Consider the following 144,179-nt stretch of genomic DNA (forward strand, 5'->3'; position numbering starts at 1 on the left):
CAAAGACTTACGAGCTAATAAGGAATTTAGCTGCACCACAGAAACCGGGGGACATTCCATATGATGAACTGGTCAAGCTCACGGGGAACCACTACAATCCGAAACCTTCTGTGATAGTCCAACGGTGTAAGTTTCACAGCCGTTTCAGGATGCCAGGTCAGACGCACTATACAAATGATTGCAAATTCAAAGACACTGTCTGCCATGCTTGTAGCAAAAAGGGACATTTAGCTAAAAAGTGCAGAAATTCAAAGGGTAAGGTTAAGCCTGGGCAGGGGATAGCTCAACAGGCTCAGGCAGCCACACACCATCTAGAAGATGCAGGTGAAGAGGCAGCGTGTGCCTACAACATGTTTGGAGTGGAAACAGATGAGGAACCACCTGAACCATATTATGCCACAGTCACTGTCAGGGGAAAGGACATTAAGTTTGAGATTGATTCAGGGACTACTGCTTCGGTCATTAGTGAGGAGACCTATAGGAGGACATGGGGGTCCAACCTGCCTCCCATTAGACCATCAAAGCTCAAAATTAGGACCTATACGGGGCAGCCCATACCTCATTTAGGGGTGTTATATGTGGACATTTCAGCCGGGGGTCAGAAGGCTGAAGCCAGGCTAGTGATAGCTAAGGGCAGGGGACTCAGTCTTTTGGGTCGCGATTGGCTTCGCAAAATCTGGCTAAACTGGCATGAAATTAACTATGCACACATGACGGAGGACATTCTGCAGCAGTATATTGACATTTTCAGGGACGAGCTGGGCACACTGAAGGGAATGACAGTGAAACTCCATGTCTTTTTAAGCCCAGGTTGGTGCCCTATGCCATGAAAGGCAAGGAGGAGCTGGAACGTCTACAGAGGCTGGGTGTTATCGAGCCCATCCAGCTTTCGAGGTGGGCGGCTCCCATTTTTCCAGTTTTGAAGGCAGACAAAACGGTGAGGATATGTGGGGATTATAAGCTTACGGTGAATCAGGTCTCGAGGCTGGAGGAGTACCCATTGCCACAGGTGGATGACCTGTTTGCGACCCTGTCAGGGGGTAAGCTGTTCACAAAGCTGGACATGAGCCACGCCTACCAACAGCTGCTGCTCGACGAGGATTCAAAGGAGTACGTCACAATTAATATGCACAAGGGATTATTCACGTATCAATCGCCTGGTGTTTGGAGTGGCGTCCAGCCCTGCCATTTTCCAAAGGACAATGGACACTTTGCTGCAGGGGATTCCACACGTAGCAGTGTACCTTGATGATATTTTGATCATGGGCGCTACGGAGGTGGAGCACCTGGCTAATTTAGAACGGGTGCTGAAGAAGCTCTCAGATGCAGGGCTGCGGTTGAAACGCGGAAAATGTGTGTTCCTGGTGTCGAGTGTGACTTACCTGGGACACAAGATCACGGTTGAGGGGCTTTGCCCTGTGGAGGACAATGTGAGAGCTATTAAGGAGGCCCCAAGCCCCAAGACCGTCACGGAACTCAGATCATTTTTGGGCATGGTGAATTATTATGGCAAGTTTCTTCCTGACCTCTCACGGGTTTTAACCCCACTGTATAAGCTCCTTCACAATGACACTAAGTGGCAGTGGGGTGAAGAGCAGGAGAAAGCTTTCAAGGAAGTGAAAGAACTCCTCCACTCAGCGAACCTGCTTGTTCACTATGACCCAGACAAGGAGATCACCCTTGTATGTGATGCCTCGCCCTATGGAGTCGAGGCAGTTCTCTCACATGTAATGGAGGACCGTTCAGAGAAGCCTATTGGTTTTGCTTCACGTACCCTGACAGCAGCTGAGAAAGGATATTCACAGCTAGACAAAGAAGGTCTGGCCATTGTTTTTGCGGTCAAACGCTTTCATCAGTACCTTTATGGACGCGTATTTACAATTTATATGGACCATAAACCACTGATGAGCCTGTTCAGTGAGACTAGGTGCATCCCACCACTAGCCTCAGCCAGGATACAGCGTTGGGCTCTTACATTGTCAGCCTACCAGTACACTATAGTGTACAGAGCGGGTGGGGATAATGCAAATGCTGATACACTGAGTTGACTACCTTTACCTGAGACACATACGTGCCTCCAGAGACTGTGTTTTCATTGGAGAAGTTATCAGAGACACCTGTAAAGGCGACCCAGATCAAGCAGTGGACAGACAGCGACCCAGTCCCGTCCCAAGTCAGGACTTTCCTTTTACAAGGTTGGCCCAGAGTCGTGGAAGGAGAGGAACTAAGACCTTTTGCCAAACGCAAGACAGAACTCAGTCTGCAGGATGGCTGCATTTTCTGGGGGGTGAGGGTCATCGTGCCTCCCCCCGGCCGTTCACAGATTGTGGAGGAAATTCATGAGGCTCACCCAGGAGTGTCTCGAATGAAAAGCCTTGCAAGATCCTATGTTTGGTGTCCAGGAATGGATCAGGATCTGGAGAACAAGGTAAAATCAAGGCACGAGATGTCAGACTAATCAGAATATGCCACCAGCAGCTCCTTTGCACCCATGGGAGTGGCCAGACCACCCCTGGTCTAAGCTACTTTTGGACTTTGCTCGCCCTTTTATGGGGCAGATGTTTTTTTGTAATGGTAGATGTGCATTCTAAATAGATCAAAGCTCACATCATGAGCAACATCACAGCCCCCTCAACCATAGACAAACTCAGGCAAGTGTTTGCAGTCCACGGGTTGCCTGACACTCTGGTCACTGATAATGGCCCGACGTTCACCAGTGAGCTGCTCAGTGAGTTCATGCAGCAGAATGGCATTCATCACATTCGGACGGCCCCTTTCCACCCGGCCGCCAATGGTTTGGCTGAGCGGGCTGTTCAGACAGTGAAGGAAGGCCTGAAGCGGATGACAGGGGACTCTCTTAGCATTCGGCTTTCACGTTTCCTGTTTAAATACCACCTCACGCCACAGACTACGACTGCCTGCACCCCAGCAAAGATGCTGATGGGGCGTAGGCCCAAGTCAAGATTGGACCTGCTGCTCCCGGACATGAAGGCAAAAGTGAGACAGACTACTGCGGAAGCACGTCCACCAGTGACTTTGCCAGAGGGTGAGATGCTGGCAGAAGGGTCGGGGTCCCCTGAAGAGGATGGACATTCTCATGCAGACACACAGACCCCTGTCATGCCCCCAAAACCAGATCCACCAAAACACCATCACCAGCAGTGCCTGCTAGGTCACCTGGGGTAGTGCGCAGATCACAGTGCACTTGTAAACCTCCTGACAGACTGAATCTTTGACGGAACAGTTTTTCTGTTGTTGTTAGATTGAATATTGAACCTGTCACATTCCCAGATGTTTTGTACTGATAAACTGTTGCTGAGATACTAGGGGTGCGCAAGTTATTAACACCACTGTTTTTATTTCCTAGTTTTTTACATTTGGGGATGTTGGATTTTAAAGGGGGAGAAGTGTTGTAATGTGAGCATTACTAAAAGTAAGTTAATACTAATTAGGATAACGGGGGGTTTTACTTCCGTTCTTTTCACTTCCGGTGGGCTTTTGTATATAGTGTACCTGCCATGCCGTACGGGTTGTGAAAGCCTCTGTATATACATAACGGTTTTGGAGTTCGAGATAAAGTTGTTTCTTGAGCATGAAGTTGTGGAGTGTGCCTTTTTCAAAGTAGGAGTTACTACAACTACAATTAATTGAAACACCTTGACTGTACACAGTGATCGCCATTTAGCTAATTATGTGACTTCTAAAACTAGTTGGCTACACTGGTGATGATTTGATGTGTCATTTTAAAGGGTAGTGAATACTTATGCAATTAATTATTTTGTGTTTTGTATTTGTCATTAATTTAGGTCACTTTGTAGAGATCTGTTTTCACTTTGAAACAAACAAGTCTTTTTCTGTTGATCAGTGTCAAAAAAAAGCCACTGTGATTCGATGTTGTAAAACAATAAAAAATGAAAACTTCCAAGGGGGACGGTGAATACTTTTTATAGGCACTGTATGTGCCCAAGACTTTTGCACAGTGCCAGACACTTGATAAATAAGGCTACTTTAAACATAGCATACCCACAACTCACTAACTCTATCCTGCCTTGTTTTAATTCATTCCAGGGAAAGCAGGCCCAGCCTATCCAGTCCCTCACCACGAGGCGATCCAGGCTGCACAAAACAGGCCCGGCCTAACCAGTCCCTCTCCACACCACGATCCAACCTGCACGAAACAGGCCCAGCCTATCCAGTCCCTCACCACACCACAATCCAGGCTGCACAAAACAGGCCCAGCCTATCCAGTCTCTCACCACACCACAATCCAGGCTGCACAAAACAGGCCCAGCCTATCCAGTCCCTCACCACAAGGCGCTCCAGGCTGCACGAAACAGGCCCGGCCTAACCAGTTCCTCACCACACCGCGATCCAACCTGCACGAAACAGGCCCGGCCTATCCAGTCCCTCACCACACCACGATCCAGGCCACACCACAATGAGTGTGAGTGTGCGTGCGTGTGTGTGTGTGTGTGTGTGTGTGTGTGTGTGTGTGTGTGTGTATGCGTGTGTGTGGTGAGGTGTGTGTGTGTGTGTATGAGTGTGTGGTGGGGTGGAAGTGTGCGTGCATGCGTGTGTGAGTGTGTGTGTATGCGTGTGTGTGTGGTGGGGTGTGTTTGTGTGTATGCATGTGTGTGGTGGGGTGTAAGTGTGTCTGCGTGTGTGTGTGTGCATGTGTGTTTGAGTGTGAGTGTGTGTGTGTGTGTGTGCACGTGAGTGTGTGTGTACTGTGCATATTTGTGTTTGAAACGACAGTAAGTGAATTGGCAAGGTCAGCAGTGGGCTGTTGTCTATGCTTGCTTACTCACTGACATCCATCCCCCCTACCAGGCACAGGTCGCTGTCAGCAGTTCGCCAGAGTCCTCAGTGTTGTGCCAGTCTTTCAAGTTGTCCTCAGACGTAGTCCAGCTTTGAAGACCCTTCCTCTCCCGGCGATGAGGCCTTGGATCACCTGTTGGTGTTTCTGTAGCTCTGGGTTTTCAGGGATGGAGTTGCCAGCTCTCCTCCTTTCTCAGCCGGGCTTGGGACCGTCCACGGCAGAGCTGCTGTTGTGGATGGGCAACAATAAATATCAGGAAAAGTAGAATCTCGGTTAACAGAGTCTTCTGCTTCATCTGCATAAAACAGGGATACCATCTGGTGTCAGTAAGAAAGAAAGAGCCGGTGTCAGCAGCCATCATTCACTCATGCAGAGCCGCAATTAGAAATTAAATTCCAATGACGACAGCAGTTTGGCAGAGAGCAGTCAGCCATTGTGTAACATAGATCGGGAGCTCCAAGGATCAATTCCCTGAGCTAGGAAGTTAGATCATCTATCATGGAGTAACCATAAACAGTAGCTGCGATGATTAGCGGGTTCTTAGAACATTTGTATCAAAGACCACTGTTTAGAAATCTGTTTATTTTCCGGATTTTTTTTATATCGACCGTGTTGCAATGGCAGAAGCATTGTTAAGCTAATTATTCCAGCCAATCTGAGTCTGAATCAGGTTTAATATCACCGCTGTTTGTCGTGAATAGCCGGCCGCTGGTGTTGTGGCGTCCGCATCAGACTTCGAGGCAGGTGGTCCCCAATTCGAATCCGGCCACCCCTTGCCGCAGTTTCCATCCATGCTGGGCTGAGCGTCGAGCTAGCAACTCGGCCTCGTAGAAAACAGACGGATGCTAAAGAAACGGCAAGGGTGCCACCCAATGCGCCACAAGGCGCGGACAGGAGCAACGCATGTGTCATGAAGAAGGGTCTCGCCCGAATTGTCGACCGTTTATTCATTTCATAGACGCTGCCTGACCTGCTGAGTTCCTCCAGTGTTTTGTGTGTGTTCTTTTGGATTTCCAGCATCTGCAGAATCTCTCATGTTTATGTGGTGAAATGTGTTGTTTTCCAGCAGCAGGACAGCACAATGCATAATTTTAAAAACCTACTAATGACAACATATAAAATTAAATTTAAAAAGTGGTGCAAAATGATAGAAATAATAGTGGGGAAGTGTTCATGCATGGTTCGTAAATCTGATAGTAGAGGGGAAGAAATATGACAGTGGAGGGGAAGAAGTTGTTCCTAAAATGTTGAGTGTGTGTCTTCCTAAATCAACAAATTGTTCCACTTCTAGGCAATTGATCTTAAAGTTCAAAACCAAGTTCAAAGTTCAAAGTAGATTTATTATCAAAGTAGATACACTATATATCTACCCTGAGATTTATCTTCTTGTAGGCATATATTGGAAATTTTAAAAATATAATAGAATTTATGAAAAACGATGAATAATAAAGAATGACAATTCATTCTCTCTCCCTCTTTTCATTCAGTGATTCAGTGGAGAAACAAATGCAAAGATAGCACGTACTGTTAAATACCACTGCATTAGCTATGCTTAAAATATTTTAGACAATAGACAATAGACAATAAGTGCAGGAGTAGGCCATTTGGCCCTTCGAGCCAGCACCACCATTCACTGTGATCATGGCTGATCATCCACTATCAGTATCCAGTTCCTGCCTTATCCCCATAACCTTTGATTCTGCTATCTTTAAGAGCTCTATCTATCTCTTTCTTGAAAGCATCCAGAGAATTGGCCTCCACAGCCTTCTGGGGCAGAGCATTCCATATATCCACCACTCCATGGGTGAAAAAGTTTTTTCTCAACTCCATTCTAAATGGCCTACCCCTTATTCTTAAACTGTGGCCTCTGGTTCTGGACTCGCCCATCAGCGGGAACATGCTTCCTGCCTCCAGCGTGTCCAATCCCTTAATACTCTTATATGCTTCAATAAGATCCCTTCTCAGCCTTCTAAATTCCAGAGTATACAAGCCCAGTCGCTCCAATCTTTCGACATATGACAGTCCCGCCATCCAGGGAATTAACCTTGTGAACCTACGCTGCACTCCCTCAATAGCAAGAATGTCCTTCCTCAAATTTGGAGACCAAAACTGCACACAATAATCCAGGAGTGGTCTCACCAGGGCCCTGTACAGCTGCAGAAGGACCTCTTTGCTCTTATACTCAATTCCCCTTGTTATGAAGGCCAGATTCCCCTTGTTATGAAGGCCAATTTTAAAAGTGTGCAGGGTGCTGTCATATAGCATTACTGAACAGATACAGGGCCTTTGGGCCAATCAGTCCATTCCAAACATGACATCCACCCAGCTGGTCTGAATTCAGCCTATATCCCTGTAGAAACCCTGCCCTGCTATTATGGGAAAGATACTATAATGGATAGAAGATTGGCTGACTGGCAGGAGTGGGAGTAAAGGGAGCCAGTGACAGGAGGTGTTCCACAGGGATCTGTGTTGGGACCATTTCATTTTACAGTATTATGTCAATGATTTGGATGATGGAATTGATGGCTCTGTAGCCAAGTTTGCAGACAATATAGAGAACATGAGACAAAGAGTGTCAGAAGGTGTATGGTCATGCATTTTGTAGAAGAAATAAAAGATTATACTATTACCTAAATGAAGAGAAAATTCAAAAATCTGAAGTGCAAAGTAACTTGGGAGTCCTTGTGCAGGACTCCCTGAAGGTAGGTTTGCAGGTTGAGTCGGTGGTGAGGAAGGGAGATGCAGTGCTAGCATTCATTTCGAGAGCACTAGAGTATAAAAGCAAGGATGTAATGTTAAGGACCTGGTGAGACACAGTCAGGTGATGTGCTGACCGTGCTTACGTTGCCCCACAACTGACTCACTGTAATCCAAGCACGCTACGCTTGGAACATGGGAGGAAACCAGAGCACCCAGAGGAAACCCACGCGGTCATGGGGGAAACATGCAGACTCCTGAAAGGCTGGAGCAGGAACTGAACCCTGATCACAGGTTTTGTAAAGTGTGGAACTAGCATGCTGCTTTCCAGGCAGGATCGAGCTTCTTACTTGGAGGTTCACATTCAAGGCTTCTTTAGAGCTTGTCCTCCTTTTAAATGACGAGAACCAATTGGTCAAGCCAAGAAAAAATTCTGGAAAGCCCCAACACGGGTATAAAGTTCAAAGTAAATTTATTATCAAGGTACATATATTTCACCCTCTTGCGGGCACACGCAATAAATCCACAGAATAGTAACCATGACAGCATCAATGAAAGACTGCACCAGCTTGGGCTTTCAACCAGTGTGAGGAAGGCAACAAATTGTGTACATGCAAAAAGAAAGAAATAATATTAAATAAATAGGCAACAGATATAGAGAACATGAGGTAAAGAGTCCTTGAAAGTGAGGCAATTGGTTGCGGGAACATTTCAATGATGGGGCGAGTGAAGTTGAGAGAAGTTGTCCCCTTTGGTTCAGGAGCCTGATGGCTGAGGGGTAGTCACTGTTCCTGAGCCTGGTGAGGTGAGTCCTGAGGCTCCTGCACCTTCTTTACCTGTACCTGAGGCCTTCTTCCTGATGGCAGCAGTGGGTAGAGAACGTAACCACAGTGTTGGGGGTCCTTAACGATGGATGCTGCTCCCCTGCGGCAGCCCTCCAGTCCTGGCAACATTCTTCTTTCTTTTTCAATCTTTTTATTAGTTTCAGCATCATATACATTACAGAAAAATAGATACAGAGAAATTGGGATTACATTATTGAAAAAATAGTTTATACAAATATAACCTCAATTGACACATAATTCATAAGCATCCCAACATCTCAAACAGTACAACTCTAATATAAGAAAACATAAGGTAAAAATAGAAAAAATATCATGAAAAAAGAGAAAAAAAAGAAAAAAAATGTTTCCCCAAAAAAGAAAACAAAATCTAAACCAACTAAAAGAAAACTAAACTAACAAAAAGAAAAAGAATGGGCTATCATGATAGCGCAAACAACAGGAATTCTGCAGATGCTGGAAATTCAAGCAACACACATCAAAGTTGCTGGTGAACACAGCAGGCCAGGCAGCATCTCTAGGAAGAGGTAGAGTCGACGTTTCAGGCCGAGACCCTTCGTCAGGACTAACTGAAGGAAGAGTTAGTAAGAGGTTTTTAACTGAAGGAAGAGTTAATTAGAGATTTCTTACCTCTCCCCGTATATAGAATAACAAAGTAGAATTGGAAAGGGTCAAATTACATCATATGAAAATATTGAATAAATGGTCTCCAAATCTCTTCAAATTTAATAGAAGGATCGTAAATGACGCTTCTAATTTTTTCTAAACTTAAACAAGACATAGTTTGCGAAAACTATTGAAATGTAGGAGAAGGATTAATCTCTTTCCAATTCAATAGTATGGATCTTCTAGCCATTAGTGTAACAAAAGCAATCATCCGACAAACTGAGGGAGTCAGATGATGTTGTTCTATCGTCGGTAAACCAAAAATTGCAGTAATAGGATGGGGTTGTAAATCAGTATTCAAACCAGTTGAAATAAGGCAGCATTCTTATGAATCACTTCTAGATTATTCATATCCTTCCTTTAGTGTGCAAACTGCAATAACTCCAAGTGCGGTCTCAGCACCCTCTTATAACAGGGTGTCCCGGGTTGCCTGACATTCAATAAGATCATAACTGAATGAATCACCAACACGAGAAGGTCTGCAGATGCTAGAAATCCAAAGCAAGGCACACAAAATGCTGGAGGAACCCGGCGGCTCAGGCGGCAACAGTTGACGTTTCGGGCTGAGAACCTTTTCAGGACTGAGAAGGAAGGGGCGAGATGCCTGAATTGAAAGGTGGGGGGAGGAGGGGAAGGAGGCTAGCTGGAAGGTGATAGGTGAAGCCAAGTGGGTGGGAAAGGTCAAGGGCTGAAGAAGAAGGAATCTGATTGGAGAGGAGAGAGGGCCATTGGAAAAGGGGAGAGAGGAGGGGACCCAGGGAAAATAATAGGCAGAGGAGAAGAGGTAAAAGGTCAGAGTGGGAAATAGAAATTTTCACCGGAAGGAGAAATCAACATTCATACCATCAGACTGGAGGTACCCAGACAGAATACAAGGTGTTGACCCTCCATTCTGAGGGTGGCCTCATCTTGGCACAAAAGGAGGCCATGAAAGACTGAATGAATCTTGGCTTCAACAACACTCTCTCTCTATTCCTCTAGTCTCAATAGTATTCTAAATAGCAGATGTAATTTCTTGTAAAAACTCTGTGTAAATTGGGCTTTTATAAATGATGTTTATATGATGCAAAGTGCCTGTGATGTGGCTGCAAGTAAGTCTTTTCACTGCACCTTGCACACAAGGCAATAAACTTGACTTTGATAGTCCCACGTTGAGTATATAGAAATTTAGCTTTTTTTATTTCTAAATGTCACTTAGGAATAAAGTGACAACATGTTTATACTTCTATAAAGGTCTGTAGCTATCTGTTGTTGACACAACTGCTTCCAGCTACTTACTATTGTTATATTGCAATACTGTACAAAAAAAATTAAATTTATTCTGAGGGGAAAATTTGAAGTTAATGAAATCCTTACTGCGTCTTTGATGCGATGGCTTCAATTACCCTATTTATCGTTCTCTCCTGCCTCATGAACACACTTGTGAAATATGAACATAATAATGTATTTCACAATTATTCTATTACGCTGCTCCCTGTGGGAAGGAAGCTGGCTGGATGTCAGAGGGGTAGATCTAGCAAGGAAAGAAGCATCTGAATCAGGTTTATTATCACTGGCATGTGTTGTGAAATTTGTTAACTTAGCAGCAGCTGTTCAATGCAATACATAATATAGAAGAAAAAAAAATGATAATAATAATAAATAAATCAATTTACAGTATACGTATATTGAATAGATTAAAAATCATGCAAAAACCAGAAATATTGTATATTTAAAAAGTGAAGTAGTGTTCACGAGTTCAAGGTTCATTTAGGAATCAGATGGCAGAGGGGAAGAATCTGTTCCTGAATCGCTGAGTGTGTGCCTTCAGGCTTCTGTATCTCCTACCTGATGGTAACAGTGAGAAAAGGGCATGCCCTGGGTGCTGGAAGTCCTTAATAATGGACGCTGCCTTTCTTAGACACCGCTCCTTGAAGATGTCCTGAGTACTGTGTAGGCTAGTACCCAAGATGGAGTTGACTAAATTTACAACCCTCTGCAGTTTCTTTCGGTCCTGTGCAGTAGCCCCTCCATACCAGACAGTGATGCAGCCTGTCAGAATGCTCTCCATGGTACATCTATAGAGGTTTTTGAATGTATTTGTTGACATACAAAATCCCTTCAAACTCCTAATGAAGTATAATCACTGTCTTGCCTTCTTTATAACTGCATTGATATGTTGGGACCAGGTTAGATCCTCAGAGATCTTGACACCCAGGAACTTGAAACTGCTCACTCTCTCCACTTCTGATCCCTCTATGAGGATTGGTATGTGCTTTCCTGAAGTCCACAATCTGCTCTTTCGTCTGACTGACGTTGAGTGCCAGGTTGTTGCTGTGGCACCACTCCACTAGTTGGCATATCTCACTCCTGAACGCCCTCTCGTCACCACCTGAGATTCTACCAACAATGGTTGTATCATCAGCAAATTTATAGATGGCATTTGAGCTATGCCTAGCCACACAGTCATGAGTATATAGAGAGTAGAGCAGTGGGCTAAGCACACACCCCTGAGGTGTGCCAGTGTTGATTGTCAGCGAGGAGGATATGATATCACCAACCCGCACAGAGTGTTGTTTTCCTGTTAGAAAGTCGAGGATCCAATTGCAGAGGGAGGTACAGAGGCCCAGGTTCTGCAACTTCTCAATCAGGATTGTGGGAATAATGGTATTAAGTGATGAGCTATAGTCGATGAACAGCATCCTGACATAGGTGTTTGTATTGTCCAGGTGGTCTAAAGCCGTGTGGAGAGCCATTGAGATTGCACCTGCCGTTGACCTAATGTGACGATAGGCAAATTTCAATGGGTCCAGGATTAAAGTAAAGTTTAAGTTTTGTTGGGCTTCTTGGATAAAACCAAACAATCACCCTCTGAGGCCACTTTATTATCTACCTCCTAGACCTAATAATGGGTGTCAGGGTGGAGATACGTCTCTACCAAAGGAGGTGTAAGGTTCTCCTTCCCTCCGCTGGCCTGCAGGTCACCCTTGGGCAAGATGTAGCACCTGCTTGCCCCCCCACCCCCGATCAGGGTCACATGAAGTCATGGGAGCAGGTGGTGGATGGTTGTACGAGCAGCCGGTGCAGATCACAAGTCCTGGTTATGCGACCACTGACACCGGGCAGACAATCTCTGAAGAGTATTGATAATGGCTGGGGTCACCCGTCTGGTAAAGACACTGCCCAGAAGAAGGCAATGGCAAACCATTTCCGTAGAAAAATTTGCCAAAGACAATCGTGGTCATGCAAAGACCGTGATCGCCCACGTCATATGACACGGCACATAACGAACGGACATGTGGTGAATAGCAAACATGAGAAATTCTGCAGAGGCCGGAAATCCAAGCTCGCACACAAAACGCTGGAGGAGCGCAACTGGTCAGGCGGCATCTATAGAAAAGAGTAAACAGTCGACATTTCGGGCTGAGACCCTTCATCGGGACTGAGATGGAGGGGGCCTGGGAGATGCCTGAATAAAAAGTTGGGGGAGGGGATAAATAGATGAGTGGGAATCGGAATCCGAGTCTGAGCTTTTCCACTGTGCTTTAAGAGAACCAAAAGTTTTGAATGCCGGCTCTGTGGGCAATGAGAAACTGAACATCTAAGTGATAGCAAGCTCTCAGCAGGTTTGACCTCCTGCACAGGCGCGGTCACCCAGAGAGAGAGCTGCCACAATACTGTCCTAAAATAGTAGTCCTGCACGCCTGTGTCTTGTCCTAAAAGCTTTCAGAAACTCTGTGAGTGCAGGTGGGGCGAGTTTTCAAAGGCAGGAGAGTGACTTTATTGCCAAACAGTGGGTGCGGCAATGTTAAAAAGCTTTTGAAGGTGATCCCTTTGTGTCAATCCCCTGACATATACTGGCTGGGAAAGGGGGAGACGGCCGAAATCGCCTTTGCTGTGGCCGGAATCAGAATCAGGTTTAACAACAACCGGCATATGGTCATGAAATTTGTTGTTATGCGGCAGCAGTACATTGCCGTGCATAATAAAGTCTGTCAATTGCAGAAAGAAGTGTAAATACAGTACATTTTTTAAAAGTTAAATTAAGTGCAAAAAGAGAAAAAAATGTAGTGAGGTAGTAGTGCCAGCAGAGGGACATTGTGTGTGAGAATGCCTTATTTATTGAGATACAGTGCAGAACAAGCTGGCTTGGCTCTTCGAGCCTCACCGCCCAGCAATCCCCAATTTAATCCTAGTCTAGTCACGGGATAATTTACAATGATCAATTAACTTCTCAACTGGTGCAGCTTCGGACTGGAGGAAACCCACGTGGTCACAGGGAGGACGTAAATCACTTTACAGGCAGTGGCGGGAATTGAACCCAGGTCACTGGTATTGTAAAGCGTTGTGCTAACCACTACGCTACCGTGCTGATCAAAGGGGGGGGGTTTCTGCTGTTTCCATTGGTTGTGACAGAGGGACACTCAGTCAAAGTTTAAAGTGGTGAGGAGTGCAGTAGAACAAAGGGATCTGGGAATCCAGGTCCACAATTCGTTGAAAGTGGGCGTCACAGGTAGATTGGGTTGTAAAGAAAGCTTTTGGCACATTGGCCTTCATAAATCAGAGTATTGAGTACAGGTGATCGGATGTTATGTTGAAGTTGTATAAGACATTAGTGACTCCTAATTTGGAGCATTGTGTGCAATTTTGGTCACCTACCTACAGGGAAGACATCAATAGGATTGAAAGAGTACAGAGAAAATTTACAAGGATGTTGCCGAGTATGGAGGAGTGAAGTTATAAGGAAAAATTGAATAGGTTAGAACATTATTCCTTAGAATATAGCAGATTAAGGGAAGATTTAATAGAGGTATACAAAATTATGAGGGGTGGATAGGGTAGTTAAGAAAGCTTATGGGGTGTTAGCTTTCATAAGTCGAGAGATAGAGTTTAAGAGTCGCGATGTAATGATGCAGCTCTATAAAACTCTGGTTAGGCCACACTTGGAGTACTGTGTCCAGTTCTGGTCGCCTCACTATAGGAAGGATGTGGAAGCATTGGAAAGGGTACAGAGGAGACTTACCAGGATGCTGCCTGGTTTAGAGAGTATGCATTATGATCAGAGATTACAGGAGCTAGGGCTTTACTCTTTGGAGAGAAGGAGGATGAGAGGAGACATGATAGAGGTGTACAAGATAATAAGAGGAATAGATAGAGTGGATAGCCAGCACCTCTTCCCCAGGGCACCACTGCTCAATACAAGAGGACATGGCTTTAAGGTAAGGGGTGGGAAGTTCAAGGGGAATATTAGAGGAAGGTTTTTTACTCAGAGAGTGGTCGGTGCGTGGAATGCACTGCCTGAGTCAGTGGTGGAGGCAGATACACTCCAGAAGTTTAAGAGACTACTAGACAGGTAGATGGAGGAATTTAAGGTGGGGGCTTATATGGGAGGCAGGGTTTGAGAGTCAGCACAACATTGTGGGCCGAAGGGCCTGTACTGTGCTGTACTATTCTATGTTCTGTGTTCTATGTGTAGATAGGGTAAATGCAAGCAGGCTTTTTCCATTGAGGTTGGGTGAGACCACAACTAGAGGTCATGGATTAAGAGTGAAAGGTGATTTGTTAAAGGGACCACGAGGGGAAACTTCTTCACTCGGAGGTTTGTGGGAGTGAGTAACAAGTGGACAGCACAAGTGTTGCGTGCAAGATGCAAGCTTGATTTCAACACTTAAGAGAAGTTTAAGAGTGCATACATGGAGGGCTATGGTCCGGATGCAGATCAAAGGGACTAGGCAATTTAAATGGTTTGGCACGAAATAGATGGGCTGAAGGATCTGTTTCTGTGCTGTACCTTTCTATCACTCCATGATGGGGTTACTGCGAGGGGGACCAGGTTACTGCAGTCACAACGGCATTCATCAGGAAAGGGATACTGTGGTCAGGACAAGATTACTGAAGTCAGGAAAGGGTTACAGTAATCAAGTCAGGGTTACTGAGGTCAGGAAAGGGTTACAGTGATCAGAACAGGGTTACTGAGGTCAAGATGAGGTTATTGAGGGCAGAACGGGATTATAGAGGTCAGGAAAGGGTTACAGTGATCAGAACAGGGTTACAGAGGTCAGGAAAGGGTTACAGTGATCGGAACAGGGATACTTTACTGAATTCAAGGTGGGGTTACTGAGGGCAGAACAGAGTTAAAGAGGTCAGGATGGGGTTAATGAGTTCAGGACAGGGTTACAGAGGTCAGCAAAGGGTTACAGTGATCAAGAGAGGGTTAATGAAGTCAGGACGGATTTACTGCAATCAGGGTTACTAATATCAAGACAGGGTCACTGTGGTGTTGTCAAGATCACCGTGGTCAGGCAAGTCAGTCTGTCATTCACTGGGCATCTTGTCACATTGATCATTGGAGATTAACCCACAAGATGGCTGTGAGTACTGTCGGGTTCAGTGGATAACTGGGAATGGTGGAGAAAATGGAAGGATATTCTCATTCCAGCTGATGGATTATGATTACTGAGTCCTGAGATTATCCATCTGTCCTGGACCCAGCACGTAAACGCAATTGTAGAGAAAGCATGGCAGTGCCTCTACTTCCTTAGGAGTTCGCTGAGATTCAGCACGACATCTAAAACCTTGACAAACTTCTATAGGTGTGTAGTAGAGGGCGTATTGACTGGCTGCGTCAAGCCTGATACGGGATCACCAATGCCTTCGAATGGAAAATCCTACAAAAAGTAGTGGTTTCAGCCCAGCACATCACAGGTAAAGCCCTCCCAACCACTGAGCACATTTACATGAAACGCTGTCACAGAAAAGCAGCATCCATCATCAGAGATCCCCACCACCCAGGCCGTGCTCTCCTCTCGCTGCTGCCATCAGGAAGAAGGGACGCTCACTCAAGCGTGACTCCACCCCTCTCTGCCATGCCAGCCATTATCACTTGACCAGCCTGCTGTGGATGCACAGAGGGACCTTCCATCTGTACACCTCCTCCTGTCCACAGTTACATGTTTATGTGCACAAAGAGCAGAAAGGAATTTCTGAGGAGGTTAAGGAAGCTGGGCTTGTCACCAGACACTAGGAAGCTTCTAAAGATGAACTGTTGAAAGTAGCCTGACTGGTTGCATCGCGCTCTGATAGAGTACAGGAACGTGGGAGGCTGCAGGGAGTAGTGGACCCTGCCCAGTACATCACGGGGACATCCCTTCCCACCATCTGCCGTATCTGCAGGAGGTGTTGCCTCAAGAAGGCAACATCAAAGATTTCCACCATCCACGCCATGTCACCCTCTCAGGCAGGAGGTACAGACGCCTGAAGCCCCACACCAACTGCTTCAAGAACAGTTACATTACTCAGGTAGTGGGGTGGAGATATGTCTCTACTAAAGGTGCTCCTTCCCTCCACTGGCCTGCTGGTCCTCCTTGGTCAAGGTGTAGCACCTGCTTAACCCCCAACCCTCTTCATCAGGGTCACGGGAAGCCATGGGGGTAAGCGGTGGCTGGTCGTATGAGCAGCTGGTACATTCCTTTATTCTGCCTCTCTCCCTTCTGATAGAGTAGAGTCACATTTACAATTTTTCAGTCCTCCGGAGCCATGCCAGAATCAAGTGATTCTTAAAAAAACATTATTAATGCCTCCACAATCTCTTCAGCCACCTCCCTCAGAACCCTGGGGTGAACACCATCTGGTCCGGATGACTTATCTACCTTCAGAGCTTCCAGTTTTTCAAATATATTCTCCCTGGTAATGGCAACTCCACTCACTTCTGCCCCCGACACTCTCATACTTCCATCAAACTGATAGTGCCTTGCACAGTGAAGACTGATGCAGAATATATATTCAATTTGTCCACCATTTCCTTGTCCCCCATAACTATCTTTCCAGCATCATTTTCCAGTCATCCAATATCTAGTCTCACCTCTCTTTTACAATTTAAGTGTATGAAGAAACTTCTGGTATTTAATATTATTGGCTAGTTTATCTTCACATTCCTTCTTTTTTCTTTATGACTTCAAAATCTTGCAGAGCAGTTAGAGATTGGCAGGTATGACATTGTGAGCATCAGTGGGTCATGTCTGAAAGAAGAACATATTGGGAACTTAACATCTAAGGAGACATATTGTATCAAAAGGACAGGAAAGGAGGCAGAGTAGGTGCATGGCTCTGTTCGTAAAACATGAAATCAAATCATTAGAAAGAAATGACATCGGATCAGAAGATGTAGAATCCTTGTGGGTCGAGTTAAGAAACTGCAAGGTTAAAAAGACCCTGATGGGAGTTATATACAGACCTCTAAACAGTAGCCAGAGTGTGAACTATAAATGACAATGGGGGATAGAAGGGCATGTGATAAGGGCAATATTACAATAATCATGGGGTATTTCAGAATGCGGGTAGATTGGGAAAATCAGGATGATGGTAGACCCCAAGAGAGGGAATTTGTAGAAGGCCGACAAGATGACATTTCAGAACATCTTGTGGGTGAGTCCACAAGGGGAAAATCCCAGTTCTGGATTAGGTGTTGTGCAATGAACCAGATTTGATTAGGGAGCTTAAGGTAAAGGGACTCTGAGGAGCCAGTAGTCATAATATGATAGGATTCACCCTGCAGTTTGAAAGGGAAAAGCTAAGGTCAAGTGTATCAGTATTACAGTGGAGTAACGGGGATTACAGAGGCATGAGAGTGGAGCTGGCCAGAGTTGATTGGAATTTGAATTTGTCACTGTCAGCAAAGATGGCACAACAGCAATGGCTGAAACTCTATTTCGGGGGCAATTCATAAGGCGCAGGATATATACATCCCAAAGATGAAGGAGTACCCTAAAGGGAGGATGACACAACTGTAACTAACAAAGGAAGCCAAAGACAGCATAAAAGCAAAAATGAGCACATATAACAGGTCAGAACCCAGCGGGAAGTTGGATGACTGGGAAGCTTTTAAGAACCAATGGAAGGCAACTGAGAAGCCATGAGGAGATAAAAGATGAAATATGAAGGTATATATGAAGTCACTAGCAGTATGGCAGAAACTTGAGAGAGGTAGGGCAGGAAGTGAGTCTGGTTGCTATTATTAAGGAGAAGGTGCTTGGGAAGCTGAAAGGCCTGGGCCAGATGGACTACACTCCAAGATTCAGAAGGACATTGGGCAAGCATTAGTAGTGCACTTTTCAGAATCACTAGACTCTGAAATGGTTCTGGAAGACTGGAAGATTGTGTCATTCCACTTCTTAAGAAGGGAAGGGGACAGAAGAAAGGAAGTTATGGCCAGTTAGCCTGACTTCAGTGGGTAGGAAGGTGTTGGAATCCATTATTAAGGATAAGGTTTCAGGTACTTGAGGAACAGGATAAAGTAGGCCAAAGTCAGTATAGCTTCCTCAAGGGAAAATCTTGCCTGACAAATCCAGAATCAGTTGTGATTCTTTGAAGAAATAACAAGCAGGATAGACAAAGGAGAATTGATTGATGTTGTGTACATGGATTTTCAGAAGGCCTTTGACAAGGTGCGCACATGAAGTTACTTAACAAGATAAGAGCCTTTGGTATTACAGGAAAGACACTACCATCTATATAAGATTGTCTGACTAGCAGGAGGCAAAGAGTCAGAATAAAGGGGACCTTTTCTAGTTGGCTGCCGGTGACTAGTGGTGCTCCACAGGGGCTGGTGTTGCGACCAATTCATTTCACGTTATATGTCAATGGTTTGGATGATGAAATTGATGGCTTTGTGGCCAAGTTTTCAGATGATACAAAGATAGGTGGAGGGGCCAGGGGCAGGTAGGGCTGAAGAAGCAGGGAGTCTGCAGAAGGACTTGGACAGATTGGGAGAATGGGCAAAGAAATGGCAGATGGAATGTAGCATAGGGAAGTGTATGGTCATGCACTTTGGTAGAAGGAATAAAGATGTAGTCTATTTTCTAAATGGAGATAACATTCAAAGATCAGAGGTGCAGAGGGACATGGGAGCTAACTTGCAGGTTGAGTTAGTGGTATGGGATGAAAATATAATGTCAGCGCTTATTTTTAGAGAACTAGAATACAAGAGCAAGGATGTGGTGCTGAGGCTTTATAAGACATTGGTCAGACTGGACTTAGAGTATTGTGAGCAGCTTTAGGCCCTTTATGAAAAGATGTGCTGGTATTTGACAGGTTTACAAGAATGATTCTGGGAATGAAAGGGTTAACATATGAGGACCATTTGATAGCTCTGGGTCTGTACTCACTGGATTGCAGGAGAATGAGGGGAGATCTCACTGAGACCTATCAAATATTGAAAGGCAAACAAGAGGACACTTGCAGATGCTGGACATCCAAGCAACACACACAAAATGCTGGAGGAACTCGGCAGGTCAGGCAGCATCTACGGAAAGGAGTACAGTCGCTAAGACCTAGATAGAGTAGATGTGTGTGTGTGGGGGGGGGGTCTAGGTCAGAGGGCACGGCCTCAGAATAGGGGGACATCCATTTAGAAAAGAAATGAGAAGGAATTTCTTTAGCCAAAGGGTGGTGAATCTGTGGAATTCATTGCTGCGTACGGCTGTGGAGGCCAAGTCATTGGGTACATTTAAGGCAGAGGTTGATAGATTCTTGATTAGTCAGGGTGTCAAAGGGGAAAAGGCAGGAGAATGGGGTTGAGCAGGATAATAAATCTGCCCTGATGGAATGGCACAGCAGACTCAATGTGCACACGACCGCGGCCACACCCCAGTACACAGCTTCATCAGGTGGGCTAAACCAGCTGAAGACAGCCCAGTGGACCTCACACCCCAGTGAGATAGGGACATGCCTGCCCTAGCACCCTAGCATACAAAGTCATCTCCTGTAGACTGGGTGGACGAGCCCAGCAGTATGATCCAACAGCCACAAAGGTGCTTCTGTAACTCTTCACGGAGAACCAAAGGCATGATAATGGCACGCAAGAAGTCATCGTCATCCACTGCAACCAATGAAGACTCCAGTTGTGGCAACTACCCATACCACTGGACCCGGACATCCGAGGTCAAAAGAGTGGAACTGCCCCCGTGCACCAGCTTTTCCACTTTAAAAGTCCTCCGGCACAGGTTTCCTGTCATCATTGGATACGACGGAAAACCACCAATTCTTATCAGGTCAATGGTACCTTCTAGTCTCGACCTCACACTTGGTGAAAATGCACCCACTCCACAAAAAATCTGCATATGTTACAACTCTGAAATGAAAATCAATCCTGGAAGCATTCAGCGGGTGAAGAAGCATCTTTGGCGAGAGAGCGAGATCCCAGGATATCAGGTCTGGCAGTGCAGATGGAATTTAATACATGGTTCAAGAGCCCTGAGGTAATGTTGCAGCTCTATAAAAGCCTGGTTGGACCACACTTGGAGTGTTGTGTTCATTTCTGATCGCCTCATTATAGGAAGGATGTGGAAGCTTTAGAGAGGGTGCAGAGGAGATTTACCAGGAAACTGCCTGGATTAGAGGGTGTGTCTTATGAGGATAGGCTGAGTGAGCTAGGGATTTTTTCTTTAGGAAGAAGGAGGATGAGAGGTGACTTGATAGAGTTGTACAAGATGACAAGAGGCATAGATCAACTGGACAACCAGAGACTTTATCCCAGGGCGGAAATCACTAAAATGAGGGAGCATAATATTAAGATGATTCGTTTGTTCGTGCATTATGTGTTGTGTCAGTATGACGTGGGCGATCATGACCTCGATTGTTCTTGGCAACTTTTTCCACAGAAGTAGTTTGTCATTGCCTTCTTCTGGGTAGTGTCTTTGCAAAACAGGTGACCCCAGGCATAACCAGGTCTTGTGGCATGCACCAACTGCTCATACAGCCATCCACCACCTGCTCCCATGGTTTCACATGACCCTGACTGGGGGGCTAAGCAGGTGCTACACATTGCCCAAGGGTGACTTGCAGACTAGCAGAAGGAAGGAGCACCTTACACCTCCTTTGGTAGAGATGTATCTCCAGCCTGCCACTCTGCAGATACATCAGGGACATTTAAGAGACTCTCAGACAGTCACGTGGGTGATAGAACATCGAGGGCTATTTAGTTATCTATTGAGATAGTGCAGAATAGGCCCTTCTGGCCCTTCAACCCACACTGCCCAGCAACCCCCTGCCCCCCCCAATTTAATCCTAGCCTAATCAAAGGACAATTTACAATGACCAATCAACCTACCAACCGGTACATCTTTGGACTGTGGGTGGAAACCGGAGCACCTGGAGGAAACCCACACGGTCAAGGGGAGAATGTACAAACTCCTTACAAGCAGTGGCGGGACTTGAACCCAGGTCTCTGCGGGAGGGAAGTCCTGCGCTATGCAGGAGGGAAGTGTTTGATTGATCTTTGAGAAGGTTAAAAGGTTGGTACAACACTGTGGGCTGAAGGGCCTGTGCCGTGCTGTATTTTTCTAAGTTCATATCCACAATAGCAATTTCATCCCGGCTGCCAGTTCTCAGCCAGAACCCTGATCTTTGGGACAGGTCGAAAGTTCAATGGGCAACTCCTCCAGTGGACTGAGCCCCCAGCTCCACCCGGCCATCACTCAGTGAGTTTCCCACTATCAGGCCACCTCAAATCAGGAAGACCTTCCTCAATTCCCACCCTCCGTTACTTACATACGGCCCATTATGCCACTGGTGGCAGCAATGAAGGTCCTCCATCTCTGACAGTGTTCGGGGCTTCCTTCATCGTGTCAGTAGCTTCCTCTCAGTTTTCACTACTGTCAGTCACTCAGGTCCCAGGTGGAGACTCAGGAATACCGTCACACTCAGATGTAGAAGGAGTCTTCATTACTGTTTCCATAACAGTTTTGTTTGACCAGTCAGGGTTGTCAGCCCTGAGCTGAACTCCCGAACCTGGAGGACTGGTGGGCCACTCTTAGTCTGGCCTCTGCCCTTTGACCTGTTTTGGTGTGGGTGATCCTACCAAGAGCCAAAGCATAAAGCCCTGACTCCAGCCATCATAGCTCTCTGGGTCATTGAGGCATGCAAGCCTCCAAACCCTACGACAAGGTTGTGGTCCTCTTGGAGGTCCTTCTTTTACACTAACGTCTATCCCCCTCAGCTGCATCCTCCCATTACCTCCTCCGAACTTAAGACCAAGAAACTGTTGGCACCTGGCTGAACCGTCCGGTTCCTTCCCACAATGTGTGGTGCAGGTGATTTCCCAATGGCAGACTGGACGCTGGGTGGTCAGGTACAAATTGCAACCCACCTTGCCCACTAGAAAATTGTTTTCTGTGCAATATCCAGGCCAAGTCAAATGCTGTTCATCAGAGAAATCAAAATCAAAGTTCAACATTCAAAGTAACTTTATTATCAAAATACATATACAACCCGGAGATTCATTTTCTTGCAGGCAAACTCAATAAATTCATAATAGAATAATTACCTTAATAGAATCAATGAAAGGTAACACCAGCTTGGGCTTTCAACTAGTTTGCAAAAGACAACAAACTGCAAATACAAAAATAAATAATAATGATGATGGAGAATATGAGATGAAGAGTCCTTGAAAGTGAATCCATTGGTTGTGAGGACAATTCAATGATGGGGAAGTGAAGATTGGTAAATTTATGATTAAAGTATTAGGGTTAGGGTTAGACTGTTGAGGACATGTTGAGGACTCGCCAACGGGAGGGTAAATCTGCTCAGGAGTTTACAGAGATTCAGCATGGCATTAAAGACTTTGGCAAACTTTTATAGATGCATGGTGGAGAGTGTATTGACTGGCTGCATCATGGCCTGGTATGGGAACGTCAATATCTTGGAATGGAAAATCCAATAAAAGGTGGTGGATTCCACCCAGTACATCACAGGTGAAACCCTCCCAGCTACCCAGCACATCTACTTGAAACGCTGTCATAGGAAAGCAGCATCCATCATCAGAGATCCCCACCACCCAGGCCGTGCTCTCTTCTCACTGCTGCCATCAGGTAGAAGGTACAAGAGCCTCAGAACTCACACCATCAGGTTCAAGAACAGTTACCACCCCTCAACCAACGAGCTCTTGAACCAAAGGAGATAACTACACTCATCTATTGAGATGTTCCCACGACCAATGATCCCACTTTAAGATCTCTTTAACTCATGTTCTCATTATTTATTGCTATTTATTTATATCTGCATTTGCACAGTTTGTTGTCTTCTGCACTCTGGTTGATCTTTCATTGATCCTGTTATAGTTACTATTTTATAGATTTGCTATGTATACCCCGCAGGAAAATGAATCTCGGGGTTGTATATGGTTACATACATGTACTTTGATAATAAAATTGACTTTGAACGTCACGGGACCGAATTGGTGTAGGGTTGAGGAGTATAAGCCTTATTCCCAGCTGGGTTTATACACGGCCCCGTTGGACTCGGGGCCGAGCTTCACTCCGCTAAACGCTTTTGTCTCTTGGGAAATTAACTCCAGAGCCGCCGGTTCCCAAACAATTCGTCCAGGTGTATAATGTTCTGTTGGGGATTTCTTTTCTGGGCAGATTTGGGCTTTAAGCGTGTGCGTATCTTGTTGAGTGGGGGAGAAGCAGTCAGCAGGGCGCAGGCTGCGTGCGATTTCCTCGGCGTTTCAACCCGAAAGCAGATTGCGTGCCCGGAGAGTGGTTCACAGTCGATGACGCGCAGCCGAGATGGAAATGTACCAGTCAAACCACGCAACAAGCACCTGTAAGCGGCACTGGTTGAGCGAGCGATTGGAAAGAACTCTCCCGTTGTGTGAAATAATGTCGCGTCATTGTTCCCCACGACAGTGCTGCCCGGTCTCGCCCCAGCGATGGGGCGTGAGCCTACATTTTAGGCAGCAGTCTGTTCAAGAGCCGAATCGGTTAAACGCAGAAAATGCTGGGGGAATTCAGCAGACCAGGCAGCATCTATGAAGAGTATACAGTCCTGCTGAGGGGTCTCTGCCCGAAACGTCGACTATTCACTCTTTTTCCACAGATGCTGCCTGACCTGCTGAGTTCCCCCAGCGTCGTGTGTGTGTGTGTTTTTGCTATGGGTTTCCAGCATCTACGGAATCTCCTGTGTTTAGGGTTAAACACGAAGGCGTGTTCAGTCATTCTATAAACAACGACTCCCCACCCTCCCTCCAAAAAGTGTCCGGGACACCTGCATCTCGCCACCCTGGCCAATTCGTGACTTTATTGGACCCGAAGTTTCAGTTCCCCTTTTTCTTTAAATGAAAGAACTCGCGGGTCAGTCAGCATCTATGGAGGGAAACAGACAGGCGACGTTTCGTGGAGTCATAGTAAAGTTCAGCACAGAAACGGGCCGTTCAGTCCATCTAGTCCGTGCAGCGAAACATTTAAACAGCCTACTCCCATCGACCTGCGCCCGGACCGCAGACCTCTATTCCCCTCCCATCCATGTAACCCGTCCGAACTTCCCTTAAACGTTGAAATCGAGCCCGACACGGTTCGGGCCGACATTCTGCATCAGGGTGAAGAATGAACTAGATGGACCGAAGGGCCTGTTTCTGCGCTGTCTGGTGTGCAGGTAGATGCAAATACATCAGAGCCTCTTTCGAGTCGTTTGCATCGGCACGCGGATGTAAGGAAGATTTGCTTTTCAGCTGGATCGGCACAACATTGTGGGCCGAATGGCCTGTTTCTGTGCTGTACTCTTCTATGTTCTACGTACTTTTCTATGATTCTATAAACCGTCCCGGCCAGAAATGTTGACTGTTGCTTCATTTTCCATAGACGCTGCCTGACCTGCTGAGTTCCTCCAGCATTTTGTGCGCGTTGCTCTGGATTTCCAGCATCTGCCGAATCGCTGGTGTCTGGATTAATTGAAGCAGCGGCCGGAGACGAATGGTGTGGCGGCGTGTAGGTGACACGCCATGAGTCATACGACGAGAGGTAAAGGCCACTTCACGGGGAAAATAAGCATCATTGGCCCCCGACCCTTTATTTTGGGAGGGTGGTATAATTCTCCCCCTCCCCACCCCCAGGGTGCACAGTCTCTGCGTTATACGGGGAGGAGAGGGACGATCTCTCCGGGGATTTGGTCGCCGGGCAAAGCACACACTCGGATCACATGTGAAATGCGATCCCGATTTGCGCAGCGCCGCTCGCTCGGAGCGTTTGGGTCCAGTCGGCGAGAGGAGGCTCCGCGCTCTGTCCCACGTGGCCCCGGGTTAAATACCACACAGAGCCCCGCGGAGCTTGGCTTCCACCCGGCAAACTTCAACCTTGCCCTTCTCGTTCACTTTATTGCATTTAAATCCCCTTCAGGCGGAGAGGGGAGGGGAGCCGAGCGGCAGCCCGGGAACATGAAGCGAGCCGGGATTGCAGTGGGAGTTTCGGTTTTGCTGCTGTTTTGCCGAGTTGGCGAGGGACAGGCGGCAGGTATGTACTTTATTGAATACCCAACACTGCACGAAAGCAGTCCGGCTATTTCTTTGCTTAGTTGCTGCTTTCTACTTGAAAACTGATCTTCTGTGTCACTGTCAGTATCTAATTCCCTCCCCCCTCGCAGACTTCAGGTTTAATATTACAGAACGGCTTAAACCTTTGAATTTTAAAGCCAACTTTTCCCAGCGGCGACCACAGTATCTGACGCTCTGGTAGACCCGCCGCTTGTGGGTTTAGGACACAATAGTTCAGCCGCACCTGCTTTGATATTGTTTTACAAGCCGCCGTTCCTCTGAAGTGAAACGTAAAGCGGAGCCTCTCAGCGAAGGGGGTTTGTTAGCGGTTGAGTGAGGGCTGGAATTTTCCATTGTTTTGCCGTGGCTGTGCTCGATAATTGCCACTCGGAATTTGAAACTCCTCCCTCCGACTGACGGCTGCCGGTTGCAAGGTGTCGGTGCATGTTTGGTTCGAGAAATCACCTTTTTTTAAAAAAAAGTATATTTAATTATTAACCGGAGTTCTGCTGTGTGGATTGGTCCTGCACAAGCAACCATTGTAATGCTGAAAAAAGCCACTGCACAGTTTTAATCCTTTTTCCCGAATAGTAATATCCCTCAGTGCTTGAGTGAGTTTTAAAGAAAATTGCATTTTTTAGCGCCTTTCACGTCCTCATTTTAGGTTTCCTAAAGTTTTTCAGCCAATGAACTTTTATTTCCCGTCCCTATGCCCTCGCCAAGTCCTGCTCCAGTGCCAGGGTGAAGACAGACACAGAACAGAGGGTTGGCACCTTGTATGTGTGTCTACAAACAGACACTGGGGTATCAACCAGTTTCAAATAGCCTCCTCTCTCCTCCCTCCCCTCCCACGTTACCCTCCCTCCCTCCCCCCCACGTCACCCTCTCTCCCCCCCACGTCACCCTCCCTCCTTCCCTCCCCCTCCCACATCACCCTCCCTCCTTCCCTCTCCCTCCCACGTCACCCTCCCTCCTTCCCTCCCCCTCCCACATCACCCTCCCTCCCTCCCCCTCCCACGTCACCCTCCCTCCCCACCCTCCACATCACCCTCCCTCCTTCCCTCCCCACCCTCCACGTCACCCTCCCTCCTTCCCTCCCCCTCCCACATTACCCACCCTTCCTCCCTCCCTCCCCTCCCATGTCACCCTCCCTCCCTCCCCTCCCACGTCATTCACTGGTTGAGTTCCTCTGGATTGCAGCATCTGCAAAATGTTGTGGTCCCAGTGGAGTGAGAATGCGATCTGAGAGATTTGGTCCCGTCGTCCAGTAGACTTCAGGACAGTGTCATCATTGAGTGCATTTAAAGCAGAGGCTGAGAGGTTCTTGATTCATCAAGGTGTCAGAGGATACAGGGAGAAGGCAGAAAATGGAGAGAGAGGAAAAATAAAACAACATTGATGGAATGGTGAGGCAGACTTGATGGCCCGAATGGCCTAATTTGCTCCTGTATCTTATGGTCTTATTTGCTTTTGACATCTGCCGTGACTTAATTTCCAGTAGATTTATTTACAGCAGATCTGAGGGAAGTTGTATTTCTGTTCTCCAATATTTTCAAAAGTCTTAAACTCGAGAAAGCTTGCAGATGCTGGAAGTTCAAGCACCTCACACAAAACGCTGGAGGAACTCAGCAGGTCAGGCAACGTCTATGAATGGGGGGAAAGCGGTCGACCTTTCAGGCTGAGACCCTTCTTCAGGGCTGGAGAGGAAGGGGAAAGATGCCAGAATAAAAAGATCTGAATAAACCTTTTATTAAGAGGCAAGCTGGAAGGTGATAGGTGAAGCCAGCTGGGTGGGAAAGGTCAAGGGCTGGAGAAACAATACTCTGATAGGAGAGAAGAGTGGACCATAGGAGAAAGGGAACAGGAAGGGGACCCAGGGGGAGGTGATAGGTAAGCGAGAAGTAGAAGATCAGAGTAGGGAATAGAGAAGAGGGGGGTGAATTTGCTTACTGGAAGGAGAAATCAATATTCATGCCATCAGGTTGGAAGCTACTCAGACGGAATATGAGGTGTTGCTCCTCCACACTGAGGGTGGCCTCGCCTTGGCACAAGAGGAGGCCATAGACCGAAATGTTGGAGTGGCAATGGGAACCAGTATTAAACTGTTTGGTCACCGGGAAGTGCCGCTTTTGGCGGGTGGAGCAGAGGTGCTCGACAAAACGGTCCTCCAATTTACAAACGAGGCCACATTGGGAGCACCAGACATCAGAAGAATGTCTGGAGCTGCAGCAATACGTTTGGGATTCTTTGTGACCCATTACCTGTGTTCTTGGGGTTGTCTGGGGCCTTGGTGAGAGACTTGCCCCAGTCTAAGCTATTGCTTATTCCTTCTCTGCATTTAAATTCTACTGGTGACGATCTCTCTCCCTCAATTTGGAAAACTTGTTTGTCATCAAAACAACTGTGTGATATTTAGCAGACTAGCACTGAGCTTGCAGGAGGTTTGAGACGCTTTTCTACAATGAAACCAGATTTTTTAAAGTTGGTCTTCCATTGGTTTCAGAATCAGGTTTAATATCACTGCCATTTGTCATGAAACTTGTTTTGCAACAGCAGCAGAGTGCAAGGCACAAAACTTAAGAAGTTGTGAAATTAAATCAATAATACAAGAAAGGAATAGCGAGATAGCATTCATGGATCATTCAGAAATCTGGTGACAGAAGGCAAGAAACTGTTCCTAAATCATTGAGTACGTGTCCTCACGATCTCCTTTCTGAAGTTTGTAACAAGAAAGTGGGATGTCCCAGATGGTGAGGTTCCTTAGTGATGGACATTGCCTTCTTGAAGCTTTCTCTTGCAGGTGTCCCCAATGTTGCTGATATTGGTAGTCATCGATTAGAGCTAATGGACCACTAATCAGAATCAGCTTTAATATCACCAGCATATGTCGTGAAATTTGTTAACTTTGTGGCAGCAGTACAATGCAATGCATGATCATATTTTAAAAACGGAATCAGAGTATATATTATAATCTTAAATCATTGAGTGTGTGTCTTCAGGCTCCTACACCTCCTTCCCGATGGTAGCAGTGAGAAGAGGGCATGTCCTGGGTGATGGGGTCCTTAATGATGGACCTTTTTGAGGCATCGCTCCTTGAAGATGTCCTGGATACTACAGAGGCTGGTGCCCATGATTGAGCTGACTAATTTTACAACTCTTTGCAGCTTACTTTGTCGCAGTAAAGCCAGCAGATCTGGTTCAGTCGTTACTGTTCTTTTTCCCTTTGATCATCTTTTTTTCTTTAAGCGGAAGGGTTGCACCTCTCCAGCCCCATGGGAGGGTATAGGAGGTTTGTAGCAGATGAGCTCCGTTCTTTGAAGTTCAAGGTGGAGATGGAGGGACTTCTGGACCACGGGGGAGAGGGAATATTGGCCAGGACACCAGGGATAACCCGCCTGTTCTTAATATGGAAGACTGGAATCTTTTTATAACCTGCTGTTTGTCTCAGTTTAATATCCCATCTTGTAGGCAACACCTGACACTGCGGCTTGAGTGACCCAGTTTTGTCTGTTACGGGTTTTAACAATCTGAGATGTTGGTGCACCAATTAGACCCAAAATTTGAGTTTAATTGGCCCACAGTTTGGTTGATGTAATGTGTCCTCCATTTGTGATCAACTGACTTGTTCAAGGTGATACAGGGGTAAAAATACCTCCCACTTCGTAATTTCAAATGAAACCACATCTCACTCTGATGATGTTAAATTCGGGGGTCTTGCTGACAGTGAAGCACGTTGCAATGAATCGTTGAGCGATCTTAATTGGTTAGGGAGACGGACTGAGGAATGACAAATGGATTTCTCTCCAGATAGGTGTGAGGTGATGCATTTTGGACGTTCAAACCAGGGTAGGACTTGTACTCTGAATGGCAGGTCACTGACAAGAGTTGTGGAATAGAGAGACTTGCGATACAACACTTAAAGTTGACAGGGTGGTTGTTAGAGCGTTTTTTGGGGGTTGGTATATATCGCAAATAACTTCAGCAACTGACTTCAGATCTGAATATGAAATGTGGATTAAAGCTGAAGTGCAGCTCTGAACCATGGATTCCTAACAACTGTGAACCACAATTAATTGGAAGACTGGACAATGCTAATTTAAATTCTTTATCTGGGTGTCTGTGGTGTGGGTGTGAAGAGGGAGCTGTGAAGGTTGTGTGTAGTTCAAAGGAAGCATTGTAAATATGGAATTGTCCTTTGATCCTTAGTATTTAAAAGATCATGTAGTGTTGAGTCAGGCAGACCTTCTTCCTCCGAAAGGGTCTCTAGGGTGGTAAAGAAGCCATTTATGATGCTGGCCTTCCTCAGCCAGCGCATCGAGTTCAACAATAGGAACATTATGTTGCGGTTGTATATTGGTGAGCTCAGAGTTGGAGTAGAGTGTACAGTTTTGGTCACCTGTTACGGGAAAAACGTTGTCAAACTTCAGAGAAGGGGTTCCCAACCCGAGGTCCTTTTTTTGAAGTCAAGTCAAGTTTATTATCATTTAACTATATACATGAGAAAGTTACTGACATGATGAAGGAAGCCCTGAACACCACCAGAGACGCAGGATCTTCATTGCTGCCCTAATGGGCAGAAAGTAAGTAAGTAACTATGCACTTGTGTACTATCATATGAGGCAATGTTTCTCTGGACCAGGGTTTAAAGCACAGCAGTACACACAACACACAATAACTTAGGAAAGTAAGAATTAAATCTACAAATGAATTATGCATAGATAAACAAAGCAAAGTGCATAAATTAAATATCGTAGGGTACAGTATAAGTTATCTGGTGACACTTCGAATGCGATGCGGCAGGGAGTTCTGAATCCTAATGGCCTGAGGGAAGAAACTGTTTCTCATCCTGGCCGTTCTTGTTTTATGCATCGGAGTCTCCTGTCTGATGGTAGAAAGTCAAAGAGGATGCTGGTTGGATGGATATTGCTTGATAGTATTGGTTCATGACATTAAAAAGGTTTGGGACTCTTGCTGTGAGGGTGGAGGAGAGATTTACAAGGACGCTGCCTGGACTCGAGGGCCTGAGTTATAGGGGGAGGTCGTTCCTGTTTGGTCTTTATTCTTTGGAGCAAAGGAGAATGAAAGGTGCCCTCATAGAAGTTTGTAAATGCATGAGGGGCGTGGATAAGGTGGATAGTCATATTCTGTTCCCCAGAGGTAAGGAGTTAAACAGTACAGCTAGGAAGAAACTTGGAACAATTTTCTGCAGCCCACAGAAAGTTGCTGATCATTGCCAGAGCCATCTTGTCCAAGAAGGACTCGGACCCAGGTTCAAGAGCAGTTACTACCCCACAACCATCAGGCTCTTGAACAAAAGGGGATAACTACACTCACTTGCCCATCCATTGAGATGTTCCCACAACCAATTATCTCACTTTAAAGACTCTTTATCTCATTATCTCATGTTCTCATTATTTGTTGCTATTCATTTATATTTGCATTTGCACAGTTTGTTGTCTTCTGCACTCCGGTTGATCTTTCATTGATCCCGTTATAGTTACTATTCTATAGAAAATCAATCTCGGGGTTGTATGTGGTGATGTATATGTCCTTTGATAATAAAATTTACTTTGAACTTTGTTTAAAAAGTAGAGGACACAGATATAAGATAAGAGGGGAGGGATTTACGAGACCCAAGAGGTTTACACAGAGCTTAGTTTGTCATGGTCTGGTCCGTGAAGTCCGCATTCCAGTTCACGGTCCGGTCCATGGACTCGGGACTCCGGGTCTTCCAGCTGTCCCTTGTTTTGATTGAGTTAAGCATAGGTACCTGATTCCCATCTTGAAATATAAGTAGCTTTGGGGTTGAGTGTAGGCTGCTGGTTTGTCTTGTCAGTCCCTCATGGAGCAACCTGCTGATGGAAGGCTAGTGAAACCATTTGTGATCTCTAGGCCTGGTTGGAGGACCACTGCTTCATGGAACCTTGTTGCCACTCGTTGAAGTAGTCATTGTGGTATAGATTTGGCTGCTTCTGTAGCCAGCCAAGGTTGCTGGTTGCCCCGAGACTGAGAACCACCCTGGACTGAGCTCTTTTCCTGTCCTTGCCTCCGTTGGGTAAGCCAGGCTGTAATTGCTGTTTCCCTGTGGATGATTCTGTCCCTTCCTGTCCCTTGCCTCTGTCGGTAAGCCAGGCCGATTGCCGTTACCCTGCGGTTGGTTCTGTCCCTTCCTGTCCCTTGCCTCCATCGGGTAAACAGGCTGTTTGCCATTACCCTGTGGTTGGGTCCGTCCCTCCCTGTCCTTGCCTCCGTGGGGTGAAGTTCCGCATCCTGCCCAGGAGTTCCGCGTCCTACCCAGGAGAAGCTCCAAGAACCCAAGCCTCGAAGATCCCAAGCCAAGCTCCAAGAACCCAAGCCTGAAGACACCTGCCTCCATGCCTCAAGACCAAGACCCCAGCCTGCAGCCCCAAGCCTCTAGACCTCAGCCACGTCCTGTCCCATAGTCATGTCACGTCCTTGCTTGGTTCTAGGGCCTGAGCCCGAGGCAAGACCCAGATTCTGGGTCCTTGTCCAGTCTCTGGCTCGGAGCCCAAGCCCAGGCTCCTAGTGCATAGTTCCTTGTCCGGGCCCCCTGTCTTGTCCATGCCCTAGCCCAAGTCTGCGTTCTTGTCCCTGCTCCTTGACTGTATCCTGTCACGTCCCTACTCTAGTCAAGTCCTGTTCCTTGTACTTCAGTGTCTGTGTCTCGCATTTGGGTCCGTCCAAAAACTTCAAGCCTCCGACCAGCCCCTCTGACACAGCCTCTACGAGCACCATCCTCTGCCGAGTGCTTCGACCCCTCCCTGGCAGCCGAGCAACAAGCAAAGCCGAGGACTCGGGGCCTTCTCCTCCGGAGATTCTGGACCACACAGTAGCAGCAGCAGCGAAGCAGGAATTTCAGAAGTTTCTCCAGATGTTCCTCCGTGCTCTCGCATCCGTCTCCATCAAATCAGGATTGTGCACGGCCCCCTACCTGACAAATAACAGACAGCACCACCGGAGTGGCCGCTGCGAGCTGCGTCGCACCACCATCTTCTCCTCCCGCCATAAATGCATTATATTCAATAAAAATTAGTTTCTTGTTTCTCCAAATTCCTATGTGATACAAGTAGTTCAAAATTATTGTGTTCACCTTCAAACAGTCTATCATAAACAACAAAAAACATGAGGAAGCAACCTGTTCAAAAAAAAAAATTGTTGTCCTGTGCTATGTATCATTCAAACACTTTTTAACCTGTATCCCTCTGTGTGGTAGCTGGCTGCCACATTTCTTCTGATATTAATAACTCTTGTGTTTAAAATAATTTACTCATTGGCTGTCTTGAAAGGAGACCTTAAAGCCACTAAGGAAATACAAGTCTGCATTCCTGCAGATCATTTTTGTACTCTAAAAGATGCTGCACAATTTTTAAATGTCAGCTGGAATTTAATGCAGACAAGTGTGAGGGGTTGAATTTTGAACTGGACATGCCAGGGTAAGGCTTATACAGTGGACGGCAGGCAACAGGGGAGTGTGGTGGGACAGATCCATAATTCCTTGAAAGTGGTATCACAGGTGCATGGGGTTGTAAAGAGAACTTTTGGCACACAGGAGTTGGGCTGATGTTGAAGTTGTACAAGATATTCATTATGTGCTGTGTCATATGACATTATGCACTGTATCATATGATATCATTATGCACCATGTCATATGACATTATCATTATGTGCTGTGTCGTATGGCATCATTATTATGTGCCGTGTCGTTTGACATGTGCGATCGTGGTCTTCCCATGACCATGATTGTACGTGGCAAATTTTTCTACAGAAGTGGTTTGCCATTGCTTTCTTCTGGGCAGTGTCTTTACAAGACAAGTGACCCCAGCCATTATCAATACTCTTCAGAGATTATCTGGCATCAGTAATCGCTTAACCAGGACTTGTGATGTGCACCAGCTACTCGTCCAACCATTTGCCACCTGCTCCCATGACCCTGGGAAGGCTAAGCGGGTGAGACCAAATTTGGAGTTTTGGTCACCTACCTATCGGAATGGTATCAATAATATTGAAAGAGTACGAGGACTTGAGTTACTGGGAAAGGTAGAATAGGTTAGGGCTTTGCTTCCTGCAGCGTAGGAGAATGACGAAAAATCTTCTAGAAGTATACAGAATTGAGGGGCAAAGATACAATGAATTCCTGCAGGCATTTTCCACTGAGGCAGAGTGAGACTAGAACAAGAGGTCATGGGTTAAGGTTGAGAGTTCCCTGAGGGGGCACCTCTTCACTCAGAGGATGGTGCGAGTGTGGAATGAGTTGCCAGCAGGAGTGATGGATGCAGGTTCAATTTCAACATTCAAGAGGAGTTTCCAAGAGTATATGGATGGGAGGGATATAGAGAGCTATGGTCAAAGGAACCAGACAGAATGATATTTTGTCGCAGACTAGATGGGCTGAAGGGCCTGTTTCTGTGCTCTAGTGCTCTATGACTCTAAGTGTTCTCTTTGATAAAGCTGGTCCTTGATTTGTGGAGATGCTGGGGAATGGTTTGAAGATTCAGATCCATTAAAAGTTAAAAGTCCCAGGTTGGAAGTGGCTAACACCAGGGAGCATAATTTAAGGTGATTGGAAGAAAGTTTGAAGTACAAAGTAAATTTTATTATCAAAGTGTGTGTACATATATGTCACCACATACAACCCTGAGATTCCTTTTCCTGTGGGCATACTCAGCAAATCTATAGAATAGTAACTATAACAGGATCAGTGAAAGATCAACCAGAGTGCAGAAGACATCAAACTGTGCAAATGCAAATATAACTAGCAATAAATAGTGAGAACATGAGATAATGAGATAAAGAGTCCTTAAAGTGAGATCATTGGTTGTGAGAACATTTCAATGATGGTGCAAGTGAATGTAGATAGGAAGTTTTGTCTTTGAATTTATTGAAATGTCAATCAATTGATTCTTGCATTAAATATTCTGTATTTAATATCCTATTCGTGCATTTTCTCGACAGAATGTGCAGAATTGGAGACCTGTACATCTTGCATCACTGGCAATGCTTTGCTGAATTTAACAGACTGCGTGTGGGTGCATTGTCAGTCAGGTGAGTGTCTTGTACATTATTCAAGGTGGTGTGCAGCAGATCTTCACAAGGTCTTTAAATGCAATATGTTAGTTTTCGGTTTGTTTATGCAAAACCTCTTGGGTCAACACCTTGCACAGTTTAAAACGCAGCACATTTTCACATTCTAAAAATAGCTTTGATTGCATGATCCGGCTAGGTTAACTAAACCAATGAAAGTACCAGATGGATGATTGATGTACTTATTATTGAGATATTTATTTTGCTTAATAATTCACTGGTTCCATTTAATATCCGAGAACGTGTATAGTAGACAACCTGAAATTCTTGCTCTTCACAGACATCCACGAAACAGAAGAAAATCTCAAAAAATAAATGACAGGAGAAACGTTAGAAACCCAAAGCCCCCCTTCCCCCCTCCCACACATAACCAGCACCCCACCCCCCACTTGTTCCAGCAGGAAGCCCCACCACCCACTGTCCAAGCAAAAGCAGAGTCCCCAAAGAAACCTTGATTGAGAGTCCATCAAAGACTACAATCAGTAACCCAGCACCTTGACGCTCTCCCTCTCTCACGAGGGAGAGGGAAGTATCACTCCTTCCACAGCGAGAGGGGAGATTAACAGCTCGCTGTTTCGACGTTGTGGTCTGCAGTGTCATTTTATTCCTCTAAGTGGAGAATCGGCAGCAAACTCTCTCTCACTATCCAGAGAGAGGAAAAAGCGCAGGGGCCTCCGACAGCCAGTCTCATTGTTTCGATCCCACGCGATGCTTCAGTTGGCGCCACCCGTGAGGAATTTGGCCGCGAAGGCGCGCGCCTGGAGCTATTGAAAACGCCAGGCTGCTCAGCGGGCTTCCAGAGTGAGAACCTACTGCCATGAAGAACTGCAGTTTGAGTGCAGCTGTAGATCATAGATTGCAGCAGAACCCCAGCCACCATGAAAAGTATTGAAGAGACATTAAAAAGTGGAATTTAAGCTGTTTTACAGACAAACTCAAAAGAACTCTCCCTCTGGCACCATCTTGTCTAAATAAGAGTACATTTAACCACCTTATAAATTTGGTCATTTTTGTTTGAAATAAGCCATGAATATTGAAGTAGATTATTTCATAAAATTTGCAATAGATCAGAATCAGTTTTAATATCACTAGTGCACAGCACGTCGTGACATTTGATGCAGCAGCAGTTCCTGAGGCCAAAAGATGTAGGAGCAGAATTGGGCCATTCAGCCCGTCGAGTCTGCTCCTCCATTTCATCATGGCTGATCCATTTTCAGTCCAAATCTCCAGCCTTCTCCCTTCATGCCCTGACTAATCAAGAATCTATCAACCTCTGCCTTAAATGACTTGGTCTCCACAATCACCCGTGGCATTGAATTCCACAGATTCTGGTGAAAGAAATTCCTCCTCATCTCAATGGTACAAAATATTAAAAAATAAGAAAGATATTTAATGACCATTTTATCATATATAAAGAGAGAGCCAAAAGCAGTGAGGTAGTGGTCAGGGGTTGGTATACTGTCTTTCTGAAATCTGATGGCACCATGTTTTAATGAGAAGAAGCTATGGCAGAGAAACTCCTGCAGCGACTGCATTTCCAAAATGTCACCCTGAGCTCTCTATTTATGTGTGTGGCACTTTTCCCTTGGTAGGCTGAACATCTTGGCTCAGGTGGATGTTTGAGATTACATCAGCCGTTTACTTCTGCTCAGAGCGGGGATCAAAACCCTTGCTCCTAACGATGATCTGCAACTGCCAGTCACTCTCTAGATCTCCCCGCTGCCTGGCCAAGCGGCTGTAGGCATGGAATGGGTGAATTGCTAGCTAAGTCCAGTCGTGCTTGGCAGTAAGCTGTTAGCAGTGGCTGAAGGAGCAATTTTTTTTTCCCTTTTGGATTACTCTCTTTCCTGAATTTGTGCTCTGTTAAAAATAAAACATAGAACAGTACAGGCCATTCAGCCCACAATGTTGTGCTGACCCTTTGGCCTACTCTAAAAATCACTTTAACCCTTTGCTACCACAGAACTCTTACGTTGGTTTAAGATGGCGCTAATGATGCCCAGCGACTGCTAACAGGCGGCAAAAAAATCTAAACAAAGGAAGCTACTGTATACCTTATAAAGAACACTTTTTAAATAACGAACAATGCTAACAATGGAGAGGCGAGCAAATGGTGATCGAGTTGCGTGGTGGACGAGGCGCAGGCGAGGAGTGGACGTGGCGAGTGGAGACGAGTGGTGGCAGAGGCGTGGGGAGAGGTGTTGTTGTGGCATCAATCTCTCTGTATAAATAATGGCATTCTACCTGTACTTCACCTCAAACACTTTCAAAATTATGTCCCTTCATATTAGCCATTAATGCCCTGAGGGGGCGGGGGGGTGAATCTCTCGATCTATGCTTTTTATCATCTTGTACACCTCTATCAAGTCACCTTTCATTCTTCTTCACTCTAAAGAGAGAAATCCCAGCTTGTTCAAGCTATCTTCTCTAATCCAGGCTGCTTCCTGGTGAATCTCCTCTGCACCCTCTCTAAAGCTTCCACATCCTTCCTATGAGGCGACAAGGACTGAACACAATATTCCAAGCATGGTTTAACCAGAGTTTGAAAGAGCTGCAATGAAACATTCAGGCTCCTGAACTCAGTCCCCCAACTAGTAAAGGCCAATACCCCATATGCCGCCTTAACCAGCCTATCAACTTTCACAACAACTTTGAGGAATCTATGGTCTTCGTTCCTCCACACTGTTAAGAATCCTGCCAGTAACCTTGCAAAAACACGAGAGATTCTGCAGATGCTGGAAGTCCAGAGTATCGTATCAAAGTTCCAAGTAAATTTTATTATCCAAGTACATATATGTCACCATATACAACCCTGAGATTTATTTTCCTGTGGGCGTACTCAGCAAATGTATAGAATAGTAACTATAACAGGATCAATGAAAGATCAACCAGAGTGCAGAAGACAACAAACTGTGCAAATGCAATTATAAATAAATAGCAATAAGTAATGAGAACATAAGTTAATGAGATAAAGAGTCCTTTGGTTGTGGGAACATCTCAATGAATGGACAAGTGAGTATAGTTATCCCCTTTTGTTCAGGAGCCGGATAGTTGAGGGGTGGTAACTGTTCTTGAACCTGGTGGTGTGAGTCCTGAGGTTCTTGTACCTTCTACCTGATGGCAGCAGTGAGAAAAGACCATGGTCTGGGTGATGGAAGTCTGTGATGATGGATGGTGCTTTCCTAACACAGTGTTTCATGTAGATGTGCTCAGTGGTGGGAGGGTTTTAACCATGATGTACTGAGCCGTATCCACTACATTTTGTAGGATTTTCCATTCAAAGTCATTGGTGTTCCCACGCCAGGCTATGATGCAGCCAGTCAATATATTCTCCACTACACATCTATAGAAGTTTGTCAAAGTTTTGGATGTCTTGCTGAATCTCCACAGACTCCTGAGGAAGTAGAAGCTCTCAGCAGGTTAGGCGATATCTGTGGAGGGGAATAACAAATCACTATTTAGGTCTGAGACCCTTCATCAGGACCTTGTATTCTGCCTTATGTTTGACCTTCCAAAGTGAATCACTTCATATTTTTCTGATTTGAAATTAGCCTGCATAAAATTGGAGCACTTTCTGTCTGGGGTGATGACACGGTCCAGCGTCGTGCAAGCACAGATCCATTGGCTCAGTTCCACCATCCATCTCTCACCTGGAGTCTTGATGTTCCAACCCATAAAACAAAGGGACAGAATTGACTTTCCTCCACCATTCCCATCATGGCTGATTTATTATCCCGCTCAAACCCATTCTCCTGATACCCTTACTAATCAGAATCAGCTTTAATATTACCATCATTTGTTTTGAAATTTGTTGTTTTGTGGCAGCAGTGCATTGCAACACCTAATAAAAACTGTAAATTATATTAAGTATGCATATTAAAAAAGTTAACTAGTGCAAAAAGAGAACAAAAAGTAGTTGAAAGATTCAAAGGTTCATTTTATCAAAGTATTGAAGCCCCCGGTTTCCTCGGCCGCGGAGGTCACGGGAAGACGACCTCCAACCCCGCCAAACTCACGAGATAGAAACAGCTCTCCCACCCCAACCCCGGTTTGTGTGGATGCTGTGTAATTTGCTAGCCTGTTACAAATTAATGCCACAAAATAACGGACAGCACACTGCATATGATTAAAGGAATTATATTTATGGATCTTAACTAAAGGGTTAGTAAGGAATAAGAAAAAGAAAAGGGCCCATTCTAATTAAACAGTCAAATATGCACAAGTTGGAGGTCATCTTGAACTTCTCTATCACTCACACATTGGGCCCTCGGTCAGTGTGAAAGCCCACACCACCTTCCGAACAATCCATCTCGAACAAACGGCTCTCTCACTGGATTGTATGCCATGACCAGTTCTCCCCCAGTGTTTTCCCTCTCCATTTCACGCTGAGCAAAAGCCCCAAGCCCAATCTTAGTGTGTCTCACCAGAGAAAACCTCCCCTTAATTCAGCCATCCTAACTGGATGATACATATTTCTCCTCTCTCTTATCTTCAACAGTAACCCAAACAATCTGAAAACAGAGCAGGCTGAAAACAAACTGCTGTTACAGAACTGCCAAAGTGAAATACATACATAACAGTAATCGTATGATCCAGGGTATTACAGTATGTACACAGAATACAACTCTGAGATTTGTCTTCTGCAGATAGCCATAAATACAGAAAACCATAGAAGTAGTTGAAAGAAAGACATCAATTCCCCCTGCACAAAAAGAATAAGAAACAAAAACTCACAAAACCCAACCCCTCCCTCGCATAAAAAGTCACAGATCACCCACCAGGAGAAATAACAAGAAGAACATCAAACCCCAAAGCCCCCAGCCCACCAATCAGCATCAAGAAAGATTGGGCAAGAATGTGGAAAAAAACCATGGAACTGAAAAAGGCCAAATGAACTACAGTTAGTAACTACTGTTAGTAAGGTATTGTTCATGGACAGTCAAAAACAATCACCTCTGCTTTAAATATTCCCATTGACTTGGCCTCCACAGCCATTAGTGGCCGTGAATTCCACCGATGCACCACTCTTTGGCAAAAGAAATTCCTCCTCATCTCTATTCTAAAGAGATGTCCTTGTCTTCTGAGGTGGTGTCCTCTGGTCCTTAACTCTCCCACTATTGGAAACATCCTCTCCACATCCACTCTATCCAGGTCTTTCAACATTCCACAGCTTTCAATGAAGAGCCCCCACCCTCCCAATGTAACAATGTCTTTGTATGGGAGTCACAGAGATAATTCTGCATGTAGTCAGTACAGTGAAACACCAACTATCCTGTGGCCTCAGTCACTCTTCATGGAAAAATGTGATGTAACTTCACTACGGAGAAAGATCTTGGTGATTGTAGGGATGACTTACAGCGGACTGAAAAGCTTGAGCATGTAGATATTAAGAAAGAGGATGTGCTGGAGCTTTTGGAAAGCATCAAGTTGGATGAGTCAATGGGACCGGATGAGATGTACGCCAGGCTACTGTGGGAGGTGAGGGAGGAGATTGCTGAGCCTCTGGCAATGATCTTTGCATCATCAATGGGGATGGGAGAGGTTCCGGAGGATTGAAGGGTTGCAGATGTTCCCTTATTCAAGAACGGGAGTAGAGATAGCCCAGGAAATTATAGACCAGTGAGTCTTACTTCAGTGGTTAGTAAGTTGATGGAGAAGATCCTGAGAGGCAGGATATTTGAACATTTAGAGGGGCATAATATGATTAAGAATAGTCAGCATGGCTCTGTCAAAAGCAGGTCGTGCCTTACGAGCCTGATTGAATTTTTTGAGGATGTGACTAAACACATTGATGAAGGTAGAGCCGTAGACGTAGTGTATATGGATTTCAGCAAAGCATTTGACAAGATACCCCATGCAAGGCTTATTGAGAAAGTAAGGAGGTTTGGGATCCAAGGGGACATTGCTTTGTGGATCCAGAACTGGCTTGCCCACAGAAGGCAAAGAGTGGTTGTAGATGGGTCATATTCTGCGTGGAGGTCGGTCACCAGTGGTGTGCCTCAGGGATCTGTTCTGGGACCCTTACTCTTTGTGATTTTTATAAATGACCTGGATGAGGAAGTGGAGGGATGAGTTTGTAAGTTTGCTGATGACACAAAAGTTGGAGGTGTTATGGATAATGTGGAGGGCTGTCAGAGGTTACAGCGGGACATTGATAGGATGTAAAACTGGGCTGAGAAGTGGCAGATGGAGTTCAACCCAGATAAGTGTGAGGTGGTTCATTTTGGTAGGTCAAATATGACGGCAGAATATAGTAACACTCACAACACGCTGGAGGAAGTCAGCAAGTCGGGCAGCATCCGTGGAAAAGATCGGTCAACGTTTCGGGCCGGAACCCTTCGTTAGGACTGTAGGGGGAAGGGGCAGAGGCCCTATAAAGAAAGTGGGAAGGAGAAGGCTGGTAAGTTCCAGGTGAAAAACCAGTAAGGGGAAAGATAAAGGGGTGGGGGAGGGGAAGCGGGGAGGGGAAGCAGGGAGGTGATAGGCAGGAAAGGTGAAGAAAGAATAGGGGAAAACACAGCGGGTAGTAGAAGGAGGCGGAACCAAGAGGGAGGTAGTAGGCAGCTGGGGGAGGGGACAGAGTGACATAGAGCAGAATATAGTATTAATGGTAAGACTCTTGGCAGTGTGGAGGATCAGAGGGATCTTGGAGTCCAAGTCCATAGGACACTCAAAGCTGCTGCGCAGGTTGACTGTGTTGTTAAGAAGGCGTACGGTGTATTGGCCTTCATCAATCGTGGGATTGAGTTCAAGAGCCGGGAGGTAATGTTACAGCTATGTAGAACCCTGGTCAGACCCCACTTGGAGTACGGTGCTCAGTTCTGGTCGTCTCACTGCAGGAAGGATGTGGAAACCATAGAAAGGGTGTAGAGGATATTTACAAGGATGTTGCCTGGATTGGGGAGCATGCCTTATGAGAATAGCTTGAGTGAACTCGGCCTTTTCTCCTTGGAGCGACGGAGGATGAGAGGTGGCCTGATAGAGGTGTATAAGATGATGAGAGGCATTGATCGTGTAGATAGTCAGAGGCTTTTTCCCAGGGCTGAAATGGCTAACACGAGAGGAGACAGTTTTAAGGTGCTTGGAAGTAGGTACAGAGGGAATGGCAGGGGCAAGCAAGTTTTTACGGAGAGAGTGGTGAGTGTGTGGAATGGGCTGCCAGCGACGGTGGTGAAGGCAGATACGATAGGGTCTTTTAAGAGACTCCTGGACAGGGACATGGAGCTTAGAAAAATAAAGGGCTATGGGTAAGCCTAGGTAGTTCTAAGGTAAGGACATGTTCGGCTCAGCTTTGTGGGCCGAAGGGCCTGTGTTGTGCTGTAGGTGTTTTATGTTTCTGTTTTCTAAGTTAAAAATTCAAGCTAAGCAGGTAAGTGTCCAATATTATAGCAAGACATGATTCTTCTGAAATTTGGTTTAGTTGAAGTTTATGGAACCTAATACTGGAAGCTCCACAGAGCATACTGCCGATACTGTTGAAAGCAATCACCCTCTGGGGTCAGTGATCCTGGAGGTCAGGTCGTCTGGCGCTGAGGAGACCTGCGAATCCACTATTGGTGAATCCCAAATCGGATGTCCGTATGGGTGGGAGTCATGAGGGCCGGTGATTCTCCGGGCTGCCGGCATTGAAGGTCCAGGTCAGAATCCGAATCGGGTTTAGTAAAATAGTAAGGTAGTGTTCACGGGTTCAATGTTCATTCAGAAAATGGGTGGCAGAGGGGAAGAAGCTGTTCCTGAATCGTTGAGTGTGTGTGTCTTCAGCCTCCTGGACCTCCTCCCAGATGGTAGCAATGAGAAGAGGGCATGGTCTGGGTGATGGGCATGTGAGTCTGGAAATCGAGGGCTGATGTGTGCTGTGGTTGAAGGTCAGTGATCCCAGAGTTCAGGTTGGAGGTCTGTAGGGGTGGGAGTCACGAGGCCCAGTGATTCTCCAGGCTGCCAGCATTAGAGGATGATGTGAGTCTGGAAGTCGAGGCCCGATGTGCGATGTGGTTGAAGGTCACCGATCCCAGAGGTCAGGTCAGTTGAGACCTGAAGGTCAAACGTGATTGGCGTGTCCTGGGGTGATACCCAGAGGTCAGTGAACGCGGAGGTAGAGGCCCGCAGGTCAAGCCTGCGATTTCGGAGCAGGGACTAGAGTTGAAAATCCCAACATCTGGGCTTGTATTGCTGTTGTTTTGTCTTGTTCTGGTGCTGTTGCTCGTGATCCTCTGCTGAAGGTGGTGGATGATCTCTGTTGGCAACGAAATGTGTAGCGACTCTTGCGGGCTGCCCACATCACATCCTCGGGCGTGTTGGTTGTTAACACAAAAATAACATGTTTCACTGTATGTTTCAATGTACCTGAGATAGATAAATGAATCTAAATCTGAATCCAAATATTATCTATTTGGCCCAATGAATTTCAGCCTGGGTTTCATTTGGTTTCATTGCAACTCCTCAACTCAGCCACAAGCGGGTTCCTATTCTGATATGTCAATCGATGGCCTCCTCTTGTGCCAAGATGAGGCCACCCTCAGGGTGGAGGAGCAACACTTTTTATATTCTGTCTGGAGAGCCTCCAACTTGATGGCATAAATATCAATTTCTCCTTCTGGTTAAAAAAAATCCCCCCCTTCTATTTCCCCACTGACCTTTTACCTCTTCTCACTATTGCTTTGGGTCCCATCCTCTTTCCCTTTCTCCTTTCGTCCACTCCCCTCACGTATCAGATTCCTTCCTCTCCAGTCCCTGTCCTTTCACCCACCTGTCTTCACCTATCACCCTCTTGCTAACCCCCTCCCCACCCCACCATCTTTTTATTCTGGTGTCTTCCCCCTTCCGTCTCAGTCCTGGTGAAGCTTCTCGGCTTGAATGTGGACTGTTTATTCATTTCCGTAGATGCTGCCTGACCTGCTGAGTTCCTCCAGCATTTTGTGTGAGTTGCTTTGCATATTTAGCTTATCCGCTTTGTTTTATAACTTCAAAGAGTTAATTCAAGGTGAAAAACAAGAAGAGCCGAGAGATGTGAGTCTCAGTTTGTTCTTTACTTTAAGCGAGCCGTGCAGAGAGCTCGTGGGAGCGTCATGAAGTATGGTTGCTGCCCATTATCCTTGCTGGTGTTTAGGGCAGCAGCGAAGGACCTCCATCTCTGTCTGCCCTTGGCCACTCAGATGTAGAGAATTCTTCACTGCTGTTTCTGTAACAGTTTTGTTTTACCAGCCGGGGTTGTTAGTTCTGAGCTGGACCACAGAACCTGGAGAATTGTGGACTACTCTTAGTCTGACCTCTGCCCTTTGACCTTTTTGGCATGGGTGACCCTACCAAGAGCCAAGGCATAAAGCCCTGATTCCAGCCACCATCCTCCAAGAGGACCACAACCTTGTCGTAGGGTTTGGAGGCTTGTGTGCCTCAATGACCCAGAGAGCTTTGTTGGCTGGAGTCAGGGCTTCATGCTTTGGCTCTTGGTAGGGTCACCCATGCCAAACAGGTCAAAGGGTAGAGGCCAGACTACGAGTGGTTCACCGGTCCTCCAGGTTCAGGGGTTCAACTTGGGTTAACAACCCTGACTGGTAAAATAAAATTATTATGGAAACAGCAATGAAGAATCCTTCTACATCTGAGTGTGACGGTATGCCTGAGTCTCCACCCGGACTTGCATGGCTGACAGTAGTGAAAACCGAGAGGAAGCTCCTGACGTGATGAAGGAAGCCCTGAACACCACCAGAGATGGATGACCTTCATTCCTGTCCTAAACAGCAGCGGTGAAGCAAGCAGAGAGATTCCAGCCAACATCGCTGTCTGGGTCATTGAGGCATGCAGGCCTTGAAACCCCATGACAAGGTTGTGGTCCTCTTGGAGAAACGTGATGTATACAATTCACATATCTTTACATATAACCTGTAATGAATTATTTCAACTAACAAAGAATGGTTTATCAACAGTGTATTTATAAGATTACTCAAATATTACTGAAATATTAAATACACAACTATCAGTACGGTATTTCTATTTTGATGTTAGTTTGAAACCCTTTGTAATTCTAAAGCTTCAGATGTGTTGATTTACACAGAGTCCAGTGACTGCAAAGTCTTCATTTTTAAGTTTGCTCTTCAGAGCTGAATTTGAATTATTTAGTGTGATCTTGTACCTTTAACAGAGCCAGCTGCCTGACGTGCTATTGCCAAGACAGAGATTGTTTTGTCCCCGCAGAATTTTTCCGGAAGAGAATATTTGAAAAGTCAGAAATAGGAAATCATGCCAAGGCCTCTGCTTGAGAATAAAATTTCATGATGCGAGGCTTTTTAAAAATCCCTTGGGGTTCTGCAGCCCCAAGGTGGTGGATACAACCAGTTCATCCCAGGCAAAGCCCTCCCCACCCTTGAGCACAGTTACCAGGAGGAACTCAGCAGGTCAGGCAGCATCTATGGAAATGTTTAAACAGTCAGTGCTTTGAGCCGAGACCAATCTTCAGGATGGGAAAGGAAGGAGCAAGATGCCAGAATTAAAAGTTGGTGGGAGGGAAAGGAGGATAGCTAGAACATGATAGGTGAAGCCAAGGGAAAGGTAAAGGGCTGGAGAGGAAGGAATCTGATAGGAGAGGAGAGTGGATCATGGGAGAAAGGGAAGGACAAGGGGCACCAGAGGTGGGGGGGGGGGGGTGGTGATAGGCAGGTGAGGTGAGTTAAGAGGCCAGAGTGGGGAAATAGAAGAAGAGGAGGGGGGAGGGAAACATTTCTACCGGAAGAAATCAATATTCATAACATTAGGTTGGAGGCCACCCAGATGAAAGATAAAGTGTTGCTCTTCCACCCTGAGGGTGGCCTCATCTTGGCACAAGAGCAGGCCGTGGATCAACGTGGACTGACAGGAGAGGAGCGTGGATCACAGGAGAAAGGGAAGGAGGAGGGACACCAGCTGAAAGGTAGGCGAGGAGATGAGGTAAGAGGCCAGAGTAGGGAATAGAATAAGAGGGAGGAGGAACAAAAGACAAATTACTGGAAGGAGGATTCGATGTCCATGCCATCAATAGAGTGTAGAAGGGCGAGGCACTCAGTAAGATTGGGAGGAATTGGCAGCATTGATTCTAGGAGACCACTTCCTGCAGCTGGTAAGTCAGGAAGCAGGATAAATGGTTGGATAGCATCCATTGTCAAGGACCCCCCCCCCCCCCCGACCAACCAGAAACCTTGGACCCCACACCACCAGGTTCAGGAACAGTTACCCTTCAACCATCTGGTTCCTCAAATGGAGAGGATGATGTCATTCTGCACAACTCTGAACTGATTCAACAATATACAAACTCACTTTCAAGGACTCCATAACTCATGTTCTCAATATTTTTTTTATTTGTACAATTTGTCTTTTTGTAGCATTGCTTGTCAGTCTTTGTTATTAGTAGTTTTTCATAAATTCTATTGTATTTCTTTTCTCCTGTAAAAAGAAAATATCCTCAAGATTGTATATGGTAACATACACAGTACTAGCTGGGGTGCCTAATACATTTGCATAGTATTGTAGTAATTTTCTGTATTGCACTGTTCTGCTGCCACAAAAAAAAAACAAATTTCATGACATACATGAGTGACGATAAACATGATTCTGATACGGGTTTCTATTGTGCACTGAGAGTGGAAAGTGGGCAGGGAATGGGAAGCACCAGAGAGACATTCTGTAATGATCAATAAACCAACTGTTTGGAATCAAGTGACCTTACCTGTGTCTCAGGACTGGGTGTGTCTGCAACCACACCATTCCTCACCCTGGCACTCTTTCTCTGCCACCAGTCCCACACCCCTCATGCGGTGCTCCACCCTCGCCATTCCCGACATCCTTTGCTCCCGCCAGAGTTACAAACTCGCTCTCTGCTTCACATTGACAAATACAGTACTGTGCCAAAGTCATAGGCACCCTAGTTATATATACTGTATGTGCCTAAGACTTTTGCACAGTCCTGTATGTACTTTGATAATAAATTGGCTGTAAATTTTGAAATTTCCAACCATTTATCTTGCTTCCTGACTTACCAGACAGAGAAAGTGGTCTCCTAAAATCAATGCTGCTAATTCCTCCCAATGTTACTGAGCACTTCCTCTATTAATGGCGTAAACATTGATTTCTTCTTCTGGTAATTTGTTTTCCCTTCCTCTTCCTTTTTCTTCTATTCCCCAGTCTGTCCTCGTACTTCTACCTGCCTATCACCTCCCCCTGGGTCCCCTCCTCCTTCCCTTTCTCCTATGGTCCACTCTGCTCTCCTATCAGATTCCTTCCTCTCCAGCCCTTGACCTTTCTCACCCACCTGGTTTCACCTACCACCTTCTCTCTACCCTTCCTCCCCTCCGCCCACCTTTTTATTCTGGCATCTTCCCGCTTCCTTTCCAGTCCTGAAGAAGGGTCTGGGCCCGAAATGTCGGCTGTTTTTTCACTTCCATAGATGCGGCCTGACCTGTTGGGTTCCTCCAGCATTTTGTGTGAGTTGCTCCATTGAACAGAACTGGCTGGTATTCAAACCCTCTGAAGGACAGCCTCTGGATCGCAGGGATCTGTTCGGACCACAAGCAAATAATGTTCCTAGGGATGAGATGGGAAAGTTGAAGGGCACCCGTTGGGCAGCACAGTAGTGTAGCGTATAGTGTAATCGCTCTGCAGCGCCAGTGATTACCAGTCAGGTTCATTCCCCACCCCAGTAGTATGATTAAACGTTTTTTTATGGAGTAATGTTAGTAACGGTACGCACTGTTCAGCCTACTGTCTGGGAGGTACGAACCAGGTCTACGGAGACGGCAGACGTGCACTCGAAATCCAACGCTCACAAGTAGCCTCGGGCATGGTATCTATCGGAAACCCACTCACACAGACTTGTACCCCAATAATAGCAGCCACCAGCACACCTACCAACATAGAGCGGTTCTTTCTACTTCGATTAACTGTATGAAAACTATTTCAGACCTGGGAAGTCTCCACGAGGAAATCAAACAATAACGCCCAATGTTCCTACCGAATAGCTACAATGTGAAGGAAACCAATTGAGCCCTTAAAAGGGCCAAATGGAAAAACCAGGATACCTACAACGAGGAGGAACCCGTCACTACCTCCTGTTTTCCCTATATTTAGATTATGAAGACACATAGTCCTCTTTTATTGTCATTTAGTAATGCATGCATTAAGAAATGATACATTATTTCCTCTGGTGTGATATCACAAAACACAGGTCAGACCAAGACTGAAAAAACTGACAAAACCACATAATTATAACATATAGTTACAACAGTACAACAATACCATAACGTGATGAAGAAGCCCATGAGCACAGTAAAGTTCAAAGTTTCTCAAATGTCCCACATCTCACACAGACGGGAGAAGGAAGAAAAACTCTCCCTGCCATGCTGATCACAATCTGACTCTGAGTCATCCGAAAACTTCGAGCTCTGATCAGCTCTCCGACACCGAGTACTGAGCGCCATCTTGGTCCGAACGATTTGACCTCCTTCTCAGTTGCCAAAAGTAGGCAAGGCTGGGGATTTTGAGGCCTACCCTCCGAAAGATTCCCGACCACACAGTAACGACAGCAGTGAACGGGCGTTTCAGAAATTTCTCCAGATGTTCCTCTGTGCTTTCACGTCCATTCTCCATAAAATCAGAATTGCCCACGGCCCCTATTTAACAGATACGATATCATTTTTCACCAGAGGGCTGCGCACACGCAGGTGTGTCGCCATCTTCTCCTTCTCCTCCTCAGTTTCTGGAGGGATCGCCAGGATCCTGAAGAAACAGCAGATTAACACCATCCACAAACCCATAAGGAAGCTCAAATCCCAGTTTATGTGGGTCAAAGATGACCTGGGACTCAGGACGGCTGGTGTTTACAGGATCCCCTGTGAATGCGGAGCAGTGCTTATCAGCCAGGCGGAAACCTGCGTCAAGGAGCACAGAAGGTGTATCCATCTGGGTTACCCGGAGAAATCGACAGTAGCAGAGCTTTGCATTCATAATAGCCAAAGGATTGACTTGGATGGCACAAAAATATGCGCTGCACCAGTGGTTTTTAGGGCCGCCTGGTGAAGGAAGCCATTGGAATAAAACTAGGGAAAAAGACTTAACAAAGACAAAGGTCTGGCTCTAAGTAAGAACTGGAATTTGATTGTAAACAAGGTGGGACATCAGAAACCTGATTGGATGAGGACTAACCAATCAGGCGAGGTGGAGGACAGGAGTATAATACCACAGGACTGGACGTGCCCAGGCGTCATCCCAGATGAAGGTGGCAGATTTTCTCATTGAAATGTCAGTTAAAATCGATACCTGTACCCGGCTAGAAGCCCGAGAAGAGTTTATTCATCAGATACGCCGGAAAAGAATTATCTTTGTATGTTCACGCTGTGATGGCCTGGAAGTGTGGTGACTCTTGCAGTCTGTCTCTGCACAATCCTTACACTTTTGAGTTGTCGCAAATGACACATTTCATGGTTTGTGTCAATGTACATGTGACAAATAAAACTAATCTTTCCTTAATCTTTAGATCAGCTGTAATCTTATTAACTGGTGAATGGACTAGAGGTGTTGTGGCCCCATTCCACCAGAAGCTTGTGTACATTGTTCCGTTTGTGTGGAGCAAGAACAGTAGTATGATTCATTCATTCGTTATGTGCTGTGTCGTATGACATCATCATTACGTGCCGTGTTATATGATGTGGGCGATCATGGTCTTTCCATGACCATAATTGTTCTTGGCAAGTTTTTCTACAGAAGTGGTTTGCCATTGCAGTCTTCTGGGCAGTGTCTTTACAAGATGGGTGACCCCAGCCATTATCAATACTCTTCAGAGATTGTCTCCCTGGTATCAGTGGTCACGTAACCAGGACTTGTGATACGACCATCCACCACCTGCTCCCATGACCCTGATAGGTGGGCTAAGCAGGTGCTACACCTTGCCCAAGGGTGACCTGCTGCCTAGAGGAGGGAAGGAGCACCTTACACCTCCTTTGGTAGAGATACCCTGGTAATGGTACACAGTACAACTTGCCGTATAGGAGCTAGGAACCTGGCCCGCCAAGACTAGATATGCACTCGAAAGCCTACCGTTTCAGAAGAGAGTGCCCCCCCTCATTGCAGGAGGTCCAACTGCATGCACAGTTACCAATTCTCACAATCGATATGATATGATACATACACCAAACCACTTTGTATGTCATGCCAAATTCTTATCAAAAAATGCCAGTAAGCTCATGTCTTCCAACTTTTGAAGGTGGTCCTTTTGGCTAATAATTTACATCAGTCACTCAGGGCTGAACTAGACTGTTGATGTGTGCTGCCCATGGTGCGGCCTCTAGTTCAGAATTAGAATCAGTTTTAATATCATGTGTTGTGAGATTTGTTCTCTTTGTGACAGCAATACATGATAAATATAGGAAAAAAACTTAATTTAAGTAAGTATATATTAAATAGTTAAAATAAATGCAAAAACAGAAATTAAAACAAGAAGTTGTGAGGTAGTGTTCATGGGTTCAGTGTCCATTTAGGAATCAGATGGCAGAGGGGAAGAAGCTGTTCCTGAATCACTGAGTGTGTGCCTTCAGGCTTCTGTATCTCCTACCTGTGGTAACAATGAGAAGAGGACATGCCCTGGGAGATGGGGTTCATTGATAATAGACATCACCTTCCTAAGGCATTGCTCCTTGAAGATATCTTGGATACTATGGAGGCTAGTGTCCAAGATGGTGCTGACTAAGTTTACAACTCTGCAGTAGGCCCCCATACCAGATGGCGATATAGCCAATCAGAACGCGCTTTTAAAAGTTTCATCCTGTAACTATAAAATTTGCCATTTTGGCATTAAACAATATTATATTGTTAAATTTAAATTGTTTGAAAACTTTTTCTTAAAATATATAGTGTAAGTGTTTTTGTTTTAGAATAAGATTAATTTGCAGGTTGAGTCGGTGGTGAGGAAGGCAAATGCAATGTTAACATTCATTTCGAGAGGACTAGAATATAAAAGCAAGGATGTAACGTTAAGGCTTTATAAAGCACTGGTGAGGCCTCACTTGGAGCATTGTGAGCAATTTTGGGCCCTTATCTAAGAAACGATCTGCTGACATTGGAGAGGTTTCACAGGAAGTTCACGAAAATGATTTCAGGATTGAAAGGCTTATCGTGTAAGGAGGATTGATGGCTCGGGCCTGTACTCACTGGAATTTAGAAGAATGAGGTGTTGGGGGGTTGTGGGGTTCTCAGTAAAACCTATCGAATGTTGAAAGGCCAAGATGAGTGGATGTAGAGAGGATGTTTCCTACAGTGCAGACGTCCCACCTCTCCTGGAACTTCCGGGAGTCTCCTGCATATTAATAGTGGTTCCCTGATGCCCACAAATTATATACAATATCACGGAAATCAATTTTTTTGAGAGCGAGCGAGAGAAAAGCAAGAGAGAGCACGAGAGTGACCACGAGAGAGAGCGTCGGCGCGAGAGAGAAAGCAAGCGAGAGTGCGCGAGCGAGAAAGTGAGAGAGGGTGAGTGAGCAAGAGAGGGAAAGACAGCGAGCGAGAAAGCGAGAGAGAAAGCAAGAGAGAGCGAGCAAGAGAGAAAGCAAGCGAGAGCGCTTGAGAGCGTGCGAGCGACCACGAGAGAGCGCGAGCGGGAGCGCGCCATTGCAGAGTGTTCCAAAAAAAACATACGTCACCCCAGACTACACTAAAGTGTACCCCTGCCTAATAGGGATCAAAATAATGACAGTGTTGCTCGCTGCACTGTTTTCAACAGTGACTTTTCTATTGCCCATGGTGGGTTAAGACTGTAAAAGACATGTTGAGGTGAGTTTAACAGGTGTCATTCGTTCGTTAGCATAGCTAACGTTATTTAAACTAGCTGGCCAGCTGCTAAGGAGCTACTCTATTGCAGACATCCCACCTCTCCCGGAAGTCTCCCGCAAATTGATGGTGCTACCTCCCTGGAATGAGTTTTTGCAGGGTGGGATGTCTGACAGTGGGGAAGTCAAGGACCAGAGGGCAGAACCTCAGCATAAAGGGGCATCCATTTAGAGCAGAGGTGAGGAGGTATTTCGTTAGCCAAAGAGTGGTGAGCCTCTGGAGGTCATTGCCACAGGTGGCTGTGGAGGTCAGGTCATTCAGTGTAATTAAGACGGAAGTTGATAGATTCTTGATGAGTCAGGGCATGGATAATTCTAGGGAGAAGGCAGGAGATTGGGTTTGAGAGAGAAATGGATCAGCCATGATGAAATGGCAGAGACGATGGACCAAATGGCCTAATTCTGCTCCAATGTCTCATGGTTTTATGGTCTGAGTATAATTAGAACAGAATGACGAGTAAGGGTAGGACAAGGGAGCACCCACCAGTCCTCATTGAGGGATCAGAAGTGGAAAGGGTGAGTAGTTTCAAGTTCCTGGGTGTCAACATCTCTGAGGATCTATCCTGGGCCCAACATATTGATGCAATTACAAAGAAGGCACGACTGCGGCGATATTTCATTAGGAGTTTGAGGAATCTTAGTATGTCACCAAAGACACTCACAGGATTAGAAAAAGCTGCAGAAAATTGTAAACTCAGCCAATTCCATCATGGGCACCAGCCTCCCTCCAGCATTGAGGACATCTTCAAAAAGTCCTGCCTCAAAAAGGTGGCATCTGTTATTAAGGACCTCCCCATCACCCAGGTCGTGCCCTCTTCTCATCGCTACCATCAGGGAGGAGGTGCAGGAGCCTGAAGACACACACTCAGTGATTCAGGAACAGCTTCTTCCCCTCTGCCATCCGATTTCTCAATGGACATTGAACCCATGATCACTACCTCACTTTTTTTTCTTTTTTTTATTCTCTTTTTTGCACTAATTATTTAATGTCTTACTGCTTCTGTATATATTTATGTGTGTGTGTGTGTATACAGATCACAGTCAGGTTTATTTTCACTGGCATGTGTTGTGAAATTTGTTAATGTAGCAGCAGCAGTTCAATGCAATACATGATATAGAAAGAGAAGTAAATTACAGTAAATATATATGTATGTTAAATTAAAAATAGTATGAAGTTATAGAAATTACATAAAAATAAAAATGAGGTAGTATTCATGGGTTCAATTTCCATTCAGATTCAGATGGCAGAGGGGAAAAAGCTGTTCCTGAATCATTGAGTGTGTGTCTTCAGGCTCCTGTACCTCTGTCCTGATGGTAGTGATGAGAAGAGGCATGTCCTGGGTGATGGGGTCCTTAATGATGGATGCTGCCTTGTTGAGGCACGCCTCCTTGAGGATATTTTGGATACTATGGAGGCTAGTACCCAAGAAGAAGCTGACTAATATTACTTACAGCAGCTTTTTACGGTTCTGTGCAGTAACCCCCGCTCCCATACCACACAATGATGCAGCCTGTCAGAATGCTGTCCACTGAACACCTGTAGAAGTTTTTGAGTGTATTTGTTGACATGCCACGTTAGATCCTCAGAACTCTTGACACCAAGGAACCTGAAATTGCTCACTCTCTCCACCTCTGATCCCCCTATGAGGATTGGTTTGTGTTCCCTCGTCTTACCCTTTCTGAAGTCCACAATCAGCTCTTTCATCTTACTGATGTTGAGTGCAAGGTTGTTGGTGTGACACCACTCAACTGACTGGTATTTCTCGCTCCTGGAGCCCTCTCTTCTCCATCTGAGATTCTACCAACAATGGTTGTATCATCAGCAAATTTATAGATCGTATTTGAGCTATGCCTAGCCATACTGTCATGTGTATATAGAGAGTAGAGCAGTGGGCTGAGCACAGTTGTCAGTGAGGAAGAGATATTATTATTAATCTGCACAGATTGTGGTCTTCCAGTTAGGAAGCTGAGGATCCAATGGCAGAGGTGGGTACAGAGGCCCACGTTCTGTAGCTTATTTATCAAGATTGTGGGAATAATCGTGTTAAACACTGAGATATTGTCAACGAACAGCATCCTGACATAGGTACACGAGGAATTCTGCAGATGCTGGAATTTCAAGCAACACACATCAAAGTTGCTGGTGAACGCGGCAGGTCAGGCAGCATCAATAGGAAGAGGTACAGTCAACGTTTGTACTGTACCTCTTCCTATTGATGCTGCCTGACCTGCTGCGTTCACCAGCAACTTTGATGTGTGTTTCCTGACATAGGTGTTTATATTGTCCAGGTGATCTAAAGCCGTGTGAAGAGCCATTGAGATTGCATATGCTGTGGGTCTAGGTCCTTGCTGAGGCAGGAGTTGATTCTAGTCATGACCAACCTCTCAAAGCATCTCGTCACCGTAGATGTGATTGCTACCGGGCGATAGTCATTAAGGCAGCTCCCACTACTCTTCTTGGGCACTGGTGTAATTGTTGTCTTTGAAGCAGGTGGGGACTTCCTGCCGTAGCAGTGAGAGACCGAGGAAGGGAATTGACACTATGTAACACGCCTCCAAATAACTGAACTCCAAGTCAAAAAAGGTACGCTCGATCCTCTATTACGAAACCAGCAAAAACGAACAATCAAAAATAGCGATAATGAAATTAGCGATATCAGAGAAGTTTGCGCAATCAGCGGTCAACAATAATGCCCATTATGTGCTCAACCCCTCTTTAACTAAAACTAGTGGAAAGCGTGAATACGTGAGTGACAACTCATTTGCTTCACAACCCATGTGGCAAAAGGGAGGGAGGAGAAGATGGCGGCGCGACGCAGCGCGCGCGGCCGTTCCGAATGAATATCAATGTGTAACTAGGGGTGCCATGCACAATCCGAATTTGAATAGGAACATCTGGAGTAACTTCTGAAATGCCTGCTTCGCTGCCGCTGCTACTGTGCGATCGAGAATCTCCGGAGGGGAAGGCCCCAAATCCTCGGCTTTGCCTATTGCCTGTTGCCGGGGCCGGGGTCGAAGCGCTCGGCAGAGATGGTATTCGGTGTCGGAGAGCTGGTCGGAGGCTCGGAGTTTTCGGACGGACTCTGAGTCGGACTGTGGTCGGATGCTTCCGGGATGCTGCATCGGCAAGTTTGCGGCGCTGGAGGTTCACCGTCTGTGTGAGATGATGGGACTTTCGAGAGACTTTGAGACTTTTACTGTGCCCATGGTCTGTTCCTTATCAAATTACAGTATTGCTTTGCACTGTTGTAACTGTATGTTATAATTATGTGGTTTTTGTTAGTTTTTAAGTCAGTTTGTCATGTGTTTTCATGATATCATTCTGGAAAAACATTGTATCATTTCTTAATGCACGCATTACTAAATGACAATAAAAGGGGACTGCGTGTCCTCATAATCATAATCATAACCATAAATTGCTGTAACCCAAAATACAACGCACATCACCAAATAAAAGGCCTCTACATGAGTCCTGACGAAGGGTCTCGGCTGAAACGTCGACTGCACCTCTTCCTAGAGATGCTGCCTGGCCTGCTGCGTTCACCAGCAACTTTGATGTGTGTTGCTTGAATTTCCAGCATCTGCAGAATTCCTGTTGTTGGCCTCTACATGTACATTTCTTTCTTTTTCAATCTTTTTATTAATTTCATAGAATGAAAATATAACATAACAATATTACAAATAGTAGGAGATACATTGTTACAGTTAAAATAAATAATTATAAGAACAAATAGTATAAATTGACGAAACTCCCAGTCGTGTAGAATAGGAATGAATAATACAAAGCAAAAAAACTGGAAAAAAAACATGAAAAAAAAAGAAAGAAAACCCTATCCCAAAAAAAACTAAACTAAACAGAATTAGTCAACTAAACTAAAGACTTGGGCAGTACTAACAACTTAAAAATTACATTTTTTTACATTTCTAATTATAATTTATAGTTTTATTACTATGTATTGCATTGTACCGCTGCCGCAAAACAACACGTTTCAGGACATATGCGGGTGATATCAAACCTAATTCTGATGTGCAGCAAGTCACTTTGCACCAGAGAAAAGCTCTAGATTGCTTATCCTGTCCTCAAATTAAACCTGATTCTGATTCTGACTTTGCACTACTTATTTAATATAACTTTTTGATATTTATTTATTTACCATAATTCACAGTTTTTGTAATTATTATGTATTGCAATGTACTGCTGCTACGAAACAACATCTTTCACAACATATGCCGGTGATATAAACCTGATTCTGATTCGGTAGCTTCTGCTTATTTTAGTCTGATCTGTTACTGAGTTTGACGAGGTCGTGACAGTTTTGAAATGAGTTGGTGTTCGGGTTTTAACGTCTTTAAATTCATCCAACTTGGGTTGCTTATAGCTTCGCAATATTCCCGTAGCTGTATTGGTATTGCACAGTATATTGGTCCTGAGCTGGTGACTAATGAATTTTGACTTGTTATAATGCCTGTCGGTACGGTGCAACACTTTCATTTTAATGTAGCAAGTATTATGAGCAAAATTTGGCTTTGAGGCACAAGTGGGCAGAAGTAGTCAGAATCAGAATTATTATCACTGCCCTACGGTGCAAAGAGATAAAATTACTATAAATTTAAAAAACAGTGTTTTTAAAAAAGTAGCTGGATTCATGGACTGTTCAGAGATCTGCTGGCAGAGGGGAAGAAGCTGGTCCTGAATCACAAAGGACTCACTTTCAAGAACTCTTCATCTCATGCTCTCAATATTTATTGTTTCTTTATTTATTATTATGTTCCTTCTTTTTGGATTTGCAAAGTTTGTTGTCTTCTGCACTCTGGTTGAATGGCCTTTAAATGATTCTGTTATGGTTATTATTCAATAGATTTGTTAAGTGTTGGGACCAGAGGCGAGGGTTGGGCCAGTTTGCTGTCCATGATGTGTACTCAACTCTTTATTGTTTCTTTATTTATTATTATGTTCCTTCTTTTTGGATTTGCAAAGTTTGTTGTCTTCTGCACTCTGGTTGAATGGCCTTTAAATGATTCTGTTATGGTTATTATTCAATAGATTTGTTAAGATTGCCCACAAGGAAATGAATCTCTGGGTTGTATATGGTGATATACATGTTCTTTGATAAAAAATATTTACTTTGAACTTGGGCTTCCATACCTCCTCCCTGAGAAAAGATATGTTGACATTGGAGAGGGTTCAGAATTGGCTCTTGTCCCTCCTCCCTGATGGTAGTAATGAGAAGAGGGGTCTTCAGGCTCCCGTACCTCCTCCCTGATGGTAGTAATAAGAAGAGGGGTCTTCAGGCTCCCGTACCTCCTCCCTGATGGTAGTAATGAGAAGAGGGGTCTTCAGGCTCCCGTACCTCCTCCCTGATGGTAGTAATGAGAAGAGGGGTCTTCAGGCTCCCGTACCTCCTCCCTGATGGTAGTAATGAAAAGAGGGGCCTTCAGCCTCCTGTACCTCAGCCCCAGGGCTGCACAGAGTTGAGTACACATCATGGACAGCAAACAGAACTGGCCCAACCCTCGCCTCTGGTCCCAACACTTTTGTCTTTTCAATCCATCTGGCCCAGTGTTTTAACTCGTCCAAACATCAGGTCATCCCTCACTCTGGAACAAAGGCCCTGTCGCACCGATGCACTCTGGGCCTGGACCCCGCTGCCATGTTTCAACCTGTACCTGATCGATACTGCTGATTCAGAGAAGTCAAAAGGTGGGGTCTGTGTTTCATGATAAAGTTTTAGTGGTGCCTGGACGCACCAATCTTATCACACTCCTATCCCCCCAAACTGAAACACCTAACGATTAAGTGCCGACCATTCTACTTACCAAGGGGGTTATCCTCTGTGACCCTGACCAAAGTTTACATACCTCCAAATGCCAATGTTAATCAGAGACTCAAGACAGTGAATCACCAAACAAGAAATAGTCCAATCCCGACACATTTCAAATCATAGTCAGGGACTTCAATCGGGCTTGTTTGGTGAATTCTCTGACCAATTATCATCAGCATATAACCTGCAGCACCAGGGGTCCCAAAACATTCGAGCACTGCCGTACTGTATTTAGGACTGCCTGCTGTACCGTGCCTTGAGTGCATTTCGGGAAATCCGATCACTTGGCAGTCCTCTGACCTGCATTCAGACAGGGGCTAAAGCTCTGGAGATTAGGACCAGGGGCGCAGTGCAGTGGGAGCTCACCGGAGCACTGTTCCAGCACCTCTGTAAAAAAAAAAGTCAAAATAAACAGGCAGGTAATTTAACAGTGGCCGCATATTAAATAGAGGGAATTTTACGGAAGCAGGGGTTGGGGAGAGGGGGTGGTGGCTGGTGGGGAAATTACCACTAATAACATTAGGATATTTGATTGTTTTTGGTGAAATTCTGGGGCTGTGACTGTTTTCGACCCGTTGTCCCAGCATACCCTGCTGCAGCCTCCCCCCATTTCACAGACCCTCAGTCTCTCTCCAGCACTCGTTGTTTGAGCATTGTTCGCCGAGAATATAAAAATCTTAGATCTTTTGAAAAGTGGCATGCCGCTTGCCGAAGTGGGCCGTAAGGTCGGTAAGAACGAATCGAGCATTCGCACAATAAAGCAGGAAGAAGCTGAAATTCGTGGAAGTGTCAGTGCTACCCCTACAGCGGCAAAAATGGTCTCTCTGGTTCGTGACAAAGTGTTTGCAAAGAGTTAGAAAGCATTAAGTGTCTGGCCAGAGGACATGTCACAGAAGCACATCTCTGTTGATGGTGAAATTATGCGTGTAAAAGCACTTAGCCTCTATGAGCACTACTGTGAGGGGATTGAGGAGAGCGAGAGGAAGGAGTTTAAGGCTAGTAAGGGATGGCTGGCTAGATATGTAAAGCACTACAGCCTCAAGAACTTAAAGATCACGGGAGAATCGGCAGGGCAGATGTACCAAGTATCCTATTACGGAGCCGATCGAAGTACTGTACACGCTTGAAGTCTCTCAGAAAAAAAATTGTTGATCACAAACTATCAAAAGCTCACACCGCTGCTCCAAGTGTTGAAAATATAGCCAGTGAAGATGCTCTTGGAAAATTATGTGACACCATGAATGCTTCGCATCTAAAGGCAACTTGTTCAATTTTTCGTTCTGCATATTATTTAGCTCAGAATGACAGACCATACTCTGATCACTTTGGCTTATTGGAATTTCAAAAAAAATGGTATTGACATTGGAATTGGACTGCATTCCCACACTAGTGCTACGGAGATAATTAATCACATAGCCATTAATATGAAAAAGAAAATTTGCTAGCGTGTCATGCAGATAAATGGCAAATTTTCTGTCCTCATTGATGAATCAGCAAGCCTGAGCATTAAGACCGCCCTAATAGTTTATTTGAAATGTGGAAGTGATAATGAAGGTGATCCCCATTTTATGTTTTTAGATCTAATTGAACTGCCTAATCAGAAAGCTGCAACTATTGCTAAGCATCTATTGAACTGTCTCAATCACCATGGGTTTGATGACACTTACTTGAAACAGAACCTTGTAGCATTTGCTACTGTTGGGGTGAGCGTAATGCTTGGTGTCAAATCTGGTGTTGCTACAATTCTCAAGGAACATTACCCTGATATGTTAATTTGGCACTGTCTTAATCACAGATTAGAACTTGCAGTAGGTGATTCGGTGAGAGAAGTTCATGGAATAAATCATTTTCAATCATTTATGGACAAATTGTACTCTGTTTACAGTCGATCACCTCTAAATCAAAAGGAACTGTCTGAATGTGCCTCTCAACTAGAACAACAAATTTGCAAAATAGGCCATGTTCTGGGCACCAGGTGGGTAGCTAGCTCGTTTTGAACAGTTGCAGCAGTGTGCAAAATTACGAAGCACTGTGTTTTCATTTTGAAAAAGCAATGAAGGATGAAACAAGATCTGGGAGTGACAGAAAAACCGATGAAGGTCTGTTGAAAAGAATCTCTTCAGAACAGTTTCTGTTGGACTTAACTCTAATGTATGACACGATGCATGAACTTGGTTTACTGTCAGAGTGTTTACAGAAACACACTGCTACGATTGTTTATGCAGACAAACTGATCCAGCGGAGCATAAGACCACGGCATGGACTGAAAGAGCAACCTGGTACAAAAACTTTAGAAGCTCAAGAGGCAGTTGCAAAGGGGAAGTTTGGAGAAATTACCTTAACAAGCAACAATAAAATTATCTCCATTAATTATCTACAGTTTCTTACTAGTCTTACAAATGATTTGCAGCACCGTATGTTCACGGCAACATCCTTGAAAGGTTCTCAAACTTCTAAATCTCAAAGTATGTATAAATCCCTGCTAAATGAAATGTGTGTCCTTGATGAAGATAACTGGCCTGCTGAAATACCGCCTAATTATGGAGAAGCTGCAATATCATCTTTCTGTAAGAGGTTTAAGCTTTCTTCTTCCTCTGTAATAAATGCCTTCAGAGATTATGTGGAGGATCATGGACGCAGCATCCCCCAAGATTTACGCCCATTACTGAGCTGTTCACAAGTTATTCCTATTAGTACTGCTGAGTGTGAGAGAGGATTCAGTCACATGAAGTTGATAATAACAACAATTCACGCTCAAGAATTCTCATAAATCATGTATCATCACTTATGTTTGTTAAACTACACGGACCTCCTCTAGTTCAGTGGAATCCTGAGCCGTAGGTCACATCATGGCTGCGGTACCACAGATCAGCAGATGACACCAGGACAAGGGTTGCTTCAGACCCCCGAACACATATTACGCCTGACCCTTTGTGGAAATTATTGTGAAACTTCTCATTGGTGGCATTTGGTAAGTAGGTAATTATTTTTAAATTGGAAAAATACATGATTCGTCTTTTTCTTTACTTGCTTGATAATTATATTTTATGATCATTAGTGAGTGCAACCGTGCAATACTTTGTCATATTATTAAATTAAAGTAGTATATGTTTTATTGTACGAGTTACACACTGAAATGTAGAAATGTAGTGATAGGCTATAATCTTGTTAATGTCTTAACGATCACTATATTTCTGTGGAGCTCTGGAATTCATATATTTCTTTCATCTTAGTTTAGTGCTTGACATTATAAGAAGCTCTACTTATATATACTGCATGTGTCACACCCAATTTGTGTACCTGCTCATTACATGAATGGGGCAAGGAAGTTGCCCTGTACATGAAATGAGCAGGTACACAAATTGGGTGTGGCATATATATATATAGAGAGGATATAGGAAATGGCAAGCATTTTGTCAGCTCCAGAACCTAAAAAATTAGCACTGCACCCCTGACTAGGACAACTAAAAGGTGGACACGGGAGGCAGAGGAGCGGTTACGCGATTGCTTTGAGTCAGTGGACGGGCCGTGGTGCAAGACTCATCAATGGATCTGAATGAATACACGATGTTGGTCACGCTCTTTGTAAAAACAGTTGTAGACGAGTGTGTTCCCACGAAATCATTCAGAGTTTTTCCCAACCAGAAGCTTTGGATGAACCGTGAGATCCACAGTTTACTGAGGGCCAGATCAGGTCTGGTGACCAAATAAGACACAAGAGGTCCAGGTACAATCTCTGGAAAGCTATCTCATGTGCAAAGTGGCAACTTTGGAACAAACTTGAATCACCGAAGGTTGCTCGACAGCTATGGTATGGCTTGAATGCCATCAGCTGCTGTAAAATGAAACCAAGTAACATAGGTGAGAAGTCTTCGCTCCCAGATGAGCTCAATGCCTTCTATGCTCGCATTTTGACCATCAAAATATGAAGGAACCTTGACAAACTCCCACAGGCCCCAATGACCCTGTGATTTCAGTCTCCAAGGCCAATGAGAGAGCATTCTCCAGGAGCTGAATCCACAGACAGCACCCAGTCCAGATGGGGTACCCAGCTGACCTGTGCTGAGCAACTGGTTGGAGGGTTAAGTGCTACCTTTAACCTCTCCCTTCGGCAGTCCGAGGTATCCACCTGCTTCAAGCAGGCTTCAATTATACCGGAGTCTAAGAAGAATATAGAATGACCATTGTCCAGTAGCACTTGCATTCACAGTGATGAGGTGTTTTCAGAGGTTGGTGATGAAACTCATCAACTCCTGCCTGAGGACTGACTTGGATCCATTCCAATTTGCCTACCGGAGCAACTGGTCCACAGCAGATGCCACCATTGGCTCTTCACTCAGCTCTGAAACATCTGGAGAGAAAAATGCATGCATCAGGATGTTCCTATCATTCGATACTATCTTTACCCCAAAATTTCTCAATAAACTTCAAGACCTTGGCCTCAGCACCTTCTTGTGCAGTTGGATCCTCCATTTCCTCACTTGCAGACCCCAGTCAGTCCAGATTGGCAAAAACATCTCCTCCACGATCTCCATCAGCACAGGTGCACCACAGGCTGAGTGCTTAGCCCCCGGCTCTACTCGCCTTCCACTTATGACCATGAGGCTAAGCACAGCTCCAAATCCCATATTTAACTTTGCCGATACTGGTCGAATCAAAGGAGGTAACGAATCAGCATATAGGAGGGAGATTGAAAATCTGGCTGAAAGGTGCCACAACAACAACCTCTCAGCAAGATCAAGGAGCTGATTATTGACTTCAGGAGGAGAAAGTCGGAGATCTGTGATCCAGACCTCGTCAGGGGATCAGAGGAGCAAAGGGTCAATAACTTTAAACTCCTCTGTGCTATCATTTCAGAGGGTCTGTTCTGGGCCCAGCACCCACGTGCCATTACATAGAAAGCACGGCAGCTCCTTTACTTCCTTAGGATTTGGCATGACATGTCAATCTTCGACAAGAGTTTATATGTGTAGTGGGGAATATATTGACTGGCTGCATCACAGGCTGGTATGGAAACACCAATTCTCCTGAATGGAAAAGCTGACAAAAGGTGGTGGATACGCCCCATCCTGGGTAAAGCCCTCCCAACCGTTGTGCACATCTACGCGGAGCGCTGTCGCAGGAAAGCAGCATCGATCGAGGACCCCACCACCCAGACCATGCTCTCTTCTCACTGCTGCCATCAAGAAGAAGGTACAGGAGGTTCAGGACTCTCACCACCAGGTTCAGCAACAGATATTACCTCTCAACCATCAGGCTCTTGAACCAGAGAAGATAATTTCACATGTCCCATTTCTGAACTGTTCCCACAACCTTTGGACTCACTTTCAAGGATTCTTCATCTCATGTTCTTGATATATATTGTTTACTTATTTATTATTCAGATTCAGAATCACTTTATTGTCAATATGTGAAATGTACCAGAGTTGGTTGTGGTTCGGTGCCAAGCATAAAGCACAGGACAACACCATAACAGACAACATAATAGTACAAGAGAATAGTCATAAGCAATCAATGATTTGCAGAACAGTCACATGCGCAAATGTCAATAATCAAATTTTTGCACTACCTTACTTTCCATTTTTCAATTTTCTATTTATGATTTATAATTTAAATTTTTAATGTTTACTATCAATTTGTAATCCAGGGAGCGGGAAGCGCAAAATCAAATATCGCTGTGATGGTTGTACATTCTAGTACCAATTGTTTGGCGACAATAGAGTATAAAGTATAAACAAATGTGAACATGTGAACAGACTCAATAATTATCAACAGAACAAGGAGAGCAGGAAAAACCATTTAACGGATGATATGCAGGGACGGTCAGGTAGTACACCTGAGTGAGTTTTGTTGGATAGCTAGGAAAGAAGCCTAGGAGATGATGTGTAGTCCTGGTGATTATAAGGAAAGATTGAATAGATTAGAACTTTATTCCTCGGAACGTAGAAGATTGAGAGGAGATTTGATAGAGATATACAAGATTATTAGAGGTATAGATAAGATAAATGCAAGCAAGCTTTTTCCACTGAGGTTGGGTGGAACTACAACCAGAGGTCATGGGCTAAGAGTGGAAAGTGAAAAGTTTAAGGGGAACATGAGGGGGAAATTCCTTCACTCAGAGGTCGATGAGAGTGTGGAGCAAGTGGAGCATACAAACTCAATTACAATGTTTAAGAGAAGTTTCAATAAGTACATGGATGGTAGGGGAGAGGAGAGCTATGGTCTTTGATAATGAATTTAATTTGAACTTTCAACAAGAAAGTCTGAACTAGCACTGCAATTCTGGAAATGTAGCAAATTCAGACAAGCTGATAAACTGACTATCTACCCACTACATGGTCCCAAGACAATACATTTATACTTCTGGCTTGTATATTCCTCTAACAACCTTCATAAATGACATCCAGTTATCGTATTATTCCCAACAAGCGAAACTCTGTAGGTGCTGGAAATCTGAGCAACATACACATAATGCTGGAGGAACTCAGCAGGTCAGACAGCAAATATGGAAAAGAGTATAGTTGATGGGCCGAAATGTTGACTGTACTTTTCTTCCAGCATTTTTTTCTGTGTTGATTATATTATTACTGGTGTGCATAACAAGTTTCTGCACTTCAAAAACAAGAGCACTTTATTACCACAAGAGATTCTGCTGGAAATCCAGAGCAACATACAAAAGAAATGCTGGAGAAACTCAGTAGGTCAGGCAGCATCTAAGGAGAGGAATAAACAGTCGATGTGTTGAGCTGAGACCCTTCATCGGGCTGGAAAGGAAGGAGGAAGAAGCTGGGGGTGGGGGGAAGTAGTCCTGGTGATTTAATTTCCTTCTCAATCCCTGTAATCTTTGGTGCCCTCACTAATCAACAACCTATCAACCTCCGCTTTAGATATGCTCAATGACCTGGCCTCCACAGCCATCGGTGGCAACGAATTCCATAGATTCACCACCATCTGGCTAAAGAAATTCATCCTCATCTCTGTTCTAAAGCGTTATCTTTGCATGTGTACGATGTATGCTTGTTAAAATTGTTTTGGTCTACAATGCTAATTATTGAACCATGGTGCAATAATATCACCTTGTAATCTAATCTCCAGGTTGGTTTGTTATCCTCCTGTATCACATGACTGTTACCAGGTAACCAAATCTATGCACTAGGGAGGATAGTAGGCTTCTGTAGGAGACTTGCCTGACTATAAATATGCTTGTATCCTTGGAAACCCTGGAAACTACAGGATATGTTTTGGGAAATAGTTAACTAGATGCAACCTATTTTTACTGGGCAAATATCCCACAGAAATCTGCTTTTGCAAAGCAGCTAATTGTTCTTGTATGATCTGCAGGATAAATGTACCTTTATAGCCACTTCTGTCTCCAGTAATTGCATTAACAAATTACCATGACCGGCTTTCAAATGGTGGCTGTCAGTAATCGTGCTAAAAGGAGAACTATTTTGAGAATTGCCCTGGAGTCATAGAAAAGTACAGCACAAAAACAGGCCCTTTGACTGAGCCGTTTAAACTGCCTACTACCATCGATCTGCACGGGGTAGCCTTCCATAACCCTACCATCCATTACCGATCCAAATTTCGCTTAAATGTTGAAATGGAGCTCGCATGCACCACTTGTGCTGGTAGCTCGTTCTTCATGCTCACAACCTTCTGAGTGAGAAGGGGTCCCCTCATGTTACATTTTAAACTATCCACCTTTCACCCTTATCCCATGACCTCTAGTTGTATTCCCACCCGACCTCAGTGGGAAAAGGCTGCTTGCATTTACCCTATCTATAACCCTGATAAGACACACTCTCAGGGTTGTATATGGTGACATATATGAACTTTGATAATAAGATTTACTTTGAACTTAGATTAAAAATTTAAAATAAAATTACAAAGTTAACAGTAGCTTGTCTTTTTTTTCTTCTTTTGCCAATTATGGATCTTTTAACCCATGCCTTCGAGAAGTTTCTAACTCAAGATAAAGTTTCTAACTTAACATAAAGATCCATTTTGCAAATCAGCTGCTATATTTGGTTTGGATTATCTCAACAGCAAACAGATGATCCATTGTTCAGGAACAGAATGAAATCATTATGCCTCACATCCCGTGCTGAAGGATTTAATTGGTCAGCTTCTGCAAATAAACCTTTTCCTTAAACTGTAGCTCAGGAAACTAACTAAAAGCAGGTTTGGCAAATTTATCTGGGGTCCATATGGTTCTGCTGGAAATGCTCTCCTAACTGAGGAGGCACAAGAGTCTCCAGATGCTGGTAATCTGGAGTAACATAATGCTGGCCTGGATTGGGAAAAGCTCCAGAGGGTTGTAAACTCAACCAGCTCCATCAGGGGCATAAGCTTCCCTACCATCAAAGACATCTTCAAAAACTGAGCCTCAAGACGGAGACATCTATCATTAAGGACCCCCACCAGCCAGGACATTGCTACCATCAAGGAGAATGTACAGTAGTACGAAGGCACACACTCAATGTTTTAGAAAGAGCTTCTTCCGTCCATCTTCAGGTTTCTGAACAAGAACCCACAAACATGTACAGTAACACACATCAAAGTTGCTGATGAATGCAGCAGGCCAGGCAGCATCTCTAGGAAGAAGTGCAGTCGACGTTTCGGGCCGAGACCCTTCGTCAGGACTAACTGAAGGAAGAGTGAGTAAGAGATTTGAATGTGGGAGGGGGAGGGGGAGATCCAGAATGATAGGAGAAGACAGGAGGGGGAGGGATGGAGCCAAGAGCTGGACAGGTGATTGGCAAAAGGGATATGAGAGCATCATGGGACAGGAGGCCCAGGGAGAAAGAGAAGGGGGAGGGGGGAAAAACCCAGAGGATGAGAAAGGGGTATAGTGAGAAGGACAGAAGGAGAAAAAGGAGAGAGAGAAAAAGAATGTGTGTATATAAATAAATAACGGATGGGGTACGAGGGGGAGGTGGGGCATTAGCGGAAGTTTGAGAAGTCAATGTTCATGCCATCAGGTTGGAAGCTACCCAGACGGAATATAAGGTGTTGTTCCTCAAACCTGAGTGTGGCTTCATCTTTACAGTAGAGGAGGCCGTGGATAGACATGTCAGAGTGGGAATGGGATGTGGAATTAAAATGTGTGGCCACTGGGAGATCCTGCTTTCTCTGGCGGACATAGCGTAGATGTTCAGCAAAGCGGTCTCCCAGTCTGCATCGGGTCTCACCAATATATAGAAGCCCACATGCACAGTACCTCAGTTTTTCTCTCTGTTTACACTAATTATTGTAACTTACAGTAATTTTTTTTAACGTATTACATTGTACTGGCTCATTCCATGACGTATGTTGATAATAAACCTGATTCTGGGCCTGGAGGAACTCAGCGGTCGGGCAGCATCTATGGAGGGAAGACAGCACTCGTCATTTCAGATAGAGACCCTTCTTCTGTACTGAACGAAAGAGGGGAGAGGGCCAGTATAAAAAGATGGGGGAAGGGGTGGATCCGGATGAGATACACTTTGAGGATGTGTGCTTAGCCCACCTGCTCTATTCTCTCTACACGCAAGACTGTGTGGCTAGACACAGCTCAAACACCAACCGTACATTTGCCAGTGTCGCAACCGTCGCTGGCAGAGCCTCAGATGGTGACGAGAAGGATTACAGGAGTGAGACAGATCAGCTGGTTGAGTGGTGTCACAACAGCAACCTCACCTTCAATATCAGTAAGACCACAGAATTGATTGTGGGACCTCAGGAAAGGGAAATCGAGGGAACCTACACCAGTCCTCGTTAGGATGTCAGTGGTGGAAAGGGTAAGCATTTTCTAGCTCCTGGGTGCCAACATCTTCGAAGAGCTGTCCTGGGCCCAACACATTGATGCAACTATTATTGAAATCAGTGAGGATGAGAGCAGAAGGTGAGTGGGTGCTCAGTGTCATCTGCCTACATTTGACTGATCTCTCTCTCCCTCTTGCTTCCTGGTGATGGAGGAAGGTGACAGCGCTTGACTTGACTTTCTACCTCTCACTTGATGCTGCCGGAGGATGGTGCTAGAGTTCTTGGGTTTTGGGCAAGGTTCAATCGCTGCGGTTTGTGCTTTGGACTCTGACGCTATGATGTGCTTCTGGTTTCTGGTTGCTTTCCTATTCTCTGCGCCCTCCTATTTTGTGTGATTTTGATTGGGACAGACTGGCTGTGGGGCCTGCAGCCGATAAACTGCACAGCACTAAACTAAACTGAACATTCCCAGACCTTTTCAATGACCCTGCGGTTTCATGTTTTCTATTCTGTTTTATTGCTCATTTTTTGCTGTTTGCGTGATTTCTTTTTTTTGCAACTTGGGTGCTTGACGTTTTTTTTAACGTGTTCCATGGTGTTTCTTTGTTCCGTGGCACGCCAGCAGCTGTTTTCATTAGAAGCTTAAGGAGGTTTGATTTGTCACCAAAGACACTGGCAAATTTCTACAGATCTACCATGGAGAGCATTGTGACTGGATGCCTCACTGCCTGGTATGGAGCTGCCAATGGAAAGGATCTGAAGTTCAAGTTCATTGCCATTCAAATCTACACATGTATACAACTAAATGAAAGAATGTTCCTCTGGGACCAATGTGCAACATACAGCACATCAAATAAGATTAACACAATAATATTAACAGATAATTCAACAGGTCTGACTATCTAATCTGTCTATCTGACTACCTAACTATCTATTTCTCTATCTGACTATCTATCTATCCATCTGACTATCCCCCTGATTTAATCATGGTCTAATCACAGGACAATTTACAATGACCAATTAACCAACCGACCAGTACGTGTTTGGCCTGTGGGAGGAAACCAAGGCTCCCAGAGGAAACCTACACAGTTATGGGGAGAACGTACAAACTCTGTGCAGGCAGTAGCAAGAATATTAGCAATTATGGCCATTTTTAAGGATGCACCGTACTGTTGCTGCGAAACAACAAATGACATGATGTGCCAGTGATAATAAACTGATTTCCCACACCGACATGTCTGTCCACAATTAAATGCAACCAAGAGGAAAGCACCTTGTATTCCACCTGGGCACTCTCCATCCTGGTGGTATGAACATTGAATTCTCAAACTGCTGTTGACTGCTCCCCTTCTGTCCCTTTCCTTCTTTCCCGGCCCCTATCACCAGATCTCATTCCCCTCCACCGCCATTTCCATCCGCCCATCACCCACACACTCCTCCCATTGGCCACATCCCCATTCCATTGTCCACCTTCTCCTCCTATCAGATTTCAGCTTCAGCCCTTTGTCTCTTTGCCTATCATCTCCTGGCTTCTTACTTTCCTATTCTCTGCTCCCGCCTCCCTCACCTGTCAATCACCCTGGATCGACCTATCACTTGCCAGCTGTTGCCCCAACCATCTGACCCCATGGGCAGAACATATAAACTCCTTACGGAGAGTGGGGGGGATTTAACCCAGGTCGCTGGTGGTCTGATAGCATTATTCTAAACTTCTATAGATGTGTGATGGAGACTGTATTGACACAGCCTGCTACGGAATCACCAATGCCCTCACAAAAAGTCTTACAAAAAGTAGTAGATATGGACAAAAACAACAGGAATTCTGCAGATGCTGGAAATTCAAGCAACACACATTAAAGTTGCTGGTGAACGCAGCAGGCCAGGCAGCATCTCTAGGAAGAGGTGCAGTCGACATTTCAGGCCGAGACCCTTCGTCAGGACTAACTGAAGGAAGAGCTAGTAACAGATTTGAAAGTTGGAGAGGGAGGGGGAGATCCAAAATGTTAGGAGAAGACAGGAGGGGGAGGGATGGAGCCAAGAGCTGGACAGGTGATAGGCAAAAGGGGATACGAGAGGATCATGGGACAGGAGGTCCGGGAAGAAAGACGGGGGAGGGGGGGGAACCCCAGAGGATGGGCAAGAGGTATATTCAGAGGGACAGAGGGAGAAAAAGGAGAGTGAGAGAAAGAATGTGTGCATAAAAATAAGTAACAGATGGGGTACAAGGGGGAGGTGGGGCCTAGCGGAAGTTAGAGAAGTCGATGTTCATGCCATCAGGTTGGAAGCTACCTAGACAGAATATAAGGTGTTGTTCCTCCAACCTGAGTGTGGCTTCATCTTTACAGTAGAGGAGGCCGTGGATAGACATGTCAGAATGGGAATGGGATGTGGAATTAAAATGTGTGGCCACTGGGAGATCCTGCTTTCTCTGGCGGACATAGCGTAGATGTTCAGCAAAGCGGTCTCCCAGTCTGCGTCGGGTCTCGCCAATATATAAAAGGCCACATCGGGAGCACCGGACGCAGTATATCACCACAGTCGACTCACAGGTGAAGTGTTGCCTCACTTGGAAGGACTGTTTGGGGCCCTGAATGGTGGTAAGGGAGGAAGTGTAAGGGCATGTGTAGCACTTGTTCCGCTTACACGGATAAGCGCCAGGAGGGAGATCAGTGGGGAGGGATGGGGGGGACGAATGGACAAGGGAGTTGTGTAGGGAGCAATCCCTGTGGAATGCAGAGGGGGGGGGAGGGAAAGATGTGCTTAGTGGTGGGATCCCGTTGGAGGTGGCGGAAGTTACGGAGAATAATATGTTGGACCCGGAGGCTGGTGGGGTGGTAGGTGACGACCAGGGGAACCCTATTCCTAGTGGGGTGGCGGGAGGATGGAGTGAGAGCAGATGTACGTGAAATGGAGGAGATGCGTTTAAGAGCAGAGTTGATAGTGGAGGAAGGCAACACCTTATATTCCGTCTGGGTAGCCTCCAACCTGATGGCATGAACATCGACTTCTCTAACTTCCGCTAGGCCCCACCTCCCCCTCGTACCCCATCTGTTAATTATTTTTATGCACACATTCTTTCTCTCACTCTCCTTTTTCTCCCTCTGTCCCTCTGAATATACCTCTTGCCGATCCTCTGGGTTCCCCCCCCCCCGTCTTTCTTCCCAGACCTCCTGTCCCATGATCCTCTCGTATCCCCTTTTGCCTATCACCTGCCCAGCTCTTGGCTCCATCCCTCCCCCTCCTGTCTTCCCCTATCATTTTGGATCTCCCCCTCCCCCTCCAACTTTCAAATCCCTTACTCACTCTTCCTTCAGTTAGTCCTGACGAAGGGTCTCGGCCTGAAACGTCGACTGCACCTCTTCCTGGAGATGCTGCCTGGCCTGCTGCGTTCACCAGCAACTTTGATGTGTGTTGCTTAGATATGGACAAGTCCATCATAGGTGAAGTTGGTTCTTTTCAAAGCCAACAAACTTCTATAGATGTGTAGTGGAGAGTGTATTGACTGGTTGCATCACAGCCTGGTATGGAAACACCAATGCCCTTGAATGGAAAATCCTATGAGAAGTACTGGATACGGCCCAGTCCATCACGGGTAAAGCCCTCCCCACCATTGAGCACATCTTCATGCAGCACTGTTGCATCATCAGGAACCCCCACCATTGAGACCATGCTCTTTTCTGGCTGTTGTCATCAAGAAGAAGATACAGGAGACTCAGGACTCTCACCACCAGGTTCAGGAACAGTTACTACCCCTCAACCATCAGGCTCTTGAACCAAAGGGGATAACTTCACTTGTCCATCACTGAAATGTTCCCACAACCAATCGACTCACTTTCAAGGACACATATTTGTTTTGCCGGATCATTGGCTTAATCCAAAAACCCCTGCCTACCTAACCAAATTGCAATCAGGCAGGAAGGTACAAGGGCCTCAGGTCCCACACCACCGGGTTCAGGAACATTTATGACCCTTCAGTCATCAGGGTCCTGAACCAGCACAGATAACTTCACTGGCTTCACCTGTGAGCTGATTCCACAACCTATAGTCTCACTTCCGCGGACTCGTTACAACTCGTTCTCAGGATTACTTATTTGTATTTGCTCAGTTAATCTTCTTTCGCACAGTGTTTGCTTGTCAGTCTTTGCGTAGTGGGGTTTTCAGTGATTCTGTTGTATTCCTGTGAATGCCCGCAGGAAAATGAATCTCGGGGTTGTATATGGTGACATAGGCGTACTTTAATAATAAACTTATTTTGAACTTTTGAACTTCAAACTTTGAAAATTGCCTAGGAGCAGCTGCTGGGAAGGAAACTGATCTTTGTGTGGTGTGATTGCCACGATGGGGTCTACAGTGGGTGGGGAAGTGTTCTAGAGGGAATCCATGCACAAAAGGGGGTTAACTGTTTCTGAAGGTTTTTAAGCCCATTACATTTGTTCTTTTATCAGTTGTTCCCGCATCTTTTTGTGTAGTATTAGTCTTTTAATAATATTTATAAACCTCCCTAGGACAGGAATCCTTGGAGCTTGAATTGATCCTTATCCTGGAATGATAAAGTACTTTCTCTTCCCAGAAATGCTGTGTATTGCAAAGGACGCGGACAATCTGACAGACTGCACTATCTACAATGAGTCTTCGACATGTAACGGTAAGAGACTCTTATACGGTGAAGTGAATCCGAAAAGGATTCCATAGTTACGAGAGATTCTGCAGCTACACACACACACACACACACACACACACACACACACACACACACACACACAACACCAAGTCAGGCAAGGTCTATGGAGAGTAATAAACGGTAGACGTTTCAGGATGAAACCCTTCTTAAAGAGGCCTGGAACATCAATGGTTAATTTCCCTCCATTGATGACACCAGTAGGAACAAACTGAAAGGTCACACAGAGTTGGTGTTCGAAATCAAAATTAGGTTTAACATCACCGGCATGTGTCGTGAAATTTGTTAACTTCGCAGCAGCAGTTCAGTGCAATACATAATATAGAAGAAGAAAATAATAATAAATAAGTAAATCATTTACAGTATATGTATATTAAATAGATTAAAAAATGTGCAAAAAGCAGAAATACTATATATTAAAAAAGTGAGGTAGTGTTCACTGGAATTGGATGACTGGCATACGACTTGAAATTTGTTGTCTTTGCAGCAACAGTTCAATGCAATACATAATCAATATAGAAAATCAATCAATCACAGTAAGTATATATGTGTTTATTAAATAGTTAAATTAAAAATAGTGGAAAAACAAAAGTGAGGTGGAGTTCATGGGTTCATTGTCCATTCAGAAATGAGATGGCAGAGGGGAAGAAGCTGTCCCTGAATCACTGAGTGTGTGTCTTCAGGCTTCTGTACCTCCTCCCTGATGATAACAATGAGAACAAGGTATGTCCTGTGTGATGGGGGTCCTTAATAATGGACGCTGCCTTTCTAAGGCATCGCTCCTTGAAGATGTCTTGGATACCATGGAGGCTAGTGACCATAATGGAGCTGACTAGTTTTACAACTTTCTGTGGCTTCTTTTGATCCTGGGCAGTAGTTCCCTCCCACCCCCCGCCCCCCCCCCCCCCCAATAGCCAAGAGTGATGCAGCCTGTCAGAATACTCTTCACGGTACATCTGTATGGGCTTTATTAAAGACTGCTGTGCACCAGGAGCAGAGCCACCCGAGCTTGACTTTGGTACAGATTTTGCATTCTCATTTGACGAGATTACCAGCAAAACTCCATTTTGGATAACAGAATGGTGGCTACAGCAAGACTTAATAAAGTAACAGAGTAGGTTCTGGTTATACAGTAAAGTGATTATCCAGAGGTCTAACAGCAAATCCAATCGTGTTACAACAATGGGTGCATGTTATCATTTAATGAAGTTCATGAAAAGGAGGTCGTTGCTACTGCCTTCCTTGTCTCTACTCAATCCAATTTTTCAAGTCAAGTCAAGTTTAATGTCATTTAACTATATACATGTATACCGACAAAGGAGACAACGTCTCTCTGAATCAGGGTGTAAACCACAGTAGTATACATAACATACAAAACACAAAATAACTTATGAAAGTAAGAATTAGAATCTACAGATGGATTATGCATAAGTAAACAAAGTAAAGTGCATAAATTAAATATTGTCGGATACAGAACAGATTAACCAATGTGGCAGGGAGTTCAGAAGCCTAATGGCCTGAGGGAAGAAACTGTTTCCCATCCTGACTGTTCTTGTTTTTATGTACCAGAATCTCCTGCGTGATGGTAGAAAGTCAAAGAGGGTGCTGGATGGATGGGTGGGATCCCTGATAATACTAAGGGCCCTGCATATGCAGCGCTCCTGATAAATGTCCCCGATGGATGGTAGAGAGATGGCCGTTCTCACAGTCCCTTGTAGGGACTTCTGCTCTGATGCTCGGCTGCTCCCATACCAGATGGAGATGCAACTTGTCAGGACAATCTCAATGGTGCTCCTGTAACATTCCGTTATGATGGGGGGTGGGGAGGGAGCCTCACTTGCCTCAGACTCCTCAGGAAGACTGCTGTGCCTTCTTCTTCAGGAAGCTGAGATTGAGGGACCAGGTGAGGTTATTCTCAGCTACTCCTAAAATTTCTATTACAATAATGGGTGCCTGCTGTAACATAATTAGTGAATTTACTAGAACTTGGGGCTCATCGCTGCTACAAGTCTATACATCTAGGGCAATACCCTTTTCTACAGGAAGTTTTGTTCTGTGTGCAGGATGGTGGAGGTTTGCAGAGGAGAGAGACTCAAAAGTTTGTGCATAAGCAGCCATCTTGTTAACGGGTTTGGTTTAGTAAGGCATTTTAATGAAGTTTGGGAATAATATCAGTGGGTATTTCCTTGCTTGATCTGTGTGGGTTTAGATTAGGGGTTCCCAGCCCGGGGTCCTTCGACCCCTTGCTTAATGGTATTGGTCCTACGCATAAAAAAGTTGGGAACCCCTGCTCTTGGCTGTGCACATCACTGTTACCACATCAGCACAATTCACGTCCCTAGTTAACTAGTTATTAGTCCTTACTGTTCTTTGTCCTAGCCGGCCGGTGGTGTAGTGATATCAGTTCCAGAGTTTGAGGCAAGTGGTCCCTGGTTCAAATCTGACCAGCTCCTTTTTCGCTTTCCATCCGTGCTGGGTTGAGCATCGAGCTAGCAACTCAACCTCGTAAAAAAACAGACAAAATGTTATCGAAATGACAAGGTTGCCGCCCGATGTGCCTCAAGGCACGGAAAGGATCGATAATTTGTTCCCCTACAACAGTACCTGCCTTACTGAGTTTGTGTTTATTCACTTTGGTTTGGAGTCCTGGTGCCACGCACGATGTTAAAAGAAACAACTATTATACGGCCTTTGTTTCTACCCCTGAGTTCCTTTAATGTTGCCATGGTCATATCGAGCTATGGGATGTCCCTGTGTGATCCACCTGTCAGATTATTATCATGCTCAATCTTTCAAATAAATTATATTTCAAACATTTTGAAAGTTATACTATTTCAGATAAGTAATAATTGGCCACAAATGGGACTTCCCGGTGGTCAAACATTTTAATTCTGATTCCCATTCCCGTTCTGACATATCAGTCCGTGACACCCTCTTGTGCAAAGAAGAGGCCACCCCCAGTGTGAAGGAGCAACACCTTATACTCCATCTGGGTAGCCTCCAACCTGATGGCATGAATGTTGATTTCTCCTTCCAGTGAATAAATTTTTCCCCCTCCACCCTCTTCCTCTATTCTCCACTCTGACCTTTTACCTCTTTTCATCTGTCTATACCTCCCCCGGGTCCTCTCCTCTTTCCCTTTCTCCTGTGGTCCACTCTCCTCTCCTATCAGATTCCTTCCTCTCCAGCCCTTGACCTTTCCCACCCATCTGGCTTCACCTCTCACCTTCCAGCTATCCTCCTTCTCCTCTCCCCGCATTTTTATTCTGGCATCTCCCCCTCCCCCCATTTCTCTGTCCTGAAGAAGGGTCTCGGCCTGAAATGTCGACTGTTTACTCTTTTCCATAGATGCTGCCTGACCTGCTGAGTTCCTCCAGCATTTTGTGTGTGAGTTGTTCTGGATTTCCAGCATCTGCAGACCTCCTCATCTCTATAATATTTAATGCTGGTAGGGCAGTGGTACTAATGGCACTCTGTTTCTTCCAAGACACTTTCGACCTCCTTGCTATTCCATCTTTCACCAATTTCTAAAAAGTTGCTGTATCAGGTCAAATATTATAATACTCAGAGCCCGTAACATTTGGTGGGTTTAAAGAAGAGTGATCAGTCTGGAAGGTTCACCTTCTCTCATGTTGTAATATATCTCCAGCATTCTTGGCTCTTTGGTTCTCAGCATCTGCTCAATTTTGCACTTGGGATGAACTTTGCCCTCTGCACTTCAAAAATCAGAATCAAGTTTAATATCTTTGTGGCAGCAATACAATGAAACACATAGAATAGAGAAAAACTGTGAATTACAGCATATATATATTAGTTAATTTAAATAAGCAGTGCAAAAAATAGAAATCAAAAAGTAGTGAGGTAGTGTTCATGGGTTCAACGTCCATTCAGAAATCGGGAAGGCAGAGGGGAAGAAGCTGTTCCTGAATCGTTGAGTGTGTGCCTCCAGGCTCCTGTACCTCCTCCCTGATGGTAGGGGAAGAAACTGCCCCTGAATCATTGAGTGTGTGCCTTCAGGCTCCTGTACCTCCTCCCAGATTGTAGCAATGAAAGAGGGCGTGTCCTGGGTGATGGGGGTCTTGAATGATGGACGCTGCCTTTTTGGGTCATCGCTCCTTGACGATGTCCTGGATACTACGGAGGCTTGAACCCAGGATGGAGGTGACATAGCAGCTGACTCTGCAGCTAGTTTCGATCCTGTGCTGCTCTCGCCCCACACCCCCCCATACCGAATAGTGTTGCAGCCAGTTAGAATGCTCTCCTCAACACATCTGCTGAAATCTTTGAGTGTCTTTGGTGACATATCAAATCTCCTCAAACTCCAAATGAAATACAGCCACCGTCATGCCTTCTTGGTAGCTGCATCAATATGTTGAGTCCAGGTTACATCCTTAGAAATGTTGACTCCCAGGAGCTTGAAGTTGCTCACTCTTTCCACTTTGGATGGACTGTGCCCGAATTTGCGCTCAGGATGGAATTCCGAAGAATGAGAGGAGATCTTAGAGAAACATATAAAATTATGAAAGGGATAGATTGATAGAGACAAGAAAGTTGTTCCCAGGTAGGTGAGACTAGAACTAGGGGACATAGCCTCAAGGTTCGGGGGAATAGATTTAGGATGGAGATGAGGAGGAACTGCTTTTCCCAGAGAGTGGTGAATCTATGGAATTCTCTGCCCAGTGAAGCAGTGGAAGCTAGCTCAGTAAATATATTTAAGACAAGGCTGGATAGATTTTTGCAGAGTAGGGGAATTAAGGATTTGGGGGGAAAAGCAGGTGGGTGGAGATGAGTCCATGGTCAGATCAGACATGATCTTATTGAATGGTGGAGCAGGCTCAACGGGCCAGATGGCCGACTCCTGCTCCTATTTCTTATGTTCTTATCCTTGAATTTGCATTTGAGTTGGACTTTGCTGGATTTTGCACTTGGGTTACTTCCCTTCCCAAGGTCCAGTAGGGAGGAGCTAAGGTTTTATCAGAACTAGAGAGTTGGAAGCAAGCATGACAAATTAGAGAGGAGAGTGTCTGAGATGTGTGTGGGGGGAAGATCAAGAGTGGATGACACAAGTGATAGTGTACCATCTGAGAAGGCAGTGAAGACTTAATTATGCCCGTCCCAAAGAGGTGTAAATGAGGCTGTTGGCTAGATGGATTCTCTCTGGAGCAATGGGAAATCTTCCAAAAGATTTGGCTAAAAATCCTCTTTAGTCCATCTGGTTTTAAGGTTTAAATCAATTGAAGTTACTACTTGTTCCTGAGCAAGTGTATTTTGGACTTGTGAACAAGCATTTTTTTACCCCAAGGAGAGCAGAAAATTAAGGAGCTGCCTTGGCTTCCTTACTGTGGCAACATTAGCTGGCTTTGATCTTTTACCATCACCCCTCGAGTCCATCCTTGCCCATCCCAGAGCAGCAGTCTTGGTGGTGTAGAAGGTTGTCGATGGTTACAACGGGACATGGATAGGATGCAGAGCTGGGCTAAGAAGCAACAGATGGAGTTCAGAGCAACACATGCGAAACACCGGAGGAACTCAGCAGCCCAGGCAGCGTCTATGGAAATGAATAAACAGTCAACATTTCGAGCTGAGCCCCTTCTGAGAAGGAAGGGGGAAGACGCCAGAATAAAAAGGTGCAGGGAAGGGGAAAGAGCTGGGATGTGGTAGGTGCATCAACATGGAGTAGATGGGCTGAAGGGCCTGTTTCTGTGCTGTACTTTTCTACGACTCTATAACACAGGACGTCAATAGGGGTTGGAGGAGCAACACTTCAGATTCAGTCTCCAACATGAGGGTCGCTTTCTCTAACTTCCAATACTTTCTGCCCCTCACCCTTCTCCCTTTCTCCATTCAACAGTCTGATTTCCCTTTCACCCTTTCTCCTTACCTGCCTATCACCTCCCTTTTTACCCTCCTCCTCTTTCTCCCAAGGTCCATTCTCCTCCCCTATCAGATTCCTTCCTCTTCAGCCCTTTACCTCTTCCACCTATCACCTCCCAGCTTCTCACTTCATCCCCACCCACCCATTTCCCCCCCCGCACCTGGTCTCACCTATCACCTGCCAGCCTGTACTCATCTCCCCATCCCCACAACTTCTTATTCTGGCTTCTGCCCTCTTTCTTTCCTGTCCTGATGAAGGGTCTCGGCCTGAAACATTGATTCTTTATTCGTTTCCATAGACGCTGCCTGACCTGCTGAGATCCTCCAGCATTTTGTGTGTGCATGTGTTGATCAGCATTCTGATGTTTCTATTGGCTTTAAGACAGCCGGTTGTTTTAAATTGGGTGGCAGGTTGGAGATACGCCTCTACCAAAGGAGGTGTAAGGCGTTCCTTCCCTCTGCTGGCTTGCTGGTCACCCTTGGGCAAGGTGTATCACCAACTTAGCGCCTTCCCCCCTCGATCAGGGCCTTGTGAAACCATGGAGCAGGTGGTGGATGGTCGTATGAGCAGCTGGTGCATATCACAAGTCCTGGAAGGACTGGGAAGGGGGAAGGATCTAGAGTGAGGTGAAGGGAGGTAAAAGTACAAGCTGGAAGGTGATGGGTGGGTCCAGGTGAGGACAGAAGGTGGGTGAGTGGGGTGAAATGGGGAGGTGATAGGTGGGAAAGGTCAAGGGCTGAAGAAGAAGGATTCTAATTGGAAAGGGAGTGGATCATGGGAGAAAGGGAAGGAGGAGGGGACCCAGGGGGAGGTGATGGGCAGGTGACTAGAAGAGAAGGGATAAGATGGGAGCCAGAATAAGGAATGGAAAAAGAAAGGAGGAGGAGGAGGAGAAATTACCAGAAGTTAGAGAAATCATTGTTTATGTCGGCAGGATGGAGGCTACCCAACTGGAATATGAGGTGTTGCTCCTCCAACTTGAGAGTAATTTTATTGTAGCCAGAAGCGAGATATTCCTGAGCAACTCTCAAAAAATACTGGAGGATCTCAGCAGGTCAAGCAGCATCTGTGGAGAGGAATAAACAAGGATCGTTTCAGGCCGAGACCCTTCTTCAGGCCTGGAAAGGAAGGGAAAAGATGACAGAATAAAAAGGTGGGGGGGAGGGGAAAGAGGTGATAGGTGAAGCCAGGTGGGTGGGAAAGGTCAGGAGAGGAGAGTGAACCACAGGAGAAAGGGAAGGAGGAGGGGGCCCAGGGGGAGGTGATAGGCAGGTGAGGCCAGAGTGTGGGGGGGGGGGGTGGAAGAGAGTGGATGAGAGGAGGGGGAGGTGGGGAAATATTTTTTTACTGGAAGAAGAAATCACCGTTCATGCCATCAGCTTGGATATGCCTGACCCTTTTCTCCAGTGAGTTTGGTTTTGGATGCAGAATGGTAGGTGTTTGTAAAGGAGTTATGCCTAAGAGAATTCAAAAGTTAGTGCATTAACAGTCCTTGTTTAGGACTAACCTAAAACGGGGTTGGTTTAGTAAGGCATTTTAATGAAGATTGCAAATGTATTCGTGGGTATTTCCTTGCTTGATCTGGGTTGGTTTTGATCACAGCTTCCCAATGCGGGGTCCACCTACCCCTCACTGATGGTATTGGCCCATGGCATAAAAAAGATTGGCAAGCCTTGGTTTAGATGGTCAACATGGCGATTCATATCTGTTCTGAAACTAACCGGAAATAATCCATTGAATTTTTGTAGGTTAAATAATTTTCAATTAATTGCCTATAACATTTATAAAGCTCGTCCCTTTTACCTCCTCTTTCGGTTAAGGTGGAGTTGCTTTGTATTCCTGATCGATTTTTTTAAGTTACTATCCCCTTCTCAGTATGAGATCTTCGTTCTCTAGATGAAAGGTTATTGGATATTTATGACACATTGCAGCATCTTATGACTGATTGCTCCATTTTAATCCAGTTCAGCTGATTTATGAAAGTGTTTTAAACACCGCAGAAATTTCATCGATCCTTCAGTGGTGCTTTGTTTATGGGGAAAGTATTGTGGTACCATTATCTTCTGCATTTCTTTTCCTTAATAACTGTCAAGAGTGCTGCAGTAATTAACATTTTGAGGGGGTGGATATACTTTCATAAGTGATTCACCAGGAAATCTGTCAATGAAGAAGTTGAGAGTCTCAGGAAAGAGAAATGCAGCGAATTTGAGGGATCAGAAGAAATTTTACAATAAGATTTGTCTCCTGTGGGTAACTGCTTGGAAGAATGGATAATCAGCAAACTTATTTGTTTCAGTTAAAGTCAGAATTGCATCTGTACGGAACATTCCTGTAAATATAACTATTATCTCCTCAGTTCTACAGCTAACCTCTGTTCCAACCACCACCATCACTAGCACCACGACCGTCTCCAGTACTACAGGTAAAATCAAACAACTGACATATTACCCCAGTGGAATAAAGCAAGTATTATATATTGATTAGACTATACTAAGCCTGCCTCACTGGTAGAGCTGAAGAGCAGCCCGAGTGTTGGCTGACTTTGCTTAAAGCTGCCTCCTTTCAATGGGAGAAGGGAATTCTCTCAATGCGGTTCCATCTGGAGTTGGGAATGGGAAAATGTATTTGGAGTACTTTCCAAATTCCAGCACTGCAGATTCACCATCCTCTGGCTAAAGAAATTCCTTCTCATCTCTGTTCTAAAGGGACGTCCTTCTTTTCTAAGGGTTTGCCCTCTGGTCCTAGACCCTCCCGCTATTAGAAACATCTCCAAATCCAATCTATCTATATTGCACAAACTCAAACATTTCTGCCTAACCAGGGCCTCATGGATGTTGGTGCTTTATTGTCCTCAATGACTTTCCGTGTTTAAGGATTGAGGGAGGCTTGCTTTCCCTGGTTTTGTGGACTCTGAGGTCAGAGGCAGACTGTCCCCCTTCCCCCAACAGATGGAACTGGAGGGACCTGATTGGGTGGATGGTTTGTGAGATGTCCTGCGCCTGCTGTTTACCCAGGGCTTTTTTTTTGTGTGTGGTCCTGATGAATGGCCTCTGATTTCCCAGTGCCACCTTGAGCGATCTCAGGGTTATGGGACAGACGTTCTCGGGTATTAGTGAAGTTGGTGGTTCCCTTCAGGGAGGATACGAGCACGTCCTTGAAATTTTCCCTCTGTCAGTTCCTGAATAGGCACATGGAGGATTATGTGGGAGGGAAGAGTTAGGTTGATCTTAGAGTAGGTTAAGTGTTTGGCACAAAGTGGTGGGCCGAAGCACCTGAATTGTGCTGTAAGGTTCTAAATTCTGCGTTTGCCTGACATTATTTCTCATTACTGAGCTTGAAATAGGAAGCCTGGTGGATGAGTGAGTGGAGAGGCCTGCTCAATGTTCTGGTTCGTTGTAACTAGGGCCTTCAGGTCCCTGCTGGGGGCAGTCCCCGTCTCAGAAATGTCTCAGGGCACAGGCCCACCGGTCCGAGGTCCTGACCGCCAATTATTCCTTTCCTTAACTGACCCAAAGGCTGTGCTATTGTGTACTGAGGGGCAGTGATGGATTTTACTGGTGTGTACTGAGGGGCAGTGATGGATTTTACTGGTGTGTACTGAGGGGCAGTGATGGATTTTACTGGTGTCTGTCTGTGTCAGAAGGTAGCCCTCCGTGTATGGGAAGTGGCCCAGTTACTCCGGGGCTTCTATGAGTTTTAATGAGCGATGTGATATTGTGGGGAGGAAGAAGGTTAGTGGAAGAGCTGTGTCTTTCAGATGCCACATCCCAGCTTTAAAAAAAAACAGTCTCAGAAACAATCACACAAAATGCTGGAGGAACTCAGCAGGTCAGGCAGCATCTATGGAGAGGAATGAATAGTTGCCACTTTTGGTTGAGACCCTCCGTTCTGATGAAGGGTTTCCGCCCAAAACATCAACTGCTTATTCCCCCTCCATAGGTGCTGTCTGACCTGCTAAGTTTCTCCAGCATTTTGTGTGTGTTACTGTGGAATTTCAGAATCTGCAGAATCTCTTGTGCTCAGGAGCGAATGTTAACGTCACTGAAATCTTAAGGATAGTGGCTTTGTGTCCGTGAAGAGATCCCCGTGACTGACATTCTCCCCGTGACTGCGTGGGTTTCCTCCAGGTGCTCTGGTTTCCTCCCACAGTCCAAAGGCATACTGGTTGGTAGGTTAATTGGTCATTGTAAATTGTCCCGTGATTAGTCTAGGGTTAAATCGGGGGATTGCTGGGTGGCGTGGTTCAAAGGGCCGGAATGGTCTATTCTGAGCTGCATCCCAATTAATAAATAAATAAGGGACACTTTTCTATGTCTAAAAAAACTGAGGTTTCCATCTCAGACACAATAGTTTTCTCAAGAGCGGAGTGTCATTGGAAACACTTCCTCAAGAATGCTGGAGGCAAAAGATTTGAACATTTTAAAGTGGATAAAAGATTATTGAGAAACATAGAGTTGATGTTGCACTTGGTTCAGTCACATGGTTGATGGAGCAGCCCTGAAGCATTACAAGATCCCTCGAGACTGGATTTGGATTTTTAAGACCGTTATGTGTCAGTTAGTGATTTTTTTTCCTAAGGAGTGTGTGACCTTTAATCAAAATGCAGTGCCGCCATCTGATCTGTGTTGAAATCTGTTGGGCAATTGTTCTGCTGTGCTGGAGCATTTTAATGGGGTCTACCTCGGCCAATCACAACCCACCACGCTGAGCACATTTCTCAAACACGGAACCTGCAGTTTCTGAGAAGTTCGAAAGAATTTGAAAAGTACTCCAAATCATTTGGAATATTGCACTCATATGGGAAAAGAGGAAAGTTTCTGTGTAAAGGGAACAGTCTAAAGTTAGACTGAAGTTGTAAAATGAGGTGGCTCTGATGCTGATCTTTAAAGATCTTATTTTCTACCTCTTGCCCTCTGACAAGCCATCCAGTAATCTTACTGTGTCGGGATTTGCTAGCTCTAGGGCTTCCTTACTGTTATCTGACTCTGAATGTACTCTTTGGCATCCTATCACTTGTCATGTTAATTCTGTTAACTATTGTGATTGGGTTAGATACAAGTTAACCTTAAACTCCATAAACCAATATTTTGATCATTACTTTAAGACTGGATGGTATAAGTCAGTCTTGTAGCTCTGAACCTTGGATACATTTAAAGCTGAGGTTGATATATCCTTGATTATTCAAAGGTTGTGAGATTAAAGCAGGAGAGTGGGGTTGAGAGGGATAATAAATGAGTCATGATGGAATGAGAGAGCAGACTCGATGGGCTGAATGGCCTAATTCTGCTCCTATGTCTTAAAAGATTTTGTGAGCTCAGAAGAACCTTTGGTTTCTGTTTTAGTGTTGGAGAAATTGGTGGAAACACTCAGAAGGTCAGGCCACATAATGAACGGTCTATGACCCAAACATGAACTGTTTCCCTCCCCACAGACGTGGTCTGACCAGCTTGAGTATTTCCAGTATTTTTTATTTTTATTTTAGATTTTCCAACGCCCGCCATTTAAAAAAAAATTCTCTTCTTTTCGGTGCTCCTGTACTCTGCACCAAATGCTTTCAGAAATTCATCAAGCGATATTGCAAAGAATTTTTAATAACTTGTGTCAATCCTTCGGTGGCGGGGTGGAGATACATCTCTACCAAAGGAGGTGTAAGGCGCTCCTTCCCTCTGCTAGCCTGCAGGTCACCCTTGGGCAAGGTGTAGCACCTGCTTCCCCCCAGATCAGGGTCAGGTGAACCCATGGGAGTGGATGGTGGATGGTCGTACGAGCAGCTGGTGCACATCACAAGTCCTGGTTATGCGCCCGCTGACGCCAGGCAGACAATCTCTGAAGAGTATTGATAATGGCTGGGGTCACCCGTCTTGTAAAGACACCGCCCAGAAGGTGGCAATGGCAAACCACTTCTGTAGAAAAATTTGCCAAGAACAATCACGGTCATGGAAAGACCACGATCGCCCATGTCACATAACGAAGGAATGTTGAACCAATATGGATGTAATGGGTGTTTTTTTAAGGCAGATCAGATCAATGTTGCCCACCCTTGTTTAGTTTTGACTGTCTGAATTCTACAACCACCAGCCCTGGTACACAGACCTGTTGCTTTGTTATATTAGTACAACAGAAGCCATTGCTCACTTATCAAATCTCTCAATAGTGAGAGAGGTCTACTGGGAGAACGCAAACTTAGTTACTGAACTTCAGGAGTGGTTCGTTTGGAGAAATGGGTCGTTTTATTTCCAGTAGTTTAAATATAAAGTAAGTGTACCTGTGAGCCCAATTCCTTAATGGGGCAAGATAAAATATTTTTAAAACATGAGGCAAGGTTTACGTAGCTTGAATAATAAATAAATAATATCATAATAATATTATATGATATTAAATCATCATCATTATGCGCCTTGTCATATGACGTGGGTGATCATGGTCTTATGACCATGATTGGTCTGAATATTTCTACAGAAGTGGTTTGCCATTGCCGCCTTCTGGGCAGTGTCTTTACACGATGGGTGACTCCAGCCATTATCAATACTCTTCAGAGATTGTCTGCCTGGTGTCAGTGGTCACATAACCAGGTCTTGTGATATGGACCAGCTGCTCGTACGACCATCCACCACCTGATCCCGTGGCTTCATGTGACCCTGATCTGAGGACTAAGCACCTTGCCCAAGGGTGACCTACAGGCAAGCAGAGGGAAGGAGCACCCTACACCTCTTTTGGTAGCAATGTATCTCCACCCCACCACCCAAATATTAAATAGTTATTATATGTAAATGTATTATACCTTGTATATGTTATATGCTGTAAATCCTGATGTGGCAGCAGAACAAAATGGCGTCAGGGCAGCGTAGCGGCTAGCACGACACTATCGCAGCTCAGGAGGGTCCAAGTTCGGAGTTCATTTCCGGCGCCGTCTGTCAGGTGGGCCGCATGGGATTCCTCCGGTGCTCCCGCTTCCTCGCGCAACCCAAACGCATACCGGTTACTAGGCTAATTGGTCCTTGTGAATTGTTCCTGCGCGATTAGGCTCGGGGTGGGTTGCTGGGCCGCGTTGGCTCGTTGCACTGGGAGGTCGTGTTCCACAACGCAATGCTAAATAGTTTTCTTTTAAATGTATGGGAATGATTTTGTATAATAACGTGATTATTCCTCTTTCTTGCTTTTTTTTCCTCCTTCCTTCAACTACTAGCTGTCATACCAACTACTAAGGATATTTCCACCATGACTGCAGGTATACCTGATGTGTTTCTCTTACTAATGTAAGCACTTCATTAGCTTTAGTACCTCTCTGAATCGTGTAACTCTTTCCTCTTTTCTGTTGTGGCAACTACTGACCTGAACTCTATATTCCCATAGGACGTTTCTGCAGAATGATTGTGATAATGATTCTGGTGGCACACAGGGGAGTAACACTTAACACTGTTAGATGAGTGAAAACGAATTCTCAGAGGACGATCTTTGCAAGGCTGCTGCTCAGCTCCTAATGAGAATTTTGATATTTTTAAATGAGGTTTAACATTGGTTTTTAAAAACTGAGATTGGTCTAAAATAGCTTTGAATCCGGTGCACAGCAGCGTAGCGATGTTACAGCTTGGGGTGTCAGAGTTCAGAGTTCAAATCTGACACTGAACTTAAGAAGTTTGCACGTCCTTGCCACTCCCTTTTCCTCCGAGTGCTCTGGTTTCCTCCCACATTCCAAAGACGTACCAGTTATTCGGTTAATTGGTCATTGTAACTTGTCCCATGATTAGACTTCACTTACCTATGCCTCTAATTTTAAATAATCATCTATTTACATGTAATTGTTCAGCAAATTTTCCAGTAATTTTGGTTCAGTTGCTTCTGTATTTTTGTGCAAGCTTCTTGGTTTTTCAATAGCAGGTGACGCGCCACTTTATAGATTAATTGTTATCAGTGGAATTTGTGTTGCCTCTGAGTCTGAGACCAGCATAACTATTTCTTTCCCTTTTGTCTTATTTCTGTTCTCTCAGCTCCCTCTTCTTCAATTTTGCTCTTGTAACATTTAATAAAATGATCCTAAGCAATAAATTTTATGCATCATTCTAAACTTCCCAGAATCAGTATCTTCCCAAGGACCTTTGAGTGACAAGAGCATCAAAATCCATCAGACCGTAATCCTTTGCCCTCTGATTTTAATGAGCCCTCCCCGGGTAATGGACGAAGAGCTTTCACGCTGTCTAAGCCTCTCATGATCCTCTCCTCCTTCATCATCCCTCCTGGCACACAGCTCGCCAGGGTCCCCTGTCCTGAGCCTATAGAAGTTTTATTATCTCTGTGACTTCTGCTTTCGCCATACAACTTCATAGGTCTTCTAGGCGAAAATCCTTCCTCTCACAGGGATGAGATCAATGGAGCTTCTGTTGGTGTTTCCGTAGCTCTGGGTTTTTACAGGATGGAGTTGCTAGCCCCGTGCCCAACCCTCTGCCTTCTGCAGCCGGGCTTGAGACCGTCCATGAGGGAGGTTCCTCGTGATCTTACATGACTCTTACAGGCATTCCCAAGCTGGGGTTCATTGACCCCCCCCCCCCACTTAATGGGTCCATGGCATAAAAAGGCTAGGAACCCCTGTGTCAGTCTGTTACGCCCAGGGAATCACGTTCCAGTCTACGCAACTTCTTGTACTTCAGACTCCCAAATTCAGGCAACATCCTGGTAAATCTTTTCCGCACTGCTTTTAGTTTACCAACTTCTTTCTATAAGAGGGTGAGGCAGTGGTCTCACCAACAGCAATGTAACTTCCCAACTCCTGCACTCAGTGACCTGACGGAAGTCCAGCGCGCTAAATGCCATCCTCACCCTCATCTGCTCGCCACACTACCTGCAGCGAACCACGAACATGCCACTCCTAGGCCCCTCTGTTCCACAACACTCTCCCGGGGCCCTACCCTTCACTGTACAAGTCTCAGCCTGATCTCTCAAAGTGCAACCCCTCACATTTATCCTCAGTCCACATACCCAGCTGACCAAGATGCCCCAGTAATTTTTCGTGACTATTTTATGAGATTGAATGGACAGCCAGAGACATTTTCCCAAGGAGGAAATATCTCATACAGTAAGGGGGGGGGGGAAAACGGGGAGATAATTTTAAGGTAATTGGAGGGAAGTTTGGGGACGATGTCAGAGGTAAGTTATTTACACAGTGGTGGGCGCATGAGACATGCGGCCAGGGGTGGTGGTGGAGGCAGATGGGACCATGTTTAGGGGCATTGAGGAGACTCTCTGATAGGCAAATGGAGGATAGAAAAATGGAGGGCATGGGTAACATTGATCTTAGAGTAAGTTAAAAGATCGGCACAACATTGTAGGTCAAAGGGCCTCTACTTTGCCGTTAAATTCCATGCGCTCCACAACCCCACCTATCTTTCGCCTACTTGATCTGTATTTTTAAGTCTGACGAAACAACATGTACAAATCCTTTTGGGAATTGTTACGGATTGAGTTTAGGCAGGTGTACAAACATGCCTTTCAAATTGAGTTAATGCCTTTGGAGTAAATCCATAACTTAAAATCGCAACATTGCTTGTTTGTCAATCTTGGTTAATGTATAGTTTTTCATAAAGTCTGTCATATTTCTTTATTGTCCTGTAAATGCCTGCAAGAAAATTAATCTCTAGGTATATCATGGTAGCAAATACATAGTTTGATATTTAATTTGACTTTGACTTTATGGTGTCGATATCAGAACAAAGAGCTTCCTGATTCACAATCTAACATTTACATTCAATGACCACTTTATTGGGTACACCTGTACACCTGCCGGTTAATGTAAATATCTAATCAGCCAATCATGTGGCAGCAACTATGTGCTGCATGCAGACACGGTCAAGTTGTTCAGACCAAACATCAGAAAGGTGACCTAAGTGACTTTGACCGTGGAATGATCGTTGGTGCCAAACGGGGTGGTTTGAGTATCTCAGAAACAGCTGATCTCCTGGGAATTTAACACACAACAATCTCTAGAGTTTCAAGAGAAAAACAAAAAAAAAACATTCAGTAAGGGGCAGTTCTGAGGGCGAAAATGCCGTGCTTATGAGAGAGGTCAGGGGAGAATGGCCAGACAAGTTCAAGCTGACAGGAAGAGATTCTAATTACACGTTAAAACAGTGTGCAGAAGAGCATGCCTGAACACACAACACATTGAAACTTGAAGTGGATGGGCTACAGCAGCAGAAGACCACAAACATTCATTCAGAGGCCTCTTTATTAGCTACAGGAGGCTCCTGATAAAATGTCCACTGTGTGTTAATTTTGCTTCGAATTTATAGTGTCAATATCACCGCAAAGATCTCCCTGACTCAGAGTTTAACACGTTGATCTTGAACACTGCAGGCGTAATTTTTTTTAATGGCTTAATTGCTTAATTCTAGCTGCCTGAGGTGCATTCTTGAGAGATCATAACATAAATGATACAACCTCTTTCTCGTAGTGGATCGTCTAAAGAAAGTAGTAACTGCCAGGCAGTCAGCTCAGTCCAGTAGTGTTAGGAAATAAATCCCTCCTGATGCGAGCCTTTAAATTGGATAACCTCATTACTTATTTACTCCAGTTAATGAAGACCCACTTAATAATTGAGGAAGTGTTCAACACGTTGAGTCATACTTCAGAGTAAAATTATAATGTCTGGTTTTAACCAGTAACAGGGAATCATGTAGGTTTGAACATGTATCCACGTTGATCCCACGGGCTATTGGGAAGAATTAACCTTTCGCATTCAAAATTGTCTTCAACTTGGTAAATTTTAAATAGCAGTGAGTAATTGTGTGACTGAATACAAACGGTTCGCTGTTTATTTTCGTGGTTGCTGGGTGACTTTTCGTTGAGTGCCTTCCTATTGGAGGCTGCCTTGTTTGCCCTCGATCCATGTTAATGGGCATTTTGAAGCCACGTGATCCATCTGGGATAAAAACAGTTGATTCCTCTCCTCTGGGGCATTAAAGAATCTTTTTTTTGTGTGTTTGCAATCTGACCATTTTCTGGTCATCGTTATTGTTGGTTTTAGTTAATTGGAGAGAGAGGGAGAGAGGGCCTGATGAGCTGTCGAAGTGTTGAGATGGACAGCCGTTTTTGATGGACTCTATCTCATGGTCTCTGGGGGTTTGCTGTTGGAGGGGAGTTGATGGTCTTTGCTGAAGTAAGTGAGCCGGGGGGAGGGGGCGCGGTGGGTGTCAAAAAGAGCAAGCAGAGGGTTAGGTTCTAAATGGCAATTAAGAATATGAGATAGGGTTGAAAAAACTTCTCTCCAGAATTTCTCTAGACTTGGACAGGCCCAGTACATATGAATAAGGGAAGCCTCAGCCCCTTTACACTTATCACAAACAGGACTAATGTCAGGGTAAAACCGCGATAATTTAGTTTTAGACATATGAGCCCTGTGTACAACCTTAAACTGCAAAAGGCAGTGGCGAGCACATAGAGAGGTTGAGCTGACTGACTTAAGAACTGAATCCCAAACCGCATCAGATAAGGAGATATTTAGATCATGTTCTCAGGCAGTTCGAATTTTATCGAAGGGGGCACACCTCAAAATTATTAACTTATCCCGAATAGCAGATATTAAACCTTTACCCAATGGATTGATACAAAGAAACAAGTCCAGAACATTTTTCTCAGACATCTCAGGAAAGTTTGATATCAAAGGGTTAATGAAATGTCTAATTTGAAGATATCTAAAGAAATGAGTATTAGGTAGATTAATCCTTACAGACAGTTGTTGAAAAGTTGCCAAACGATTATCAATGAAAAGATCTTCAAAGCACCTAATACCCTTTCTAGGTCAATCATAAAATGTTGAATCCCGCATCGAAGGTAGATTGTGTAAAATAGGGCTAGAGAGAGAAAAACCATGAAGGCCATTGAATTTTCTGAACTGAGCCCATATTAAGTATGTCTGATAAGGGGATTAACAATAAGTCTAGGCAAATGACAAGGAAGTGCGGAACGGAGAACTGCAGGAATTGAAAGATCCACCCATTTTGGGCAGTCAGACTTATTATGGAAGAAAGACCAAAAAATAAGACAACGGATATTGTCTGCCCAATAATATAAACAAAAATTAGGCAAGACCATACCATCTCCCTTTTCAGATTTTTGAAGGAGAGCTTTATTAAGTCTAGGGCGTTTACCCTTCCATAGATAAGACGAAATAATAGAATCTAACCCAGCAAAAAAAGCTTTAGAAATAAAAATTGGTAAGGACTGAATTAGATACAAAAATTTAGGAAGGATATGAATTTTAATAACATTAATACGACCTACAAGAGACATAGACAAGAGTGACCACCGTGTCAAACTCTGTTTGTAGAGTTTAGAAGATTGGTAAAATTTTCTCAAAAAAGATTCTTAAAGTTCCTTGTTACTGTAATACCAAGGTAAGTAAATTGATTGTTAACTACTTTAAAAGCGAGGCCATGGAATAGTAAAGCTTGTACTTCTCTATTAATTGGAAAGAGTTCACTCTTATGTAAATTAAGTTTATAACCAGAAAGCTGACTAAATTTATTAAGAAGTCAAAACATTAAGGGTAAGGAGGTAGTCAGGTTTGATATAAAAAGTAAAAGATCGTCAGCATAAAGAGAAACTTTATGCTCAACACCTTGTCAGGCCCTGGGGATTTATCCACCCTGATTTGCCTCAGGGTAGCAAACACCTCCTCCTCAGTAATCTGTACAGGGTCCATGAAGTTGATGGGCTCTGTATCCATCTCCAGATTCAATGCAGATGCAAAGAATGCATTTAAGATATCACCCCATCCGTTTTGGCTCCACACATGGATTACCATTCTGGTCTTGCAGAGGACCAATTTTAGCGTGGATCAATGGCTGAGGAGTAAAAGGAGAGTTGACAGGCAGTGTCAGGGCTGCCAGGATTCAGATTCAGAGTTGTTACATTGAAACATTCAGAATCAGAATCAGATTTTCCATCACTGGCACATGTCATGAAATCTGTTGTTTTTTGACAGCTGTACAAACAGTTCAGTTTAATATCAGAGAACATATACAGTATGCAACCTGAAATTCTTACTTTTCGCAGACATCCACAAAACAAGAAACCCCAGAGACTGAATGAAAGAAACATCAGGACCCCCAAGCCCCCCTCCCCACTCCCATCACACAAGCAGCAGCAGAAGAATTTACGCCCTCCCAGTTGTGCTTGCAGAAGCACCAACCAGCAGACTCATAGACGATAGGCTCGACGATGGGGACGAATAGGGATCCTCAATAAGGATCCCAGACGCTAGGCCTCGGACACCAGACTCGCCAACGACAGAATACCAAGCACTAGGCCTCTGACTCCAAACAGGCCGACGACAGCACACTGAACACTAGAGCTCAGACTCCAGATTCACCAATGACAGCACCCCGAACACTAGGCCTCGGACTCCAGACTCACCGATAACGGCACTGCAAACATTAGGCCTCAGACTCCAGACAGGCCGACAACAGCGCACTGAACACTAGGCCTCGGACTCCAGACTCGCAATAAAAGCACGCCGAACACTAGGCATCAGACTCAGATTCACCGACGACAGCACCCAAACACTGGGCCTCGGACTCCAGACTCACCAATGGCAACACCGCAAACCTTAGGCCTCGGACTCCAGACTCACCAGTGATGGTCCTCCGAGTACTAGGCTTCAAACTCCAATCTCACCGATTCGCTGGTCTGCCAGTCCGACATCTGACCATGAATGCCCCTCGTCCACATTGCTGGTCTTCGAACGCAGAGTGGATGCTTAGACTCTGGCCTGTCCTCTATTTTTCCCACATCCTTGTCTGTAAATCCCTAACACCCCTCTGTCACCAAAACCATCCCTACAAACCTGAAGAAAAAAAAACTAAGTCAGAGCCTCAGCCTCACCAGAGACCCCACTTTGGCAGCATCTTGACCTGAAGATTCGTCTCTCATCCCATTTAGCTGGCTGTTGTAACATGTCCCTTGGTTTGGTTTAGGGGCAGGAGAATCAAATGGTGGTGGTGGGTGGGGTGGGGGGAGTGTTGACAGGTATGTGAGAGAGAGAGAGAGAGAGAGAGAGAGAGAAAGGTGTCAGGACTACCAGGAGATGAAGGAAAAGGGGTGGATGGATTTCTCTGGGGCTGGCAGAGACTAGATGGGCTGAATAGATAACAAACATTGAGGCGCCAGGATAGTATAAGCGGTTAGCGTGACGCTATTACAGCTCGGGGTCAGTTCCGCCACTGTCTGTAAGGAGTTTGTACGTTCTCCCCGTGACCGTATGGGTTTCCTCCCACAGTCTAAAGACGTACCTGTTGGAAGGATAATTGATCATTGTAAATCGTCCCGTGATTAGGCTGGGGTTAAATGGGTGGGTTTCTGGGTGGCGTGGCTCGTTAGACAGTAAGGGCCTGTTCAGCGCCGTATCTCTAAAGAAAATAACCACACTTGCATTGCTGTTGACAACTATCTTTTCAAACCGTGGCCAGTTTTAATGCACTGCGACAGTCTGACCGTGGCACACTGATATGTGGACTTTGCTGTAGATTCTTTCTTTGGTCCTTTCTTGCAGAGCCTGCCCCCACCACAGAGGTCCCGACGACGGCTCCTGTGTACTCGCCCTCCAGCTTTGACCCTGCCAGTTTCATTGGGGGCATGGTGCTGGTCCTAGGAGCCGAGGCAGCTTTTTTCTTCGCAATCAAGTTCTTCAAAGCGCGCGACGGGACCTACCAAACTCTGTAAGAATCAACCCTGTGTGGCATGCCATCTTCCTGTGCTGTGGACTCCTCCCATGCCCTCCTTTCTGTGCTTGCTTTTGCGTGTTGAAACTGTCCAATTTTTGCTTTATCCTGTGTGTCTATTAAACTATTATTTCTGCATATTTTGTGATTTCTCCCCCCCCCCCCCCACGATGTTATAAATTCAATCAGGTCACCCCTCGATCTCCTACGTTCTGGAGATTCAAGCCCTAACTTCTTGTAGCTCAGGCCCCCAAATCCAGGCAACATCCTGCTGAAACATTTCTGCATTCTTTTTAGTATCGTAACATCTTTCTACAGCAGGGTGGCCAAAATTTGACACATTACTCCAAGCGCAATGAATTCTGCAGATGCTGTCAAGATGAGGCCACCCTCAGGGTGGAAGAGCAACACCTTATACTCCATCTGGGTGGCCTCCAACCTGATGGCATGGACATCGATTTCTCCTTCTGATGAACAAATTCCACCCCCTCCCCTCTGTTCCTCACTCTGACCTTTTACTTCTTCTCACCTGCCTATTACCTCTTCCCTGGGTCCCCTCCTCCTTCCCTTTCTCCTATTGTCCACTCTCCCCTTCTATCAGATTCTTTCTTCTCCAGCCCTTGATCTTTCCCACCCACCTGGCTTCACCTATCACCTTCCATCTATCTTCCTTCCCCTCCCCCCGCCTTTTTATTCTGGCGTCTTCCCCCTTCCTTTCCAATCCTGCTGAAGGGTCTCCGCCCAAAACGTCGGCTGTTTATTCATTTCCAGAGTTGCTACTGGACCTGCTGAGTTCCTCCAGTGTTGTTTTAGATTTCCAGCATCTGCAGATTTTCTTGTGTTTGTCATTCACTGTACAAGTCCTACCTTGGTTTGATCAACCAAAGTGAAATACATCACATTTATTTGGATTGAAAGCCATTTTCCAGTCCTCTGTCCACATACAGTACCCAGTAATCTTTCATAACCTTCTCGTGAGATTGAGTGGATCGCCAGAGACTATTCTCAGGACAGAAATGGCATAGGACATAGGAGCAGAATTAGGTCATCTGGCCCATCAAGTCTGCTCCACCATTCAATCATGGCTGATCCTTTTTCTCTCTCCTCCTCAACTCCAGTTCCCGGCCTTCTCCCCGTAAGCTTTGACGCCATGATGCTAATACAAGGGGGCATAATTTTAAGGGTATTTTCTGCATATTTTGTAGGATTGATAGGATTTGCTGATGGAATCTAGTTTTCGTCCCTTTGAGTGCCTGTAGAAATTGGCTCTTACCCCTTTGAGTGCCTGTAGAAATCGGATCTTACCCTTTGAGTGCCAGTAGAAATCGGCTCTCGTCCCTTTGAGTGCCAGTAGAAATTGGTTCTCGTCCCTTTGAGTGCCTGTAGAAATTGGATCTCATCTCTTTGAGTGCCTGTAGAAATTGGCTCTTGTCCCTTTGAGTGCCTGTAGAAATTAGATCTTGTCCCTTTGAATGCCTGTAGAAATTGGATCTTACCCCTTTGAGTCCCTGTAGAAATTGGATCTTACCCCTTTGAATGCCTGTAGAAATTGGATCTTGTCCCTTTGAGTGCCTGTAGAAATTGGATCTTGTCCCTTTGAGTGCCTGTAGAAATTTTCCTGTGTGTAATTTAGTCTAAGAGTAACTTTAACAATGAGTTCATTGTTGAGGCTCGTTCTGCACAGGTTTGCTCTTGTCATAAAGCTGACAAGGACCCTTGGGAATCCAAAGCTCCCGGTACTTATTTGTGTGTGTGTGTTTGCCTGCAGCTTATGTTTTGCATCTGTTGTTGACATCTGTGTGTCCTCAAGGGCCAACGGATGTTTAGTACTTCCCCCAAATAAGTATTTGTTTTGTATTTGGGCGTGAAGAAGCTGACTGATCCTGAAGAGCTTTGGTAAGATTTTGGATCTTGGCCCACAAGGAGCAGTGACTGGTAACTGAGAACTCTTGACTCTCTTTTCTGAGAAATTCAATGTGCTACCTTAGTGCCACACACAATGGATTGAGGTGGGGGGATATAGACATCGGAGCATTTTCATAAGACCAGAAGACATGGGAGTGGAATTAGGCTATTCGGCTCAGTCTACTCTGCCATTCCATCATGGCTAATCCCTCAGAACCCCATTCCCTTGCCTTCTCCCCCTAACCTTTGATGCCCTGACCAATCAAGAATTTATCAACCTCTGCTTTAAATATACTCAGTGACTTGGGCCTCCACAGCCATCTGAAGCAATGAATTCCACAGATTCACCACACTCTGGCTAAAGAAGTTCCTCCTCATCTCTGACCTGAAGAGATCGGGCGGCGCGGTAGTGCAGTGGTTAGCGGAACGCCATACAGTTCCAGCGACCTGGGTTCAATTTCCCGCCGCTGTCCGTAAGGAGTTTGCATGCTGTCCTTGTGACCGCGTGGGTTTCCTCCGGGTGCTCCGATTTCCTCTCGCAGTCTAAAGACGTACCGATTGGCAAGGATAATTGATCTTTGTAAATTGGCCTGTCATTAGACGAGGATTAAATCAGAAGATTGCTGGGTGGCAGGGCTCGAAGGGCCAGAAGGGTCAATTCCACGCTGTATCTCAAGAAATGAATAAACAAAGGTCCATCGTTCTGTCCTGAAACTGTGCCCTCTGGCTGTGACTTGCCCCGCTATGGAATACATCCTCTTCACATCTGCTCTGTCTAGGTTTTTCAATAGTCAATAGCCTTCAATGAGATCCCCCTCTCCCCAATTCTTCTAAGCTCCAGCAAGTACAGGCCAGAGCCATCAAACGCTCCTCACGTGTTAAACTTGGCCCATGCATGTATAACTTGTCCAATAATTTCTTCAACCCTTTGCCTGGAGCTCCCACATGGGTTTGGCCGTTCAACAAGGTCGCGGCTCATCCACTGGCTTGGGGGCCTGTTCCGCAGCATCCTTCCGAAAATAAAAATGACCACTAACTTTGATAAATTACAAATAACTGCAGACCTTTGAAAGATAGATTTTCTCATGTCAGGCTAAACTGACCCCTCATTCATTCCGCAGTTCTACCAGGTAGAAAATAATTTTTCTTTTTTTTTTTCCGGCTCTGAATTGCTTTGGTGTTTATCAAAGCTATTATTACAAACAGGAGAAGTGCTGACCCAATTATATCTGACTTGTTCTCTCTGCAATAGACTCTGATCCTGAGGCAAAATTTACAACCAAATGTTTGTAATAATAATGTGTCACTGTCGTGCGTACTGCTTCGCAATGCTCTATGTGCTTCATTATGTTTGTTTTTTTGTTCCTTTTTAACCCCTTACATGCTGCAAGTAATGAGGAGACGCAGTAGGTTGTGTAAGAAGTTGCTGCAACGTCGTTTTCCTGTAAATGGGCTAATCTGCTTCGTAGGCAAACAGCGAGATTCACATCTGTTTATGTGTAGCAATGCATCTGAGTGCAGATTGGTTTTCTGTTGGTGTGCATTTGGTTAAATTCTGTTTACAATGATGCGCTTACTTTAGAGGTTTTAATTTGTTACATTGGTGCAAATTGTGCTTTTGAGAAGCTCCATATTTATTACTTACGGCCTGTTACGCTGCTGGGCGTTTAGGGCAGCAATGAAAGTCCTCCATCTCTGACAGTGCTCAGGGCTTCCTTAATCAAGTCAGTAGCTTCCTCTCGGTCTCTACTGCGGAGACTCTGGAAAACCGTCACACTCAGATGTAGAAGGACTCTTCGCTGCTGTTTCTGTAAGTTTTTTTTAACCAGTCAGGGTTGTTAGCCCTGAGCTGAACCCCCGAACCTGGAGAACCAGTGGATCACTCTTAGTCTGGCCTCTACCCTTTGACCTGTTTTGGTGTGGGTGACCCTACCAAGAGCCAAAGTGTAAAGCCTTGTCTTCAGCCAACATGGCTCTCCAGGTCATTGAGGCATGCAAGCCTCCAAACACTACGACAAGGTTGTGGTCCTCTTGGAAGAGCATATTTATTGCACTGCCTTTAACGGACGGTGACATAGAATTATGCAATGGAGGAAGTGAACCATAATCTAGTGACCTTTGTTACCCACTGTTACCTAACAAAAGCCTTGGAATTTTTCACCTTTAAGCCTTAAATGATTAGCACCTTGAGTCGGAAGTTGGTAATTGTTAATTATTGACAGTCAGTGGCCTACAACATTGAACTGTGATGAGTTTGAAACTTTTCTGAAAGTGCCTTGTTCTAGAACTGATTAACGTGTGATTTTTATCCTCGGAGGGAAGGAGGACCTCCTTATTTTTGGTTTTTCCTGAATATCCTCCAAATGTATCTGTGGATTCCGACCCAGAAATTGGGAATTCTTTCCCTGTCTGTGGGGAGCTGCTGAAACTCTGCTCCCTGAGTAGGACAGCCCAGTGAAGACACGGTTTACAGCGCCGGTGACCCAGGTTCATTTCCTACCGCTGACTGTAAGTTTGTACGTTCTCCCCGTGACCGCGTGGGTTTCCTCCGCGCGCTGCGGTTTCCTCCCACAGTCCAGAGACCTTCCGGTTGGTCACTTGCCGTGCATCCAGAACCAGTTGAAATCAAATGTCTCGCCATCAAATGTCTACATGTGTGTCACGTACACTGCACGGTGCAAACCCTGAACTTGCCTAAACAAGCATTAGATTGGCTTTGACCCAGTTGTCTGTCAGTAGAGTAGACATTGACACTTGTTGGACTGCTAATTGATTGCATTTAAAGAGACATAATTATAACAAAGTTGTTCTCCTGGTTTGGAATCACACTCTGTTACGAATTTTTTAAAAGAGCTAATCATCACTGCTGCCAGGTTTTATATAAGTACTGGGATACTGCCAGAGCATTATTTACATTGACCCATCGTTGGGGTTGAATCTCCAACCAGAATCAAAAGCTCAAAGTTCAAAGTAAATTTTATTATCAATGAACATATCGGTCACCATATACAACCCTACGATTCAATTTCTGTGGGTGTACTCAATAAATCTATAAAATAGTAACTATAACGGGATCAATGAAAGATCAACCAGAGTGCAGAAGACAACAAACTGTGCAAATGCAAATATAAGTGAATAAGGAATGAATAACAAGGACATCAGATGCAGGGTCCTTGAAAGTGAGTCCATAGGTTGTGGGAACATTTCAATGATGGGGCGAGTAAAGCTGAGTGAAGTTTTTCCTAATGGAAACTGCCTCATTGAGCACCTGCACACTATCCGTCGCAATCGAGACCTCCTTGTGGCCAGGCATTTTCACTCCCATTCCAATGGTCAGTCCACGGCCTCCTCTTGTACCAAGGTGAAGCCGCCCTCAGGGTGGAGGAGCAACGCTCTATATTCCCTCTGGGTCGCCTCCAACCTGATGGCATGAACATCGATTTCTCTATCCGGTGAACAAATTTCCCCCACCCCTGCCACCTGGTCAATCAGGGTAGAATAGGGAAAAAAAATCACTACTGGTTTGGGTCAGAATTTATTTATTTATTGACATACAGTGCAAAGTACACCCTTTCAGTCGTTCAAGATGCACTGCCCATCAACCCCAGCCTAATCACAGGACAATTTACAATGACCAATTAACCTACCAACCGGCCGGTCGGGCAGCATCTGTGGGAAAGATTGGTCGATGTTTCGGGCTGGAACCCTTCGTCAGGACTGAAGAGGGAAGGGGCAGAGGCCCTATAAGGAAGGTGCGGGGAGGGTGGGAAGGAGAAGGCTGGTAGTGTGTTTCCCCTATTCCTCTTTCACCTTTCCTGCCTATCAGCTCCCTGCCTCTCCTCCCCTACCCCTTTATCTTTCCCCTTACTGGTTTTTCACCTGGAACCTACCAGCCTTCTGCTTCCCACCCTCCCCCCACCTTCTTTATAGGGCCTCTGCCCCCTCCCTCTTCAGTCCTGATGAAGGGTTCCGGCCCGAAACGTCAACAGATCGTTTGCACGGATGCTGCCCGACCTGCTGAGTTCCTCCAGCGTGTTGTGAGTGTTGCTTTGACCCCAGCATCTGCAGAATATTTTGTGTTTACGAACCTACCAACCGGTACGTCTCCGGACTGTGGGCAGAAACCGGAAACCCAGGCGGTCATGGGGAGAACATACAGACTCCCTACAGCAGCAGCAGGAATTGAACCCGGGTCACTGTCACTGTAAAGCGTTGTGCTGACTACTACACTACATCACTGAAATTGTGATATGGGGAACCATTACTCTGAGAAAATGAGTCTAAAGCCCACTAGGGCAGCTTCAAATTCAGCTGTTTGGTTTAGAATAGAGAGCCTGGATTCCACAGAGTTGCAGTGTTGTTGGTTTATTAATTTTCAAATGTGCTAAAATACATTTGCACGCCAGCCTCACAGATTATTTCTTTACAATGCTACATTGAAGTCGTACACACTCCCAACCTCAGCATAAAAAACCCACTTACATTTACCCTATCTATACCCCTCATTCTGCGAAGCGCAGAATCAAGTTTTGCTGTGATGATTGTATGCTCTAGTATCAATTGTTTGGCGACAATGAAGTATAAAGTATAATTGGACCATAAGACAACAAGATATAGGAGCAGAATGAGGCCATTAGGCCCATCGAGTCTGCTCCGCCATTTCATCATGGCTGCTCCATTTCCCTCTCAGCCCCAATGTCCTGCCTTCTCCCCATATCCCTTCATACCCTGACCAATCAAGAATCTTATCAACCTCTACCTTAAACCTCTGGCCTCCTCAGCTGCCTGTGGCGAAGAATTCCACAGATTCACCACTCTCTGGCTAAAGAAATTCCTCCTCATCTCCAGTCAAAAAGGATGCCCCTCTATCCTGAGGCTGTGCCCTCTGGACTTAGACTCCCCCACTAGAGGAAACATCCTCTCCACATCCACTCTATCAAGGCCTTTCTCCATTTGATAGGTTTCAATTAGGCCATGCCTCATTCTTATGAATTCTAGTGAATACAGGCCCAGAGTCCTGGAATCATTTTCGGGAGCCTCCATTGAACCCTCTCCAGTTTCAGCACATCCTTTCTAGGATAAGGGGCTCAAAACTGCTCACAATACTCCAAGTAAGACCTCACTAGTGCTTGATAAATTCTCAACATTACATCATTTTTGTATTACTTAATTCTGTTCAGCTCTATCAAATCTCCCCTCACTCCTCCAAAATTTTCAAAAGCTTTTCACTGAAATTTCGTGGCTGATTTTCTGTTGAAAGAAATTCCCTGATATATCGGCTTAATTTGGGTTTGCTTGAGAGTGTTCATCCGTGCCCCTTCATTTCAGGTCAAAAGGTTGCGAATTATTATTTGACTTAGCAATACCAGCCTTTAGTTCCAAGATAAGCAGTGAGGACAAGGAAGGTTGTGATGGTTTCTAAAAACCACAGACGATTTTGGAGCCTGTTAGAAAGAAAAATGCTATTTGTCCATTTTATTGCAACGACAGTGATAAGTTTGTTAGCAAGTTAAAAAAACAAACCTTTTGTGTTCTGGTTGAATAGGATATAATCACAGGATGGAAGAGAGTGGGCTTGAAGTGGCCAAAACACAAACTGCACACTGTTTCCCAACAAACATTTAATAACTGAAGTTCTCCTCACTAATCTGATACCTGTACAGCGTCTCACTGAATGGAATTGCAGTTCTGTTTGCCTTTGACGGGATGGATGTAATTGATGACGGATGCAAGGGTATATTCTTTGCATTGCCCCCCAGTAGTACTAAGAATATGCACCGGGAATTTTTAACAAGAATGTACATTAATAATTTGACTTAACTATTGAGCCAACCCTTACACAATGGAGTGTTTTTTATATGTGGACTGTTGCTTTGATCCTGTTTGGTTTAAGATCCAAGTGCTTATCCAGTTTTAACAAAATGTAATTGTGAAACCAAATTTATTCTGTTGCTGTAAAATCTTTGTCTCTCGAAACTTTGCACAATGTCTCCTCCACTGGAGAAAAAAAGGCCGTGAGATTTGTGTTCCAGTGTCATCGAGATTCGGGCGCATAATTGGCCATTTGGAGGATCAGTTGGAGAGGTGTTCGTTACAACAGCAAGCTCCCCCAAGCACATCATATCCAGCCCCTGCTCAGCTTGGCTGTGGTTTCGTGAACCACCTGTTTGTTGGTTAAATTACTGAAGGTGTTGTTGACATTCCAAAGTGTGATTTTTTTCGTCATCGTTTTTAAGACCATAATCCATGATAACTCTACCATTCGATCATGTCTGATTTATTTTCGCTCTCAGCCCCATCTCCTGCCTTCTCCTCGAAACCTTTTACACCCTGGCTAATCAAGAACCTATCAACCTCTGCTTTAAGTATAGACGATGACTTGGCCTCCATTTTTTTCATGGCCAATCCATTTCCCTCTCAGCCCCAATCTCCTGCCTTCTCCCCATATCCTTTCATACCCTGAGTAATCAAGAATCTATCAACCTCTGCCTTAAATATACCCAATGACTTGGCCTCCACAGCCTGTGACAATGAATTCCACAGATTCACCACACTCTGGCTACAAAAATTCCTCCTCATCTCCGTTCTATATGGTCGTCGCTCTATTCTGAGGCTGTGCCCACTGGTCCTAGATTCTCCCACTATTGGAAGCACCCTCTCCACGTCCACTCCATCTGGGCGTTTGAAAGTGCGTATATGTCACCATGTACTCAAGATTCATTTTCTTGTGGGCATTTACAGGAAATACATTAGAATTTGTGGGGGAAAAGATCTATCATAAACAAGTACTGACAAGCAAAGTGCAAAAGATGACACGACTCCCTTGGTTGCCAGGAGTAACTGTCATTACTGAAGACAGATATTCTCACACTAAATGGAACCCTGTAGTCTTTAGGTAGGTGGAGTTAAACAATTTAGATCCTTATACTGGTAGTCCTTTCTGAACTTCTGTTCTTGTGGGAAAAGTTGAACTCCCAGTTTAATCTGGACATGTGTAAATCCATTGTCCATTTTGAATCAATGCCTGCTATTCTTTAATTCCCTTTGGAGGTAGCAGGAGTGTGCTGCCAGCAATCCATGGGGGGGTATCAGGTAACATCAGGAGTGAAGGATCTATGCACCACTCACCCACATCTGTCCTCCCAGAACAGGGATGCAAATGTACTTTGTTTAATTACTGACAGTGCCCTGTCCCCCGCCCCCCCGTGGACCCGAGGATTGATGATGCAAAGCTTTGGTGGCGTAAGATTTGTGGCCCAGTAACATGGTGAGACATATGGCATGATAGCACAGTATCCACTGGCAGCTCACTCCACGCTCACACCCCACTCCAACCGAAAAAGTTCCTGACTTCTAACTTTGAAACGTTAAACTAATGGGACTCTGAAATTCCGGCCCACTTTGAGTTTACTTTAAGCATGATACACATGCGCCTCGCTTGAAGTAAACATGAAGTTAGACCTGCATTTCAGACTCCCGAGTTTTCCTTTGTATTAGTTTAATGTTTTGAAATTACAATACGTAACAGTTCCCCTTAAATATTGTACCTTTCACCCTTAACCTATGACCTCCAGTTCTAGTCTCACCCAACCTCTGCAGAAGAAAGCCTGCTTAGATTCACCATATCTACAACCCCCCCCATAATTTTGTATACCTCTATCAAATCTCCCCTCACCCTCCTATGCTCCAAGCGATAAGATCCTAACCAATTCAACGTTTCTCCACGTGTTTCCTCCTTGAGAAATGCATTGGGATGTTGTTGTCACCTTCTTACAATAATGCCCTTCATCTGGGGCGCTATGGTGGCTTGGCGGTTTCCGCGAAACTATTACGGCTCGGGGTGTCAAAGTTCAGAGTTCAATTCCAGGGTCCTCTGTAAGAAGTTTGTACGTCCTTCCCATGAGCCTGTGGGTTTCCTCCAGATGCTCTGGTTTCCTCCCACAGGGGAAAGACGTAGACGTTGGTAGGTGAATTGGACATTATAAATTGTCCTAGGGTTAAACCGGTTTGTTGCTAGGTGGTGAGGCTCCTTGAGCTGAAACGCGCGGTTCTGTGCTGCACTTCTAAATAAAAAATTAATAATTTTTGAGGTCCCATTATGAACAATTTATTACCACATTATTATGGTCCCATTCAACATTTATGAACACCCTCTTGATATTCATCACACACACCTTTAACCTACTGGCACCTCAGACACTTTACCCTGTGGGTAAATACAGAATCCTGCGCTGTCTGACGTAAGCAAATCTGGCAGCTTTTAATGGGACCAGATTTTGCTGTTTGCACCTCTTCCGCCACTTCTGAATGAATGGGGCAAACTCTCAAAGTCCAAAGTAAATTTTATTATCGGAGTACATATATGTCACCATATACAGCCCTGAGATTCTTTTCCTGCGGGCATACTCAGCAAATTTATAGAATAGTAACTATAACAGGATCAATGAAAGATCAACCAGAGTGCAGAAGATAACAAACTGTACAAAGGAAAATATAAATAAATAACGACAACACGAGATAAAGAGTCCTTAAAGCGAGATCATTGGTTAAAGTGGTTAAGTCCTTAAAGTGGAACATCTCAATGGATGGACTTGTAAGTATAACTATCCCCTTTTATTCAGGAGCCTGATGGTTGAGGGGTAGTAACTCAAACTTGCTGTTTGATTTATCTGAAGGAACAACAGGCTGATCATAATTCTTGTATATAAGCATTCCTCCTCTTCTCTGTTCGGAATGGGTGTCCCTCTATTCTGAGGCTGTGTCCTCTGGTCTTAGCCTCCCCCAGTATAGGAAACATCCTCTCCACATCCACTCTATAGAGGCCTTCCAACATTCGATAGTTTTCAATGAGTTCACCCCTCATTCTTCTGAATTCCAGTGAGTACAGGCCCAGAGCCATCAAATCCTCCTCATATGACAAGCCCCTCAATCCCAGAAACACTTTCATGAGCCTCCTTTGAAGCCCTTCCAATATCAGGACATCCCCTTCTTAGGTAAGAGTCCCAAAAATGGTGCATGTTAGGGAAATTACATGGTGATTTTCATGATCAGCAGCCCAAAATCCATAAGATACACCCAAAGGCATTTAGGAAGCAAAATCTTTGTTGTCCAGTATAATTCTGCAGTCAAGTATATCTAGATTTCAACCCAGAGGGTGGGAATAATTTCCAACCGAGAGGGAAAGACTACCTTATGTTGATCTACTTGTGCTCGTGCAGAGTAAAGCAAGGAGACTTTGAGAATATCATGTCATTTTTATAAATTGGTTTATTATTGTCATGTGTACCATGGTACAGTGAAAAACTTTATTTTGCATGCCACCTATACAAACCATTTGTACGTTGAGGTAGTACAAGGCAAAAATGCAGATTAGCGCCACAACTACAGAGTGCAGTGCAGGTAGACAATAAAGTGCTGGATCATAACGAGATAGATTGTGAGGTCAAGAGTCCACGTGATCCAATTGGGGAACAATTCAATAACCTTATAGCAGTGGAGTAGAAGCTGTCCTTCACCCCAGTGGTACATGCTTTCAGGCCTTTGGATCTTCTGCCCAATGAGAGGAGGGCAGAAGAGAGAATTGGTGTCTCTGTGATGCTTTGGGCAAAAGTCTAGTGACAAATGTGCCCTAAAAACACCCATTAGGCATTAATCTCAAAGTACATTTATTATCAAAGTATGTATACATTATGCATCCTTGCGGTTCACCTCCTTACAGGCAGCCGCTAAAAAAGAAACGTAACAGAATCCATTAAAAAAAGACCAACAAACACCCAATGCACAGGGAGAGAGAGAAATAAAGTATCTAATGAACTTGCTACCTTGAACTTCCTCTTGACCAGGGGTTCAAAACTTTTTTTATGCCTTGAACCAATGCCATTAATCAAGGGGTCAGTGGACCCCAAGTTGTAAACCCCTGATCTAGATTCTAGATGTAGCATTTGGTCCACCCAAACCAGAGTTGGCATGAGCTGGTGAGAAGGGAGAAACTGAACTTCTTTAGGTTTATTCACAAATGGAATCTGGATTACACCAGGAACGCTGCCCACGTCTCAAACCCTCTTGCCACACCAAAGCATCCCAGTTCCTGGATCGGAATGTCTAATGCCAGAGGGCATGCATTGAATGTGAGCCGGTAGGTTGAAAGGGGATGAGAGGGTTAAGTTTTTTACTCAGAGAGTGGTGGATTCCTGGAATGCGCTGCCTGGTCTGGTGGTAGAGGCAAATATATTAGAGGCTTTTAAGAGACATTTGGATGGACACATGGATGGGAGGAAGTTGGAAGGATGTGGACATTGTGCAGGTGGGAGGGATTAGCAATTGGATGTTATTGATTTGTCTTTTAGCTGGTTCAGCACAACATTGTGGGCCGAATGGCCTGTTCCTGTGCTGCACTGGTCTATGTTCTATCTTAATTCTAGTTACTCATCATAGAGCAATCAAATTGATGTCGTGCAGAGAGAAGGGTGAATGTTGGCCTGGTCTAGCACTCATTGAAACACCTCACTGTGGTCTTTTCTAATATTGTCACTGGGGCTGAAGTGGTATTGTAAGGCCAGCAATGATTTGAGTTCAGCTTTCATTGGGCCACATTGGAGGCGGTTTGTCAACCAGGGCCCTGTGCAGTTAGCAAATGGGGAAAAACACACACGCACACACACACATCAGTGCTTCATTCTGGGGTTGGTTTGGTAATAGTCTCAGTCACCACCCAATCCTTATCAACACCACAGGCTGCCATCTAACGGGCACCTGAGTTTCCTAAAAGATAGAAGAGAATCCAAGTTGTAGTGGAGCCTGATCTTAGACCATAGGAGCAGAATTAGGCCATTCAGCTCAATGCATCAGGTCCAGGAAAAGCCATCAGACACAGGAGCAGAATTAGATCACTTGGCCCATTGAGTCTGCTCCAGAGCAGACCATAAAGCAGAGGAGCAGAATTAGGCCATTCAGCCCATCAATGACCTCCTTGGGTCCACCTCACATCACCCCTTTGAGCATGATACCCCATCCTCAGTCCCATTGTACCATATTCATTGTTCAGTTGGCTTGGCTGGTAGACTATTGACATATTTTCAGTCATCTCCACCTTAATATAGCATGAGGCTTTAACATTGCCGCCCTCCCTATACAGACTGTGTATGTCTTAACTACGCAAGAATATAATTCCACGCTACCAACGTCCACGAGGCATTCAATTATTTAATTTTCCATTGCTACCCAGTACCAGTTAGAATAATAATTTAACAGCTCCTTCCTGTTGAGGGTTTAAGATGTTGTTAACCAATATCTAGGCTATGTATATCAACAGCACGAACTTCCTAACTGCCTTGTAACTGGCTTTGTTGCACAGATATTGTGTTTAAGGTGCCTTGTGTTAAGTAAATTGTAATATTTTCTATTCTGACTGTGAGTGGATTTGTCGAGTGCAATTTTTTTCCCCTTTTTTTGCTCCTTTGGCAATCAAAGCCGCGGGCGCGGAAGAACCCGTTCCGTTTTTGCTTTTGATCGTCTCGTCGAAAGCTTTGATGACATGTGGTTTCTTTTTCCCGACTTCTAAAAAGACCTCACCATAATTTGTCACCAGTGAGGGAGAGTTATTTATTTTACATGGATGAATGGATTGGCCCTTTTTAAATGTTTCTGTCTTTAACGGTTTTTATATAAATAATTTTAGGAAACTGCTTGGATTGTGATTGCACTTTTTTGATGACTTGTTGTATTGTCCAGTACTTGTATTCTGGTATGTGAGTAACATGCCGATTATTGCTGTGATTTTAGTGCAAAAGGAAAATTAAAATATTTGTTGAAATAACTGGTGGTGTGGTTGCATTTCTGTTTACAAATGGTTTAAGACTGTTATGGAATTAGGGTATGTAGGAAACATTAACTTCAGCAACCAATCTTCAGACCTGAATGTGGATTGTAGATTAAATTTAAAACGCAGTCCTGTTTCCTGGAGCTGTGGACGCCAGTAAATTGAAAACCCAAACACTGCTGATTAACATTCATTCTGGGCGTCTGGAGTGTGGGTGCGAAGAAGGTGGTGTAAAAATTATATGTGATTCACAGGAAGCATTGTAGATACATTGTAAATATAGAATTGTCCTTTGATCTTTAGCACATATAATATGTCAAGTAATATTGGGTCGGGAGGCCTCTTCCTCCGAGAGTGCCTCAAAATGATGTCTGTTGCTCGTTTTTGTTGAATAAAACAATTCTACATCCACTAGGTTCAGTGCCTCTGCAGTGACTTTGTTCATGTTACAACAGAGACCATGAGACATCGGAGCAGAATTAGGCTATTATCAAGTCTGTTCCACAATTTCATCATAACCAATCTATGTTCCCTCTCTCAACCCCATCTTCTTGCCTTCTCCCCTTAACCTTTGACACCCTAAAGAATCTATCTATCTCTGCTTTAAATATACCAATGACATGGCCTCCACGGATGTCTGAGGCAATAAATTCTACGGACTCACCAACCTCTGGATAAAGAAACTGATTCTCCTTTGTCTAATCTGCTTGCTGTTTCTTCGCAGAATTCCAGCAGATTTGTCGGGCAAGATTTTCCCTTGAGGAAATCATGCTGACTATGGCCTATTTTATCCTGTGCTTCCAAGTACCCTGAACCACATCCTTGATAATCGACTCCAACATCTTCCCAACCACTGAGGTCAGACTAACTGGCCTATAGTTTCCTTTCTTCAGTCTCTTTGCCTTCTTAAAGAGTGAAGTGACATTTTCCAGTCTTCTCGAACCATTCCAGAATCTAGTGATTCGTGAAAGATCATTACTAATGCCTCAACAATCTCTTGGGACACCTCTTTCAGAACCCTGGGGTGTACACCATCTAGTCCAGGTGATTTATCTACTTTCAGACCTTTCAGTTTCCCAAGAACTTTCTCTCTCGTAATGGCAACCTCACACATTTCTGTCCCCTGACACTCTCGAACTTCCTGCGTACTGCTGGTGTCTTCCACAGTGAAGGCTGATGCAAAACACTTATTCAGTTCATCTGCCATTTCATTGTCCCCCATTACTACCTCTACAGCATCGTTTTCCAGTGGTCCGATATCCACTCTTGCCTCTTGTTTACACTTTATATATCTGAAGAAGCTTTTAGTATCCAAAAGCCCTTGAAAGTGAGTCGTTAAGTTGTGGGAACAGTGCATGCCAATGCACTAGACTTCAAAGCCTGACTTGGAAGATGCCCTTGAACATCAGTTCAAAGTCTGAAAGTCAAGTTTATTGTCATCTGCACAAGTCCATGTCTGCATAGGTGCAGTGAAAAACGTATTGCAGGAACAGAACATCAAATCAGAAGCATTCGCAAGGGAAGCAACAATCCGTATACAATTTTTACAATAATCAGATTCAAGTCTGTTATCACCCACACAGAGGTATGTTGTGAAATGTGTTGTTTTGTAGCAGCGGTTAGAATAATTACACATAATTATGCAATTAGAACAAAAATAACAAAGTGCATTTCCGTGCAAAGTAGTCGTAGTGTTGCTAAACTTGTGTACATGACAATAAATTCAACTTGAGTTTTCAAAAAAAAAAATTCCACTTCCTGCTGGAGGAACTCAGCAGACAGCTTCTGTGGAGACACATTTCAGGCTGGAACCTTCAGGATGGTAGAGGAATGGGGAAGGGGACCGAATACGAGAGGAGGTGGAAGACTACAAGCTGGCAGGTGATAGGTGAGACCAGATGAAGTAAGAAGCTGGGGGAGATGAGTGGAAAATGTAAAGGGCTGAAGAAGAAGGAATCTGATAGAGGACCAGCAGACCATGGAAGAAAAGGAAGGAGGAGGAGACCATAAGACATAGGAGCAGGAGTAGGCCATTCGGCCCATCAAGTCTGCTCCACCATTCAATCATGGGCTGATCCAGTTCTTCCAGTCATCCCCACTCCCCTGCCTTCTCCCCGTACCCTTTGATGCCCTGGCTAATCAAGAACCGATCTATCTCTGCCTTAAATGCACCCAATGACTTGGCCTCCACAGCCACTCTTGGCAACAAATTCCACAGATTTACCACTCTCTGACCAAGAAGTAATTTCTCCGCATCTCAGTTCTAAAAGAACGTCCTTTAATCCTGAGGTCGTGCCCTTTCGTCCTAGAATCCCTTTTCCTAGAAGAGTTAACCATCTTCCTCCCCACCTCACCTGGTCTCACCTATCAGCTGCCAGCTTGTACTCTTTCCCCTCCACACACTTTATTCTGGCATCTTCCCCCTCCCTTTCCAGTCCTGATGAAGGGTCTCAGCTTGAAACTTCAACTGTTTGTTCATTTCCATAGATGCTGCCTGACCTGCTGAGTTCCTCCAGCACTTTGTGTGTTTTACTCTGGGGGGAGATACATCTCTGCCTTGCGACAAACTAAGAGGCAACCGAGGGGCGTTAACATTTCTTCTCCCAGGGGAGAGTGAACCTAGAAATCTTCAGCTACAGAGAAGATGAAGGTCAGATCATTAGACATATTTAAGGTGGAGATAAATTGATAAATATTCAAGGATTTGAAGGTTAAAATTGAGTTTATTATAATCAGATGCGCAGCATTCACAAGAAAAACTTAGAGTAAGTGTAAGTTAAATAATTTTACAAGAAAGAATACAATTAGAGAGCAAAAGAAGAGTATATTTCAGTGCAAAGCAAAATGATCAAAGTTGATATTGTGTTGCTAAGCTGTAGTGATAAGGGTTTTGCAGGCCAAAGATTAAGGTTCAAAGTAAATTATTAAAGTACATATATGTAATGGCATACTACCCTGAAATTCATTTTCCTGCGGGCATTCACAAAATCAAAACAAACAATTGCTGCAACCTGCAACCGCCCCCCGCCCACAGAGCTGTTGTACTTGTGTGACACGCCCACAGCTCCAATGATTGTCCCAAGGAGTTAAGTTTCCTATTCTAATCCTTTATTAGCAATTAGCAAACATACAATTAAGCATTATTGAGCGTTACCTCAGCAGTCAGCCAAGACATGACCTCTGCAGGTCCCAAGCTCGGAAGTAGGTACAGAGGAGATGTCAGGGGTAAGTTTTTTACAGAGAGTGGTGAGTGCGTGGAATGGGCTGCTGGTGACGGTGGTGGAGGTGGATATGATGGGGTCTTTTAAGAGACTCCTGGATAGGTACATGGAGCTTAGAAAAATAGAGGACTATGGGGTAACCCTAGGTAATTTCTAAAGTAAGTACATGTTTGGCACAGCATTGTGGGCCAAAGGGCCTGTATTGTGCTGTAGGTTTTCTATGTCTCTAAACTAAAAACTGCCACAAAATGATACGTAACTTATTCCCTTCGCTGTTCCCACGCCCCTTTTCATGTGACTAGTTACCATAATGAACAAAACCCAGGATCCATGGCTCCTGCACACGGCAATACAAAGAAATACAACAGAATCAATGAAAAACTGCACACACAGTCAGACAAACAACCAACATGCAAAGAGCAACAAATTGTGCGAATACAAAAAAGAAAATAATAGTATTAAGTTTTGAGAACATCAGTCCTCGAGCCCTTGAAAGTGAAGTCTGCTGGTTGTGGATTCAATTTGGTTGGGATCCATTTCATGAACAAAATGGTTGAAGGGAAGTGGCTGTCCTTGAGCCTGGTGGTGTGGACTTCAGGCTTCCGCACCTCCTTCCCTTCTGTAGGTCCTGCAGTCACTGGGGAGCGGGGACAAGAGAGGAATTGAGGCAGAGCGTAGATCAGCCATGATCGAAGTAATCGCTGGGACAGGCTTGGTGGGCTTCATCATGTCAGGAGCTTCCTCTCGGTTTTCTCTTCTGTCAGACGGGCAAGTCCCGGGTGGAGACTCAGGAATACCGTCACACTCAGGTGTAGAAGGATTCTTCATTGCTGTTTCCTTAACAGTTTTGTTTTGCCAGTCAGGGTTGTTAGCCCTGAGCTGAACCCCTGAACCTGGAGGACTGGTGGATCACTCTTAGTCTGGCCTCTACCCTTTGACCTGTTTGGCATGGGTGACCCTACCAAGAGCCAAAGCATAAAGCCCTGACTCCAGACAACATAGCTCTCTGGGTCATTGAGGCACGCAAGCCTACAAACTCTACAGCAAGATTACAATCCTCTTGGAGGAATCTTGAAAGAGATTCAAACTGGAAGCTACAGTTTATGCCCACTAGGTGTCACTGTTGCTCCACTGTGATTTAGAGTGGCCACTCGGAAGAAAAGCAGCACACGCAAAATGCTGGGGGAACTCAGTGGGTCGGGCAGCATCTACGAAGAGAAATAAACAGTCGACAAATTGAACCGAGACCCCGAGTTCCTCCAGTGTTTTGTGTGCTTTTCTCAAGATTTCTTGTGTTGCAGAATCTCTTGTGTCTGCTGAAGATAAACTCGGTTATAAAATCTGTTTCTGTTAAACTTTTGAGTTCTATATTTGCGCACTCCATTACATGTCAGATGAAAATAATTGTGGGGTTTTAGTTACACTGGGAGATTAGAATCAGGATTAGGTTCCCTATCTCTGACATCTTGGGCAGTTGGCAGCTTATCTATGACTATAACCATAACCATATAACAATTACAGCACGGAAACAGGCCATCTCAGCCCTTATAGTCCATGCCAAACTCTTACCCTATCCTAGTCCCACCAACCCGCACTCAGCCCATAACCCTCCATTCCTTTCCTGTCCATATATCTGTCCAATTTAACTTTAAACGACAACATCGAACCTGCCTCAACCACTTCTACTGGAAGCTCGTTCCACACAGCTACCACTCTCTGAGTAAAGAAGTTCCCCCTCACGTTACCCCTAAACTTTTGCCCTTTAACTCTCAACCCATGCCCTTGTTTGAATCTCCCCCACTCTCAATGGAAAAAGCCTATCCATGTCAACTCCATCTATCCCCCTCATAATTTTAAACACCTCTATCGTCCCCCCTCAGCCTTCTGCGCTCCAAAGAATAAAGACCTAACTTGTTCAACCTTTCTCTGTAACTTAGGTGATGAAACCCAGGCAACATTTTAGTAAATCTTCTCCGTACTCTATTTTGTTGACATCTTTCCAATAATTCGGTGACCAAAACTACACAATACTCCAAATTTGGCCTCAGCAATGCCTTGTACAATTTGAACATTACATCCCAACTCCTATACTCTATACTCTGATTAATAAAGGCCAGCAAACCAAAAGCTTTCTTCACTACCCTATCCACATGAGATTCCACCTTCAGGGAACTATGCACCATTATTCCTAGATCCCTCTGTTCTACAGCATTCTTCAATGCCCTACCATTTACTATGTATGTCCTGTTTTGATTAGTCTTACCAAAATGTAGCACCTCACATTTATCAGCATTGGGAGAAGGAAAACTCTGATCTCAAGCCACCGCTGCCTGGCGGCTATACCCACTCATGGAGAAGGCTTTGGGAGTAAACTCCGAGGGAAAAATTCGGAGCTGGAGTCCTACGGCAGCCCTATGTTGAGTTCAACACTGAGCAGCAACTCCTGCGACGGCGCTGTATCGGCCTCTGCCATTGCGGCGTGGGGAGGGGAGCCGGCTGCACGGACAACAGCTCGCTCCCCCTGTCGTACTGACCTGGCTTGCGTATCGTCTTGGTAGTACACAACCCCCGCGAACAGAAGGCCACGGATCGCTGACATGTGATGTGAAATGTGTTACTTTCAGGCAGCAGTGCAGTGCAAAGGCATAAAATTTGCTGCAAAATACAATAAATAGTGCAAAAAAAACAGGAATATCGAAGCAATCTTCAGGGGCTCTTAAATCTGATGGCAGAAGGGAAGATGCTGTTTCTGAATTGTTGGGCATGGGTCCATAAGACAAAGGAGCAGAAGTCGGCCATTCGGCCCATTGAGTCTGCTCCACTATTTTATCAAGAGCTGATCCATTCTCCCATTTAGTCCCACTCCCCCGCCTTCTCACCATAACCTTTGATGCCCTGGCTACTCAGATACCTATCAATCTCTGCCTTAAATACACCCAATGACTTGGCCTCCACTGCTGCCCATGGCAACAAATTCCATAGATTCACCAGGTACAGGTCTTCAGGCTCCTGTACCTCCTCCCTGATGGTAGTAATGAGAAGAGGGGTCTTCAGGCTCCTGTACCTCCTCCCTGATGGTAGTGATGAGAAGAGGGGTCTTCAGGCTCCTGTACCTTCTCCCTGACGGTAGTAATGAGAAGAGGGGTCTTCAGGCTCCTGTACCTCCTCCCTGACGGTAGTAATGAGAAGAGGGGTCTTCAGGCTCCTGTACCTCCTCCCTGATGGTAGTAATGAGAAGAGGGGTCTTCAGGCTCCTGTACCTCCTCCCTGATGGTAGTGATGAGAAGAGGGGTCTTCAGGCTCCTGTACCTCCTCCCTGATGGTAGTGATGAGAAGAGGGGTCTTCAGGCTCCTGTACCTCCTCCCTGACGGTAGTGATGAGAAGAGGGCATGTCCGAGATGGTGAGGTCCTTGATGATGGATGCTGCCTTCTTGAGACACCATTTCGTGAAGATATACTTGATGGAGGATTGTCCCCCTGATGGCGCTGGCTGAGTCCACATCACTCTGTGGTCCTCTGCCCGGAGCCTCTGTGCCAGGCCATTGAGAATCCTCTGCACTGTACAGCTGTAGAAATTTGTCAGACTCTTTGCTGACGGACCAAGTCTCCTCAAGCTGTGACGAGATCACCAGGCAAGCGAACCCAAGCGCAGAGCGAACTTGAGACTCGAAATCAGAAAGTAACAACGATGATTTACTCATGGAACATCAAAGCTGAAAGGACATTTATTATCAAAGTATGTGTACATTATACAATATTGAAACTCATCTCCTTATTGGCAGCCGCAGGACAAAGCATTTGGAACGAAGGTGAGTCTTCAGACATGAAGCCAGAAGCAGCTGGAGCAAGCTACACAGCCTCAGCTTCAGTTCATCACATTGTGGAGCCCGCAGACAGAGGGTTAACAAATGACTCACAGTGCGCTTACTTGAGAATGCTGGGTACGTAGAACATTCATTCGCTTGGAACCCAAATCGAGGACTCAGCCAGTTGTGATGAACTTACATGGTGCCTTTCACACGTGTGCATCAAAATCGAAACTCAATAAGCTAGAGGCAGGATGCACAAGGAAACGGCATTCAAAATAAAACAAGTGGCACAAAATACACAGGGAAAACTCCAGGACTAAACCCGTCACTTAACAAGTTCTAGCTAGAACAGATCAATGATGTTCAGGTGCATTGGAGTAGCTAGGCCTAATGCTCTCCGGCGCCCCACGCTGTTCCGGAGGGTTCATGGCACAAACCCCTAACAAAGTAGAGCCACTGACATGTCTCCTTTGAGGTTGTGTAGTCTAGGACTGTATATCCTAGAATGTAGGAAACTGAGAGATGGCTTGAGAGAGATAGATGACATCATGAGGGCCAGAGAATAGGTAAAGACACATTGTCTTTTTCCCAGGGAGACAGTACCAAAAGCAACAAAGCAAAGGTTTCAGATTAGAAGTGAGGGATTTAATTGTATTATTGGAGGCAGCTTTCTCACCCAAAGAGTGGAGTGTATTTGGAATGAGGTAGCATTGAGACGAGAGGATGGATAGGACCCAAGTGTTGAAGTCGAGACACGATACAAGACTGGGACGAGGACAGGGTTCTAAACTAGACACTAGACAAGAATCCAAAGACCTGAGAACTGAGCACCGAACCTCAGTTCAGCTGCTCTTTAAATATTAAAGTCCTGGTGCCAAAACATGGCCGCCAATTAGCAGGTCGGGCCTGAATCTTCAAAGGGGCAGTGCCAGCTATCTATATTCCGGAAGAGTCAGAGAGTCTAAACCTTGGAAGTTGGCATGGTGGGGTCATATCGTAACAATTATAGTGTACTACAATACAGAAACAGACCCTTCAGTCCATCTAGTCCTTGCTGACCTGATCTGCCACGTCCCACCTATCTGCACTAGGACCATAGCACTCCATACCCCTCCATCCACCTACCTATCCAAACTTCTCTTAAACGTTACACTTGGACCCACATCCAGCACTTCTGCTGGCAGCTCAGTCTGCCCACAGCAATCCTCACTGACTTGATTTGACACAAATGACACATTTCACTCTATAGTTCAACATACTCATGACAAATAAAGCTAGTTTTTAGTCTTTAACTTTATAAAATGCAAATGGGACTGAACAACAATCCAATAACAAGGTGGATTCTGTAATTACCATAAAACATAGGAGTAGAATTAGTCTGTATAACATTCTGTATAAATGTTCTTTTGCCCGTTGTGCCACTGGTATTTAGGGCAGCAATGAAGGTCCTCCATCTCTGGTGGTGTTCAGGGCTTCCTTCATCGTGTCAGTAGCTTCCTCTCAGTTTTCACTACTGTCAGTCATTGCTGTTTCGGTAATGATTTTGTTTGACCAGTCAGGGTTGTTGGCCCTGAGCTGAATCCCCAAACCTGGAGGACCGGTGGACCACTCTTAGCCTAGCCTCTACCCTTTGACCTGTTTGGCATGAGTGACCCTCCCAAGAGCCAAAGCATAAAGCCCTGACCCCAGCCAACGTAGCTATCTGGGTCATTGAGGCACACAAGCCTGCAAACCCTACAACAAGGTTGTGGTCCTCTTGAAGGGAATAAACGTAGGTTCCTTACAATTTGCAGTTGACTGATCCCAGCACCCACAACCCAGGATCACTGCTGCCATCAGGTAGAAAGTGTGGGAGCCTCAGGACTCGCACCACCAGGTTCAAGAACAGTTACTACCCCTCAACCATCAGGCTATCGTTAAAATGTTCCCACAACCTATGGACTCACTTTCAAGGACTTTTCATCTCATGTTCTTGATATTTATTGTTTATTTGTTTATATTTGCATTTGCACAGTTTGTTGTCTCCTGCACTTTGGTTGAATGCTCTAGTTGGACGATCATTCTTTGATTCTGTTATAGTTAATATTCTATAGATTTATTGAGTTTGTCCACAAGAAATGAATCTCAGGGTTGAACATGGTGACATATGTATACTTTGATAACAAAATTTTCTTTGAACTTGGACTGATCCAAGAAATGTTGTGCATTTCCCTAGCTATAGTGATACTCTCTCGATTGTTCTATCTGTAGTGATACTCTCTCGATTGTTCTATCTGTAGTGATACTCTCTCGATTGTTCTATCTGTAGTGATACTCTCTCGATTGTTCTATCTGTAGTGATACTCTCTCGATTGTTCTATCTGTAGTGATACTCTCTCGATTGTTCTATCTGTAGTGATACTCTCTCGATTGTTCTATCTGTAGTGATACTCTCTCGATTGTTCTATCCAGCTCAGCCACAGTGGAATTTCAGGAAGTGTGTCTGTAATTTGAGAGTTCTCCATTGTCCTTTCTCCTGTTGCTGACAGTGTGGAAAAACAATGGCTTCCTTGGGAAATGTAACTGGAAGCAACTCTCCAGTGGTTGGTGGATTATTAACATCGATGCTTCTTGGCAGTTCTCACTCAAGACAGATTTTGAGAGGATTGACTGGGTTTAGACATTAAGTTTATCTTTAATTTTTTTAAAAAATTGTTCTACTCTTGGATTCTTAATTCACTGTCAATAGGTTCAATTACATAGAACGCAGAACTCCACAGCACGGTACAGGCCTTTTGGCCCACAATGTTATGCTGACCCTTTAACCTATTCCAAGATCAATCAAACCCTTCCCTCCCACATAGCCTTCCATTTTTCTATCATGTATGTATCTATCTAAGAGACACAAATGTCCCAAATGTATATGCCTGTATCGCCGCTCACGATGTTAGGTGACCATATTGTGATAGATATTTGCTGTCTGAGATTTGCTAAGCTTGCTTTCTTAATAGCATTTGTCACTTGTAAGATCAAAAAGAGCTGCAAGTAAGCTTCTAGCTAACATTTTGTTTAGTTCCTAGAGCGAGGCTTTAGTTCTTAAAATGAAAATGGAAAGCAGTAATCAGCTTGAAATTAAAAAGGTACCCTCTATATAACAGCTTTGCAGAAGTTCTGTCTATGATACAGTACATTCTAGCACTGCACCTGCTTTGTTATGGCTCAAGGTGCAGTATAAGACAATGGGTTGTTTAATTTGGGTTTTCAAACAGATAAGCTGACTCTTAAGTTGCGTAGTTCAAGGAAGGTTGCAGACCAGATAGGTAATATTATTTAGCATATTCTTAACTGATGTATTTATAGATTGCGGTTTTATGTCCTTAAGGAAGTTAGCTTCACAGCATTTACAGCATTAATTGTGACCTGCAAGTATTAATGATGGCCAGTGAAGATCTATGTCTGTAGAAAATGCTTTTGGACCATCTGTGGATACCTGAGGAAATATAATATGCTTGTGATATGACCAATTTGAGAGAAAAAAGGTATCAATGTAGAGAGCAGTTTAGACTTATTAGGACTGGGATAAGGAGCAACAAGAAGGAACATGGCAGGAAGACAGGGTGAACTAAAATCTATTCCTGTAGCTTTGGTTTCTGTTACAAATGATTTTGTGTCACGATGAGGCCACCCTCAGGGTGGAGGAGTAACATCGTATTTTCTTTCTGGGCAGCGTCCAACCTGATGACATGAATATCAACTTCTTCTGGGAAAAAAGATCCCCCCCCCCACTCTTCTTCTATTCCCCACTTTGGCTTCTTACCTCTTCTCACCTGCCTACCACTTCCTCCTGGGTCTCCACCTTGTTCCCTATCTTCTATGGTCCACACTCCTCTCCTATCAGATTCCTTCCTCTCCAGCTCTTTAGCTTTTCCACCCACGTGGCTTCACCTATCACTGTCTTCCTTCCCCTCCCCCCACCTTTTTATCCTGGCGTCCCCCTCCTTCCTTCCCAGTCCTGATGAATAGTCTTGGCCCAAAACGTTGACTGTCTGTTCATTTCCATGGATGCTGCTTGACCTGCTGAGTTCCTCCAGCATATTCAGTGTGTGTTGCTCTGGATTTCCACCATCTGCAGAATTTCTCTTGTTTGTGCATAATGCTTTGAGTTTAAGAAATGATTAGAGGTTTGAGAAATACTTTGTGCTTATGAAACGCTTTGAGCTTGGGAAATCCTTTGTGTTTTAGAAATGGTTTATAATTGGGAAATGTTTAAGATAGAAACTGTTAGTGAGTTTTAAATGTGTTTTAAGAAGATTGTGTGGATTTAAGTGAATATCGCTGAAATAAATGAACTTTGTTTAAACTACCTTGTTACCTAGACGTTTCTTCTCCTTGGTAGGGTGTTTGTTATTATGTGTGTACACAATAGAGAACTGCAGTTTCCAGCATGCATTGCGGGTGGTTCGCCCGGAACCGGAAGTGACATTAGTGAGCTGGTCGCACGCGCTGGTGTCAAGCTGAAGACTTTCCTGAGTGTGTTAGTTTTACCGATGCTAAGTTTGTCTTTTATTGAGAAGAAACATTAAGAGAGAGGGGAGACCCACCACTCGAATAGTGGACATTGGCAGCTAGACTCACCGCAGAGAATAAACAGGGAGGTGAATTTGTCTTTGAAGATTGAGTAGTTACAATATAGACTCCCTTTAGTGAGAGTACTCATGGCTATTTATATCCAATTGGGCTTAAGGTCTTTGTTTGAGTTTAGAACTTTGTGATCAGCAAAACCGACACCATCCCCAATATAACCTACTCCAAGATCAATCTAACCCTTCCTTTGCCCATAGCCCTCCATTTTTCTATCACCCATGTGCCCATCTAAGAGTCACTTTAATGTCCCTAAGTATCTGCCTCTGCCGCCAGCCCTGGCAGCGTGTTCCACACACCCACCACTCTCCGTGTAAAAAACCTACCTCTGACATCCCCCCCTTAACGTTCCTCTCATCATTTTAAAATTATGAGCCCCTCATATTGGTTATTTCCGCCCTCGGGGGAAAAAGTCTCTGGGTGTCCACTCGATCTCTGCCTCTCATCATCTTGTACATCTCTATCAACCGACCTCTCATCCTCCTCTTCTCCAGAGGGAAAAGCCCTCGCTCGCTCACTTGTGTTCCCTCCTTTGGGGAGCTGGAGACTTGCACCCCTGTGTGAGCGTCTAAATGTGGCAGAGCCCTTCAGATAGAATCAGAATCAGGTTTAATATCACCGTGAAGTCTGGTAACTTAGAGGCATTTGTTAACTTATTATGCAATACATAACACTAGAAGAAATAAGTAAATCAATTACAGTGTGTAGATAGCTAAACTAAAAATAGGGCAAAAACAAGAATGATGTTTTAAAAAAAGTGAGATAGGGGTCAGGGGTTTAATGGAAGATAAAGCAATAAATCTTCTTTTGCTCCTGTTATATTTTTGGACTTGTGTTGAATTCCAAACAATGCTCTGAGATTCTCACCCAGCCAGTTGTGTGTTCAAAGTACACTCAGACACGGGGGCACCGGGGGAGCGTGGCGGACAGCACGACGCTATTACAGCTTCGGGTGTCAGAGTTCAGAGTTCAATTCCGGCGACCTCTGTAAGAGCTTTGTACGTGAGCGTGTGGCTTTCCTCCGGCTGTCCAAAGACGTGCCAGTTGGTAGGGTTAATTGGTCACTGTAAATTATCCCCGTGATTAAGCTGGGGTTATATCGGTGGGTTGCTGGGCAGTGTGTTCTCATTGGGCTGTACTTGCTGTGTCTCTAAATGAATTAATTCGTTAACTAAACTCCCACAGAGTATCACAAATACACTGTCAGCCTGTAAGCCTGCTGGTGGTTGGAGGCCAAAATGATCTGTCCTTGGGTTGGAACTGTGTGTGTGTGTGTGTTTGAGTGTGAGTGTGTCAGTGTGTGTGTGTGTATGTTTGAGTGTGTCCATGCGTGTGTGTGCATAGGTGCGTATGTGCATGCATGTGTGTGTGTTTGAGTGTGTGTGTCAGTGTGTGTACTTGTGAGTTTGTGTGTGAGCGTGTGTCAATGTGTGTATGTTTGAGTGTGTGTGTGGGTGTGCGTGTGCATGCGTGTGTGTGTATGTTTGAGTGTGAGTGTAAGTGTGTCAGTGTGTATGTGTGGGTGTGCGTGTGCATGCGTGTGTGTGTATGTTTGAGTGTGAGTGTGTCAGTGTGTGTGTGTGTGGGTGTGTGTGTGCATGCGTGTGTGTGTGTATGTTTGAGTGTGAGTGTGCCAGTGTGTGTATGTTTGAGTGTGTCAGTGAGTGAATGTGTGTGTGTGTGTGTGTGTGTGTGTGTATGTGTGTGTATGTTTGAGTGTGTCAGTGAATGTGTGTGTGTATGTGTGTGTATGTTTGAGTGTGTCAGTGAGTGAGTGTGTGTGTGTGTGTGTGTATGTGTGTGTGTGTGTGTGTGTGTGTGTGTGTGTGTGTGTGTGTGTGTGTGTGGAGGTAGGAGTGAGGAACAGACTGGCTTTCCTGTTGATACTCATGTTGCTGCCTGTGTCGTTCTGCTGAACATACTATGATGCGCCGGAATGTGTGGTGACACTTGCCGACTGCCCCCAGCACATCCTTGGGTTGTGTTGGCTGTTAGCGCAAGCGACGCATTTCACTGTGTGTTTCGACGTACGTGTGATAATCTGATCTGCTGTGATCATGTGACAGGAGTCAGCGGTAAGGAAGGCAAACGCAACATTAGCATCCATTTCCAGACGATTACCGCAGGCACTGCAGGACCGGAGCGGCTTGTGCAACCCTTTACAGCCCGGGGCGTTCCGGAGTTCAGAGTTCAATTCCCCCGTCGCTTGTGTGTTATCCCCGCTTCCTCTGGTTTCCTCCCACAGTCCAAAGACGCACTGTGTAGGTGACTTGGTTGTTGGAAATTGTCCCGTGATTAGTTTAAGGTTAATTGGGTTTGTTGGGGGCAGCTGGGACGGTGTGGCTCGAAGCTGCCGGAAGGATCTGCCCCACGAGGTATTGCTAAATCAATAAAGAGCAATAGATATAAAAAATATGAAAGCAAGGATGTAATGCTGAGGCTTTATAAGGCATCAGTCAGATTACATGGAGCATTGTGAGCAGTTTTGAGCCCCTTCTCTAAGAAAGGATGAGCTGGTATTGGAGAGGACCCAGTAGATGTTTTCAAGAAAGAGCCCAACAATGAAAGGGTTAACATATGGGGAGCATTTGATGGCTCTGGGCCTGTAGCCGCTGGAGTTTAGAAGAATAAGGGAGGATCTCATTGAAACCTGTTAAATTTTAAAAGGCATCGATAGAGTGGATGTGGAGAGGATGTTTCCAATAGTGGGAGAGTTTAGGACCGGGGGCACAACCTCAGAATAGAAGAACGTCCCTTTAGAACAGTCAAAGTTTGAAGTACATTTATTACCAAAGTATGTGCACATTATACAACCTTGAGATTCATCTCCTTACAGGCAGCCACAAAACAAGAAACACAAAAGAACCCATTTTTTAAAAAGTCCGTCAAACAGCCAACATGCAGAGAGATGGGGAAAAGAAACAAATTGTGCAAACAGTAAAAGTAAGTAAATAACATTTAGAACGAAAGTGAGTCTTCAGACATGGAGCCTGGAGTAACCAGTGTAGGCCACAGCCCCAGACTCAGTTCAGCACAGAGCAGAGTAAACATCATGGAGCCCGGAGCAGGCCTACAGTTAGGGTTGCCAACTTTCTCACTCCCAAATAAGGGACAAAAGTAGCAGTCAAATACGGGACACTTGTGCTTACCCTAAGAAAGACTACCATGACCATGAAGCCTTGCGCGGGCACCTGTGTGCACATGCGTGTACGTGCCGATTTTTTTCTACAAATCAGTTTTGGCTTAATCTTCCCGATACTGATACACTGCACATACATTATTTCTACTTTATATAAGCTGTGTATTTATCATATCATTCCTGCTTTTACTATATGTTAGTGTTATTTAAGGTTTTATGTGTTATTGCTATGATTTGGTAGGTTATTTTTCTGGGTCTGGGAATGCTCAAAAATTTTTCCCATGTAAATTAATGGTAATTGCTTCTTCGCTTTACGCCATTTCGGTTTATGGAAGGTTTCATGGGAACACTCTACCCTAGCAGGGGAAATATGGGACAAGGGTGGTCCCATATGGGACGAACCAATTTAGCCTAATATATGGGATGTCCTGGCTAATACGGGACAGTTGGCAACCCTACTACGGGCTCGGAATCAGTTCAGCACAGAGCCGAGTAAACATCATGGAGCCCGGAGGAGGCCTACAAGCTCGGAATCAGTTCAGCGAAGCGCAGGGGAAAGTCATACATTGAAGGGCACTCACCCTGTGGCTGCTCTTGTGGCCATAGTATTTACACGGTTGATTCTGTTGGCTGGGGTTTGAACAAACGTCAGTAACACAAGGAGAGAAAACATGGTGGAGTGATGTCATCTTCACAAAGGATCATCAAAGATCCCCATCATCCACGCCATGCCATTGTCCAGCTACCGTTGGGCTGGAGCTACAGAAGCCTGATGTCTCACACCATGAGGTTCAAGAACAGATACTTCCCTTCAACCATTCAGCTCAAGAACCAACTGCACAATCCAAATCAATAACTCAATATGGCAACGCTATGACCATCTCGATCAACACGCACAAAGTGCTGGAGAAACTCAGCAGGTCAGGCAGCATCTATGGAAGGGAATATGTGGTCAATGTTTTGGGCCGAGACACTTGATCTAGACTAGAAAGGAAGGAGGCAGAAGCCAGAATAAAAAGCTGGGTAGGGGTGGGGTGGAATACAAGCTGACAGGTGATAGGCAAACGTAGGATCAAAGTTCAAAGTACATTTATTATCAAGTATGTATATATTATACAACCTTGAGATTTGTCTCTTTACAGGCAGCCACAAAACAAATAAACCTAAAAAAAACCCCATAAAAAATAATGTCAAACACCCAATGCACTGAGAAAGAGAGAATAAAAAAACAAATTGTGAGGGGTAAGGTGGGTGGGTGCAGAGGGGGATGAGGTGAGAAACAGAAGATAGTGGAAGAGCTGAGTTCCCAGGCAGGACACAAGGCTGCAGTAGTGAACCTGAGCAGCCACACAGTCAAAGAGTTGGAGAGCAGTAGAGATCACGGAGGGGAAACAGTGAGAGAGAGTCTCACCAGCCTCCCCACCATCGAGGACACCTTCAAAAGGCGTTGTCTCAAAAAGACGGCATCTATCATTAAGGACCCCCATCACCCAGGACAAGCCCCTCTCTCATTGCTACCGTCGTGAAGGAGGTACAGGAGCCTGAAGACACACACTCACTGATTCAGGACCAACCATTAGATTTCTGAATGGTCTTTGTACCCATGAACACTATCTCGTTATTTATCTTTTTGCAATATTTATTATGTAACATAAGGATGGCGGGGTGGAGATACATCTCTACCAAAGGAGGTGTAAGGTGCTCCTTCCCTCCGCTGGCCTGTAGGTCACCCTTGGGCGAGGTGTAGCACCTGCTTAGCCCCCCCGATCAGGATCACATGAACCCACGGGAGCAGGTGGTGGACGGTCGTACGAGCAGCCGGTGCACATCACAAGTCCTGATTACGCGACCACTGACACCAGGCAGACAGTCTCTGAAGAGTATTGATAATGGCTGGGATCACCCGTCTTGTAAAGACACTGCCCAGAAGAAGGCAATGGCAAACCACTTCTGTGGAAAACTTTGCCAAGAACAATCATGGTCATCATGATCGCCCACGTCATACGACACAACACATAATGATGATGTCATACAACACAGTACAAAGTAATGTCATATGATGATCTCATACGACACAGCCTATAATGATGATGTCATATGACACAGCCCAAAATGATATGACACACATAATGATCATGATGATTATGTAACTTAGAGCAATTTATCTGCCCTTCACTGTACTGCTACTGCAAAATGGCAAACTTCACGACATACAGCGGTAATAAACCAGATTCTGATTCTGCACACTGTTCACCTCCTGCCCTCACACTGGTCTCTGACAACACAGGACGTATTGTATTCATTTCACCGTTTGAGAAGCAACACTTGATAAACAACGACAGGGCAGGCAACCCAAACGCTCCAGTGATGGAATTCCTTTAATGGTGTGCGGAAAAATTAGAACTTTTACTGTTCAAGAGACGATGGAATCGAACTAAGTTCGGAAAAAATGCAGTAAGGATAATCGAGGGATGTTAAAAAGTAAATGTTTAATGTAGACTTAAGGGTAGTGTGCACTTTTCTTTTCAAATTTTAGAGTCATAGATTACTACAACACAGAAACAAGCCCTTCAGCCTATCTAGTCCATGCTGCACTATTTTAATCTGCCCACTTCCACTGACCTGCACTGGGACCACAGCCCCCGCCCTACCCCTCCATCTATGTACTTATGCAAATCTCTTTTAAATATTGAAATTGAACCTGCATCCACCCTCGCACTGGCAGCTCATTCCACGCTCCCACCACGTAGAAAGATTGCAGACAGTTGCAAGAAACATAAGCTGCACAGTATGGAGGAATTTAAGTGGGGGGGTTATATGGGAGGCAGGGTTTAAGGGTCGGCACAACGCTGTGGGCCGAAGGGCCTGTACTGTGCTGTACTGTTCTGTGTTCCATGTTCTACAACGCTTTACTGTACCAGGGACCCAGGTTCAACTCCCCTCGCTGCCTGCAAGGACTGTGTACTTTGTCCCTGTGACTGTGTGGGTTTCCACCCACAGTCCAAAGACGTACCTACTGGTTGGTAGGTTAATTCACCATTGTAACTTGTCCTGTGACTCGGCCAGGGTTAATTCAACGATCGCTGGGCGGTGCAGGTCAAAGGGCCAGAAGCGCCCATTCCTCGCTGACTCTCCATAAATAAATAAGTTTGTGATAGTAGGTTGTTTTATTTTTCCATATTTCTTCGTCAAGCACCTTCGCTCCATCCGCCACAAAAGTCGGGATTTCCAGGTGCCCACCCATTTCAATCCTTCTTCCCACTCCCATTCCGACATGTCAGTCCTTGACCTCCTCTGCAGCCACGATAAAGCCAAACTCAGGAACAACACCATATATTCTGTCTGGGTGGCCTTCAACCTGATAGTATGAACACCAGTTCCTCTAACCTTTGGTTATTTCTTCCCCCTTTCCCTCTTTTTCCATTCCCCATTCTAGGTTCCCTCTTACCCCTTCTCCTCATCTCCCCACCACCTCCCTCTGGTGGCCCTCCTCCTTCCCTTTCTCCTCTCCTATCAGATTCCTTCGTCTTCTGCCCTGTACCTCTCCCACATGCCAAAAGGGTTTTGGCCCAAAATGTTGACTCTACTCTTTTCTATAGATGCTGCCTGGCCTACTGAGTTCCTCCAGCATTTTGTGTGTGTTGCTTAGATTTCCATCATCTGCAGATTTTCCCCTGCTTGTGATTTGACCATGTATCACCATAAGACCATAAGACAAAGGAGCAGGAGTCGGCCATTCGGCACATCGAGTCTGCTCCGCCATTTTATCATGAGCTGATCCATTCTCCCATTTAGTCCCACACCCCTATCTTCTCACCATAACCTTTGATGCCCTGGCTACTCAGATACCTATCAATCTCTGCCTTAAATACACCCATTGACTTGGCTCCACTGCTGCCCGTGGCAACAAATTCCATAAATTCACCACCCTCTGGCTAAAAAAATTTCTTCGCATTTCTGTTCTGAATGGGCGCCCTTCAATCCTTAAGTCATGCGCTCTCGTACTAGATTCCCCCATCATGGGAAACAACTTTGCCACGTCCACTCTGTCCATGCCTTTCAACATTCGAAATGTTTCTATGAGGTCTCCCCTCATTCTTCTAAACTCCAAGGAATACAGTCCAAGAGCGGACAAACGTTCCTCACATGTTAACCCTCTCATTCCCGGAATCATTCTAGTGAATCTTCTTCTCCTAGCCTCTCACTTCAAGCCCCTGCCCCACCCACCCACCTGGGCTTTTCACTTCCCCCTCAGCCAGTCTCGCCTATCACCTTCCCCTCCACCCCCCCCCCAACCTTCTTATTCTGGTTTCTTCTCCTCCCCCGTTTCCAGTCCTGATGAAGGGTCCCAGTCCGAAACGTCAACTGTTCATTCCTCTCCGTAGATGCTTCCTGACCTGCTGAGTTCCTCCAGCCTTGTGTGTGTGTGTGTGTTGAAGTTAGGATGAGCTGTGGGCATGGGTCTCCTCGCAAGATAGCCAAACCAGTGTCTCTGCTCTCTCGGTGAGGCAGGACAACAACAGACCCCCCGAACAAGGCACTGATCTGAACGGTTGGTTTCTGACAAGACATTGGAAGGACTTCAGGGGCGTTCTCCATCTCTCTGAGAGACTGTCACGTCTTCACCACCTCATACCCAATCGCTGGCTTAAAACGCCTCCATGTTGGCGCCAAGCAGAATCAGGAGCAGGTTTAGTGTCACTGATGCGTGCTGTGAAATTGAACATCTTGCGTTGGCAGGTACGTAAAAATTGCTCAAAGTCACAAAAAAATAAGGAAGTAGCGTAGACGTGGTACAGTGACGCAGTGAATCACAAACGGAAAAAGAATCTGCAGATGCTGGAAACCCAAAGCAACACACACAAAATGCTGGAGCAACTCGGCAGGCCAGGCAGCATCTGTGGAAAGACAGTCGACGTTTCGGGCCGAGAGCCTTTTTCAGGACTGAGAAGGAAGGGGGAAGTAGTCAGAGTAATAAAGTGGGGGGGTGGAGTAGGGGAGGAAGTACAAGGTGGCAGGTGACAGGTGAAACCAGGTGAGGGGGAGAGGGGGAAGTAAAGAGCTGGGAAGCTGATAGGTGAAAGAGATAAAGGGCTGGAGAAGGGGGAATCTGACAGGAGAGGACAGAAAACCATGGAAGAAAGGGAAGAGGGAGGAGCACCAGAGGGAGGTGATGGGCTGGTAAGGAGACACAGTGAGAGAGGGAAATGGGAATGAGAATGGTGAAGGGGGTGTGGGATTACCAGAAGTTTGAGAAATCGGTGTTCATGCCATCAGGTTGGAATGAGGGCAGAGTGTTCATCGGTTCATGGACCATTCTGATACCTTAGGGGAAGAAGATGTCATTAAAACTGTTATTAAGTGTGAGCCCAGTTTGCTGTACCTTCTTCTCAATGGTAATAGTAAGAAGAGGGGATGTCCCAGGGGACTGAGGGCCCTTAAAGCTGGATGCTGTTTTGTTGAGACACAGCCTCTTGAAGGCGTCCTGGATGGTGGGAGGCTGGTGCCCATGGTGGGGCTGGCTGAGTCTACAGCCCTCTGCAGTATCTTGTGACCCTGGGCATTAGAACCTCCATAGCAGGCAAGCTTGCAACCAGCCAGACTGCTCTCCACCGTACACCTATAAAAACCGCAGTCATCCCCATTCTCCTCAAACTCCTAATGAAGTAAAGATGCTGGTGTGCCTTCTTCGAGATTGCGTCAGTATGTTGGGTCCAGGATAAGATCCTCTGAGATGTTGATGGCAAAGAACTCAATGCTGCCCATTCTTTCCAATGTTGACCCCTCAATCTGGACTTGTGTGCGTTCTCCCGACTTCTCCCTCCTGGCATCGACGGTCACTTCCTTCACCTTGTTGGTGTTGAGTAGGGACCGTCTCAAGCCTCTACTATTGGAGATTAAAGAGATGAAGGAAATTAACTTCATTTGTCACAAAGGAATGTCAGAGAGATTTCAGATCTTCCCTCGATTCAAACTCCAGATTGGGGTAAGGTAACAAAAGTCAATACTCAAGACTCGTAATGAGGAACTAACAGGAAGGATGGAGTAAGAACTGATCTCACTACAAAACGACCTTGAGCCGAAGACAAGGTTCAAACAATCATACCAAGACTTTTGGTTGCAGAAATAAATCTCTGATCGCTATCCTGCAGTGTGGAAAAAGGTCAAGATGTTCTTTATTGTCTTTAAACATTATGTTTAGTGGAGCGCGGTTTCAGTGCAGTTGTCCAACTTCTTTCAAAGCAACAGAACAGACTGCAAGTTACTGAGCGTGGGGAATCTGAGACTGTCTGAGTGACATTCGGCCTGACGTTGAGCCGCTGATATCACTGTACCAAGCCCATCCATCTCATTGAGAGTTGAAAAGGCAATGAAGTAGTGAATATGTAAACACGAGGAATTCTGCAGATGCTGATAATTCAAGCAGCACACATCAAAGTTGCTGGTGAACACAGCAGGCCAGGCAGCATCTCTAGGAAGAGGTACAGTCAACGTTTTGGGCCGAGACCCTTCCCAGGACTACTGATGGTCTCAGCCCGAAACGTCGACTGTACCTCTTCCTAGAGATGCTGCCTGGCCTGCTGCGTTCACCAGCAACTTTGATGAAGTAGTGAATAGTTGGACAACTAATGTACCTTCTAAAATTGTTGATGAAAATTACTTTTCTTGTAATTAAGTAAAGAAATAATTTTGTTTGTAGCTTTAACAACATGTAGATTTGCATAATTTTTACAATTATTTGTCACTGCTTTGAATTTGCAGTTCCTATTTCTTTCATTGTAAATCAAAATTCTTTATGGTTTTTACGTAATGGCTGGAAATGGTGAGGAGAGCGCTGGGGATGTCATCCCCACCGATTTAAACGGTCTGATTGCACTTGCCTCTACCACTTCCCCTGGCAGCTCACTCCACTTCTCCCAAATGTTCAGATAAAAAGTTTAAAGAAAATTTATTATCCAAGAACTGTCATGGGCCTTGCTTGGCTAGGAATGTTGACCAGATGGGCCGAAGGGCCTGATCCCATGCGGATTAACACTACGACTCTTAGCTTTCTGATCACTCCCAGCCAGTAGACACTGCATCAGAATCTGATTAGATCTGTGTTACATTTGTCTATTTATTGAGATAAGGTGCAGCACCCAGCAATCCCCCGATTAACCCCAGCCTAATCTACTAACCTTGCAGGTTAATTCACTAACTGGTACGTCTTTGGACGATGAGAGAAAACTGAGGCACCTGGAGAACATGCACGCCTTCCAAGGGGAGGACGTATGGACAGAATTGAACTCTAAACTCTGACGCCGTGAGCTGTAATAACCGCTACGGTACCGTGGCGTAGAACTCCACCGACAGCCCCAGGCCCATGTTGGATTGTACTGTCTAATTCCTGTTTCTTTCCAGTTTCACTCTCCTAGTTTTAGGCCTTTCCGGCCCTTTGAGCTACACTGCCCAGCATTCCCTCGATTTCTTTCTTTTTAAATCTCTTTATTAATTTTTCCAAAGTTATAAACAAAATAACAATGTTGATACAGCGATTGGAATAATCTTATTGTTAATAAACATATACCGAAAAGATTTCAGATAACACAGGTATAATATGATGTAATTTGACCTTTCCGAATCCTTCTTATTAACTTAAAATATACGAATACAGGAGCGGAGTTGACATTACTGAACATGTTCGATTAAGATATTGGTCTAGCCCTGTTTTGTTCCATTTGCTTTTTTGGATTTAGTATTTAGTTCTTTTTTTTTGTTTCTTTTTAGGGTTTTTCTTTGTTTTTTTATTCTTTTTATTTCTTTTCTCTCTATGATTAATTACATCATGAGTTTGGAAGTCCATTCCCTCGATTTAACGGGACAATTTACAATGACCAATTAACCCACCAACCAGTGGGTCTTTGGACTGTGGGAGGAAACCAGAGCGCCCGGAGGAAACCCACGCGGTCACGGGGAGAACGTACAAACTCCTTACAGGCAGCAATGGGAATTGAACCCCGGTTGTCTGTACTGTGAAGCGTTGTACTAATCACTATGCTACCATGCCAAAATATGCTTTTTTGTGTTTTTATATAATTACAATTGTATAGTGTGTTTCTAGTTATTACAAGTCTTCTGTATTTTTTTGGAAACTTTGTGGGTATTGCATTATTTGAATAGGGGCTACCTGATTCGTTAACTCTTATCTTTGGAAGTTCAACGTAATTAGCAATCTGGTATAAGAAGACCACACCACGTGGGCTCTCTCTTTTTTTTGTTCCTTTTCCATCATCGTTTTTAGGCTCTTCTCACGCCACTTTCCATTACCAATTCAGTTGTTCTCTTAGTGCTCAATAAACGATCATGAGTAATGAGCTTTACGCCTTGTTCTTGCCCTCTGCGAGAGCCTCAGGTCAAGAGCATCAGATTCCTACAGCCGGCTGTGAAAGGAGGAGGGTTTGGCCTGAGGCTAGCAACCCCATCCCATAAAAACCCAGAGCTACAGAGCACCGACAGAAGCTCCAAACACCTCATTCCTGGGAGAGGAAGGACTTTCACCCAGATCCTTCATGTGGTGAAAGCGGAGGCCACAGGACCAATCAACCTTCGAGCCAGGACAGAGGACTCTGTCAAGCTGCAGTCGGGCAGATGGGCTGAAGAAGAAGATGTGACTTGGAGTTTGTTATTTTCCAGCAGCAGTTCAGTGCAAAGCTATAAAATTACTATAAATTCCAAAATAATGACTAGTGCAAACAAAAAGCAAGGTAGTATTTAGGGGATTATCAAGGATCAGCTTTATTTCCCAGATACATTAGGAATTTGCTCTGATGTATTGGTCAGGGCACAACATGCAGCTAAAAACAACACTCATAAACCCATAAGACCATAAGATATACTTTATACTTTATTGTCGCCAAACAATTGGTACTAGAACGTACAATCATCACAGCGATATTTGATTCTGCGCTTCACGCTCCCTAGATTACAAATATTAAATATTAAATTTATTAAAAATAGTTAAAATTAGTAAATATTAAAATTTTAAATTATAAATCGTAAATAGAAAATAGAAAAATGGGAAGTAAGGTAGTGCAAAAAAACCGAGAGGCAGGTCCGGATATTTGGAGGGTACGGCCCAGATCCAGGTCAGGATCCATTCAGCAGCGTTATCACAGTTGGAAAGAAGCTGTTCCCAAAACTGGATATAGGAGCAGAATCAGGCCATTTGGCCCATTGAGTCTGCTCTGCCATTTCATCATGGCTGATCCATTTTCCCTCTCAGCCCCAATCTCCTGCCTTCTCCCCATATCCCTTCATGCCCTGACCAATCAAGAATCTATCAACCTTAAATATACCCAATGACTTGGCCTCCACAGCTGCCTGTGGCAACGATTTCCACAGATCCACCACTCTCTGGCTAAAGAAATTCCTCCTCATCTCCATTCTAAATGGACACCCCTCTATATTCTGTGTCCTCTGCTCTTAGACTCCCTCACCATGGGAAAATCCTCTCCACATCCACTCTGTCTCACCATTCGATAGGTTTCAATCAGGTCTCCCCTCATCTTTCTGAATTCCAATGAATAGAGGACCAGAGTCATCAAACGATAAGCCTTCCAATCCCAGAATCATTTTTGTGAACCTCCTTTGAACCCTCTCCAATGTCAGCACATCCTTTCTTAGATAAGGGGCCCAAACCTGCTCATATTACTCTAAGTGAAGCCTCACCAGTGCTTTATAAAGCCTCAACGTTACATCCTTGCTTTCATATTCTAGTCCTCTTGAAATGAATGTTAACTTTGCATTTGCCCAGGTGTTATAAAGAATAAATAATTCCATAAAAAATAAACTTAGAGGTTAAAGTAGAGATATGGAATAAAATGTACATAAATACGTACATTTGCAATGTAAACAGCATTATAACATTTATTTACAATGTAAACGGCATTATAAAAATCATGGACTGTTCGGAAACCTGATGGGGGAGTGGAAGGGAAGGACCTTAGCTCTACCAGTTCAGGGGAATTTACCAATGAAATTCCCATCGTTTTCCAGGATTCCCCAATCTGTGTCAGCAGATAACGGAAAAAAATCTCAGAGCAAAATTAATTCAGTTTGCAACATAGTTCAACATTGTCTTCAGAAGAGATTACGCATTTATCTATTTCTTCGTGGTATTGGGGCACCATTAGCAAGGATGAACATGACAGTCTGCTCCTAATTCTCCTCGGACCAAGTGGCTTTTTGGGTCACTTCAGAAGTCCCCTTAGCCAAACTTTACTGTGAGTCTACGTATCATCCATGGCAGGACCCCCAGACTCAAAAACAGTTATTTTCCCAAGCAGTAAGGCTGATCAGCACCTCCAGCCACTAACACACCCCACCGCCGCGACTTTATCATTTCCCGTGAGAGTCTACTTATGTACAGACACACTGTCATTTTATAGATGTACAATCAACCTACAGTATATATATCTCTTACTAACTCTTCCTTCAGTTAGTCCTGACGAAGGGTCTCGGCCTGAAACGTCGACTGTACCTCTTCCTAGAGATGCTGCCTGGCCTGCTGCGTTCACCAGCAACTTTGATGTGTGTTGCTTGAATTTCCAGCATCTGCAGAATTCCTGTTGTTTGCATATGTATTTACATTTATTGTGTGTTTTATCGTTATTGTGTTCTACAAAGATTCAACGATTCAAGTAAATTTTTTTATCAAAGAATACATAAATTATACAACCTTGAGATTTGTTTGCTCACAGGTAGCCAGAGAGCAAAAAAAATGAAAGAACCCAATTAAAGAAGAAAAAACAAAAGACCAACACCTGATATGCAAGAGAAAGGAAAAAACACAAATCATGCAAACAACAACCTGAATCAAAAATTGAGTGGTCAGATGGTCAGATCTGAACTCCAGAGCAGCCCAGAGTAGGCCCAAAGCTCACTTATCAGTTATCTAATTTTATTGTTGTGGGTTTTTTTGTGTTGCATCAGATCTGGAATAACAATTATTTTGTTTTCCTTTACATTTGTGTACAGGAAATGACGTTGAGCAATCTTGAGATACGTCCTAGGACGCATTGGAACAATGATGTAACCTGGGGTCATCGGGCATTCTGGGTCTTTCAACATCAGACACTCTTGCCCAGGTGACCCAAACAGGGTTGATCAGACCCCGGCTAATGTCCCAGCAGCAATGGTCCATGGGTCCCACCTGTGATGATCCATAGCCATCTGGAGGCCCACCCAGCAGCCTCTGTGACAATCCTGATGGTGTGTTTCTTTGCAGCCCCCATAATGCCAAGGAGGGAGTAGGTTCTGCACTGTGAGCAGCCAATAAAATCTCTACACCCCACCTCTATAGGCTGGCATCGTGCCCACCACCCCTGTCTCGGGCACTGCTCTACCAGCTCCTGGTATCTGGCTCTGTTTGAATCTTGAATCTTGAGCCTGTAGTCATGTTAGACCAGAGAGTAGACTTCTCTGTGTGAAGGGCACAAGTGAAAGAGATGTTTTCTCAAAAGTCAATTAATTCCTGGTCATCATTCTCCCACTAACTGAATGCTTGCTGTGCTGGAATTAAAACACGGCAAGTGGTCGGCTCAATGTTTGAGACGGACAGCGAGGTTTGATCGGTCTAAGTGGCGGGCCGATTTGGAAAGGTCGGGGATGGACCGGAACTGTGGCGGCAGGATCCAGGCCCACAGCGTACTGATGCGACAGGGTCCAGGTCTCAGATTGAGGAACGACCCGATGTTGGGACAAATTAAAAGCCTGGCCGGATGGATTGAAAAGGCAGGGTGTCTGGACCAGGGGCAAGGCCCGGGCTATTTCTTCCTGCTACTCTGCAACAGTTGCCCTGCTCTTCGCTGCACTGAGGCTCGAGGCTGTGGGCCGCCCCCACCTGCTCCAGCACTTTGTGTCCATGGACTCACCTTTGTTCTGAATGCTCTTTGCTTGCTTTTATTGTTTGCACAGTTCGTTTTTTCTCTCTCTCTGCGCACTGGGTGGTAGTTGGATCCTTTTTTTATCGGTTCTTTTGGTTTCTTTGTTTTGTGGCTGCCTGTAAGGAGACAAATCTCAAGGTTGTATAACGTATGCATACTTTGATAACAAATGTACTTTGAACTTTGAGATGAGCCCTGTACAACAATGCACTCTTACCCAATATTTGGACTGCATAGAATAATGAGAAAAAAATGCTTTCCTGTCAGCAGTTCGTAATGGCCAGTTTCAAAGTTCAAAGTAAAGTTACCGTCAAAGGCTATGTCCAAACTTCAGATTCATTTTCTTGTGAGAATACGCAATAAATCCATAGAATAATAACCATAATAGAATCAATGAAAGACCGCACCAACTTGGATGTTCAACCAGAGTGCAAAACACAACAAACTGTGTGAATACAAAAAGAAAGAAATAATAATAATAAATAAGCAATAAATATTGACAACTTGAGATGAAGAGTCTGAAAGTGAGTCCATTGGTTGTGGGAAACTTCAAGTGAAGTTGAGTGAAGGCGGCCTCTTTGGTTCGACAGCCTGATGGTTGAGGGGCAGTAACAGTACCGGAACCTGGTGGTGCGAGCCCTGAGGCTCCTGTACCTTCTTCCTGATGGCAGCAGTGAGACGAGAGCATGGCCTGGGTGGTGGGTCAGTTTGAAACTGTTTCCATATTTCAGCCCTGCCTGACGACTGACCTTAACTGGAATCCGAAGCAAATCACTTTAACCTAAAAGTTGCCGCTGGCTGCCTCAGGCAAGGTTATTTTGCAGAAATTAGCATTTACATGAGACCCAAGGATCTGGACTGAGGAGTACAAAGCAGAGCCATATATAAACAGGTCAATTTTCCCTAATTATCCTGACAAAATTTCATCTGAAGGCTTGATGATTCTAGGCCAATACTCAGTGGAGTTCAATAGAATGACGGGGGAGAATCTCATTAAAACCTATCGAATATTGAAAGGCCTCGACAGAGTGGACACGGAGAGGATATTTCCAATGGCAGGTGAGTCTCGGAACAGCTGGCACAGCCTCAGAACAGATGGGCGTTCATTTATAACGGAGGTGAGAAGGAATTTCTTTAGCCAGAGGGTGGTGACTCTGTGAAATTCTTTGCCACAGACGGCTGTGGTGGCCAGGTCATTGGGTGCATTTAAAGTGGAGGCTGAGAGATTCTTGATTAGTCAGGGTATGAAGGGATACAGGGAGAAGGCAGGAGAATGGGGTTGAGGGGAATAATAAATCAGCCATGCTGGAATGGGGCAGCAGACTCAATGGGCTGAATGGCCTAATTCTGTTCCTATGCCTTATGTTCTTATAGGCTTATAGTATATGTAGTAGAGAATGAAGTCTGAATGGTACATCGTACAATTAGTTTTTATTTCTTAAAAAAATACTGGTTAATGATTCAGAATCAGTCAGAAGTTCTCATCTACTTCAAAGGGCAACGATTGTACCAGTGCCCAAGACGAGCAGGGTGAGCTGCCGTAATGACTGTCACCTGTAACCCTCACATCTACGGTGATGAAATGCTTTGAGAGGCTGGTCACGGCCAGAATCAACTCCTGTCTCAATAAAAACCTGGACCCATTGCAATTTGCAATAGGTCTACAGTGGATGTGATCTCACTGGCTCTCCATGTGGCCTTGGGTACACTGGGCAATACAAATACCCATGTCGCAAAGCTGTTTATTGATTACAACTCACTGTATAACACAATCATTCCTATAGTTCTGATTGAAAAGCTTCAAAAACTGGGCCTCTGCCTTCAGGGAGGAGATACAGGACCCTGAAGGCCCCTCTTCTCATTACTACCATCAGGGAGGAGGTACAGGAGCCTGAAGACCCCTCTTCTCATCACTACCATCAGGGAGGAGGTACAGGAGCCTGAAGACCCCTCTTCCCATTACTACCATCAGGGAGGAGGTACAGAAGCCTGAAGACCCCTCTTCTCATTACTACCATCAGGGAGGAGGTACAGGAGCCTGAAGACCCCTCTTCTCATTACTACCATCAGGGAGGAGGTACAGGAGTCTGAAGACCCCTCTTCTCATTACTACCATCAGGGAGGAGGTACAGGAGCCTGAAGACCCCTCTTCTCATCACTACCATCAGGGAGGAGGTACAGGAGCCTGAAGACCCCTCTTCTCATTACTACCATCAGGGAGGAGGTACAGGAGCCTGAAGACCCCCCACTCAGTAATTCAAGAACAGTTTCTTCTCCTGTGCCATCACATTTGAGAATAATCTCTGAACACTACCTCGTTATTCCTTTCTTTTTGCATTCGTTATTTAGTTTGTAATTAGTCGTAATTTTATTACTCTGAACTGTACTACTGCCGCAAAATTTCTCGTCATCTACAGTTTGTCAATGAAAATCAATCTAATACTGATTCCAATGTCCGCACCAAACACGATGCTGAATTAAATTAACCCCTTCTGCCAGCGCAACCTCCATATTTAAGTTCAAAGTTCAAAGTATATTTATTGTCAAAGTATGTACAGTACTGTGCAAAAGTCTTGGGTATATATCTAGAATATAGTATCTACCAAAAGTCTTAGGCATATATACAGAATATAGCTTCTCGCATCTACCAATAGGCAGGAGGTACTGAACCAGCAGGTTCAGGAACAGTTATTACTCTACAACCATTGGACTCCTGAACTAGTGTGGATAACTTCATTCACCTCAACACTGAACTGATTCTACAACCTATGAACTCACTTTCAAGGGCTTTTCACAACTCGTTCTCAATATTACAATTTGTATTTGCACAAATTGTCTTCTTTTGCAGATTGGTTCTTGTAAATATTTGTTTATGCATTGTTTTCATGAATTCTACTGTATTTCTTTAGTTTCTTGTAAATGCCTGCAAGAAAAAGAGTTCAATGTACATTTATTATTGAAGTATATCACCATATACAACCCTGAGATTCATTTTCTTGTGGGCATACTCAATAAATCTATAGCGTAATCACCATAACAGAATCAATGAAAGACCACACCAACTTGGGCATTCAACTGGGATTGGAAAATGGACGTGGACTTGGAAAAAAAGCTCGTGTTTCCCCCAGACATTGAGGCTACAACACTCCGGCCAGACATGGTCCTGTGGTCCACAACAGCCAAGCTGGCATATGTTGTGGAATTGACAGTACCATGGGGAGATGGTGTCAAAGAAGCTTATGAGAGGAAAAAGTCCAAGTACTCTGAACTGGTAACTGAAGCTGCCCAGAACAGCTGGAAGACCAAGATTTTCCCTGTAGAAGTGGGATGCAGGGGATTCGTAGCTACATCTACAACCAGTCTATTGAAGAAGATGGGGGTGAGGTGTTATTCACTCCAACAAGCAATCAAGTCCTTGTCAAATGTAGCAGAAAAAAGCAGTAATTGTATTTGGATTAAAAGGAAAGACAACAACTGGGCTGCAAGATGAAGACTGGAGGGTATGGAACTGAGGGGGTTGTACCTGGGACGCCAGGTAGCACCTTTGAGCCATCTGGAGACATTGTGGGCTTATCAACGAAATGGAGGGTGCCCACCTGATGACCCTGATGACGTACCTACCCTCCCTCCTTGTCACCACTCCAAGCCCACTGCCAACATCAAGAGTGCTGACTTACCAAAGGGACTGAAGCATCAAGAACTAGTAGCCCTACTACATAGCATAATCACCACAACAGAATCAGTGAAAGACCGCACCAACTTGGGCTTTCAAACGGAGTGAAAAAGACAACAAACTGCAAATACAAAAAGAAGGAAATAATAAATAAATAAATAAACAAACAAATAAACAAACAAATAAGCAATAAATATCGAGAATATGAGATGAAGAGCCCTTGAAAGTGAGCCCACTGGTTGGGGGAACGGTTCAATGATGGGGCAAATGAAGTTATCCCCTTTTGATTAAAGATCCTGATGGTTGAGGGGTAATAACTGTACCTGAATCTGGAGGTGTGAGTCTTGAGACTCCTGTACCTTCTTCCTGAAGGCAGCAGCGAGAAGAGGGTTTGTCCTGGGTGGTGGGGGTCCTTGATGATGGATGCTGCTTTCCTACAACAATACTTCATATAGAAGTGTTCAGTGATGGGGAGGGCTTTACCCATGATGGACTGGGCAGTATCCACTACTTCTTGGCGACACACACCAAATGTCGAAGGAACTCAGCAGGCCACTCAGCATCTATGGGAAAGAGTAAACAGTCGATGTTTTGGGCCGAGACCCATCATCAAGACTCCTGAAGGGACTCGAGTCCTGGTAAAAGGATCTCCCTGCTTGAATCCTGGACTGTTTACTCTTTCCCATAGATGCTACCTGGCCTGCTGAGTTCCTCACACGAAACGCTGGAGGAACTCAGCAGGCCAAGCAGCATCTGTGGAAAAAAAGTACAGTTGATGTTTCAGGCCGAAACCTTTCACTTGTACTTTTTTCCGTAGGTTTTGCCTGGCCCCTGAGTTCCTCCGGCATTTTGTGTGTGTTGCTTGGATTTCCAACATCAGCAGATTTTCTCTTGTTTCTGCTGAGTTCCTCCAGCACTTTGTGTGTGTTGCTTTGGATTTCCAGCGACAGCAGATTCTCTTGTGTCGGTGGGTCCAGGATTTTCCATTCGAGGTAGTATATGATAACATATGTACTTTGCTAATAAATTTGACTCCACTATTTGACGTTTCAACCCCCGTGTAAAAGATTCTGACTCTCCTACCAATCCCAATGGAATAATTCGCAGCTCGTTCTCAGCGCTGGCAGGGCACGGCTGCCAGAAGCGGTGCTTGGGACCCAGTTTACAGATCCAAGAACGTTAAGGTTATTACCTTCAACCATCAGGCCATTGATTTATCTATCTATTTATGTATTTGCACAGTTTGCTTTCTTTTGCATATTGGTTGCTCATCAGTCTTTGTGTTGGTTTTTCACTGTTTCTATTGTATTTCTTTGTGCTACTGTGAATCGTTGCACGAAAGTGTATCTCAGGGTAGTACTTGGTGACATACATGTGCCTTGATAAGAAATTTACCTTGAACTTTGAATTACAGAAGTAGCCAGGATCATGAATAGCGACGCAAAGAGACTTCAGGGGCGTGAGGGACTGGTCGAAGACACAGCCGATGGACAATCATGTTGAAAAATGCGAAGCTCTCCTCTTTACTACACACTACAGAGAGACAGACTATTGGTAAGATAATGAGAGATTGGCTAGTGCTGATGTTCAAAGGCACTGGGTTGTCCTTCAACACAAGTCACTGAAAATCAACGCACGGCTACAGCAGGTAATTAGAAATGCAATTAAAGTGTTGGCCTATCTTACGAGATAATATGAGTTCAGATGCGTTACTGCAATTATATCAGGCCTTGTGGAGACTGCAGCTGGAATATTGTGTACAGTTTTGGTCTCCTTGTGGAAGAGATAAGGAAGAGATAAGCTTACTGCAGAGGAATGCGGCCAAGACTTAACAAGAGGAGAGACTGAGTAGCTTAGTCTGCGCTCACCAGGGTGGGAGATCTCATTATAACTCACAGGATCCTTGCAGGAATTCTGCAAGTTTCACAAAAGGGTAGATGCAAGACCAATCCTTTAGTTGAGGGATCTAGAAGCAGAGGGCCTCAGAATAAGTGGGTGGGACATTTAGGACTGAGGAAAGCAATTTCTTAACAGGGTGGGTTTTGAAATGTCATAGTTCTTAAAATCACAAGGAAACCTCAAACTTCGAAAAGTAGTGTGAAATAATAAACAGTCACACCTGGTTAAATGCACCTGCTTTATTCCTAACTTCTTGCAGTAGGGTAGGTTGAGTGAGTTAGGGCTTTTCTCTTTGGAGCGAAGGAGGACGGGAGGAGACTTGATAGAGGTGTACAAGATGATAAGAGGCATAGATAGAGTGAACAGCCAGAGACTTTTTCCCAAGGGTGGAAATGGCTAACATAAGGGGGCATAGTCAAAGGTGATTGGAGGAAAGTATAAAGTTCAAAGTAGATTTTATTAACCAAGTATATACATGTCACCATATACAACCCTGAGATTCATTTTCCTGTAGGCATACCTGGCAAATTTATAGAAAAGTAACCATAACAGGATCAATGAGAGATCAACTAGAGTTCAGAAGACAACAAACTGTGCAAATACAAATGTAAATAACTAGCAATAAATAACAAGAACATGAGATAACGAGATAAGAGTCCTTAAAGTGAGATTATTGGTTATGGGAACATCTCAATGGATTGGCAAGTGAGTGTAGTTATCCCCTTTTGTTCAAAAGCCTGATGGTTGATTAGATTATGAGGACACTCAGTCCTCGTTTATTGTCATTTAGAAATGCATACATGCATCAAGGAACCATACAATGTTCCTCCAGAGTGATATCACAAAAGAACAGGACAAACCAAAGACTGACACTGACAAGACCACATAATTATAACATATAGTTACAGCAGTGCAAAGCAATACCATAATTTGATAAAGAGCAGACCATGGGAGCGGTAATAAAAAGTCTCAAAGTTCCAATCGACTCCCAATAGTCCCCGGTAGCAGGCGGCAGAAGGGGGAAACTCTCCCTGCTATAAACCTCCAGGCACCGATAACTGTCGATGCATTGGAAGCACCCAACCCTGAGTCCGTCCAAAAACTTCGAGCCTCCGACCCCCTCTGACACTGAGCACCGAGCACCATCTCTGCCGAACGCCTCGACCCCATCCCGGCCGCCGAGCAACAGGCAAAGCTGAGGACTCGGGGCCTTCCCCTCCGGAGATTCCGGATCACACAGTAGCAGCGGCAGCAAAAAAGGCATTTCAGAAGTTTCTCCAGATGTTCCTCTGTTCTCTCACATCTGTCTCCATCAAATCAGGATTGTGCACGGCACCCTACTTGACAGATTACCGATATCATTCACCAGTTAGAAACTGAGGGGTAGAAACTGTTCCTGAACTTGGTGGTGCGGGTCCTGAGACTCTTGTACCTTCTACCTGATGGCAGCAGCGAGAGGAGAGCACGGCCTGGGTGGTGGGGATCTCTGATGAAGGATGCTGCTTTCCTATGACAGCGTTTCACGATGGCGCTAGTGATCATCGACAACATTCTGTGGGCTGCAGAAAATTGTTCTAAGTGTACGGGGAATGTCAGAGGTACACAGAGAGTGGTGGGTGCCTGGAACGCCCTCCTAGGGGTGATGGAGAGCCAGGTACATTAGGCATATTTAAGAAACTCTTAGATAGGTACATGGATGCTAGAAAAATGGAGGGTTATGTGGGAGGGAAGGGTTAGATTCACCTTAAAGTATGTTAAAAGGTGAGCACAACATCGTGGGCCCAAGTGCCTATAAAGTGCACAATCAAATTTTCTCACACAGATATAGTACTGCCGTGTCTCTCAAAGTCCAACTCTACATCCCCGTTGTGAGAGATGGAAACGGGTAAGGCCGGCCAACAGGGCTCTGCCGAAACTCAACAGGCCAATGCTCATGTGCAGTGGACACACGGATTTCAGAAACATTGATGAATGCCAACCAGCCCATCGCCTTCGGATGACGGAGACAGGAGGTCAGAATGGCCTACGCTCCACTGGGAGCGAAGGGCCCAAGAAGAACAACAGCACTCCTGTACCCAGGTGAAATAACAAACGGCCAAGTTGAGACTGTGGCTAGTCAGGCTCCCTCTTTTCTCTCCCGAGTTCATAAATGGTGGTTCTGGTTAACAACAGTTGGTGCAATCCGGGTCATATTACGATCGAGGAACGTGTTTGTGGACCGGATATTGAACTTTTTACTGTTGGACTTCGGCCACATTCCACCGAGATACAACACTGGGCGGCACAGGAGGTCGTTCCTGCCTGTGGCCATCGAACTTGCAGCTCCTCCCGTGGAGGGTCAGACACCCTGAGCCAATAGACTGGTCCTGGACTTATTTTCCATCTGGCATAGTTTGCATATTATTGTTTGATTGTTTGTGGTTTTTGATTTGCTATATTTATGCTCTATTCTTGGTTGGTACGGCTGTAACGAAACCCAATTTCCCTCGGGATCAATAAAGTATATCTATCTATCTATTGTTTGTATTTGCACAGATTGTCGTCTTTGCTGACTGGTTATTTGTCTGTCTCGTTGGGTGCAGTCTTTCATTGACTCTGTGGAGTTTCTTTGTATTTACCGTGAATGCCCACAAGAAAATGTATCTCAGGGTTGCGTTCGGTGACGTGTGCGTACTTTGGTAATCAATCTGCTTTATTTTAACTCAGAGCGGTCGGACACTGAGGAGTGTGGTAGGACAGAGGGATCTGGGAATACAGCCCCTGAATACGTTGAAAGCAGCATCAGCTTCTGCACATTGAACTTCATAAGTCAATGTTGAGTACAGGAAGTGGGATGTTATGTCTAAGTTGTATAAGACAGTGCTGGGGCCAAATCTGAAGTATTGTGTGCAGTTCCAGTAGTGAGAGTGTTCATGGGGTCAATGTCCTTACAGAAACCGGATGGCAGAGGGCAAGAAACTATTCCTGAATCACTGAGAGGGCAAGAAGCTGTTCCTGAATCAGGCTCCTGTATCTCCTCCCTGTTGGTAGCAATGAGAACAGGGCATGTCCTGAGTGATGGGGGTCCTTAACGATGGACGCTGCATTTTTCAGCCATCGCTCCTTGAAGATGTCCTGGATACTATGGAGACTAGTGCCCAGGATGGAGCTGACTGAGCTTACAACACTGGGCAGCTTATTCCGATCCTGTGCTGTAGCAACCCTCCCCCCTCCACACACACACCAGACGGTGCTCTCCACAGTACATCTGTAGAAATTTGTGAGTGGTCAATCATTACAAATCAGGGCATATCAAAGTGAGTGAGCTCTGCACATTTAATTTAGTGAAATGAAATACAAAACTCATTAACAGAAATAAATACAACTAATTAACGAGAGCAGATGGCAGGGCAAGTGATGTTTCGTGGCTCTAGCACGTGAGAATTAGCATTGCTCCCTGTGGTAAGCGGTGCTCATATCTGCCGGCTGCTTAATGCACTTGGACTCAAGGTGAACGTGGTGGAGTTTTATCTCCAGGCACGGAGATGCCACAGGGAGGGGGAGAATTACCCAGACATGGTGTTTCGGGAGACAATCACACCCCTTCCTCCGAACTGGAGAATATTCACGGATGTCAAATATGTTTGTATAGAAAAGTCAGCAATCTCATAACAGATCCCACCCACCCTGCTCATGGACTGTTTGTCAGAATCAGGTTTAATATCACCGACATATGTTGTGAAATTTGTTGTCTTTGCAGCAGCAGTACAATGAAATACAGGGGTGGATGGGGTGTCAGGGAGGGGTAGCACCTCTGGTGGGGTAACATGTCGCGTCCTTTTCAAGGCAGTTTGTCCACCTTGGTCCCCACCTGGCACTCAGCTCTCACCTGTGGCTCCCTGTAGCTGTTTGCATGCGACAGCGGCCACACCCCGGGCAACGGCTTCGACAAGCCGGCTAAACCAGGTGAGGGTAGCCGACGGGTCTCAAACCCTCGGTGAGATAGGGAGTTGTCTATCCCAGCATGTGAAGACAGACTCCGGGGGATTGAGCGGACGAGACCTATGGAAGGTCCAACGGTACAGAAGGCGGTCTCTGTAAGTGTCGTGGAATGTGTAGAGCAGGACAAGACACAGAAGACGTCCTGGTCATCCACTGCGCCTAGTCCCATCTCCAACCGTCTCGACTCTGTCTTGCCACTGGATCCAGATGGGAATTGGGAAGAGAGAGTGAGGCTGACGCTGCGCAACTCTCCCTCACTTAAATCCAAGTCACGCGTTAGTCTCAACACCATCAATAATGGTGTCGAGGTCCTCATCGACGTCTACGATGGATGAACAACAACAACAACAATGAAATACATAATAATAGAGAAAAGAACATGAATTACTGTAAAATATATATATATCTCAAAGAGTTAATTAAGTAGTGCAAAAAAGACAGAAATAATAACGTAGTGAGGTAGTGCTCCCGGGTCCATTGTCCGTTCTGAAACCTGATGGCAGCACTGAAGAAGGTGTTTCTAAATGGTTGAATGGGTGCCGTCAGGCTCCTATGACTTCTCCTGGATGGTAGCAATGAGAAGAGGGCATGTCCTGGGTGATGGGGGTCCTCAATGATGGACGCCAGCTTTCTGAGGCACCGCTCCTTGAAGATGTCCCGGATACGAAAGAACGCCTCTCATCAGGGAGGGAGCATCCACGCCAGGAACACCAAACTCAAAACAAGCTACGTCCCCCAAGCAGGAAGGCCGACCAACACCTCCAAAGACTAACCAACTTCCTGCACCATTGCATACACATCACCTAGCATCACTTTAAAATTCAAAGTTCAAAGTAGATAGAAACATAGAAAACCTATGGCACAATACAGGCCCTTCAGCCCACAAAACTGTGCCAAACATGTCCTTACCTTAGAACTACCTCGGCTTACCCATAGCCCTCTATTTTTCTAAGCTCCATGTATCCACCCAGGAGACTCTTAAAAGACCCTATCGTTTCTGCCTCCACCTCCGTTGCTGGCAGCCCATTCCACGCACTCACCACTCTCTGCATAAAAAACTTACCCCTGACATCTCCTCTGTACCTACTTCCAAGCACCTTAAAACTGTGCCCTCTCGTGTTAGCCAATTCAGCCCTGGGAAAAAGCCTCTGACTATCCACACTCTATCATTATCTTGTACACAAACTTATTATCAAAGTATATATATGTCACCACATTCAACCCTGAAGTTCATTTTATTGTAGACATCAATAAATCTATAGAATAATAACCATGACAGTATCAATGAACACTGTCCCAACTTGGGCGTTCAACCAGTGTAGCAAAGATAACACGCTGCACAAATACAAAAGGAAAGGAATGATAATACTAAATATTGAGAATATGAGATGAAGAATGTGAGTCCATTGTCTATAGAAAGTTATAGAAAAGCACAGCACTGAAACAGGCCCTTCAGCCCATCTAGTCTGTGCCGAACCATTTAAACTGCTTACTCCCATCAATCTCTACTTTGCTGTGATGGGAATGTTTCAATGACGTTATGTACGTACAACACACATAAAAGTTGCTGGTGAATGCAGCAGGCCAGGCAGCATCTCTAGCAAGAGGTACAGTTGACGTTTTGGGCCAAGACCCTTCATCAGGACTAACTGAAGGAAGAGCTAGTAAGAGATTTGAAAGTGGGAGGGGGAGGGGGAGATCTGAAATGATAGGAGAAGACAGGAGGGGAGGGATGGAGCCAAGAGTTGGGCAGGTGATTGGAAAAAGGGATATGAGAGGATCATGGGACAGGAGGCCTAGGGAGAAAGAAAAGGGGGAGGGGGGAAAAAGCCCAGAGGATGGGCAAGGGGTATAGTGAGAGGGACAGAGGGAGAAAAAGGAGAGAGAGAAAAAGAATGTGTGTATATAAATAAATAACGGATGGGGTACGAGGGGAAGGTGGGGCATTAGTGGAAGTTTGAGAAGTCAATGTTCATGCCGTCAGGTTGGAGGCTACCCAGACGGAATATAAGGTGTTGTTCTTCCAACCTGAGTGTGGCTTCATCTTGACAGTAGAGGAGGCCGTGGATAGACATGTCAGAATGGGAATGGGACGTGGAATTAA

The 144,179-nt window shown here is 44.9% G+C and overlaps 1 protein-coding gene across 3 annotated transcripts; it reads left to right on the forward strand.

Annotated features, from left to right (window-relative positions):
• Positions 1–24,843: 24,843 nt before the first annotated feature.
• Positions 24,844–105,893, forward strand: cd164l2 (CD164 sialomucin-like 2). Of its 3 annotated transcripts, none has more exons than XM_072246449.1 (7): positions 24,844–25,286; positions 34,280–34,369; positions 71,392–71,466; positions 79,731–79,796; positions 84,561–84,602; positions 91,917–92,082; positions 99,536–105,893. In XM_072246449.1, the coding sequence occupies exons 1-7, from the start codon at positions 24,983–24,985 to the stop codon at positions 99,540–99,542; spliced, it is 750 nt and encodes a 249-aa protein (XP_072102550.1). In that variant the 5' UTR covers positions 24,844–24,982; the 3' UTR covers positions 99,543–105,893. The 3 variants fall into 3 exon arrangements, with proteins under 3 accessions (XP_072102550.1, XP_072102553.1, XP_072102551.1); XM_072246452.1 differs by lacking the exon at positions 99,536–105,893 and adding an exon at positions 99,319–99,506; XM_072246450.1 differs by lacking the exon at positions 84,561–84,602.
• Positions 105,894–144,179: the final 38,286 nt, after the last annotated feature.

This window comes from Mobula birostris, chromosome 29 (genome assembly GCF_030028105.1).
Source record: "Mobula birostris isolate sMobBir1 chromosome 29, sMobBir1.hap1, whole genome shotgun sequence".
Lineage (NCBI taxonomy): Eukaryota > Metazoa > Chordata > Chondrichthyes > Myliobatiformes > Myliobatidae > Mobula > Mobula birostris.

Coding starts and splice junctions, on each gene's coding strand:
- cd164l2 (XM_072246452.1), top strand. CDS start 24,983: ATGCGATCCCGATTTGCGCAGCGCCGCTCGCTCGGAGCGTTTGGGTCC. Junction 79,797..84,560: donor GACCGTCTCCAGTACTACAG/GTAAAATCAAAC, acceptor TTCAACTACTAG/CTGTCATACCAACTACTAAG. Junction 84,603..91,916: donor TATTTCCACCATGACTGCAG/GTATACCTGATG, acceptor CCTTTCTTGCAG/AGCCTGCCCCCACCACAGAG.